Raw genomic sequence first — 120,275 nt, 5'->3', positions numbered from 1 at the left:
TCTGGCTGATATGATTTCTGAAATCATTCAGATTGCCACTACCAGAATCCTGAGAGTTTCTCTGCCTCAAATTCAATGCCAGACACTCAGGGGAGAAAGTCCAGAGGAGATAAGGGAAAAAATAAAGCCATAACTCTGTTTCAGCCAGCATCGCCAGTGCTCTCAATGTCGTGAAGCAGACATGTGAGAGCGCTCAGAAGCTTACAAAGATGATTGAGAGGGAGGTCGCGGATAAGATGTCCCTGGTTGTCTCTCTGATCACAGAAAGCCCCGATTTGCCTTCAGACCCTGCGATCTACATAACTGGAAAAATGAGAAACATAAAAAACCTGCGTCGCATGCTCTCTCACGCTGTCTCATGCCTAAGAAGGTATGCAGGTCAGCTTAAGCAGTGCTGCGTGAGAAGGGGAGATGATTCTAGTCCCGGTCAGTCCAGTGATGAAAGCAACACATCCATCATTGAAGCAGAATCAGCCACCCGTAAGGTTTGTTCGATTCTCACTAGATGGCATGGAGACGCAGATGTCACAGAGGAGCACGCTAAAGATGATGAGGAAGATGAAGAACATGAAGAAACCCAGGACTTCACAGAAAGTGAGGCAAAAGCTGAAAACATCCCAGCTCCAGTCCCAGCAGAAAAAGCTGCAGAAGACATTGTCAAAATAATGTTAGACAACCAGGATCCTGATTCTGCTGAGTTCAGTATGGTACCCAGCTCACCCATAACTGGCTTTAACTGGAGGTTAATCATCAATAAATTGAGAGCTTTTTACACCTCATATTCACCATCAACAGACAGCAAACATCTGTTTTACATGTTTGCCAAGAAAGAGTTTGCAAAGTTGAGAAAAGAGCTGAAGGGAGCAATTCAAAAAAACAAGAAATATTTTGTTTTTCTGGTAAGTACGCCTAAATCCCTTCAGGATGAGAGAGAGGCCTCCTTTGAGAGTTTTGATTTCAGCCTCCCAAGATCAATGCCTGGAAGTCCTTATCCTGAGGCTTCTACATCCTCCCGTGCTTCTTCTCGAGAGGCACCAACCCTGGAGAACGCAGTTAAATCTTCTTCTCCAGTCAGCTTTGACACCATCAAGTCAGATGTTAATAAGCTGTATAACAAACTGACAAAGGATGGTTCCAATATCCTGGAAAACATTAATAATAGTGCTGAGATCAAGGATTTTACAAGAGAGCTGACAATCAAAGTGTTTGATATTGTAATGGTCAATAACCATTATAACCAGTGCCTGTGATGGGGAGGTCTCTATCAGATTCAGTCATCTCCAGGACGCCACATGCAGTAAGCGACTTAGTGCGTCCGTTTTCTTCTGAGGTCCTCTATGTTCTCATAGAGGACTTGGTAGAAAAATGTGTGCAGAAGGTTGTCCTGTGGCTGGAGAATGAAGCTTTAGAGCAAACCATTGAAAATGACAAGGTTTCTGGGGCCATAGCAGACATCCAGAACTTTATTGCAGCAGCCCAGACCCCAACACAGCAGAAAGAGAAAGAGTCAGATGCTTCGGAACAAAGTGGCAGAGGCTCTGCAGCATCCTCTCCTTCAAGGCCAGCATCTACTTTGAGTACAGCAGTGCACAGCCTCTTTCTGGTAAAAAGCTCTCCTACATCCAGTCGCTCTGTGCCAACATTAAGGCCCGAGTGCACATCGCTGGGGAAAAGGTCCGAGTCCGAGCCTTCAAAGGGTCACATCAGGCAGCCGTCACCCTCTAAAAACTCCGAGCAGGGACTCTCTCAAGTGTCTGTGTCATCGTATGATACTGAGAGACTATCCAAAAACCTCAGTTCCTTTCTATTAATTCGGATCATCACAAAATCCAAGAAGCAACAGCTTCTGTCTACCGCAGAAACAAACATGATCTTGGACCGTCTAAAAGATTTGGTGAACCAAGAAATCAGCAACATAGAGTCTGCCGGAAAGCTTGAGGACTCCATGTACCAAGTCACCAAATCCTTACCTAAAAGACTCATCGAAGAGTTTGGATCCCCAGGCAAGGTGTTGAAGGCTGCTCTGGCCTGCGATTCTTCTTTTGACGAAGCTCTCCTGAGGAACCTGAAACTGGAGCTCGGTGTCTCCCCCAGTCCTCCCCCAAAGAAGTCCAAAGTTTCCAGATTCTTTTCAGCAGTGGGAAGAGCTTTTCTTAAGCCGTTTAGGTGCTGCTTTTGTGACCTAGGTGGTTCTGATGGTTCTTCTGGGTGTGTCAAATAACTCACAAGGAATTGTCCAAGCTGTGGCATCAGTTGTCTTTAATCGGCATCTGCATTTTCACACATTGGGCACAGAGGTAAGGTCAGTCTCTGGTGACAAAAACAAGCGCTCCTTCTCTTCAGCGATCCTCTTAGCTTTTAGGATTACCCACAATTAAAATAAAACTACTGGAATTTACAGTGATCGTATAGTGGATATCAATTCAAAGAAACTAACAGTGAATATACCTCTCGAGGAAAATAAAGCAATTAATTAAACGTTCTGAAAATAAAATAAAATGCTGATATTTTGTTTACTAGATGCCATTTCTTTGTTTTAGATTTTATAAACTTACATTTCTGAACAATACAAAAATAAGTTAACTCTGTCTTTATATAAAACTCAATGAAGCTGAGTGCTAACCATCTGCTACAACAAAGTGTTCTTTGGTTAAACATACCTGCATTTTCACACATTGGGCACAGAGGTAAGGTCAGTCTCTGGTGACAAAAACAAGCGCTCCTTCTGCAAGGAGGAGCCGTAGGATTACTGCATGGGAATTTTCCTGCTAGGTTTTCACACAACTAAGCATTTCTGAAACACAACAATAACAACAGAACAGCAGAACTATCGTGATCTACAAAAAACATAGTTCGACAATATGCATAAGTGAAAACATAAACATATTCTATAAGTAATCACATTTCTTCTTCAGACATCGTGGAGAACGTTACCTCTTCAGCGATCTTCTTAGCTTTGAGGATTACCCACAATGCCTTGGCTTATCAGGGTGAATGCAGCATAACTTTGACCAGCAGATGGTGCATTTTAGCAGGATTTAGCATGAACTATTTTACCTATGTTACAGCGATGATTAAATTAGCCTTTAGACTTTTCCCCACTGCCCTGCTTCTTTTAAAATCCTGAATCATTTATTAAAAATTATAATGAATTTTAGCTCCAAATCAAATGTAAAAAATGTAAAAAATGTACTTCAGCATTTTAAAAATTCCAAAAACTCTAGTGCACTTCCGCATGTCTCCTTTTTGAGTCCCACCATCCCCAACCGGTCGCGGCAGATGGCCGCCCCTCCCTGAGCCTGGTTCTGCCGGAGGTTTCTTCCTGTTCAAAGGGAGTTGTTCCTCCCCACCGTCGCCGAGTGCTGCTCACAGAGGATCATTTGATTGTTGGGATTTTTCTCTAGAGAGAAATCAAACAAAGGAGATGGATTCTTTTTGTTTGGTGCTTTCTAATCTTAATTTGAAATGAATGAATCTTAAAACATCTAATTTGGCATCATATCAATTCAACTGAAGTAGAGTCCCAGTCAAAACCTTTGACTGGGACTCTACTCACTCCAATGTTACAATTGAGCATCGATAAAAAAAAAAAACCAAAAAATTATTTTTCTTATTTTTTCCTGTGTTGTCAAATATGAAGAAAGTGTTGCATATGTGCCGTAGTCAGTGTTTGTTTTTGTTTTTTTTGGTATTTTTCATAGTTTTTTTTTTGTTGTTGGTATTTTAAGGTATTAGAACATTAAAATAAACTGATGGGATTTCGAATACAATAGAATAGAATATTTATCAGCATGCAACAAAAAAATCCAAAGAACACATTCTGAGTTTGGTGGTTTTCTGTGTTGTCAAATATAAAGTGTTGCATGTTATGATTATGGTCAAACTTTTCTAAGTGAGCCATTTTTAATTCATGAAAATTATAAAAATGTGTAAATCTGACCTACAATGCTTAGCAAATTTATTAGACCACCTGCCATAAAAACAATAAAGCAGAAATATTTTAGAAATCTTCCTGAAATCTATTTAAAACTAAAAATCACCTCAGTGCTTTTTAGACAAACTAAATTCATGTTTTACAGAAATAATCATTACAGAAATAAAAACAAATCTTTGTTTTGGTAATTACTGTTAATTTGTTAAGCACTGCATGAGTTATGAGTACATGAGCAAAATCTGTGTTCAGATGCAAAGGTGAAAATTTGGTTTCAGAAGCATCTGCAGTTGAAAAAGTATATAAAATCCAAATTAAAGCAAACCACGTCGGTCTGTACAAAGTCCTAAGTATATTATTTAGAACGGTTTGAAATTTAAATAAATGACAGACTCGTGGTGTGAGCAGTTCATTTTCACCCGCCCACACTCATACGTAAAGGATCAGGGGACAAAGCGCGGTGGAAACACAGGCCCGTTCTTAAGAACGAGCACCGGAACCTCGGTGTTTGTATTACTGCTGATTTTTTTTTTTTTTTTTTTTTTTTGGGGGGGTGGGGGGGTTCTTTCTTGCAAAATAAATAAAATAAAAGCCTGTTTCCTTTAGTGCCTTGTGTATTTTAATTGAAGCAGGTGTCAGTACAGGACAGTCACTGTTGCCAGTTTGGGATCTAAGATGCCTACAATTTAAGTGAATTCTTTAAGGACCCCTTACTGTTGGGATAATAATGAGAAATATTACTTTATTGTAACAAGGATAAGTGTCGGCTCAAAACAGCTGAACATCTGATTTTATTTTATGTCAAAGTTTTTATTTTAGGTAATGACCTCAGTTCGTCTGAATCCTCTTAAAATACAAGAAGCACACAGAAAAGTCTCTGATGGCATCAGAAAAACCTATAAAACTGGAGCGGTCTAGTGTGTTCCTGGGGGGAAAAGAGCTTGACGTTGTGCAGGATTTCAGGTACTTTGGGGTCACACTGGATCCCACACTGTCTTTTAAAAAAACATATAAAACTTACAGCAAGAATAATTAAATTTTTATTCTTCTTATTTATATGTGTGTGTATATATGGTTGCAGGTACAAAATACATTTCACTGTGCATTGTACTGTGTATAACTGTGCATGTGACGAATAAACACTATCTTAATCTTAATCTTATTTAATTTAAATAACTTCAAACAAATTAGACCATCAATGACAATTAATTCAGCTAAGATTTTTCTACATTCAATGATATTTTCACATATAGATTATTGCATTACATCTTGGTCACTCACTGGAGATACGTTCTTAAAACCAATAGAAACATTATTTAAAAAGGCTATAAAAATCCTTGATCAAAAGCCCTTGTCATATCATCAGTGTAATATTTTGGAAAAATACAACATGCTCAATTTTGAAAATTTTATTAAATTTAAAAATAGCTGCTTAATCTATAAAGTTCTTCATGGACTAGCTCCACTTCCACTTTCTACATACATTAAATTAAGATCTGACCGAGGTTTTGGCACCAGAGCATCCTCCAGAGGAGACCTTGAGATCCCCCGTAGAAAAACAACCTTTGGACAAACGGTTCTGTCAGTCAGAGGGGGTCATTTCTGGAATACTGTACCGACTAACATCAGAGAATGCTCCACTTACAGTACTTTTAAAAAGCACCTTAAGCAGTTTATTAAAAGTTCCCAGACATGTTCGCACTTTCACTAATTTTCATTTTCACTTGTATATTGTTTGAATGTTTGTCAACGTGTTGTCTTTTTACTGTTATTGTATACTCATGACGTCTTCTGTTGTTTGTCCTTCTGCCTAGGGACTACAGATGCAAATTAGCAAATATGCTATAATCTGGCTCATTTACAATCTGTACAAAGTATTGATTTTTATTAATGTGCATTGTCCCAAATACATAAAATTAGAAATTAGAAATTAGAAGAACTAAACAGTCATCAGCCGTCTGACAGATCTGGTACACCCTGAAATCACCCTGAAAAAGCCTCAGTTTGGCTCCCTGTGATATTCTTTCTCTCCCAGCACTGGTTTTCACCGGAAATTTTTAAAAGACGGGCCGGAAGTGGTCCGACAGTGTTATGGTCCCTCATTTAAAGTGTGCAGTTTTCCAGCAGCTGTTGTTCTTCCCGGTGTAACGCAAAGTTTGACAGTATTTATTATTTTAAAGCAATGTTGAGGATTTGTGTCAGACACGTAAATATGAAAGTTTAGCGTCTGAAATGTGTTTTGAAAGGACCTCGGCAGCTGCTCTAGTTTATCTAACGTGGATGTAAACGCTGGATTTATTTTAAAGGGGGGGTTGACTTGACTCCCGCCTACTGCTGGTGGAGCTGAATAACGCTGCTTTCAGTTATTATGGATTCAGACAGGAGGAGCTGGGACTGGGGCAGCTCGCAGTGCCGGGCCCAGCTGGACGAGGTGTTTTTCCGTGAGCGGGACTACGTCCAGGCTGGCAGCCCCGAACACAAGGAGTTCTGGGCTTTTTTTGAGCGCTTCCAGAGGTTTAAAGTTAAGAGGGACGTGTCAGGCTCTGGAGTCAGAAAAGAGGACAGAGAAAAGGGCAAGGACAGGGGAAAGGTGGATCTCGGCCTTCCTAAAGAGTACGATGCTCGCTATCGGATTAACGTGTCTGTGTGCACCAGGGACATTGAGGAGCGCATGGGAAAGTCAGAGCACAGAAGCAGGCAGAGGTCCTCGGGGCCGGGGCCTCGGGAGGTCTCCGACTGCCGCCTGGCTCTCCTGCATTTCCTGGATTTCTGCCAGAAACAGAGTTTTGGCAAACTGGCCAAACTCCGCCGGGAGCAAAAGAACCTGCCTATCTTCCAGTACCGGGATCGGATAGTGGAACTCGTGCGACTTCATCCAGTGGTTGTGGTGGCAGGGGACACGGGCTGTGGAAAATCCACCCAAGTCCCTCAGTACCTTCTCTCTGCTGGCTTCGACAACATCGCCTGCACCCAGCCTCGGCGAATCGCCTGTATATCCCTCGCAAAGAGGGTCAGCTTTGAGAGCCTCAATCAGTATGGATCAAAGGTTCGTCGGTATAGGTTCTTCCATTGGTTGAAGTCAGCCCTGACCCTTCGTCCTTCACCTGCACACACAGAGTCACATTAAACCAGACTTTAGGAAAGGTCGGGTACTTTAGCTCCTACACTTACTGTATAATTTGGGTCGATCTATTACATAAATAAAAATAATCTGTTAGAAATTTGCTCATTGATCATTTTTCAGTTGATTAGGAAATAAAAACAATATAATCTTTTTTTATTCATAGCAAGGGGGTACAGCCAGTAGAATAAAAAGTCTTCATTTGCGTTATTCGAGTGAAATATAAGTTACAGTGGTATGAAAAAGTTTGGGCACCCCTGATAATTTTCATGATTTTGGTTGTTTGGATCAGCAGTTTCAGTTCAATCTATCATATAGCAGGCAAACACACTGATATTTGAGAAGTGAAATGAAGTTTATAGGATTTAGAGAAAGTGTGCAATAATTATTTAAACAGAATTAGGCAGGTGCATAAGTTTGGGCACCCCAACACAAAAATGACATCAATATTTAGTAGATCCTCCTTCTGCAGAAATAACAGCCTCTAAATGCTTCCTATAGCTTCCAATGAGAGTCTGGATTCTGCTTGACTGGATGACTGTTCTCACCATCCTTCGCCTCTGCCTATCAGATTTTTCTTGGCCTGCCACTTCGGGCCTTAACTAGAACTGTGCCTGTGGTCTTCCATTTCCTCACTATGTTCCTCACAGTGGAAACTGACAACTGAAATCTCTCAGAGAGCTTTTTGGATCCTTCCCGTAAACCAGGGGTCAGCAACCTGTAATCTGGAAAGAGCCATTTGAACCCGGTTTCCACAGAAAACAAAACAGTGAGAGCCGCAAATACTCGCGGAAGCCGGTAGCGGCTACCGCGAGTGAGAAACGACAATAAATAAATAGATAAATTAAAATTTTTTTATTTTAATATTTCAAGATCACAGTAATGTTCTAATTTAAAATTACAACAAAAACCGAACTGACAAAAATAAAATGCACTTCAATTGGATACTTATAATTTACTTCTGTGAGCCACACAGAGCCGCAGATTAAGCCTGAATGAGCCGTGGGTTGCCGACCCCTGCCCTAAACCATGATGTTGAATAATCTTTGTTTTCAGCTCATCTGAGAGTTGCTTTGAGGCTCCCATGTTGCCACTCTTCAGAGAAGATGCAAAGAGGAGAAACACTGGCAACTGGCCATCTTAACCCTTTCTCATAATTCAGAACTCACCGGTTTTCTTGTTCTTTCTCAGGTGGGGTTCCAGATCCGCTTTGAGACGAGTCGAACCGCAGCCACCAAGCTGCTGTTCCTTACAGAGGGGCTGCTGCTTCGACAGATCCAGCAGGACAAGACGCTGGCTCAGTACCAGGTGGTGATTGTGGATGAGGTCCACGAGAGACACCTTCATTGTGACTTTCTTCTTGGGGTCCTGCGCTCTCTGCTGGCTGACCGCCCAGACCTGCGTCTCATCCTCATGTCGGCCACCATCAACATCAAACTGTTTTCCGATTATTTCAGTGGTGCTCCTGTGCTGCAGGTCCCGGGCAGGTTGTTTCCTATTCAGGTGAGCACTGAAAGGATCGTGGGCCAGAGCATCTGATTTTTCAGTTTGGACCAACAACAAAGAACAAGTCAAATTATTTAAGTTTAAAAAAGCTGCTTTATTTTTTAAGTATTGTGCTGTTGTACTGTTAATTATTCTACCTGCTCTGTTTTTATGAAAAAAGTGCACAATAAAATGTTTTAGTGTATTTTTGATAATCTAGGTGTCGGTGTTAGAAATTTTAACCATTAAACTTTGAAATTATGTGGCAAAGTAGCAGACTTTTCTGAGGGTTAAATTTGTTTAATGCTCTGCCCTTCTCTCTGGCTCTGGTGCTAAGGTGATTTACCAGCCTATTCCTCCTGAGGAGCAGTCCTCAAAGTCAGAGAAACTGGATCCTAGACCATACCTGCGCATCCTGCAGGGCATCGATCAGCGTTACCCCCCAGAGGAGCGCGGTGACCTGCTGCTCTTTCTTAGCGGTGTAGCAGAGATCTCCACCATCCAGGAGGCCTGTCAGATTTATGCCACACACACACGTCGCTGGATAATCTTAACACTGCACAGCACCCTCTCGATTGCCCAGCAGGATAAGGTACAGTCAGCTTTGAGGCTGTTACTTTCAGTTTGCTAATTCTAATTTCTCTGCTGTTCTGTTACTGTTTAGGTGTTTGACATTGCTCCTCCTGGGGTGAGGAAGTGCATCATCTCTACCAATATTGCAGAGACATCAGTTACAATAGATGGGGTGCGCTTTGTTGTTGATTCAGGTATGGAACTGGGAGTACAGGTGTTTTTGTGTAGCTTTGTTTTAAAATGGCAAAACTCCTTTAAATGAGGACGTGAAAGGCTCCAGAGAAGCTGCAGCTAACATTTAGCTTTTAAATATAGGGAATGTTATAGTTTTAACAACAGCAAAATAATATACTGCCTAAAAGCAGAAGAGCAACAGTAAGCACTGGTTTATTTATTTTTTTAATCCAACTTTGCAGGAAAGGTAAAAGAAATGAGTTTTGACCCTAAAGCCAAGATGCAACGTCTGCAGGAGTTCTGGATCAGCCGAGCCAGCTCCGAGCAGAGAAAAGGTCGAGCTGGTCGTACGGGTCCAGGTGTTTGCTACCGTCTCTACTCTGAGTCTGACTACAATGCTTTCGCACCGTATCCGGTGCCTGAAATCCACAGAGTGGCTCTGGACTCCCTCGTTCTTCAGGTAGTAACATTGTGTGAACAGCAGGATAGGAATTTATCTTTGAGCTCTTGTGGTTACATTTTAGCTTTATCTGTTCTTGTCTGTTCTTGCAGATGAAGAGCATGTCTCTTGGAGATCCACTCTCTTTTGTTTTCATTGATCCACCCCCGACTGCTAGTATCCAGAACGCAGTTCATTATCTGAAGCAACAGGGGGCGCTAGACAGACATGGTGAACTGACCTCTATTGGTAGTTTGCTGGCACAACTGCCTGTTGATGTGGTCATAGGTAAGATTTCTTACAGCAGGACCATATTGAATATTATCGAATGCAATAAATAATAAGTTTTCAGCATGTTAAAATACATCATTTCAGGCTTTGACTCTTTCACAAAAAGGAATTATGCAAAGTTTCACATGATGTGGCAGCATCACAGTGGAGCTCTCCATCAGCTGGGTCCAGGTTAAGTGTGTTTGTGTCCATTTAGGGAAGATGCTGGTTCTGGGCTGTTTGTTTAACTTGGTGGAGCCAGTGCTGACGGTGGCAGCAGCCCTCAGTGTTCAGTCGCCTTTCCTGCGTAGTTCACAGCACAACCCAGACTGTGGCACCGCCCGACAGCCCCTGCACAGCAACCAGGGAGACCCCTTTACGCTGCTCAACACTTTCAATGCCTGGGTGGAGGTCAGTCAGAAAAGCATCATGTGACAGTGGCTAAAGGGAATCGACACTGCAGCAGTTAGAATATAAGATGGTCTTCGTCGGACACAAAACTTTGTTTGTTTGTTTGAGCCCAACAGGTGAAAGGAGAGAGGGGGGGTGCATCAAGAAAATGGTGCAGAAGGAGAGGCTTAGAGGAGCAGCGGCTGTATGAGATGGTGAACCTGCGCAGACAGTTCAAGGCAGGCTCCTCAGACAGCAGTTCCTAGATTCATAAAACATATATATATTTTAATGATTGAGCAGTCACACTGAAGTCCGTCTGGTTTTTAGGACTTGCTGAGGAGCCATGACCTGGTGGAATCAGAGGGCAGCACTCCCTCTGGTGGCGACCGGGAGCAACGCAGGGAGAAGCTAACTGAGAGAAAGAAGCTGCATCAGCTGAAGCGAGATCATGAGCAGCAAGAGGGGAGCAAACGTAAAGTCCTGAGGCTGGACGAGGGCCAGGAAGGAGACTTGTCCTCAGGATCAGACACAGAGGAAACGCGAAGAGCGAAGAAGAACAAGGAGGGATCAGGAAAGAATATGGACATACAGGTACCTTAGAAAAAGTGTAATGTAGAAAATGATCGCTACAAACTCACTACAGAATATAGCATGCATGCTTTATTTTGCATGCACCGCACACAACAGTAAGTGCCACTTTCAAATTATGGCAGCAGGTGCTGCCTTGTAGGTAGTCAGTTTTTCCCCAGAGGCTGCATCTTGAAGGAATGCATGGAGGGAAGTTCTGAGAGTTCAGGCTTTTGTCAACATGAAATTGGTTGTTATGCTTGTATGAAGTCATTCTCTGCAGAGGTGGAGGTTTGCGTCTGTATTTAAGTTTGTGAGAGTTGTGCTCTGAGTGATTATTTGTATTTTTCTCTGTGGTGCTGTTCGGTTTACAACAGGAGGTGAAGTTTAAGTTGCGGCACAACGTGTCAGAGCTGCAGGAGGCTGTCAGTCAGGACTTGTCCTCACACCAGCAGGCTTTGCTCAAGCTTCTGCTTTGCCGAGGCCTCTACCCTCAGCTGGCGCTTCCCGATGAGCATAACTCCGCCCGCAAAGACTCTGACCAGGTCGGGCTTCCTCCTGCGCCGAGCCTCCTTTCATAACGTACGATTTTAGAGGACAGCTTCAGGCCGGTAAAGTGATTCTTTGTATGCTGATTAAACAAATTTTGTGATCTTGTGTTGTGTAGGTGTTTCACACACAGAATAAGCAGGGCGTGGTGATCCACCCAACCAGTGTGTTTGCCAGTGACCCAGAGGTGTTACTGCTGCCTGAGGATGACACCAGAGAAATGGGTAAAGTGACCTGCATTAAGAATGAGTCCATGTTATAGTGATCAGAATCAGAATCAGAATCAGAAGAATCAGAAGGTTTTTATTGCCATATGGGTGAACAGGTTCACAGCATTAGGAAATTGCTGCGGTACTTCGTGCTTACAGAAAAAAAACAAATAAGTATAAAAACTATAAGACAATATACAAGTATACAAATTGCAAATATACAGAGATATTAGAGCTATAACTATAGCACAATATTACAAAATTACAAAATATACAGTGCAGAGACTAATTAAAAGATAGAAGAATGTAAACTATATTCCACTAATATGTACATCAGTGCAATCAGACAGGTGCATAGACATAGGGTCATCAGCGTTTGTGGAGGGTGGTGGTAACAGTCTTACGGTAATTGTTCATGAGTCCAACAGCAGAGGGGAAGAAACTGTTCTTATGGCGGGAGGTTCTGGTCCGTATGGACCGTAGCCTCCTGCCTGAGGGGAGAGGGTCAAAAAGTCTGTGCCCAGGGTGAGAGTGGTCGGCTGTGATCCGACCTGCACGCCCCAGTGTCCTGGAGGTGTACAGATCCTGGAGAGATGGGAGGTTACAGCCAATCACCTTCTCAGCAGAGTGCACAACGCGCTGTAGTCTCTGTTTGACCCTAGTGGTGGCTCCAGCGTACCACACAGTGATGGAGGAGGTGAGGATGGACTCAATGATGGCAGTATAGAACTGCACCATGGTCCTTGCTGGCAAGTTGAATTTCTTCAACTGCCGCAGGAAGTACATCCTCTGCTGGGCCTTTTTGACGACAGAGGTGATGGTGGGCTCCCACTTGAGGTCCTGGGTGATGGTAGTTCCCAGGAAGCGAAAAGAGTCCACTGTGGTGATGGGGGTGTCAGTCAGGATGATGGAGGGTAGAGGGGCTGTGTGCTTCCTAAAGTCCACTATAATCTCCACTGTCTTCTGGGCGTTCAGTACCAGGTTATTGTGGCTGCACCAGGACGCCAGACGTTTGACCTCCATCCTGTAGGCCGACTCGTCCCCGTCTGAGATGAGTCCGATGAGAGTCATGTCGTCTGCAAACTTAATAAGCTTGACAGACTGGTGGTCAGAGGTGCAGCAGTTGGTATACAGGGAGAAGAGCAGAGGAGAGAGGACACAGCCCTGAGGAGTGCCAGTGCTGATGGTCCGGGAGTCCGAGACATTCTTCCCCAGCCTCACGTGCTGCTTCCTGTTCATCAGGAAGTCAATGATCCACCTGCAGATGGGATCTGGCACGTTCATCTGGGACAGCTTGTCTTGGAGGAGATCAGGGATGATGGTGTTGAAGGCAGAGCTGAAGTCCACAAACAGGATCCTGGCGTAGGTTCCCTGGGAGTCCAGATGCTGTAGGATGAAGTGCAGAGTCAGGTTGATGGCGTCGTCCACAGACCTGTTGGCTCTGTAGGCGAACTGCAGGGGGTCCAGAAGGGGGGCTGTGAGGGACTTGAGGTGGGACAGCACCAGACGCTCAAATGACTTCATGACCACAGAAGTCAGTGCCACAGGTCTGTAGTCATTAAGGTGCCGTTTACACGAAGCCGTTTTCACTGGAAACGGTGTCGTTTTGATGCGTTTCAGCCTTTCGTTTACACGATGGCGTTTCAGAAACGATCCGCGTTTACACGAGGACATGTGAAACGATGAAAACGATGTAGTTCCCATGCCAGGCCACAAGTTGGCGTTGGTTTTCTCTTTGCAGTTTGTTTACGCAAGACGCGCATGTGTGGAGTGACACAGTAGGTAGTGCGGCAAATTGTTCATTACTTACAAAACGGCCAATGTGAGAGGTTTTGTGTGGACCGATGATGAGGTTGGATCGCTGCTGCACACAACGCTGAATTACAAAACGGTAAAAACACAGGAAAAGCATAAGAAGCACTCGTGAATCCGCGAGTACTGTTTATCAGTTTGCGCGTGCGCGAAAAACTGGCCGTCGCAACCATAGTGCGCATGTGCGAGTCGAGCGTTTTCAAATCACCCCGGTTTCAAGTGTTTACACGAAAACGCAAGCCGGTGCGTTTCTGAAACGCTCCACTCTGGACCCCGTTTCTGAAACACATCGTTTTCACTCTGTTGTCGTGTAAACAGAAGGGCGAAACGCATCAAAACGACACCGTTGTCGTGTAAACGCAAGGCCGAAACGCATCAAAACGACACCGTTTCAAAATGAAAACGGTCTCGTGTAAACGGCACCTAAGTCCTGTGATCCTTGGCTTCTTGGGGACAGGAACAATGGTAGCGGTTTTAAAGCAGACAGGCACGTGGCAAGCCTCCAGTGAGGAGTTGAAGATGTTCGTGAACAATGGGGCAAGCTCGTTAGCACAGTGTCTCAGTGTGGCAGGTGAGACACCATCTGGACCTGGAGCTTTGCGAGCTTTGACACTCCTGAACTGCTTTAGCACCTGGTCCTCCTGAATACAAAAGACTGTGGGGGTGGGGGAGGAGGGGGACTCTGGGGTGGGAGTCCTTGATGATGTGGGCTTCTCTGAGGTGTGGGGAGAGGGGGAGGTTGGGGGGTGAATATTTGTGTTGGCTGTATTGTAGTTGGGACTGGTGGAGGTGTGAAGGCTGCTGAACTGACCATCAAAACGACAATAGAACTCGTTCAGTCTATTTGCAGTTTGTAGGTCGTCTGTGGAGTGGGGGGTTTTAGGCTTGTAGTTGGTAATCTGCCTAAAACTTTTGTTTCAAATTAATCAGTGATATAGAGCATCACTGTTATCAGTCTGTGGAAGAGAAAATGAGTTAATGCCATAATAAGCCGGTGTTGGGTGTGAAGCGCAATTTCTTTCAGAAACTGTTTGAATTTTTGCGACAGGACAAACAGTCGTGTAATTACGGTAATTCAGAGCGAGCTTGATCAGACGCGTCAGAGGCGACGCGCTCGCTGTTAAAGGCAGGTCACAGGTGTGTCAGCGGCGATGGTCCGCCCAGGGTCCAGGGCTGAGGTCACTCTGTGTTTCTAAAGTCCTTCCATTGTTTTCCAACTTGGTCGGTTTTGTTGGGAGTAAAGTTGGAATCATCTGGAATCCGTCGGTTTAGGTTCTCCCTGACCTCGTTAACCAAGCGGGACTCTGTCCATGAGTTAGTGTCATTAATGTTCAGCCAAGGCTGTCGCCTGCTATAGCTTTTAGCAGAAGATCACTTGATATCTGGCTTTCTCTCTCTCTCCGTTGTGCCGTGCAGGATGGGTCATGCACATTAATTAATCTGTGATGCTTTAAAATAGACGTGGATATTTGGCAGGGAAAGGAATCAAACTGGCTCTTGAAACTTTTCTGCTGATCTTGTCTGAAACAAATAAAGTCATAACGTGTTCATGTCGGTGCGTGACGGAGCGTTGAGCTGAAAATGGCAGCAGGTTCCACCTGATTTAGTCTGTGAAATCAGAGGTTTCTAATTCTGTTTATTTGATATTTGTGCAAATTCAGATAACGAGTGCTTCTTAAAATGACACTGGGAGATTAAATTAAATTTAGGAATATTTAAACGCAGATTAAAGCACAGCCTAAATTCTCAATCTTAAAGTTTCTTTATGGATGTCTCTTTCAAACTAGAGAAAACACTAAGTGAAACTCTATTTCCTGAATTTAAGTCCAGGTTTCTGTGGCATAGAGAAAATGTAACCTGCATATCTTAAAGCATTTCAGGAACAGCAGCGACCATTCTCCTCAGCAGTTAAAGAAAATGTCTCTTTTTCTGCACTCTGAGCCACTTTCTTCTAACCACCTGTTTCCTCCTCCCAGTTTTCTCTTGGATGCCTGATGTGTAATCTGGATTTGGATTGGATGTAATCTGTGTGTCCGTCCTCGTCTGTGTTTCCTGCCTGCAGGGCCTGATAGGAGGGACAGCACCAAACACCAGCTGTTGGCCTTCGTCACTCTGCTGGAGACCAACAAACCCTATTTATCGAACTGTGTGCGGGTTCCAGCGCTGCAAGTCAGTACCGATGTGGGATTTCCTTATTCCCACCACAAACCACTACAGTCCTGTGAGGTGACCTGATATAATCCAGTTTGATTCCAAGTAGGACGGCGAGTTCACACAGCGATCTGCTGTTCGCTCCAGTGTGGCACATTTCATACATTTTAACTTGAGCTAACGGATCGCACGGTTTGCTCTTTGTACACGGATGTGCTGTGGGGGTTAATTATAATTTTCACTTAGTAAATGTCAGGTTACAGCTTTAATAAAGAGGAAGTTTGGGAGGGTGAATAACAGCGTGGTGTCAGGTCACAGTTTACACACAGATACAGCAGAGAAGGGAGGATGCACTGATGACATCGGAGGTTTTGGGATTATATTCCAGATCCTTCTCAGCATACCACCGTTACTCTGCACATTAGTTCATTTACAGTCGTGGAGTTTTGGTTTTACAAAGTCTGTTGCTTCACTTTTTATGATGTCAGTTTGCATTTACCCCACAATGTTGCACAGAGTGATCAGTTAATTGCAAAGACTGGGGTGAAGTCCTTTTCTCTGATGAAGCAGTAAAGCATCCTGAGACTCTTCATGTACTCATAATGTTGCCTAAGAACAGCTGTGAATAAAGAATGGCACTAAAACGTCCTCTGAGAGCAGCTCCTCCAACAGATCGGTGAAGAGCGGTGCCGTTTCCAGCTGGGGGGAGCACCAGTAAGGCTGAAGCTGACTGACAGCGTGCAGAGGTCTTTAAAAGGAAGGACCCACACTGCAAATATTGATTCTTTGCATAAACTTGATGTCATTGTCAATAAAAGCCTTTGAAACTTATGAGATGCTTGTAATTATACTTCAGTGTACCATAGAAACATCTGCCAAAAACACTGAAGCAGCAAACTTTGTGGAAACCAAAACTGTGCTTCATCTCAGGGTCTCTTCAGTACTCTCAGTTCAGATTACAATGATGCATTAATCAGTTCCAGTTTGCTCAGCAGGCGCTGCTGCTGGTTGCGAACTCTGTGGACACGAACGCCGACTGTACGCGACTGGTGGTGGACGGCTGGCTGGAGCTGGAGCTGAGGGAGCCAGAGGAGGCTCTGAAGGTGCTGTCCACAGCTCTGACCCGCAGGGCTGAGTGGGAGCGCCTGCTGCAGGCCCGGCTGGGACAGAGCTCGACGGGGGGAGCGGCAGTCGGGCAGGGGGTGTCCCGCAGAGAGGTGCAGAAGCTGAGTGAAGGCCTGGTCCGCTTCCTGCTCTACACTGAGGTACTGACGCGTCAGCCTGGTTGCGAACACGTCACTAAGTGGTGAATAAAATGATTCTGTCATAAAGCAGGAAAACCAAAATGCAAATAATCATTTTTTGTGTATTTCTTACTTTCCCTGACAGGTCAGTTACAGCCTCCGGCGACTCTCAGCTTTCCAGACCCAGAACCTGTACGTCGGTCCTCAGTCTGAGTCTGTGCTGTCTAACACGAAAGCTCCAGATGTAGAGCCGCTGTTTCCAGGAGCCGAGGCGAAGCCGGACCCCATTAAAGGAGGCCTGCGTGTCACCAACTTCTTCACCTACAACTGTTTGGCTGTGAGTCTGCTTGAAAGTGCAGCAATCCACAAAAACATCAACATGTCATTGTTTCTGTTCTGTTTCACGGTACACCTTTTTTTACATGATACATAAAACCATCTGGTCCTAAAACCTCAGATGAATAACACTACATGTCATTATTTATTTAACAAAAGCTATGCCACAATGTAGAAGCAAGTATTTAAAATAATAATTATTACACCCTGACTCCTTCCAGAGAAACTAAGATGGGAAGTAGCAGCCAGGTGCTGCTAATCAAATGTGTTTGATTAATTGATCATCAGCAAGTGTGAGCACAGAAGTTTTCTAGGGTCACGTGTGAGGTCATCAGTCCCACAGCTAAAGCTCATCAAACTGGGTCATCAACAGGACGATGACCCCAAACACAGCAAGAATGAAGGTGCTGTGAAAGGCCCTTCAGAGAGCTGAAGACGTGAAGACGAGGGGGTCAGGCCTCAGACTCATGAAGTCATACAGAAAATGATCGCTTCAACTTATTGCTGCTAGAAGTTCTACGAGCTGCTGAATCCTGAGGTGGACGCTCACTGCTGAAAACCCATCAGCTGGATATCTGCACTGATATGGACTCAGTGATGGGAGAGCAATGAAAGGACGCCACATTGTTTGATGGAAATGAAAATCATCAGCCTGCAGAGGCTGAATTTAAAGAAACATGATGCAGCAGGCTGAAACATTCAGCTCAAAGTTCACTGCAGGTCCTTGGTAGTTTTTGTGGCCCCCACATGTTTGTATGTATGCCTGACAGTGTCGGGGCTCCTAATGAGACCATTTTTATCCTGATACCTGATGGCAGTCAGGGTGCCGTTGCCTCGCCTGCAGAGGTCTGTGTGTCCCTGCGTGGATGTGCCTCCCCAGACCATCACTGACCCACCACCAAACATGCTGAACGGTGTTACAGGCAGCATCACGTTCTCCACGGCTTCTCCAGACCCTTTCAGGTCTGTCACATGTGCTCAGGGTGAACCTGCTCTCATAGTGCACCTGTAACACCACAGCAGCTGAAACTGATAAACAACCACTGAAGCTTAACTGACCACATCAGTGTCACAGACGTTTACCTGCTGAATTCTGATTAAAGTGTTCCTTTCATTTTGTTAGATATGGTGCAGGTAGATGAGTGAAACAATCAGAAGCTCAGCTAGCATCACTAGTGACAAAACGCAGTTTTTATAATAGTTTTACATGGAATCAAGAACTTTCTGAAGACTGTACTGCCCCTTTCACAGCTAAAAACATGCAGTTTATATATGAGTATAATTAAAAATGAAAATGAGCAGTTTAATGTCTATGAAAATAGATCACTTTGGAATGAAAGCGTGCAGGTCTTCTGATTAAAGACATTATTTCAGTATTTCTAAAACATGATTTGCAGGATTCAAAGGACCTGTACAGCGAGTGTTTACGCTCGTTCTGGAGCTGTCCTAACTGTGACCTCTACATGCCGCTGACTCCACTGGAACGAATGCATCATGAAGCTTCCTGCAGGCCGGCTGGAGAACAGCAGCAGCCCGAGGAAGGTCGGGAATTTCTTTTCTACTGTGCTGATTACTGTAGCACATTAAGCCTGAGACTGCATGCTTTATTTTAGAAGACATAAAAACTTTGAGGCTAATTGTGTCCAATTTTCATTTTCATTTCAGAGCCAGAAGGTGGAAAAGCAGGCTCTTCCTCAGTGTCGAGCCTTACCAGAGTTTATCACTGTGATGTCTGCAATCAAGACCTGACCCTCACGTCCACTGAGATCCTCAAGCATAAACGGCAGCACATGTACTCTGTGAAGTAACTGAGCCCAGCAGCCAATCACAGCTTTGGTCTGTTTTATCATAGAAAGGCTGCATTTTATTTTTTTAGTGGACCTTTGGTTTGTGTCGTCTTCTTCTTCCCTTTTTTAAGGTCTGTATTTAAAGCTGTTACTGCCCTCTAATGGTCACCGGAGAGACTCACATTTATAAAACTATATAATAAATATTTGAGTATTAGTCAAAAGTAAGAAATTACAGGGAAAAAAACCTTTACAGACTTATTTTTAAGATTGCTCCCATAGCTCTGTGGAATAATTATAAAATAGGAGTTTGAAGGCATGTTTGGGACACGCACACGTGAGAAAGAAGAAAACACGGGTTTAAAATATAGAGTGAGGGTTTAATAATGATACAAACCCACGATATGTAACACCTCAAAGCAGCACATTGGCACAAAGTCAGAAGTAAGACAGCACAGAAGATTAAAAACCTGTCTCAAAAAAATAAAGAATCAGAATAAATATCTCAATAAATAAATAAACAGGTAATATCTCAGTAATTACTTTGAAACTAATAAATACGTAGATTTGGAAATATGCACATTGGCAGAAATTAATAACCAAAAAAGGAAATAGTACTTAATACAGAGTTACTTAGAAATCATAAGTTATTGATTACTCAAATCAAAAGGCACATTTATTAAGATGTAAGAATGGGGCCTGCATGACTGTCAGTACTGAACTCATCACCGTGTCTGAACCAGAAGCAGCAAACTGTGTGCAATGGCTTTACTAGTTCTGTGTGTCTGCACCATCAAGTGAACGTGTGTGTGTGTGCAGGTCTATGCTTTGGAGATTTGTGGGGATTGTGTGTGTGTGTGTGTGTGTGTGTGTGTGTGGTTTCACGTGGGGTCAGAGACGGCAGTCCTGTGACTGAGTTTGTGTTTCCTGCCACTGTGACAGGGTTTCTTTACAAAAATAATAACCATCGTTTTAAGAAGACCAACGTTGTCGGCAGGCTGGCCTAGTAGTAAAGACGATGTCCCGTAACCGAGAGGTCAAGGGTTGTGTTCATCAGTAGTTGTGTGTCCTGACTCTGAGCCCTGCTGCCTGTTCACTCACTTTAAGTCACTTTGGATAAAAGTTCTTGGCTAAACCTAAAATGTAAATAATATGATGAAGCTTCTGAAAGGTTTATTCTGCCATAATTTCAGGTCCGCCCAGGTGATGCTGGCTTCCTTCGATAAAGTGAAGGTGCATCTATCACCTCCACTTGTATCACCTTTCTGGCGATGATGCATTTCATGTGTTATTCTGTTATATTTTACATTAGTTACCATTTATTTCCCAGCACTCACACTTTCTTAAAGCTGCAAAATCAGCATCTTTTTTTAAAGGAAAGTCTTAAAGCTTGTTGCATTCAATCTTCATTCAATAACTGTTATTGCCTTATTTAAGTTTCTTCAGTTAACAAAAATAAACCCAATTTTTCTCGTATTTGATTTTGGTAGCGGCGCGCCTTTCTGTGGAGGAGCTGATGCGTGTTTTATGTAACAGATGTCAGTTTACAAGCTGAAACCATCAGACTGCAAACTAATTATGAGGAATTACATTTAGATTTTTTTTATGTCCCAGTAATCAATTTGTTGGCTTAAAAGAGCTTTTAATCTTTCCTTAACTGGTTATTAACTGGAAATAGAAATAAATCCCACTAATTAGCAAAATAAAACATGGAAATGCAATATATATCACCAGCAGCATTTTAAAAAATGTCTTGGGGCAAATTCATCTTTAATCTCAGGTTTAAACCCACAAAAAAAAGCATGTCTGCTCACTGTTAGCGTCCTCTGCACCCTGGTGCAATAGAAACTTGGAGCTTCCGATTTCCAAGCGGCAGAGGGAAAGTTTGAGTAGAGTTAGGGCGCGACTTTAAAGTAGCAGCTTTTTGTAGTTAAAGCAACATTCAGCGAACCATCTGCCAACAAAAACCTGCCTTCATTCAGCTTTTTCAAGCTAATGCGGCGTTTCTTATCACAGGGCCAACAGTGGACAGCACCTGCGTGCTGCTGCTCAAAGACCACCTTTGTCTCTGAGGCTTTTTATCCTCTGTGATTTCGGACAGCAACACTACAGTACCCAGTTTCAACACTTTTGCGTTACCGTTCAGTGTGTCCTAACACGAGTCACTGGTACAAAAATACATTTTGAAACATTGCTCATTGCACTTCAGTTTTTGGTGGCATCTCACACAGAGGCCGAGACAGCAGATTGGTTACCACGGGGTCCTGTTTTGGTTTTCTTTGGGGAAAGTGCAGTCGTCGTGTACGTTAGGTAGAATAGACGCGCTCAGAGGCCTCAGCTGTAAGCACCTTGACTGATTCGACAAGTACGGTGGTGGGATGTGAGGATTTCTATGACTAATATTAAAAATACTTGGGAAGATGGGAAAAAGACATGTATGTGCAAAAGTGAGGTTGTTGAATGTCAGACACACATTCTCTCCTTTTTTTTTTTTTTTTTTTTTTTTTTAGGAAGCAAAAGTAACCTTGTGGTTGGTTACAAAGGACGCCATGAATCATGTTATGACTTTTAAGTCTTTGTGGTTGTCATTGCAACTTCCCTTAACAATAATTGTCTCTTTGCATGTGATAACCTTTCCTTCATTGTGGTCTAATACTTTAATCAACAACACTAGTGGTCTCAGATGCTCGTACTTTCTTGAAGACTGCATGCACCATGTGCTCACTGACGCCAAACGTCTCTGCCTTCTTTTTTCCTCCCTTAAGCGAGTTTTTTAGTAACATCTGAGGTAAAATTAGAGGTAAAGGGTGACATCTGTTCATCTGACTGATGAACAGGCCAACAAATAACTTCCCCAAGATCTCATTTGTGAATACGTGAATGCGTGTGCCATTTGGGGAATCTGTCAATGTTTTACATTTAATAAAATATACCAATTAAAATTATAACAATCATATATATAAACATCTTTTGTTTTTTTGTTTTTTTCTTTCTAAAAAAAACCAAAAACAAAAAAAGGACATTTGAAACAGTGTACACTTCACTGTTGCCTCTGCCACCTTCTTCCTGTGATAAAGTCACTGACGGCTCATTCTAGATCAGCCGTCCCTCAGTAAATCCACTATGACTCCCACACAGCCTGGTCTGAGTGCAATGCACCTACAGCAGGCATGGACCAGTGAGGAAGGCCCCAGGTTGAAAAGAGAAAGAGCCAAATACAGCGGGAGGCTGTGGGGCTTTGGCGGGCCAGAGGTCTGGGTCTACTGAGAGCACTGTTCCTACTTAGGGCCAACCGCCCACTCTCCAACAGGTGCTCTCTCCTCTCTACCCAAACCCCCTTGGTCCAGGAAACCCCTCCCTCCCAAAATCCCGGCCTCATCGGACTGCCTTGTGCTTTCCCCCACAGCAGCCACACCTCTCCCCACATCGCAGGCAGGCGCGCAAAGGCAGGTAGCAGCACATGCAGGGCACGAAGAGTGACAGGGCCAAGAGGGCCAACCAGCGGGCACAGCAGAGGGGGTGCGGGTGGCCCCCCATCGAGTCATCACATGAACAAGGCTCCCAGAACTCTCCCTCAGAGTCCGACATACAATGGTAGAGCAGACTCTCTGCGCACCACACACAGGTCCACTGGCGCAGGCAGTGCAGGGCCGGGTCCGGGGCATCTCTGCATCGGCCCCGCCCATTCTCTGAAGCGCTGAAAACAGAGCGGCAGTACACACAGCGAGATGAGCATGACGATGAAGCCTGAGGGCACGGGCTGTCATCATCGGGAGAGATCACCCCCGGGTCACCGCTGCTGCTGGCTGCTCCTCCTCCTCTCTTACGAGTCCTCGATCGGGGAGTGGCCAGCGAGGTGTGGATGCAGCAGGGGGAAGGCGAGCCTTTACCCGTCTCTTGGGGTGAGCCGGCACCTGAGGACACACCGGATACAGCATTGGGCATGGACATACAGATGGGTGACGATGAGGACAAACGCTGGGAGGCTTTACTGTCCAGGCTCACAGTCACATCACAGCCTGCCGAACCCACTCCCGCCAGCTCCTTCTCAAAGCGAACCACACACAGCTCTGACTTGTCCTGCAGGCTCCCTCCACCACCAACAACCACACCACCTGTCAGCCCTCCAACCATAGTCCTTGTGGCCCCTGCCCGTCTGTAGTCCTCATAACCTCGAGAGCCCCACAGGTCTTTGCAAGGGTCCACACTGTGCAGGTCTCCCTCCTCCAGCAGCGAAATAGTGGGTGAGAGAGGGGACAGGGGAGATGAGGCTGGGGGACCTACAGGAGGAGTAGGAGGAGCAGGAGGTGGGGGTGGGGGCGCCGGGGGATTCAACACAGCCGTCATTTGTGAGAGCTGATGCTGGCCAGACCTGGTGTGGATCTGTGGAGAGGGTGTAGGATTACAGAGTGAGTCAGGAACATTGTGTACTACGGCAGTGATTATAGAAGCTTTTCATTTCTCGGATATCCCACATCAGAAATAAAGAACGCCAGGTTTGTTACAGTGTCACTTTATGTATTCACTTTATGTATAAACTTGTAGGTGATGCTAAAAGTATGGACTTAAGGGGGGAGGGGGGGGGGGTGCAAACAGTCAATCTTCTGTTTTTTTTCATTGACCAAATGTAAATATATGGATTTAAATATAACTAATTCTTCTCCCAGTAGACCTAAAACAACTGACAGACCCCTTCAGTATTAATCTGCAGCGACCAGCATTCAGCTTTTAAAGCTTATTGACGAGAACATGTGCAAGAAACTGGAAAATCAGTTTCAAATGATATGAAGCTGCGCCTGTTATTCTCAGCAGAGAACAGCTGGAGCAGGAGGTGGCGTGCTACCTGGGCAGGTGTCTGAGTGGTTACAGCATGGCTGGATCCAAAACTAAACTCTTCCGACCGCACGAAGCAAGTAGACGATGACTCGCTTGTCACTATGGTGATGGGTTTGGGAAGCATCTCCTTTCTGCTGTTGGATGACGACTCACTTCCTGTATGAGACTGGCAGAGGTTGCATGTCACCCCACAAATCAAAAAACAATGACTGCAACTGGGTCAGGTGACAGCATACACAAACCCCTGTCAGAGAATATGTGCTCAAACAATGAACTGTTCAGTTGCTCACAGCTTGTCCATCGTCCTCGGTGTCGGCCTCTTCTGGTGTGGAGGACGAGGGTGAGTCAGAGCCTTGATAATGTGAAAAGAGAGGATTTAGGTTCTCTTACATATTTGCTATAAATCAGCTTTGATATGTGGCTCAGGTCTACCTCTGTCCAGCTTGTCTATGACTGTCTGAAGCCCTTTCTCAAAGGAGATGGCGTCCGCAGGGCTCTGGAATGTAAGGCCAAACTTTCGATCTTCTACTCGCCAGTGATGGAAGATGGGGTTCACCTTGTTGTACACTAACCCTTTTTGCACCGCACACTCCAGCACCGGCTAGACAGAAACAGCATTCCAGACAATTTAAGAAGTTAGTTAATGAGTTAAGATACGATCCCTCCTTAAGTCATGTCAGTCAGTCACATAACACAGATCTACAGTCTTTGGGTGGTGTTGATGAGCAACGTGTCACCAAAGACAGACATAACACACGCACACACTCACTGCTCGATCTCGCAGTCGTTCTCCACGTATGATGTATTCCCTCCGTCCCCTGCCATCATGACTCCGCCCCTTACATATGACCACATGACTGAGGCCACCACCTCCAAGGGGCACCCAACCGCCACTGGAGTCATCACGTGTCATCACCACCGCACGAACACGCACACTGTCAGGGAAACCAAGAGAGTGAGCAGACGCCCAGGCTGATTAAACAACGTACCCTAATAATAAACACACATACACAAGCACAAACACTTGCAGCAACTGATATGCACAGTCATTCAAGCAAAACCCGATAAGGCCAGATCAACTTTCACAATACCACAATTCAGTACAGAATTCAGGGTGAGGACTGATGCCAGCGCACACTTCCATGAGGAAATTCACACACAAAACACAAAGCCGACCGCTTGGCCTGGTGGACTGTGAGTCCTGGTTTTGCAACATGACCACTCAAAGGTATATCATACAATAACTAAGAGCCAAGGCAATTACTCATGTGTTGGGTAAATCTAATTTTAAGCAGCAGTGGCTCAGTCTGGCCTGGTGTTATTTAAGCATTTCTGCTGCTAACAGTATATTAAAGTTTGAATTTTAAGCTACAGTGTAAGCTACATGGGTTCAAAATTAAGGGGCTATGGCGCAAATTGATAGAAAGAACGCCAAGGTTGAGGAGGAGATAAATGGCCAACTGGGAGGAGGGAGGAAGAATGAGTGTTTCCCAGATAGACGTATCAATGAACGCACCCATCGCCATCAGAGGCCCGGCATCCTCACAAAAACGAAGCCGCTCTATAATTCAACACTGCAGGTCGACAGGTGGACGTAACGCATGCACAGCCGCATCTTTTTGCCATTTTCAGTTTACACTGAATTATAATTGTTGCAATTATTTTCTTAAGACGCTCCTTTTCTGCATTCCGCCCCTGCTGCACGCACTCATTAACACACCCCGATATTATGTTATATTTTTTATGAATGGGACTGAGCGAGACTGGATTCGACATCGCACTGCGCGTTATACATTTCGCCGCAAAAAAAAAAAACTTTTAGGCCTAAATACAATACAATCGCGTGTGAAAAAGGGGAAGAAGGAGGAAAAAGACGAACGAGTGGGTGAGAGGATGGAGAGGAAACGAGAGATGGGGGGAGGGGGCCGATTAGAAAAGGGAAGAAGGAGAGGAGGGGTGAGAATGAGGGAGAGTGAGGGAGAGAGGAAAATCACATTTCATTCATAAAGTTTGGCTTTAAAAATCATAATGAAACCCCGAGACACGTTGATAAAAATCACAACGCCTCCATCCCTCCCTCGTTTTACTGTAGCCATGTCTTGAATGACGCGATGCTGGCCCCAAACTCGCCATATTTCGCCTCCCCCCGCACCCCCCATACATTTTACACACTGACTGATTTCGTGCTTGTTTTTACCAATCACCAACCACGCATTTCGTTTTTTGAATTGCTGCATAGTCCCTGATGTTTGCCCAATACATTAATTGTTATTTCGTTAATTTTGTGCGTGCACGCTGCGTGCCAGTCATCCAAACGCACAGGTCCACATGTAGGTGGCTTAACATTTATCACGTTTTGGCGTGGATATCGGAAATGGGGTGTATGCTGTTGATTCAAAACTACGTAATGGTGTTTTTATTCTCGGCAGCCTGCTAAACTGTAGAGCACCGATGTGATAACAGTGCATGATACTGGTGTAACACTGAGGGTGGTGGCGTTCTTTCTATCCGTTTTTCTTTTGTCTTCTTTTTTTTTTGGCGGACGGCTGAATACATATGTGCAATGTTAAAAATGAAAATGTAAGGACTTACTCGCCCTCCATGGCTCGGTGTTGCCCGCCGCTTGCAGCAGCCCACCCCAGGGTCTCCTCTCTCTCCCTCTCTCTCTCTCTCTCTCTCTCTTTTTATCCTCCTTTCAGGAAACACTCAGACTCACTCACATTCTCTCTCCATCTGCTCTCATTTTCCTAATCTTTCTCTCTCTTGCTCTCGCTCTCTCTCTCCACCTTGATGTCGTTTCGGTGTATCAGGATAGGCTTGAGGTTGCAGCAGCCATTTTCCGCTGGCAGCATCCTCCCTCTCTCTCTCTCCCTCCCTCCCTCATTCTCTCTCTCTCTCCGTCTCTCGCTCCAAATCACTCCCTCTCCTATTCTTTTCTCACTCTACCTGCCCTGTGCCAGCACATCCACACTAATCATTGACAGCATCGCGGCTTTAGCTAGCCTATAGGGTTTTTCTCCCTGTGATTTCCAGTGGTTGATAATGATACCGAGTTGCTGATACAGGCAGTGACGTGGTGGTGAATGAAAAGCTCTGTAAACCATCAATGACCTCTGCTTGGTCCATGATAATTGTGGGTAAACTATATCCTATAAAAGTCCAGGTGAAATAAAATGTGACTGTATATTTACTTCTCAATATAAGCCCGGCACATTAATGTGTGCCTATAATTAATTACGTTTTAACAGTTTATGTTGCGCAGCTAACAACCAAAGAGCAGGAGAAAAATGCACTGGGTCCACTATAGGGTCCTTAGTTTTGGTGAAACCACAAAGGTTTCAGCACCATGGACAGCAATTATCTCAGCGTCATGAAACGGTGGCGCCCCACTGTGAAGGCGATTCATTTGGGGTTAAACACAGTGTATTTTTTATAATATGATAATTATTGTATTCATTTTTAAACAACAAATATACCACCCCCCTGTCTGCAATTGTAAAAAATTATGCCCAATTCCTATAGGCTGCATATTTACAACTTTTTTTGTTGTTGTTGACAGAATTAAATGAAGGTAAAATCAAATTAGACTGCATGTTTAAAGTACAAGCCCACATTAAAGCACATTAAGAACATTTTCACAGTTTATATTATGTTTCTGACAATCAATAGCAGGAAAAAATGCAGGGTCCAAGTTTTTGGTATTGGTATTAGCAAAGGTTTAAGCAACATGGACAGCAACACACATCCATATGATCAAATGTATATAGAATAGAATAGAATAGAATAGAATAGAATAGAATAGAATAGAATAGAATAGAATAGAATAGAATGCCTTTATTGTCATTATACAGAATGTACAATGAAATTTAAAAGGGTTTAATTTGGCACTTACTAGCCTACCATTTGCACTTGTAAAAAAAAATATACTGCAGTGTAGCTTTAACTATGGACTTCACATTTTGCGCATGTTTTTTTTTAAGGTACAAGCCTGGTACATTAATGTATCCTATATTCATTTACAGTTTAACAGCTTATGTTATGTAGCTGACAATCAAAAGCAAGAAAGATATGTTATAATCTGCTACAGAGTTCAAGCTTTTGGTAACTGTATTGCCAAATGTTTCAGAACCATGGACAGCAATACACTGCTATTTGCAGAGATGATTATCTTGAACTTTTCACAGTGTTTTACATTGTGAGTAAATGGCCACAAATCATTTTATGGTAGTTTTTAACTTGTTCTTAGGCCATAAATACACCAAATCACTATTTGCACTTGTAAAAATGATGCTGCATTGTGTCTCATAAAGGCTACTGCCTCACATTTGAAAAAAGTAGCCCAACAATGTTTTTGTCTCCTTAGGTTAAAATTCCAGCAATTCCACACAGTGTCCTTGGACTGCTTTTAATTAAAGCAGAAATACTACAATGGGAACTGTCTTGTAAAGTGACAAAGATAGGCATTGCTGGCATGTGTTTTCTAATGTCTCCTTGATGAAAACAATAGTGTGAATCCATTCTGTGCCCAGCAAAATTAATTTATTATAAATGAACTGTCCCCGAGATACTTAAACTCCTCCACTTGAGGCAAGAACTCGTTCCTGAGCCGGAGATGGCACTCCACCCTTTTCCGGCTGAGGACCATGGCCTCAGACTTAGAGGTGCTGATTCTCATGCCAGCCGCTTCACACTCGGCTGCGAACCGTTCCACTGCAAGCTGGAGGCCCCCCCGTGATGAAGCCAACAGAACCGCATCATCTGCAAAAAGCAGAGATGAGACTCTGAGGCCACCAAGGAAGAAGCCTTCCGCCACCTGGCTACGCCTAGAAATTCTGTCCATAAAAATTATGAACAGAATCGGTGACAAAGGGCAGCCCTGACGGAGTCCAACACCCACAGGAAACAAATCCGACTTATTACCGGCTATACGGACCAAGCTCTCACTGTGGTTGTACAAGGACTGAATGGCCCGCAACAATGGGCCAGACACCCCATACTCCCGCAGAACCTCCCAAAGAACACCGCGAGGAACACGGTCGAATGCCTTCTCCAAGTCCACAAAGCACATGTAGACTGGTTGGGCAAACTCCCACGCACACTCGAATATCCTTGAGAGGATAAAGAGCTGGTCCAGCGTTCCACGACCAGGACGAAAACCGCATTGTTCCTCCTGAATCCGAGGTTCGACTAACGGACGCACCCTCCTTTCCAGCACCCTGGCATAGACCTTACCGGGGAGGCTGAGGAGTGTGATCCCCCGAAAGTTGGAGCACACCCTCCGGTCTCCCTTCTTAAAGATGGGGACCACCACCCCGGTCTGCCAATCCAATGGCACTGCCCCAGATCTCCACGCGATGTTGCAGAGGCGTGTCAACCAAGACAGCCCTACAACATCCAGAGCCTTCAGGAACTCAGGGCGAATCTCGTCCACCCCAGGGGCTCTGCCACCAAGGAGTTGTTTAACTACCTCAGTGACCTCACCCCCAGTGATGGTCAAGTCATCCCCCTCATCCCCAGACTCTGCTTCCACTACAGAAGGCGTGTCAGTGGGATTCAGAAGGTCCTCGAAGTATTCCTTCCACCGTCCGACTATAGCCTCAGTTGAAGTCAGCAGCACCCCCCCCGCATTATAAACAGTGTGAGTGAAGCACTGCTTTCCCCTCCTGAGTCGCCTGACGGTTTGCCAGAATCGCTTCGATGCCGTCCGAAAGTCTTTTTCCATAGCCTCACCGAACTCCTCCCACACCCGAGTTTTTGCTTTGGCCACTACCCGAGCTGCATTCCGCTTGGCCTGTCGATACCTGTCAGCTGCCTCCGGAGTCCCACAGGCTAACCAAGCCCGATAGGACTCTTTCTTCAGCTTGATGGCTCCCTTCACCTCCGGTGACCACCATCTGGTTGGGGGGTTACCACCACGACAGGCACCAACCACCTTGTAGCCACAGCTCTGAGCAGCCGCCTCAACAATGGAGGTGCGGAACATGGTCCATTCGGACTCAATGTCCTCAGCCTCCCTCGGAATGTTGTTCACGAGTGATGGGAGAAGGGAACGGGAGATCGACAGGCGGATCGGGGCTGCTTCTGCAGTGATGCGGACGCTGCACCGGTCCGTCGTGGTGAAGAGGGAGCTTAGCGTAAAAGCGAGGCTCCTGATTTACCGGTCGATCTACGTTCCTACCCTCACCTATGGTCACGAGCTTTGGGTAGTGACCGAAAGAATAAGATCGCGAATACAAGCGGCAGAAATGAGTTTCCTTCGAAGGGTGGCTGGCCTCTCCCTTAGAGATAAGGTGAGGAGTGCGGCCATCCGGGAGGGGCTCGGAGTAGAGCCGCTGCTCCTCCACATCGAAAGGAGCCAGTTGAGGTGGCTCGGGCATCTGATTAGGATGCCTCCTGGCCGCCTCCTGGGTGAGGTGTTCCGGGCATGTCCCACCGGGAGGAGGCCCCGTGGTAGACCCAGGACACGCTGGAGAGATTGTGTATCTCGGCTGGCCTGGGAACGCCTTGGGGTCCCTCCGGATGGGCTGGAGGAGGTGGCTGGGGAGAGGGAAGCTTGGGCTTCTCTGCTTAGGCTTCTGCCCCCGCGACCCGGCCCCGGATAAGCGGAAGAAAATGGATGGATGGATGGATAAATGAACTGTCTTTAGCCCTTTTGCACCAAAAAAAATGAGAGTGACTTAAAAACAACATACCAGAAAAGCTTCAGATCCAAGTCCTGCTGCTGCTCAGTGGCTTCCGGCACTGTGTAGATTTGTGGAAACCTAGACAAAAGAAAATTGTTCTTACATAGGTAAGTCTCACAGCTTCAACGTGTACAATTTAGCTCAATTCTTTTTTAATCCCAAATCACAATATATGCAATCTCAGGGAATGTTACAAGATAAAGGGCTTGCACTATTATACTGTATAATAGTTATATATATAGTTGTATAATAGTTACCTTGCTAGGTAACAGTGGTCTGTCCTGCCTGTAGAAGGTGCTCAGTTTAGGTATCCAAGGTTAGTTTTCAGCACCAGGGACAGCACCTTAATCACAGGATGGGACACAAATACAAAATAATCAGCTTTTTATGTCTCTTCAAGTTTATGATAAAAATACTGCACGATGATACACAGGCTAACCGGAAACATGTTTCAGGTTGAACCTTGACTGAATTTACTCATTTCACTAACAATAACTCACTACTAACAACAAAAAATTAAGTTTTTCTTATTTTTTGACTGGCAAAATGATAGACAATGTTAACAGTGTACAGACAGCTTCTGGGTTATTATATACTGGGTTTTGCCAAATGACATCCACCACCACCTCCAGATCTCTGTCCCGTGTGTATAGAGGGAGTCACTGCAATTTCACTTCATTTCAAATCAGTTCAGTTCATAACTGTCATCTCAAAGCACTTTATGCACTCACTGCCCACTTTATTAGTTACACAGTGCTAGTACTGGGTTGGAGACCTTCAGAGCTGCTTTAATTCTTCATGACATCATAGATTCAACAAGGTTCTGAAACATTCCTCAGAGATTTTGGTCCATATTGACATGATAGCATCGCACAGGTGCTGCAGATTCGTCGGTTGCACATCCCGGATGTGAATCTCCCCTTTTCACCACAATCCAAAGGTGCTCTACTGGACTGGGATCCGGTGACTGTGGAGGTCACCTGAGTACAGTGAACTCACTGCCCTGTTCACGAAAACATTCTGAGATGACTTGAGCTTTGCAACATGTCACATTGTCCTGCTGCAAGCAGCCATCAGATGATGGGTACGCTGTGGTCAAAAAGGGATGGAAATGGTCGGCAACAGCAACACAGCCACAGCTGTGGGGTTCGAAAGATGTTCAGTTGGTACTAAAAAAGACTTAACTATTGAAACAAGGCAGTATGGATGAGTTCATGTTCTTCACTCCAAATTCTGACCCTAAATTCCAAATGTGGCAGCAAACATCAAGACTCATCAGATCAGAAACATTTCAATGTTCTATTGTCCAATTTTGGTAAGCCGGTGTAAACCAGAAAATCCCATGTGGCTGTTTAGCCCTTCAGGTAATGGTAAATGGACTATTCTTATACAGTTTTCTACTCTGCCTAAGCACTCAGAGCGCTTATACAACATGTTTACATTTACCCCATTCACACCCATTCACACCAGCACTTCCATCATTAACTAAGCTAAGTTATTATCTTACATTCACACTCCAGCATTTACGTCCAAACTTTGAAGCCCAAGGATACATTAGCATGCAGCCTGGAGTAGCCAGGAATTGAACCGGTGACCTTCCGATCAGTAGGTGACCTGCTCTACCTCCTGAGCAACAGCCAACCCATCCAGGTGTACCTAATAAAGAGACAGTGAGTGTATAGTAAGGCAATGAGGAAACATGGGAGCTTCATTACAGTCCAGGTACTAAACCTATGCGGTGGTTCTACGGTGAAACCGCCTTTTTGCTTTTATCGCTAATTTCAAGGCAATTTGAATACACAAAATGTTACTAATTTTTCAAAACTTACACATTTTATCACAATGACCCTGCAAACCTCTAACCGACCGCATAACTGCTTCATTTGCTTACATGGCTCAACTTATCTAATGCCAACTAGCTGAAGCAGCTAATTAAGAACAAAGAAATGAAGCTTGAACTGTCACACCAGCTAAACGGCTAACAGGCAGCCGCAAGTTAGCTGACTCATCATTTACTCAACAAAATTACTCACATGGTGCAATTTTTATGAGTTTCATATAACTCGGGTAAATTAATTTGCATTACGAAATGTTTGTTTCTGTAGCTACAGCGTATGGCAAAGACGGTTTCTCTGTTTTTTAAGTGAGCAACCAGTACAAGCTTTAAACCTGTGCAATATGTTAGCCTGCTGGGGTTAGCTGGGCTTTAGCTATATAAGCTATACTTTATCACAAAGGGCGGGATGTTTCTTTGTAATAGCAGTAAAAATAAAAACAAAGTGTAACATAATACCTCAATACGATTAAATATGGTAATTTAAAAATAAATACAATAAAGAAAAATAAGCATACATAAAAATAAAATTATGAATTACAAAAAGTAAAATATGTCAAAGTCAGCAAAGCACAAGTGACACATATCAAAATCAAATATTGATCATTTACTGTTCACTACTACCGTTTTATTCTAAGGGAAAAAACAAAATCACAGCGTCTCTATGAAGCATATACAACCCAACATCCATCCATCCTCTTCTGCTTAAGTGTTCACAATCAGCACAGTAAGTGTAATGTTCTGTGTATCAAGTACTGTAAGTTCTTCATAGCTCTGATATTAGGTTTTATTAAACAACGAAACGTGTACATATTTCTGTTGTTGAAGACTTGCTGCCTGAGGTAGAGACCAATCATCATCAATCATCCTCCAAACTCTAATCTATCATATAATTGATAACATATTTGTTTACAATAAGAAAAATATGGCCACAGCTAACCTTTATGTCAGATGGTAAGTCCATATTTATGCTGTGAGAGAAAGCTGAACAGAAAACAATGAAACAGCACAAAAGAGAAAAAAAAGGGAAATTATTTACGTGGAAACCTCAGCACCTGCCCAGGACGACTTCCTGTTCTAACAGGTAGGATGCACCGAGCTCCTGCAGTCGGTGCCTCTCAAAACAAACACTCGCTGTGACCGTTTCCACAATATGCTGACCCAGTAACACACATCCCACACTGTGCAACTCAGAGTCTCCTCAGAAGCATACTACGGATTAAAAGGACCCATACTATGAAAGAGGACTGCATGATTATGACAAGAAGTATGACTATTTTGATCAATTTTGAAGTCAGTTGATAAGTTGCCTTTTCAAACATCATGCATTTGTTGAACTTAAATATTTGTTGATCATCATATTTAAACCTGTTTCCAAAGCCGGCCTGTAACAGTCCTCCTTCTTAGTTTGAGGTGAAGTAAACCTGCCACAGCACGTCAATCCCTGCCCCCCCCGGATGCTCTGAGGGTCGATGTCAGCCAAAGTTGGCAGCAGTCAGGAATTTCAGCGCCCAAAGAAATTACAACCAAAATCTGGTGAACTACATTTTAGTAATTGATACACAAACTTAGGATAAAACTTCAAATGTACTCACTTTTTTTTTTTTTTTTTAACATCTTTAGTTAATCAATAATTCTATTTTTGCCCTTCACTTCCACATGCACTACCTACATCCATCACCACAGCATGACTTGCAGCTTATTCAACACTAAAGAGACACGTGAGGAATGGTGCTGCCCAATAAAAGACGTATCAAACATACTAAGCTGCTATCAGTGACGTGATTCTGAGGAAAGTTCACTGTGGAAGGAACAAAATACTAAAATTCCAAGTCATGCACAAAAGTCTGTTTTATGAAATCATTTATTGCAGATCAACATGTTTACAAACTGCCTAGTGAGGAAGAGGCATTACTGTTTAGAAAACACAAATGCAAGTATGGATCCAAGCGAAGGGCAACACATCGGAGTTCGGCTGAGGAGAAAACTTTGTGCACATGAAGAGCTGCAAGTTCAGAAAAAACAGCTGCGTGACACTGAATGCCAAAATAAGGGTGATGAATGTAAAATTTTCTTACAGCTGGAAAAGAAGAGCGAGCCAGTGTTTTCTAAAGTATCTGGAAATAAAAAGCTCAATTTTAATGTTGGGCAGATGGCATCTTGAACAAAAGAACCAGCTTTAAACACTCACATTTATTCAATACAGATATTTATGCAGCAACTGCTGATTAGACCAAAGGTGATATTTTCAGTCTTTTTTCATAAAAACCAGACATGCAGATGGATTTAGGAAAACAGGAATAATAGATGCCAGTCAATTTCTGAGGTATGGGAAACAAAAAAAAAATCAACCACTGTGGCAATAAAAGAAGCGACATCCCTTTAGTGAAACTGCATCTGAGCTGACTGGATGTATACTGGACCAGTGTCGTGTTTGTCCGAGTGCATCTGTACGTGGTTGAGTGTGTTCCTGGGGGCGGATTACACAATCATTTCCAGCTGTCGTGCGTATTCGATGACCTGTTGTGCCAGCTCAGTAGAAGGGATGGTCACCTCTTCTGTCCGCTGCTGCTGACTGGTGAACGAGTAACAGCCGTCTGCACCCAAAGTCCATCCCCTCTGAAATGAGAACATAAAATCAACAGTTAAGTCTTTGCTCGTGTGGTTATTTCACTTACTGCGTGCAACAATCTAGAAGACATTTGATTTTAATTTTAGACAATTTGTTAAAGACCATCTGAAAACAAAATAGTAATTTTTTCCCCATCTGTTGTTAATTTATTTATATACAATTTATTACACCAAGTAATATCAGCAGTCCTACTGTTAGAAAAACGTCACACTGGACTGAAACTTTTTCACAAATGCAATATTTCAGTTTCTGCCAGTGCAAAGAACAAATGATGAAAAAACCATCTCATCATAATGACACCTACAAAGTAACATGTTTAAGCCCTCATGATAGCCGGTGTTGTGTTGAAGCAGAAGCAACTGTGATGAGCAGATAATTCCTTTAAACAGCAGGACTCTCATGTCCATAATCTCTGGATGCTGCTGCAGGTTTGATTCCCAAATGAAAACAGACTTACCTTCTTGGCATACTCGGTCATCTTTTTAGGGGAACTGAAGAAAAGCACACGGGTGGCTTCACTGAACTGGATCTGCTCGTACGCTTTCTCTATGCAACCTGCAATCTCATCACTGCAATTCAAAAACGTCAGTTTTAGTTCAAGTTATCTCCAAAGGACAGAGTCATATTCTTACATTTTCAGCTAAGGCACAATAAATAAATAACAAAATTAGTATTGATAAGTGAAATAATCTTATTTCAGAGTCCACACAAACATTAGACAAAGAAAAGAGGGATGTGTGTAAACCGTCTAGTTTACATTTGCTCATCCCTGTTATTGTTTCCTGAATCTCAATACATGTTCTCACTTTCATTAAAAGTGCTGTTTAAACTGTTCACTGTGACCACTTCCTGTTTACGCAGTTATAGGTAAACACAGGACTGCAACACAGTATACACGAAACAAAATGCTATTTTTCAAAAATTATAAAACAGCATTGGCTGTAAAGCACAGAGGAAAGACTGCAGAATAAAAAAAAAAAAAAAACAGGTGTGGCATTTATAAAAGGCGTCGTGACCACTGCGGTCCTTACCGAATTGTGTCCAGGAGAATATCTATAAAAAAGGTGTAGCTCTCAGCAGGGATGTTGCCTTTGGCAAGAAATACCTTGTTGTAGCTTCCCTCCATCAAGTACTGAAATTGCCAGACAGGGTATAAAATATTTAGAATAGAATAGAATAGAATGCCTTTATTGTCATTATACAGAATGTACAATGTATTTAAGGTTGAATTTTCATAAAGGTTACTATAGCATGACTTAAAATACTGTGTATAAATAAACTCCATAAGGCCAAGTATGTGTCAAAATAAATATTTTCCTTCATTTATGGAAATTAATTTGTGATTGGTACCTTTAAATAAATATGCTATGAGTACAAAAGCAAACAATGAAATCTCAGTGAAGCACAGTGAGCATTTTGCAAATAGCAGTGAAAATAGCTTCAGTCATTTCAGGGCAACACTAATGCTGGCCTGCCACTAATTACATGGGTGCTTCTTCCAAACTAACTGGTAAACAATTTAGTGATCAGGTTAACTTACGTCATTAATTTGAGCAATTTAAAAGTACAAATTCCCAACTGGACACCCATTTTTTTCTTTAACAGCTGATACTGCAGAATAACAGTGCAGCATCCAATTGAAAATCCCACATTGTTCATGAGTAAGATATAGCACCTGCTCGAGAGACACTGGGTGTCTGATGTATACGTTGGTCTGAATATCTCGTGCGCTCAATCTCTCAAGTTCTGTGTGAAACTCAGACACACGGTTCTGTGAGAGCAGAAAGAGCAGATTCAGTCCAAGTAACTGATGCATGTAGGCAGCTTCAGGCAGCTCGTCCCTAAAAGAGACATGTAAAGAATTACTGAGGTTACCAAAAAAAAAAAACTCCTCAATCTTGGGCAACAAATTCTCAAAAACAAAAAGTGACATTTACTTATAATCAAAGTAGTAACATTTTAGCTGGGCCATGTATCTCTCAAAGGACGGGATGTCCTTCTTGAGGATGCTCCACAAGGCTCCAATTTCAAGGACATCTCCTGAAACACAAAGACAAATTGTACTCAGGTAAATTAATTTGCAAGTGATTTAAAAAGCTGTTGTGTTAACGCGCGGCAGCTTGATTTGCAGGTACTCACGAGCTAAAATGAGCTGCTGCTTGGTGAGAGAGGACCCACCGGTAGGTAAAAAATTCAGATCCAATAATGAAATCTATTAAAAAACAAAGATAAAAAGTTTGTGGTTAATTTCTTCAAAATTATGACTAGCACGTCGATGGTTAGACATTTCAAAATGATGACACTTCTTATTTGCAACAAACGCAAAACCGGAGTTTAAAGTTAAAAAAAAAAAAAGCTTATGCTTCAGTTTTCATTGAGTTATAACAGTTGCATTACCGCCTTTAACCTTAGACATTTTATATAATTAAAATATTTGAGGTTATTTTGATAGCATGTTAAAGTTTGTTTTTTTGGTTTCTCAATCAAACTTTATTCCAAAAAAACAAACATGTACAAACACACAGCATCTGAATGCCAGGATTATATCACAAGAAATACAGCATAGGAAAAAAAACATACATAAATAGGAAATACAAATAAAGTAAGACGCAAAAAATAACTGACAGTTATTTGTACACATGAAATTTATTAAAGTGATATTTTGTTCTGATTGTTTTTTTTATTTTCAAGGTCCTCAACTGTGGTGCTTTACTGTAAGAAAAGGAAAAAAAAAATCATAGCTTGGTTCGGAGTCTGTCCATCGTGATTTATGAATGAACGTTTTCCAAGAACAACATGAACACCTACCACAAAAGGCTGTTTGGGATGCTGGTGACATGATGAAGCAGATCAGTGCTAAATGCTAAAATCTCTGGGATGCACTCGGTTATTGCATTTTAATTTTTCTGACATTAACTAAGAAGCTGTAATAAGTTCTTTAGCTCCAAGCAGTTGTTCCATGTGTGGAATGGATGTTTGAATAGAGCAGTATAACTTTACCATTCATACTACATAGAAACACAACAGGTTAGACTCCATCTTACAAAACTTGTGTATTTTTGTATGTTAATGTTTGAGTCACTGACTGACTTACAACATCGTCTGAATATTTAAAAACAGCAAATCTGTCCATGTCAAAGCATATTATAATGTCCTTTTCTTGAACTTGGATTATTTCTTCAGTTTTCCTTCTAATATGATGATGATCCACATCAATCCAAAACACACTGATGATGATGTATCAAATTCTCTCAATTTTGCCAAATTTTGTTCCAGTTAATTTCTCCAGACAAAGAGGGTAAAGTTTCTTTTTGTAAGAAAGGCTGATCAGTTTATTGGAGCGGCTCTTTTTTAGTGATATCGACTTCAAACTTGCCAAATAAAAAACTGAGCTAACGAAAGGTACGCTGACGTTAGCTTTCATTGAATAAATTAATCATTTGTTTCCTGGATTTCCTACAACCCCCCCAAACGTTGCCATGTAGTTAGCAAGTAAAACTCGGGGTTAGTCTACCAACATTAATATAACTATCGATGTTTAAAAAGTAACGTTAACATACAGCGTTAGCTAAGCTAGGGTAAGTTAGCAATCTGTTTGCTAACAGTGCTAACGCTTCCAAACAGGAAGAGCCCTTCAAACCTGGACCAGCAGAAGTACAACTTTACCTTAAGCTTGCTCAGAAGGTCTCCGCATTTGTTCAGATTTGGATTTTTCTTGTTCCACTCCGTTTTCAGCGTCTCATACAGCCCCGCGGTCTCTTTCAGCGCCATGGTGATTCTGCAAAATACACGACACCGGCCGCCGTAACACGTTAGACGACTGTCGTGAAAAAAAAGCGTCACTGCCTCCTCCTGATATCACAGTTGATCAAGATGGCGGCACTCAGTTCGGAGCGGTGGCTGAATGAGTTACCGAACCACACGATCTTTAAAATAATCCGGGAGAAGCTGGATTTGGAGCGGAGTTCGAGTGAAAGAGGGGTCGCTAAGAACCTCGCGTTTTGTCTGGGAGCGGACTTTTTCGTGTGGGACGACGCAGACCGCGTGTTTTACACAACCAGCCTGCGACAGTTAAACTCGGAGGAGAGTTCCGGCAGCGGGAACTATCAGACCTTGCTTTGCATCAACCCGCCTCTCTTTGAAGTGTGCCAGGTGCTGGTGAGCCCGACGCAACACCACGTCGCGCTGGTCGGGCAACGAGGCGTCTCGGTCCTGGAGCTTCCTCTGCGGTGGGGCAAGAGGTCCGAGTTTGAGGGCGGACGCAGCAAAATCAACTGCAAGACGATCCCGGTGGCGGAGCGCTTCTTCACCAGCTCACCGTCAGTCAGTCTGCGGCAGGCGGCTTGGTACCCCAGCGAGATCGACGAGCCCCATCTGGTGCTGCTCACTTCAGACAACACCATCAGATTTTACGGCCTCAAGTCCCCACAGACACCGGCCAAAGTGCTGTCAGTGTCGCAGTCAGAAGATGACACCAGTGTCCACCCTCCGGCCCGCTCCTACGCAGCCTCTCTGGGAGAGATAGCAGTGGCGTTTGACTTTGGGCCGATTTCGGCCCCCCCTCGGCAGCTGCCAGCACAGGTCTCCAAAGAACAACTGGTCTACCCTCTCTATATTCTGTACGAAAATGGAGAGACATATGTGACCTACACGAGCAAGGTAAACGGTATAAATCTGAGTAAACCCGTTGGACCCCTCCCCATGTACCCTGCAGCAGAGGATAACTATGGCTATGATGCTTGTGCCATTCTGTGCCTGCCCTGCATTCCCAGTATTCTGGTCATTGCCACAGAAACGGGCACGCTGTATCACTGTGTGGTGCTGGAGTCTGAAGAAGAGGAGGACACGAGGGCGGTGGAAAAGTGGATCCGGGGCACCGAGGCAGTGCCAGCTCTCTATGTATTTGAGTGTGTTGAGCTAGAGCTGACGCTTAAAGTGGCTACAGGAGAGGATGAGGAGACTCAAGAGTTTGATTTCACCTGTCCAATCAGACTGCACAGGGACTCCCTCTGTCAGCACCGGTATCATTGCACCCATGAAGCAGGAGTGCACAGCGTGGGGCTAATCTGGGTCAACAAGCTGCAGAAGTTCCTTAAATCAGATGAGGAGGATAAGGACAGTCTCCAGGAGCTGGCTGCGGAGAAGCGCTGCATTGTAGAGCACATTCTTTGCACCAGACCGCTCCTAACCAGTCAGTCAGCACCAATTCGGGGCTTTTTGATTGTGTCTGACCTTGCCTTGGGTGCCACCATGATCTGCATCACCAGCACCTACGAGTGCATCCTGTTGCCCCTGCTGAGCTCTATTCGCCCTCCCTCCCCTCCCCTGCTCTGTTCCCACCCAGGTCTGGGCTCTGCCAGCTCCCCTCTGCGCGGGCTCGCTGACGACTCCTTCGAGCAGCACATTCGCAACATCCTGGCGCGGAGCTCCACCAATCCTCTTGTACTTAAAGCTGGGGACAAGGACACATCACCACCACCTCCAGAGTGTCTGCAGCTCCTCAGCAGAGCTACACAGGTCTTCCGTGAGGAGTACATTCTCAAGCAGGACATGGCCCGTGAAGAGATGCAGAGAAGAGTGAAACTGCTAACAGGTCAGAAGAACAAGCAGCTGGAGGAGTTGTCTCTGTGCAGGGAGGAGAGGAAGAGTTTGAGAGAAGCAGCAGAAAGGTTGGCTGATAAATACGAAGATGCAAAGTATCGCCAGGAAACCATCATGAACAGGGTTAAGAAAGTGTTGTGCAGCCTGCAAAGCCAACTGCCCATACTGTCAAACAGTGAGAAAGAAATGAAGAAGGAGCTTAAGACCATCAGTGATCAACTGAAACACCTGGACAACTGCATCAGACAGGTGAACATGAAGATGGAGTACCAGAAGACACAAGTGGACAAGGATCTGCCTGGAACCAGGACAACAGTCTCCCTCAACGCCCAGCAGAAGAAGGTTGTTCAGGACGTCCTCAGAGAACAAGGACAGCAAATTGGTGACATGATGAAGCAGATCAAAGACATCAAAAATCATTTTAGTTTCTAAGCACTGCAGAAAATGCTTAAATACAGTTGGGGAAATATTTCAGATTCTCCCTGGAATCCACTCGGTTATTACATTTGCATTTTTCTGACATTTAATAAGAAGCTGTAATAAGTTCATTAGCTCTGGTGGTGCCATCTGTAGAATGGCTGTTTGAATAGAGCAGCATCTGATAAACGCTAGTATAAAGTTACCTTTCATACTGCATGTTGTTCCCTAATAGAAATACAATAGGTTTGACTTTGTCATACATAAGTTTGTATATTTTTACATTAATATTTTTACATGTTCAGTTTGGAGTCACTGATTATTCAGAGCAGAATGTCCCATGTAAAAGCAGGAGAATGATCATTTGTGTTAAACTAACCTCTCAGAGCTGTTCTCAACATTGTTTGCTCACTTTTTGCATAAAAAATTATTAAACTTGTTTGTGATCAGATGTTTCAGTTTTTATAAGATCTTTGATGGTTAGAAAGAAGAAGGGCGACTTGAGGTTAAGGAATAAGTTAATGGTTTAATATTTATAGCTACTGGTTGCTGTATTAGTCCATACTGGAAGAGATGCAGTGAACTTAGAGAAGAACTGGAGAATTCGGTACATCTGTGTAAGTTAAGCTGCAACTGCTTCAAACACTCAGCAATCACAGCAGGATAGTTTATAGCAAAAGTCAAAACCACAATTATTTTGGGCAATATTCACATAAACATTTCTCAGTACTGGATTAAGAGTCTTAACTGTGGGTTTACTTAAAGTCATTCATTCATTTTGCTCTCCTACAGACAAGGATCACCAGTTAACCTAACATGCACACAAAAGCACCGGGGGGGGGGGCATGCAGACTCCACAGAGACAGTCCTCAGTGGGCTGTGAGATTCATACTGAGACCTTGTTCCTGTGCCACCTTTCAGTAATAATGATTTAACTGAAAAAAATTAATGTAAACTGAGCTAAATATTCCACGTCCTGTCGGGGTGCTCGGGCTTTTACAAGGAAGCTAAAGTTTGTACAAGTACAGGCTGTGTGCTAAGAGACGCAGCAAGAGCATAACTGCAACACTGTATCCAGCCAATATTGTAAACCAATATTAAGATTCAAATAGATCTCTGCACACTAGGGAGCCACTTCCTCCCCGTGTCTGAACACGTCCTTTAACATGTACAGCTGCGTGCCTCCAGTCTGCCGTCTACAGCTGGAAGCTCCAGTGAACGTGTTCAGCACCAGATTGCAGGAATCCTGCATCCAGCAGATGTCTCCCCAGCTCCGAGTTTTTCTTCCACCACAGGTTTCCTAGTGAGGAATTCCCCACATAAACAGCCAGTGACGTATACGGAGACCCCGGTTTTGTTGAGTAAGCTTCATTGTTGGGGATCTTTGACGTGGCCGGGGTCATCTGCTGTAATTTAGCCTGCTTGCACCTCTCACCCTGTTGCTTTGGTAACTTGATTTGAATAACAAATATTTGAGATGGTTTATGACCCAGAACACCCAGTTATGTAACAGGCAGCCATTGTTCAAATTGCTATGGGGATTTGTGTTTTATTCTGCTTTCTGTGATACCATTGGTCGCTGCGACTTAAAAATATACAAGAAGACAGCATTTTAGTCAAGAAGCTACATGTTTTTATGATCATTTAGCTGGATTTTTTCACCTTGCTGGACTTTTAAGCACATTACCTCCCACTTTTTCTCCCAGATACACTGGTGAGGGTGCGGAAAACTGCGGGGCTCATTCAGGAACACTGAAAATGGGGAATTTTAAGTTCTTTCATAAACGTACAGTGTTTAGATCCTGAGGAAACTTAGCAGACCCTAGAAAAGGAGATATTAATAACTCCCGGGCCAGCCCACCACATTCTTCATATGTGAGTCACTGTGAGCCAGAGAGCAGCGAGGAAAGGGCTGGATCGCCTCTGTTTCTCATTTGTGTTTCTTTCCATGGAGGAGTGGAACAAGGAGACAGGGAGGCCACTCCTTCTTTAGGAAAGCTTGAAACTCTTATGCACAACACATAACTCTACAGGGGACACATTCATGCTCATACCACATAGTTTACAGCTAAGTCAAACAACATGCAGTGAGAATGTGAATCTCGAACTAAACTGGGCTGGGGGGGTACAAATAGACGGTGTGTGTGTGTGTGTGTGAGTGAGAGAGAGAGAGAGAGGAAAAAAAAGGCTTCAGATGGTGGGAATGAGAGGGGAGAGAGCCTCGGAAAATGGTGGTATGGGGACTTGGCAGAGGAGACTGTGAGTCACTGTTTATGCGGTCTGTCACTGAGAGACCAAGTGAGCTTAAAAAAAACACAAAATCTTGCTGAAAAAGAGACAATTTAAAATCCACTTACATATCACTTATGTATTAGGTTCTTTATTTCAACTTGTAGGCATATCAGTAACTCAGTTTCCAAACTGTTTCCAGTTATATTTCAGTTTTCACTTGTATGAAAGAATCACTGAAGAGCCAAAACACAGTCAGGGAGTTTTATTCGGTTACAATGAGAGTTAACATAAGAACAGGTGGAGCTGTGTACAGTAGTCAGTAATATGGCATTCAGTCAGTCTAGTTGATCTTAGCATGTAATGTTCTTTTATGCAACTGAGGTCTTGATCCTGCACATACAAAACAACAGTGACAGTTATAAAAATAATGTATAAATTCAGCACAAAAATGTGACATGTAAAGCGTGAAACGCATTCAGGTTATTAATGATTGTACGGTTACTTGGAGCAGAAAATGCTGAAAACATAATCAGAAAATAAGCTTTAGAAAATACATCTCTAAATGATACCTTCACTGGACTGATCACTTATGACAGAAAGGCACATTTCTACAAATCATCTCTAAGATCAGTCGCTGAAGGAATGATACATGTAAAGTTTTTTTAAAGATTTGCTCTGGATTCTTTAGAAGTACATACTCAGAACGCTCAGCCTTTTATTTACTTCTGCTCAAACATATATTCAGCATCAGAAAAGCTAACTTTGAAGAAGCAAACAGACCCTTTGACCTCTTATACACAATCCTTTGCTCTAAGCTCTTGTTATGTCTCAAAGTTATGACTTTTACTTAAATACAGCATGTTCCATTGTGCAAGACTAGAATCAGTCTCAGGGGAAAAGTTGCATGCATAACATACAACATTTAGATTTGGGACTGCAGGAAAATGAGAGCAAATGCAACAGTAGCATAAGTGTGACAGCCAGCAGAGAAGAATGCCTCTCAGCTTCTGGGACTTAATGACATGTCTATGCATCAGAGCCTTTCTGCCTGCGTTTGGAGGGCGGGATCAGACGGCTGGGAAGCTCAGGGGGAAGACCGTGACCCTCCAGCTTGACCTCAATTAGGTGGCTGGCCAGGGCAAATTCTTCATCATCCAGCATGCCATCACGATCGACATCTGAGAGCTTCCAGATGCGACCCAGCACAGAGTTGGGCAGACGGGAGCTCACCATCCAATCCTTTGCCTTGGTGCCGCTCAGTTTGCCCTCATTGGGAGCAAGATTATAGAAGATTTCATCATATTTGGGCTTGTCTTTGGTCACCACCCAATCCTCCTCCTCCTCACAACGCTCCCCATTCTCCTCAGCAAAGGGGTCGCCTTCTGAGAAAGGTCCAGCTCGGGTCCCCAAGAAGGCACCACCCTGCACACCTGGTTGATCACCTGCTTCTAGCTCCTCCTGCCGCAGCAGGGGCATCAGTTTGGCAATGTCACTGGAAAGTAACTCATCCAAGGCTGCCATCAGGTTCGGCTTCAAGGATTTGAACTTGGTAAAATCATGAACCATCAGTTGTTCCTGTAAAAAGGAGAATAATGTGTTAGCCAGCAGATTTAAAGGTAGAATTAGAATAAGCTGTTTTGTTTAACTGTAGTGAAAGCCAGTGTTTCAGACAAACCTGCATCTTAGTGCAGTCTGGAAAGTCTCCAGCAGAAATGTTGTGCTGAAGCTGGATCTTGGAGAAAATAACTGGAAGCTGATAGATCAGATTCTTCTTTTTATTATCCTTCCTGAAGACAGAACGCATCTCCTGCTTCAGATAGCTGATGATGTGGGCATGGACCTGGGATCAAGAGAAGCAAAACACACAAAGTGCAGCAATATGATCCTCTGAATAATCCTATACTGAAAACAAGCCGAGATGCCAAAAAAGACACAAATCCCTCACCCTAACCAGGCGCGCTCTCTTGACCAGGTCATTGAGCTTGCGTAAGGCTGCGTTACGAGGAAGGTTTTGAATGTCAGCGAAGAGATCCTCCTCTTCCAGCTCAAACAGCTTGCGGTTGTCTGTAACCATCAACGGCTCCGCCCAGAAGGAGCCAATATAGACACGTAGAACCTCTGGAGTGCCAAACACCTTCCCCAGGGACCACATCAGCGCACCGTACACTCGCATCAGCTGCTGGGTGCCCACCATGTCTGCTTTGTTTAGCACCACACGCAGCTTGTCTTCGTTGCCTTTCAGGGCACCGATGGCCTCGGAGAACTCATCTGATATCTCCAGTTTATGAGCATCAAACAGCAGGATGATGCGGTCCACGCGTTCTGCAAACCAGCGCAGCACAGCTGGGAAGTCATACCCTATTTAAACAGAAAAAGATGCAATGACTGATTCATCTATAGACTGAAATGTGAAGCATGCATTAAAGAAACGAGGATCAGGAGAGGGAGAAGGTCAGCACAGACACAAACCCTTTAAGCCCCTGAGCTGTCAGAGGCCTCATTTCCAGCCACAGAGGCTTCACTTTATGCAGGAGCAAAAAGGAGTTCTTGGGCTTCATATTTGAACTATAACGCTGTAAAAGTCTAACAGAAACATCCATTTTTTAAAATATTTTTGACAGATAGCTCGACCTGCATCAACGTGATCCCACTAAAAGTGTCAGTTTATCAAAATCCCACCAAAAACATATTCCACATAGTTTCTGTCTGATGGCCACGTAAATAGTTTTGGTTTTATCTTCTTTGGTTTTAAGATAGTTTTTCATGCCTGAACTGTGGTTCACACAGGAAATGTACAGCTAAAAATATATCAGCAGTGCTGTTAACGAAAGTCTCACTTTCTCTGAATAATCCAATCAGGTTCTTTAAGTGAGAAACTGAGACTCTAATTAACATCTCATTTACATGATCGTGATCATGGCTCGTTCACTGTAGGAACGTATGTGGGAATACAACATGTGCAATATGTGTTCTATTGTTTTAAATGTTTCTGACCGTTTTATTTATTTATTTTTAAAAAATTATTATTTTTTTTTTTGGCTTTTATTGTTATACTGTATTATTGTGGTAGCAGCTTGCTTTGTGTACGATGTCCAAGACAAATTTCCCCGTGGGGACAATAAAGTATATTTGATTGATATATATATTTGATTGATTGACTATAAGCTAAAGCAGCTTCTTGGGAGTTCCCCCCTTTTTACCAAATCTTACAGGGCTGGTGTTGAGCACCTGTACCTGTCTAAAAGGGTTCTGTTGGTTCTGTAGGATTTTGTAAATAAATAAATAAATTGATACATCCTTTTTCTTAGGACATAGAAGCAAATCTTGCAGATGGATATTTCAAGACTTCAGCTGACCAAAACCAAAGCTGTTTACATGGTTAGATCCCAGCAGCAGGAAGTGAGGAAACATGTTTTCATATTTTGGATGTACTGACCCTTAAATGTGTTAGTTGCTCATGCAGACTGATTGGAGTAATGGGTTACTTGGAGCATGAGTGAATATGAATTTGTAAAAACTGGTGTGAGGTGATGATGATAGTTCATGCACATCAGTACATTCCTCAAGATGTGCCTGCAGAGTCTTCTGTACTATCTCTGTTCCTTATTATGATTTTATGGCTGCTGTGCACCACAGAGATGCTTTTTTTCTCTGGCTCTGCTGCCAAAAGTCATTGTGACAGAGCAGACCGGTCCCACGGGTTAGCCAGGCGTGCCAAGGAGATGAGTTTGTGAGCTGATGTTCAAGGATGTGCGTCTCTGCAGCCCCCCTATGCCCTCTCCTCACCTTTGCCACTTCCCTCACCTCGGCTCACTCTCTGTTTGGCACCAGACAGGATCCCTGGTGTGTCAATAATGCTGATACTCTCCAGGACTTGGTTAGGCATTTGGGCACATTGGAATCTAGCATATTCATCAGCAGACAAAGAATGACATAACATTGTTTAGATACAAGTTCATAAAGGTCACTTTAGTTTAATAAAGCTGTCAGTGTCAATGGAAAGAGTCTAAATTATGTGGAATTTGTCTTATCAAAAAAGCCAGTGTGATCTTAGGAGCAGATTGGAAGCCACTCTGTCCGCACACCCATCCCTCCCACTGCAGCCCATTGTGTGAGAGCAGGCCTCTTTTGCTCTGGGCTTCCTGAAGGAAAATGGCCATTACTGCCAGAATCAAACAATAAGGCCTGCTAACGACGTGTGGCTTAAAACAACAGCACTACTTCCTGTAGCTTATGAGCTTAACGAGACCACCGGTTCCCAGGACAGGAAGTCAAAGCTGAAGGAGAGACGCAAATACATTCCCAAGCATAGCCTGTTGAGGGAGGGAGGGACGGATGCTGGAAAACCTGCAGCAGAGTGTCATGATGGAGCCCATTAACAGAAGCACTCTAAGTTCCTGTCACTTCTGGCCTGCATGCCTCTAGTAACTTCACTGTAAGATGCGTAACTTCTTCCCTGGCTGACGGGAGTGGAAAAACATGGCAGGAATGAACGTCACGTTCGTCCTACAGTTTCCACAGTCTGTGACTTCATTTGTTTCTCTTTGCTCTGAGGGGCCGGAGACCCCTCTACCCTCACTTTTGATCTTTCATACACTGCAGTTCCTGCCTGAATACACCATCTTTCCTCACCCTCTGGGTGATATCGCTCTGTTTCTCAATTCTTCTGCAAATAAGGCAAGTGCCTCCTCCTTTGAAATTTGGCACAAGCACTTGAAATTCCAAAGACTTAAAGCCCTCTCTGTAAACTTCGTATCTCCTTCCTTGTTTTCTGTCCATTTTGAGCTGAACTGTAACTGGCTCTCTCAGTGGAAACATTTCACAATGCACTGTGATTAAAAGCTCTGCTCTCACCTGTTGAGAAAGGTGTTTCCAAACGGATTGAGTTTGCGGAAAGGCTTGTTGGGGTCTACAATAAGGGCATTCCCTGGGATGACTGACTCCACGTCCCCATGCATGATGGCAGTGAAGCAGTCAGTGGTGGGTTCGGGACCTATCCTGCTTCCAGGAATATCCTGTTCCAGCAGATACCTGCAAATCACACAAAGATTGCAGTTGTTTACCTGCTGCCACTTAAATAAATTACAGATTCGCAGGAAACACTGAGCACATGAATACTACAGAGCTGGAGTGTCTTACTTGATGAATGTTGTTTTTCCAGTGGAGTACTGTCCAACAACTAGCACCATAGGCTTATTGTCAAAATCTGCATCCTCCAGACTGGGAGAGTGGAAGTCGTGGAATCCGTAGTACTGCTCCAGAGGCAGCAGCTTCTCGCGGTACAGAGACTTCAGCCCCTCGGTCACAGTGCGGATCACCTCAGGCGCCTTCTTCACATTTTTTCTTCCCCAGCGGGACATTTTGATTGATCAACAAAGAGGACGGAGAGCTTATTGAAAAAAAAAAAAAAAAAAAAAAAATCAGTGTCAGTTGCTTGAAGTTCCTGCAGCCAAGCCTCGGAAAACCTTCAGGTGTTTCCTGTATTTATATGAATGCTGCTCACTTGTCCTTGAGCCCTCCTCTGCACACACCAACAGAAACGATAGGACTGATGTTCAGCTGTAAGGTGGGAGTTTCTCCTTTGAAAACCTTTAGATCCTGAAACGGAGACAGAGACAGAGGCAGGTAGAGGTTAACACAAATCAAAAAACAGATAAATCCACATGCCAAAAGAAATCTCTGTGCTCCTGATCGAAGTCTGCCACATTCTAGAGTAACAATGTGGAATCTGAAGCAAGCTTCAGCCCACCCTCAGTCTGCCAAGCGCTTTCAGTGCATGCCTGGAAAAAGTTGGTGTTCACGCTGGAAACCTTGCAAACCCAGCCCTGCCTCAGGATTTGCTCAGGCACAGCATATTTCTTTACAGTGAAGTGAGTAACACATTCTTTTATCCTCTGCAGCTGCCCTCAGTGCAGCATGTAATTCATGCATGGATTGCTCATACAAGGAGACATCTTGGGAGATAGTGTTCTCATGGAAAAACAAATTTAACCCTTGAGTAATGATCTGTTTTTATGGTAGTCTACATAAACAGAAACGCTGGATTAGGAGTCAAAGGCACAGCTCGTTACAGAAAGAGCCTGCCATAAAGGAAGATAGGCAGGACACATGTCAGCAGACGTTAATTCATCTGTGAAGAACTTCTCTTACAAATCCAATTTGAACTGGGATATTAAAAAAAACTGCCCAGAGGAGAGCAGTCATCTCAGTCCTGACATGTCACAAGACCAGTGTGGAAAGACCTCTTGTCAAAATGGCGAACCCTGGAGATCTAATGGAGAGGCATTAAATGTTGCCATTATCTACAAAAGTACAACGTCGGCCAAGCCGTGCGAGTAAAAATGGATTTACGCTCTCACTGTGAAAATCAGAAGGCTGCTTTAGGCTTTGGGCTCAAATTATAATGTTTAGGGAAAATGGAAAATGCCTGTTGGCAACACGATTTTGGACTTGGAGCATGGAAAGTAACTGTGATGCGTGCAGGAGGAACAAGTATCAGAGTCAAAAATATTAGGAGCCTTTACACAAAGTTTCCAAGTGCATTAGTTAAGCTGTAAATCACTGCACTCATAAACATTTTCTGTCTACATTACAATCACAAGCTAATCATTACAGTCACATTTGAAGTTTGAAAAGGAGTATTTACCAAATTATTGAAGCTTCTTCAAGTTCTCGCTCTCCCTCCAATCTTGCCCTCTGGAGCTGGAAAATATTTTGGCTTAAGGAGATGAAAACAGTCTCTTGGGGAGCTGCTGCTACATGTACGGGTGTACCTCTGACAGCAAATAGGAACCCTCAGTGAAGCGTCAACGCAGCTGAACCACAGAGGATCGTTCTTCTCGACTTTAATGCCTTTCAGATGAGCTTGATCATCTGGAAAGGGTCCCCAATCTGCTTGCTGAGAAAACACAAGGCAAACACTCAGGCACACCACAGAGCCTATTTTTTCTCTCCCCCTGCTTACTTCTCCCAGTTTAATACACCTCCTCTTCCAGGGATGCCTGGCAATACTGTGGGCAGCACGAACACTGTGCTCAGGGCAGGGATGAGCTGAATCGTGGCCAGAGGGCGTGGACCTGGAGGAGGGGGGTGCAAATAAATAATTTGGGTGGAGTTGCTTTTTTTTTTTTTTTTTTAGCAGGACCAAACCTCACAGTCCTACGCACATTTTAAATACACACAACCCCGTGCTACACTCCTCCAACTATGGCTCCTTCTGACTCCTCCACGCTGTACAATTATTTTAGTATGGAAGCATGACTTGGATTTAAAGCGGCGACAGTTCCCTCCTCCACGTTTAACTTTCCATTTCCAAACTCTGTGGACCCTCCAGGCGATGAAGCGTACAAACCACCTGATCCCACTTCTATGGCGTCTCATAGAGAACACACCCCACCACTGACACCATTACCACCATCTCCTCCTGCCTGCCATCCAGTGCTCCTCGTATCTGTGAAAGGAATGCAGCCCTCAGAGGAAGCTGCTGAATAAAAGACTGTAGGACAGGACGCTGCAAGGTTTCATAAAAGAAGCAAGGTTTAATTTACAGTTTTACTAAATGTACATTTTCTTTTTAAAAAGTGTCATTATACACAATAAATACAATACAAAATTAATCTGTAATACTATACTTCAAATTCTCTTACGGTCTTTTTGTACATTATTATTGTTCCTTTTTTTCAATTTCAATGCTTGTGCTGTGTTTGTGTTTGAATTGTCCACCAGGCTTATAAAAATAAAACAAAAGGGAGGCAGAGATACAGACATACAGCGGCAGGAAGATCCAAAAACTGAAAACACAGAGAATCAGTTAAACCTTGCCTGACCCCTGCTGACTGAAATGCATAAAGTCCTAACCTGCCATCACAGGCAACAGGAGGTCGCAGTGAGAGTGTGGAGGCGCAGTCCCAAAAACATCTGACAGAAAAGAACTGCACTTCCTTACAAGCTCATTTACATCCTGACAGGATAACAGCATCCCAGAGCAGTCCAAACGGTTTCAAGGCGTGATATCTGTTTAGAGTAGAGACACAGAGGCTGACGGTACTTTGTTTCCACCCTGAGACCAATGAGCTGATCTTTAGGGTTAATAGACTTTATCAAGAACACATTTCTTTATGAAGAGTTGGACTGCATCATTTTAGCAGGTGTTGTTTGTGGAGCAGCACAACCTTTGCAATAAGACAATCAAATATGGTATTTGCAGAAGTATACTGCATGTATTCTGACCGTTTACAGTACAACACTGCAGTAACCTCTTTGGCCTTTCTGCTGCAGCTATCTAAGTGAAAGGCTGTTGACTTTAAACTGTTTGAACAGGCCGTCTGATGCTCATTAGGACACTGATTAAACCCAAAGATGAACCACTGTGGATAGAGATGCTCAGGCCCCATGAAAGGAATGTATGAACAGATCAGAAGTGAAGAAAGAAAGAGAACTGCCACTGACAATTTAATCCTGTTCCTCAAGTCTGGCTGAGGGAGCACACATGCCAAGCTCGTTCAAGTCTGCAATTCACCGTTTTATCTTCGAGCACGCTCACACTTCCATCGTGGGGCTACTTCAGACTGTAAATGACAGAGAAATGTTTGGACAATTCAAATAGACAAACAAAGCCAACACAGCCTGGCAGAGTACTACAGTGATACTGTTTTCACAGTGCCCTTTCCCCTGCCTCGTTAAACTGTTTCTCAGTTCCCCCTCATCAGTCCGGTCTGAGGCTGAGGGGCTGTTATCTACTTTGAGTCTGGGGCACCAGGCTGCCATTGTGGCCCCGGCCACCAACCTGAGGGTGCTGGGCCAAGGAAGAGGACGAGGAAGCAGAGGAAGGGGGTGGAACTGAAGGTCTGTGGGATGAGGCTGTTGAGCCCCCTGGGCGCTGACTTTGGTGTTGGTGGGGTCTGCTGTTGCCCCCTTTAATATGGTGTCCGCGGGTGGAGGGTTCCTGCTGCAGGTTTAGGATGCTGTCGATGGCGCACTGCAAGTGCTCGTTCAGTGAGTCGTCTGGCGGGCTGCCGCTGGAGAAGCTGGCGTTATCCATGTCAGGAGAGTCCGACTTGCAGCGTTTGGCAGGAAGCAAAGAGTCTCTTGTGAAGGAAGACTCTGGTGAGGGAGGCCCAGGGGCGTGTTGGTCCATTCTGAATGTTCCTCCTGCCTTATGCCGATTTTTTCCACTCAGCCTCTTGTATTTACTTACATCTGTCTCTTGGTCTGTGTGCTCGTCCTCTCTCTCCTTTGCCCCTTCCCTGTCCAGGAGCTGTGGGAGATGATGGTGTTGTGTGGTTTTGATCCCACGATTAAACACATCATCCATTTCGTCCAGCCTCTGCACCGCACTCCCTAAACGGCCACTGTCGTGTCTCGACTCCGTGTGAGTGAGTAAGGCCTCCCTGTCTCTTTTCTCTACTTTCACGCTGGCTATCACTGTCCGCTCTGAGGGAGGAGTTGAGGCCTCGAGTCTGGGGGGTGACGGTGTGGTTCTGGGGTAGGATGAATTTTCGTCTCCTCCACCTGGGACGCCAGGTCTGACCCGGGGACTAATGTTTTCACGGTAGGTTTTTCGAAGGGGGAGGCGGCAGGTTGTCTGAGAGGAAGTGGCAGTGGAGGCAGGGTTGGCAGGGTTGTGTTTGACCCCACTTGTGTCGTGGTGATCCAATGTCCCATTCATCTGAATGGAAGATGAGGAAGTGGACAAAGACCAAGTATGGGATGAAAGGGTGGAGGAAGATGGAGCTGCGACGGGGGGAACGCTGCCTCTCAGCGATGGGTTGCACTGAGAGGTTGATATCGTGACCGACAAGCCAGAAGTAGTGCATACAGGGGACTGAGTTCTGATAACTGTAGTAGAAGGGGTTGATGAAGGGTGGGTCTTCTCATGTGATACAGCAGCTTCAGACTGTGGCTGAGTCTGGGATATAGACTGGCTGCTCAGCTGAGGCTGAGGTGTGTGCACTGGGTCTAAGGCAGTGTTGTGGACCACCTTACTGAACCCCGTTTGATCCTGCTTGATCTTCAGCTTCAAACCAATTCTTCTGCGAGCCTCGTAGGTCTTGATAGGCGGTTTGCTCGTTCGCTGTGGGAGAGCATCATCATCATCGGCCGCTTGAGAGTTTGATGACGAGGATGAAAACGAGGACGATGCTGCTGGAGTACGAACTACAGAGGAGATCTGGCTAGCAGGTTCGGCCACTGGCTTGACAGCTGGAGCCGGAGCTGGAGGTGGGGGACAGCTGCTGGACCAGGACACAGATGCACTGCCTCCACCCTGCTTTATCACCAGCTTGGTAGGAGGGAACGGGGAAAGAGACGGGGCAGCAGAAGGAACTGAGGCAGGAGGAGGAGGAACAGGAGCAGAAACTGGTGTGGGTGCAGGTGCAGGGTTTGGGGCAATGATTGGAACCGGGCCCGGGGGGGTGGCGGCGGCAGCAGCAGCAGCAGCAGGCGCTGGAGCGGGGACAGCAGCAGATACACCTCCGCTCACTGGGGTTGGTTCAGCAGATGATGATTTCTGCTGGGATGAAACACTCTCCAACATTCGCACATTTGCCACAAACTCCTCTGCAAGTACATAAACAGAATCATTTAGTTAACATATACCTCATTTATTTTGAAATACCTACAAAATCTTGTGTAAGCACAGGCGATGGTAAGATACCTGGCCTCTCCTTGGCCAAAATCCTGTCCTGATTCAAAGCAACCTTCTCCTCCTGAATGAACATCCGGTCGATCATCACCATCTCTGCCGAGGGGCCCAGTCTCTGCTCATGTTCACATGCCAAAAAGCATCCGTTTTAAAATCAATCCAGGACAAAGACAGCACCAAAAACACTCACAGTGAACGCACTGATTTATAAACTTACTTTTGACTCTGCAAAGAGCAGGTAACGATATTTATCCAACATGGCCTGAGTCCTTTTCAGCAGCTGGCTGGAGACCTTCTCAAATTCATCATCCACTGTGTGGATGAGAACCAAATTCATCAAGACTGTCAACTATAAATCAAGTGATACATTTGATCTTGTCTAATGCTACCAATGCGTTACCTCTTTGATAATCTTGAGAAGAGTTGGCAGTTCCCTGGTAGAGATGGTAAGGCAGCAGTCTGTGCAGTGTGTCCTCAAATGAGTGGAAAGGAGCACTGTAGTTTGGGTGAAGCACTGAACCCTGATGTTTCCTTAGCTGTTCTAGCATCCTGGAGACAAAGTGTGTGAAATAAATACTATTCACAAATATGGATTTAACAGGCGATTAAATCAAGCACTCAGCATGACCGCGGAGCATACCTGGCTTCTTTACTGGGCTCTGCACTGAAAGGCATTTTCATTATTGTTGTTGTCTGTGATGGGAACAAACAAATAAAAAGCGGGGGGTTAAAACACTCCGAGCTGAACCTTAAATAGCAGAGGCAGGATGAACATGCAGCGACGCTCCTTTACCTGAGCTTGTACTGGAGCTGGGGGCTGTGGAGCAGGCATTTGAGTCAGACTAGCTCCCAACACCTGTATCTGTATGCCACCTTTCCCCAGAGTCACCCCTCCTACAGAGCTTATCACTCCTGGCTTTGGCTGAACCTGTGGGGGAAATGCAAAGTGACAAAATATACAAAAGGAGCACATTGAAAATTTTATATACACACCTTTTGAAATTTTGTGCTGACTGAGAAAAATGTAAGAGGTAGCACAAAAATAATTCCCAGCAACTACCACGTATGTGTCCTTAGGTTGGTAATAGTACATACCTGTGCAGGCTGGGTAAGGCTGGCAGGAGTGACAGTCTGATTCACCATTGCTCCACCTGGCCCTTGGGCTCCTGAGAATACCTGTAAGTCACTTGATGCTAACAATAAAGAGGAAAAATCATTACAAAAAGATACGTGTCACGGGTCCTACTGTTTTCCATCAGTAGCAGTAACTGATGTCTAACCTGTAGCAGGAGTTTTGACAAGCACTGATGTCGGCTGCAGCATTGAGGGAAGCTGAGCAGGTGCACCAGTGCTGGCTGATGATGCAATCACCACTTTATCAAGAGGCACATCTTGCTGGGAACTAAACTGAGTGGTGGCTTGAGGCTGAGGCTGAGCAGGCTGCTTGGCTTGTAGCATGATGTTCTGCTGGACCTGAAAGGACAAGATAACGTTTCTACCTCAACTCAACATGAACCCGTTTCTTGGAGCCCACTCGGACTCCTGATCTAGTTAGGCTGCATTTAACCCAGACATCCTTCGACAACAGAAAATACTGCAAAGGCTAATCAATACCACGATCTTTTGGAAGTTGTAACCCACACACATGCAAATCACATGTCTGACTTTCTACAACAACAGCTGCATTAGTGAAAACACTGAACCACAGGAAGGAGAAAAAGTAACATCTAAAGTCAAAATACACACAGTGACTTTACAGTCAAGAGCTCTAACTGCATGCTAATCCCACTGCAAGTTTTCAGTAGGAATGAAATACCTGGTGCAGCTTTTCCAGCAGCTGTTTCTGCTGAAGTGAGGGTTGAGAGATGGTTGAAAGAGTCTGAATTTGTGCTCCTACTAACTGCAGATGATGTTGCTGCTCTGATGTCAGGCCCTGGATGGGAACCTGGGTTTTCACCACAGCGGCGGCACACGCGCTGACAGGAGGTGCAGTAAACTGATGATGCGCAGGTGGAGGCTTCGGTGACTGTGACATAGGAGGCATGTCTTGTTGGTAAGGGGTAGGCTGAGAGGCTGGCTGAGGCTGAAGCTGAACTTGAATGTGTGTCTGCTGGGGTGGCGTTTGCTGTGGCTGGCCTTGCGGAGCTGGTTTGGGGGACTCTGCGATTTGGTTGTGGACAATAAAGAGTGGAGGGTGAGACGAGGGTGTGCATGAGCGGGAGGGAGTTTGTGACTGCGGCTGAGGCTGAGAGGGAGGACGTGACTGCTGTTGGTGGTGCGGTGACTGGATCTGCTGGCTCAGAGTGAGAGGAGACTGGGAAGGCTGCGGACTTTCTGCCACTGGGGGCGCTGTGACATGAGTGGTCAAGGCCGGTGAAGGGGACATTCTCTGGATCTTCAGAGGCTGCTGATGTCCACCGGAGGGTACCTGAAAAGGTGGGATCCAAATACAATATGCTTATCTGATTCAAGAATGTGAACATTTTAAAACAGGATGAAATCAGGATATTAAGCATGAGAAAGAAAAGCGCGCGCGCACACACACACACACGCACGCGCACACACACACACGTCTATAGTGAATAAGATTCTAGACACAATCTGACATTTGACACGAGATTTGGGCGTTACAGCGTTTCACCTTTTTGACATCAATAATTATTATTAAGGTAAGCACGATAATACTCGCACCTAGGTTAAAACTCCTAATGACCAATGAGTATAATGATAATATGGCAACATTATTATAATACAATCACACTAACTTTACAATAAAAAAAGCAAAGAAACTGATAAGAATACAGAAATATCACCCAATCCCACTGTACACAAACACAACAACCAAACGACACAAAAGCAAAGTGTTAGACTTCAAAAATCTAGTAGATGCTTAAGTAAAAGTAGTAGAAGGCCACTGATATTTTTTCTAGCATTTGAAGAGATTTACACATAAGAGGACAATGATCATCTGCGAGCCAAAAAGAAAAACTGTAGCCAAAAGCAAGAAGTCAAGATCTGTGGGTCTGTGGTGGCAAATTAGAATATGATCTGTAGACTTGAGGGACGAGTGACAGGTGAACATGTCCTTTTGGTTTGGAGGGGGGGGGGGGTTCATTACATTGGTCACACTAGGGGTAACAAGGGGAGGTGAGGCTCTAAATGAGAAGTGGAAGATAGTGAGGAGTGACTCAAATCATCGGTCAGTAATCAGTAATGCAACAGATGAAGATGAGTTGATTTACTGTGACTAAGCAGTGTTAGTGAAGAGGTTCTTCTAGTCTTGCTGCTGTAGGCAGAAACCCAGAAAAACAGGCAGCTCTCCTCGTGCGGCTAAGCCACTCCCATCACATGAGCACAGGCATACGCACATGCTTGCAAAAAAATAAATAAATACAAAATTTCTGACCAGCATTTCTAAAGCCTGAAAACAGAACGGCAGGTGGTGGATTAGTCAGTTTCTCTCTCAGTTCACCTGTATTTCAGGATGCTAAAATATAAATTATTTTGTTCAATTATGCCATAGCCTTTGTCTACCTCAGCTTTAAGATAAGGAACTGATGAAAAATATCAAATTAATTAAAATTAACTCTGCTTTGGGTCTTGATTGCCAGTCCTAACCTCAGAGGAGTTAGCACAGGTATGGACAGTTGGAATGATCATGCCTTTACATGTAATTAAGCAACGTAAGAAACACACAGAAGCAGCAAGCCGACAATCTTTTTTGCTCTTAGGAAATGCACAGCAGGGCTGAGAGCCATAGAAGCAATGACTGACACAGAAGAGAGGTACAGAGCAGTGAGGAGGAAAGATAAGATAACCTAACATTGTTGTGGAGGCAGCAGCAGCAACAAGGGGGTGGGGCTCAACATAAAGGGGCATTTCTACCTGCTTTACCATGTGGGAGGGGCCAGGGGAAGGGCTGTGGCTCTGACCCACCCAAGAGTCAGTTAATTGGCTGTCATGGACAGCAGGGGCCGGAGCAGTGATGCTGTTGCTGCTGACGATTACAGATGCAGGTACGCCCACAGAGGGGGTTGACTCATTCTCTGTTTGGTGGTGCTGCTCCTGATTGGAGTACATTTACCATTTCAGGATGAGGGAAGGAAGGAGGAAGGGAATTGGAGGGAAGGGGGAGTAAAATAGTAAACCAAAGAGGTCAAACCAAGATATCACTCCGTGCATGTTATTTATTTTTTAAGACAATGTTAAACTGAACACAAGCTAAGCAAAAGTTCAAAGTGGAGCACTGACCTGCTGAAGAAACATTTGCAGAGACTCCTGGCTCAGGATCATGCTGGAGCCCTGGTTGGTGAACAGTAACCTCCCTGGACTTTGCTGAGCCTGAGGGGGGACCAGCCCCACTGCTGTGACAGAGGAAGAGGTGGAAACAGACATGGACGGAGAGGAGGAAGATGCGGTGGTAGCCGTGGACACAGAAGAAGCCGGTTGCATGGCGAGGATAGATGACTGTGGTACAAGCTGCTGAGTGGGATGAGTAGCCTGGTCTGTGGAGCTTCCCAGCACAGTTACGCACTCTCCTGGTTGGCCTTGAGCCATAGTTGCCGCTACTGTGCTGCTGGGGACTCCACCTGGCTGGGGCTGCAGGGCTGGCTGAAGGCTGACAGCGGGGCTCAGTCCTTCCACCTGACTCAGCATGGTCAGGGAGTTCTGAATTGGCATGCCCTGTATGACTGTCTGGGCATGGCCTGAGACAGTCTGGGTCTGTGTCGGATTTTGACTCTGAGCCAATGTGACAGGCATCTGAAAAAGGGTAGGTGTGCCCATCTGGCCAGGCTGGAGCTGAATGGGTCCAGAGAGGATGTGAGCTGCCCCAGGATGGCCCTGTGACGTCAACACCTGACCCAAATTGATATTCTGGTTTGCAGTTAAAATCTGGTTTGCAATGAGCTGCCCGCCCGGACCCTGACTTGTTATGATGTGGCCCCCAGGGTGCTGCGTCAGGATCTGCCCACCTGCTTGTAGCTGTGGTAAGAGAAACTGGTGGTTCTGACCTTGTAGAACTGTCTGTGAGGGAATAACGATGCTGCTTGGTTGGTTTAACAAGTGTACACTGAGGGGCTTGCCAGATGGTTGTGCTGCTTGTTGCTTGAAGAGAGTTTGCTGAAACTGAGGGCCTTGGGTTGTGGCTTGAGTACTCAGGACAACATTGGGGCCTGGCTTTCCTGTCAGGAAGGCTACATTCTGAGGAGCAGAAACTGGAAGTTGCTGCAGCCCTAGGGCCTTATGGGTATCATTTTGCAAGACTTGGGGTGCTGGCTGTGGCGGCTGCGGTTGCTGTTTGAAGATTTTCGGTTGGATGGCTCCCCCCTGAGGGGGTTTAGGCTGAATAGGTGTTGGTGTGCGCTGGATGATCACGTTCTGCATGATTTGGCCTTGAGGTTGTGTCTGGGGTCCTATTCCTGAACTTAGAGGGGTGCTGCCAAAGCCCACGAGCCCGGCAGGAGCAGTCATTGTACCACCACTACTGCTGTTCGTGCTGCTGACACAAACAGCCGGTCCATTTAAAGCTGGAGATCCCAAAGTGGCTTTATTACTTTGGATCAGAAGTCCACCTCCTGAGCCTCCGAGCCCTGTTTGAGAACCAGCACCTGATACCTCTGGCCCAGACTGGTGCAGCTGGTAACCACTCATGGCTTTAGCCAGGATTGGCTGGCCAGACTGATTGATAGTCATGACGGTAGGCTGACCCACAACCTGAATCTGTCCAATACCCAAATGTCCAGACTGACTCCCATTAGAAAGAGCTTGAAGACTTGAAATGGGTTGAAGTGTCACATTTCCCAGGCCCACTGGCTGCATAAATGGCTGAACACTAATGGCCTTGTTCATGACCTGGGGTTGGAGCTGAAGCCCTTGCTGAGCGAGGACTGACCCTAGCATGTCAGTTGTGGCGTTGGGGGGAGTAGCAGTGGTGCTCGTGGCTGACCCAGGAAAAATTGTTGCTGCTCCCCCAACACCAATGCCTACACCAACAGCAGTGCTTCCAGCCCCAGAGAGGCTGGCATCAGGCAGTGTCTGAACCACCTGTGTAAGGCCTGGAATTCCAAAGGAGCCCAGGTCCAGCTCAGCTTCTGCCTCCTGTAAGCTTTGCTCTGTGATGTTGGCTTCAGCCAAACTTTGCTGCAGGATGTCACATGGCTCATGATTTGTCCCAATGCCATTACTCCCACCCTCTCCACCTGGGGATTCTCCCAGGATGTCATCCTCCAAGAAGTCCAAGTCAACACTGACTCTGGGAAGGCCTGTTGACTCACTGGCCGACAGCTGGGCTGTAGGCTGGACCTCTGGAACATGGCCCTTCAAGGAAAGGAGGAAAACAAAGAGGAAATAAGTGAAATCAGGTGATGTGTAAATTCAGATGAATAGTTATCATGGTTAAGGAGTGGAAATGAACGCAGTAATGCAAACACGAGAACCCCACAAAAATATTTTATCAAATCGCAGCGAAACAAAGCTCATCAAGTGTAGGTATGTTAGTGGATGGGGAGGGCGTAATAGGTGAAGCATGCAACATAGATGAATAGAAAACAGAAGGAAGAGCATTGGGGGATTTTACTCACCCCAGTGGTAGAGAAGAACGAGCTGGAGGGGTCACTTGAACCATCCAAAAGGTCGTCAGTGTCCAACTACAGACACACCCACAAAGGACAGAAAGATGGAAACCAAAGGCACCCAAACCAGCAGGCAAAAGTCACCAGGACAGAGAAATATACAGACCGTCAACCAAGGGGCAACAAGGAAAGACAGAACCGTCCAGAGAACCAGTAGAAAGATAAGTGACGGAAGGGCAAAATGATAGGAATAATACAGAGTGAGGAAGCGTTAGTATTATCATTTCCCAGGGAGACTGGAACTATAAATGGTGCAATCTAAAAGCAAAGAGAACCGTTAAGCTGATAAAGCAATAAGAAGAGTTTGTGAAAGTAGTGAGGGAAGCATGTTTTAGGGCGCATTAACGTGTAATCTAAAGTGACTTAAGCACAGTCGCGCATCTCTAACTGACACAAGCACTCACAAAAATATGCATAATTATGACTCCGCATCACATCAATGACAAACTCACTTTTTGTAAATAAAAATCACAAGCTTAAAAAAATCAAGATGACCCCCCCCCCCCCCCCCCACTCGTACTCACATGGGTCTCAGATCCATGAAGAAAGTCATTCAGAGCTTCTGGGTCACTGAAAGAGAAACCAAAGTGAATCTTAACAGTACAGAGGAAGAGATGGCTCAACAGTTTGTTATGAGACTTGAGTGAACTTTCACTGAGTCATCAAGAACTTACCAAATTACATCGAGAAGGCACCTGCCGTCTTCATCATCCATGACAACTGTAAAAAAGAAAACGTCTTTTTTAAAAGACCAGTTTTAATTTATTTCATTGTCAATGCATTCGTATTATTGTTTCAATTGTATTACATTGTTGTTGTTATTTTGTTTTTTAGTTTTGTTTTTTTTTTTGGGGGGGGGGGGGGGGGGTAGCCCTTATTTTTGATAGGGTAAGCAGGGAGTGAGTGAGGGGAATGACACACAGGAAACGTCAGGAGTGGACTTGAACCCATTTTCATCTCCATATTTTACACAGAGGCTGATTATGCTCCCTGAGCATGTCATGAACTAACATTGTGGTTATTCATCATTAACAATCCTTTCAAGTAAAAAAATTAAATTCCATTTATTGAATTATTTCTGCAAAGCACTGCAAAGTCATCACAGGAAATTCAAACATTATTCTGTTGCTGCAAAAATCTGAATCACTATTACTTTGGTATTACATCTTTTTTTTTAAATCATATATTTGTATTTGTACATATTTGTTCCTCCTTGTTGGACTCCTGGTGTTTCCAAACGACTTCATTTGTTTTGCTTGTTAACCAAATTTAAACTGTCACATGATCTGGGGAAGGGACTTTGAAGTTAACTGCCCACCCCTTATAAGAATTACAAAAAGAAACCATATATGTTGATATCATGTTTTCAGGTTGTTAGTCTAGAGAAGGAGGGGGTCAAAGTATATTCAGTTAATGGGCCACATGCAGCCAAATTTGACCACTAGTGAGCTACAGCAGTAAAGCAATTTAATAATAAACAATGTTTCTTTTAATGTAACAGAGTAGAACTAAACATCAATGTACAAAACTGATAAAAAACAGCCTAAATTATTTTTTTAAAAAGTGAAAAGTCAACAATAAGTCTTATTACATGTGCATTACAGATTACAGTATCTCTATAAAAGTACAAAACTTTCTGATTTAGAGTTTTTGAAACTGAACTTCTGTATTAATTTTACTGTTTATGATTCTAAATTTGTCAAGATACAGAAATATTTTTAACTCCCGTATAGTTTAGTGTCCGGCAGAGCTGTAATGTAATTATGGCATCAGCTCACCTGAAAGACCACAGGCATTAAAAACCTTCATATCATCTTTCATTCTTGCTAAGCCATCCATTGAGCTGGACTGGACACCCCTGGTCAAGACTTTGGTATCCAATAAGACTAAGTTATATTTAAGTGCCCCAATTAGTCGTAGTTAGTATGGGGTATTAGTTACCAAGTCCTTTCTAACTTAATTAACAAGCCCTTATAAATTCCATCACATACCAAATACAGAAAATAGCCAACCGATAACAACAGTCAGCGGTTTCAAAATCCATTTTTCCCCCTCTGTGTGTGTGTGTTTTTTTTACATTCAAATTATGACTAATGACTCAAAACATTACATCACCTATCGCTGTCAGATATTTCTGGGGTCTGGTTAGGATAAAGCAAGCGCTGCATGATAAATAACATACGAGGTCCTTAGACTTAGAATAATAATAAATAAAGTTTACAGCTAACGAAATGCAAGGCGTCGTGTTTAAATAGCTACATTGAATCACAGAAATCCCCATGCAGAACTCATGTTTGGTAAAGACGGAGAAAAACAGCGGATGGCAACAGACAACAAACTGAAAACGCGCGGTTTTCGCTCCGCCTGCAAAGATTTCGAGTACGGGCTCTCGCCTCCCGCTGAATTTACCACAACTCAAAACAACAACTGTGCTTATCGCTTCCAGTAACAGGAACGCAACATCTCACATCATCTTCCACGAACACAGTTTACCAACAGCTACGACGCGAGCGTTCACCCAGCTGCCGCTCCGAGCAGGCTGCAGATCGTAGCCATTGCTCGGTTAAAGCGCAGCTAGTACGCAGGATATGAATGGAGTCACTGCAAGCGGCTTGCTACATGCTAGCTAGTGTTTTCAAAGAGCTTTGCATGTATATTTAGCCTATTCCTTACAACACGCAGTATTTAGTAGTCACATCGTTGATTTAAGACTCTAATTTAACAAAACGTTTGATTTTAAACCCCTGTTTTGCCTCTATTTTCAGTCATTTTAATGTATCTGGGTTGACTTTCGTTAGCCTAGCTAGCTAACCTGCTAAGCCAACCAGCTATCAACAATATTGAGACGTACAGCTAGCTTGAGGCTTTGACATTCAAAACAAACCAGCGAGTGACATAATTTTAACACTCCTACTACACGGCGACGCCTCGATTTGGCAAAGACGAGGCAATGTTGCCCGCTTTGAAGCGTAAACGCAATTGCGCAGCTAGCTATCGCTGCTTGCAAGCAAAATATGAGTTAATGTTGGAATACTCTTGGATGAGGGGGGTATGCTTGGGAATTCGGTGGAAAATGAGCATGTTCGCCGGTTCGTGCGGCAGCGTGGCGCTTCGATTGCGGTAGCTGTGCAGTTCGCGGCTCGCGTGCAGTTCGCGAATATTGCAGCTTTGTTACAGTTATTCGGATTAATAGAGAAATCGCTACATTGTAACAAACTCACCCGAGACGATAGAGGTGCAGGCAGCGCGGGGTCTCCAGGACAGCCTCGCACGGGCTGCTGTACAGGACCCAACTACAAGGCAGGAAACAGGAGACTTCCGGTTTGCCTGATTGAAATCTATTCCTCCTTCGTGTACCGTGTGGACACATGGAGGAAGTTTTCGTGGGACGTAGCGTAGCAAAGTTTTTTTTTTGTTTGTTTGTTTTCTTACATTTAAACACCTTTTCTCAGTAAATTTGGTGGGCTGCTTTTGTTTGAAAAACTGAAGTCCGAGATGCGGGCGGGTGGATTGTAGATTTTCCAGATGATAATACTTAATTGTTAAAAACAAGAGAGCACATACCTGGAAACGCTGAGGCCTGGTTAGGCACATCCCCGATAAACAGAAAAGGTAGTTACTGTAACAGGGCACTGCTTAAAACAACTTACTGTGAAATTATTTCTTTGTGACCTGTAAAAACTCTCCTTGTTATGCCCTTATTTTAATGTATCTACGTTTAAGTGTTTATATAAAGTGTTATCAAAATTTTACATTGAGTACTTGAACTGGTTGATTGACTCAAAGGAGCCTAGTGCAGCTCACAAAGCAACTTGAAATAGTAGACCTATTTACAGCAAGTTCAAATCTGATATCAATTATTTGTCTGACAATGAGTATTCATATATACTTTCAGTATATTATAGTTATGCTGAATGGGAAAATTGTAGCATTTTAACTTTCTAGAAATGCTTTCCAAACCATGTGTGATGTCCTGCAGGCACCTGCTGAGAGTGTTACCAACAATCAGATCTGCTCACCTGGACAATCTGTGTGGCGACCCCAGGCATGCTGTTTTGCATTATGTTGCTTAAAAGTTTTCACATGGCCTATATCAATAAACACTATTAAACAGACAAAAATAATTGTAAAAACACAAACAAAGGGATTGTAAAATGGACACAAAAAGACACAAATCACAACAGAAAGAAAATAAAAATACTCAGATAAACTCTAGAGACACATCAAGACAAGTAGGAAGACCACACGCACACTTAAACACACACCAACAAAACAAAAGAACAAGACACTGACAATACTAAGCTGAAAAAATACACACTACAGTTTGTCAGAAACTGCTATCAAAAGTTTTTAACAGTTTCACACATCTAAGATTACATGCTACTGTAAAAGGAACTGATGAGCTATCCTTGAGGGTCTGATCACTTTTTTTAGAACCCCAGACTTGAAAAATTTGCTTTCGCAGCTGCCAGAGGGCAAGAAGCAGGAGACTCCCAGGACAGGTCGCCTGTCTGTCACAGGGCTAACACAGAGAAACAGACAACCATTCACACTCTAAATTCCATCACCAAATACAATTTAGAATCACCAGTTAACCTAACCCCACTAACTGCATGTCTGCGGAGTACCAGGAGAACCCACACAGGCACAGGGAGAACAGACTCGACACAGAAAGGCCCCGGCCAGATGTGGATTTGAACCAACCACTGATTACTCATTACCACTATTGCCATTATGTTTTTTTTTTTTTCTAATGAAGTCTTTATGGTCTTACTGACTGTGTAGTAGGACTGTCAGGTGGTGTGTGTGTGTATATAGGGGGGATTGTTCACTGCTTTGTGTGTATTGAACTGCTTAAACATTCTTTGTTAAAACTTAATAAAAAGTATTTTAAAAAATCAGCACTATCTGAAAACCACTACAAGGTAAGATGATGCTGTAGAACAGTGAACAAAAGTCTGCATTAACTCTCAGCATTAAACATTAATCACCATAATCACTTGGAAACTTTTAATTCTAATAAACTGACCATCCATCCATTCATCCATGTTTTTTTAAGCCTCATGGCCAACCAAGACCACTTGTGTTGGATGTGATAGCTTGGGGATGTACCTATTTGTGACTATATATGTAATTACTGGATACATGCTGCATGTTTGAGTCATATTCAAAAGACAAAGAGATTATTTAAAATTTTCTAGGATTGTATTTTATCACTAGTAACTCACTGTGATGACACCGCTTAACTTTACAGCAGTCTCTGTTCAGCTGTGATGTGTTCTCCTTAATGGTGATTTGAAGCATTAGAAGTGAAGCTGCTCAGCTGGACAGACTATGTGATGATCCAGTTTCTAGATTAATGTTTTTTTTTTTTTGTAAAAAAGTGTTTCATATATTCATATATATGTTTCATACCAGACTGCACTTTATTTTATTTTATTTTATTTTATTTTTTTGTTAAAAAAACAAACAAACCATTAATCTAGAAACTGGAAATCTCAGTACACTTTATCCTGGTACCAGTATCACTGACAGTGGTCAGTAATATTAGTCAGGCTGTAAAAAACAGAAGCAATAATGATTGCAAAAAGAAACAAAGCAACCATAAAGAGCTTATGAGCATGAGGTACGGCGCATGCTCCTGGCTTTGAACCCCAGGAAGGCTGCTGGACCAGACGGAGTACCTGGCAAGGTGATCAGAGCGTGTGCCCGCCAGCTCACCCTGATTCTCACCAGGATTTTCAACCTCTCCCTGGCCCAAGCAGTCATCCCCCCCTGCCTAAAAACAGCCACAATCATCCCCGTGCCCAAAAGGTCTTCCATCACCAGCCTAAATGGTTACCGCCCTGTGGCCTTCACACCGGTAATCATGAAGTGCTTTGAGAGGCTGGTTCTCTAGCACATCAAAGACCCCCCCCCCCACACACACACACACACACACACTTTCAACACCCATCAGTTTGCATATCGTGCAAACAGATCCACAGAGGACGCCATCGCTGTAGCTCTCCACTCTGTGTTGAGCCACTTGGAGCAGCAGCAGAGCTCTTTCTGGATAACAGCTCAGCGTTCAACACAATCATCCCGGACATTCTCACCACCAAACTGCACACCCTGGGTCTCCCCCCTCTCACATGGACTTCTTAACCAACCGGCCCCAGACTGTGAGACTTGGCCCCCATCTCTCCTCCACCCGCACACTGAGCACTGGCTCCCCACAGGGCTGTGTGCTGAGCCCCCTCCTGTACTGCCTCTACACCCATGACTGCAGTCCGGCCCACAATAACAACCTCATCGTCAAATTTGCTGACGACACCACAGTGGTCGGACTCATCTCAAAGGGAGATGAGGCAGCTTACAGAGAGGAGGTCCTGAAGTTGACAGCCTGGTGTTCAGAGAACAACCTGCACTGAACACCATGAAAACCAAAGAGATCATCATCGACTTCAGGAAGCACAGGACTGACCCAGCTCCCCTCTACATCAACGGCGAGCGTGTGGAGAGGGTCCACACCTTCAGGTTTCTCGGTGTCCTCATCTCTGCTGATCTCTCTTGGTCAGATAACATCACAGCTGTTATCAAGAAGGCTCAGCAGCGACTTCACTTCCTGAGGGTCCTCAGGAAGAACAACTTGGACTCAAACCTGCTGCTGACCTTCTACCGCTCATCCACTGAGAGCCTGCTGACGTACTGTATCACAGTATGGTACGGCAGCTGCACTGAGGCAGACAGGGGGAGGCTTCAGAGGGTAGTCAAGACAGCACAAAGAATCGTTGGCTGCCCTCTCCCCTCCCTGATGGACATCTACACCTCCCGCTGCATCAGCAGAGCAGGAACATCATCAAGGACAGCTCACACCCTGGCTTTGAACTCTGACCTGCTGCCCTCTGGCAGGTGCTACAGGTGCATCAAAGCCAGAACAAACAGACTCAAGAACAGTTTCTTCAGCAGAGCAATCACCACCCTGAACTCACACACTCACCCACTGTAACTGTGCAACACCCACATCTCTGTGCAATATTATATTATTCATACTGAACAATACCTCTCACTCCTATATTGTGTAATATCCAATATTCATTCACTAGTGCAATACTCACCATCTTCATTATTATATGTATACACTTATTTTTTTTTTTTTTGCAACATATATATTTTTATATAGCACATTTTTATATATTTTTACATTCTCTTATTTTCTGTATTTTTAATAAATTTTATTTTCTGTATATATTTTTATACATTTTATTTTCTGTATATTTTACACATTGTGTTTTATTTTCTGTACATTTTTAAATTATATTAGATTATTATATTTTTATTTTTATTTTAGAGAGTTTGACTTTCTATTGCATGGCACTGAACAGGAGTGGCCCTCCAATCTCATTGTACATCCTGTATAATGACAATAAAGGCATTCTATTCTATTCTATTCTATTCTATTCTATTCTTATAAATGGAAACAAAAGCTACAAATCCCCACAAAAACAAACTCAAGGGAACCACAGAAATGCAAAAGAAAACTAAAATTCCTTTTTTCTGCCACAGGTAAAATACATGCAAACTGGGAACAAAAAATGAATTCCATATAGAGTCAGTGGAGTAGATTTCAGAAAAGATGCTAAAGGATCCTTGCTAACATAAAAAAAAAAGATTTTTATTCTCCTAGTTGTATGACCATGTTGTACATAAACAGCCAACATCTCACCACACAGTCTCATTGATCCACTTGTTTTAATCACAAAATAATAGTTTTTATAAATTAGACACAGAGAGATGCAGTGGCAGACACAGCTTGATGCTGTAGTGCAGCACATTTTGTTGCTTTAGCGCCTTGGATTGAAATTCCCCTTATTAATGTTTTGTTTTGATTTTTTTCAAATCACAGACAAAAACCTGTATTTATCACATAAAAGCTGAAAGAATAAGAACGACTCTGTAGCAAAGTTAGAAAAAGGAAAGCTTAATTTACTGAAGCAAAGCTAATAAAAATGTACTTTATTTCTAAAATTTCTATAAATTATGTACTTATTGCTTGCTTGCATAAACAATTATACATACATATAAGATAAATAAAACAACGTGAACAATGGTCTATAACTGAAAAAATATTTTGTAATGTCCAAGTCCATTAATTATAAGATGTATTCATGTGTTGTAACAAATACTGCAGTTATCGTTGGTTAAATCATATAACTGAGGAGCTAGGATGCCAGAAATGTTAAAAAATAAATATTAGTCTTTAGTATTGTCATAAATAATACTAAAACCAAAATGCATTATGTTTTAGTCTTAGTACAGGCTTGGCTGGTATTCGTATTAAACACTGGTTCAAACACTTCTAACATCACCTGCAACATTTTTAATACCACGAAACCTGCCAACAATACAAAAACACGCGTCCATGTTTGTTATTCGAAGCGGTTGGTACACAGCAGGTTTAACAGCGTGGGACCATCCGAGGAGCACTTGAACGCAGCAGCAGTAGTGTGCCGGCGCTCCGGTGTCACGTGACAGAGGTGATGGTTACTTTGCGGCTGCTGATGTGACACGGCGAGCCTGCAGTCGCTGCCCCTGGTTAGCGAGTTTGTTGACTTTTACATTTACTCGTTCCTCCATAGAATCAGTGAGGTGACCCGAAAATGGACAACAGCGGGAAAGAAAAGGAAGCAAACGCTTTAATGGCCGAGGCCGAAAAGAAAGTAAAATCGTCTCAGTCGTTTTTTGGAGCGTTGTTTGGGTGAGTATGTCAGTTAGCTAACGTTAACTTCGTGTTTTTGGCTAAAGGAGCAAGCTATGCGGAAGGTTTGCGAGTTGACCAGCAGGTTTAAAGGCAGGGCAGAAACAATTTTAAATCACTCCTCATGACTTTTATGAGTTGTTGTCAGTGTTATCCGACTATGTTTAAGGCTACAGTTTAGCATATGTAGCATATATCGGCTCTTCGCGTATCTGGAAATAGTTTAGTGTAAAACATAGCTGGAAATACTTATTAGTTGCTCATTTTTGACCCTGTTTCAAGACGTCATTTTATACTAGCCATCGATTCCGTTGTAGCTAAAAATGAATTGTGCAACATTTCAAGATAATCTCATTTAATTTTAAAGGCAGTGTTTCTCCTATAGCGCCCTCTGTTGGGGACATTTTGTGAGGTCACGTGTCATTAGTTTACAGAAGCGGAATAAAACGGATTTGTGATATAGCAAAACAACATGCAATGCTATCTTCCACCAACCTGTACAACCGGGCCAGGTTATAACAAGCTGAAATCGGGTTCAATTCTTCCGGCTGCTTTTTATTGTAGCAGGAGCTCACATGCATGGTCAAAGGCTACATGTTACGTATGGGGCTATAAAATCCAAGAGGGGCTTGTGGTAAAACTTGAACATGTAATTGGCTAGGTAGTTGGGTCTGGTTAATTGGACCAAATCCCCATCATAATACTAATAACTGTGTTGTTAACTCACATGCAAAGTCACCAGTTTGATGTTTGCAGTCATATACTGTTTGACAAAACCCTCACTATAAAGCAATAACCTGAAGAAAGCTTAAAGGATTACTCAGTGAGGGCAGACTTAGTCTTATGGGGTCGTTACATGAAAAATCAGTGAGTGGCAGCTAGAAGAAAGTATGCTGTAACTTGTTTTGACCAGTGACTTCTCCTACATTATCCTACATGGTTAAATGAGCCTTCAAAGTTTCTGCAAAATGCATGTTTTGAAGTTTCCTCCTCTTATTTATTAGAATAACCAGTATGCCAATGCTTGTTTCTCTTCTTCTGCATCATTAAATTGGTGTAGTTTTGCTATTGAAACTATAATTATTTCCCATGATTGCTGTGAGCAAAAATGAGATTTTGGCTTTAGATTGTGACACTTGGGTGTGGAAGTGGGTGTAAAATTGATTTAGTTGCTGTTAAACTGAGCTTAAATGTGTTTTTCAGCCCTGAAAATTTCACAAGGCTGTCTCCTGTGTTTATGAAGTCATGAGGGCTCAAAAATGCTGGAAAAAAATAATAAAAGCATGAAACTTTGACCCACTTCTTATAAAATATGGTGCAAAAATTTTGCATGGCTTTATTAAAATGTAATAAAATTGTTGTACAAGATAATATCAGCTGATTCTGAGGGCATTGTTATATATTATACAAATTATACATCTTTCTAAAGAGATTTTACTGAGTGAAAAGGGTTTTGAGGATTACACGCTACTATGAAAGGAAATAAAATAAACCCTGTTTTGACACAGCGGATCCTCGAAGTTGGAAGACGCCTGTGACATGTTGGTGAGGGCGGCCAACATGTACAAAATGGCCAAAAATTGGTGTGGTAAGTTGATTGTTACAGATTGAATCAACAAATGTATTGATTGCCTTTTTTTCTTCTTTGCATCTGTTTTAGTCCTTTTTTAACGTGCAGCATTTTCTTATTAGCTGCAGGAAATGCGTTCTCCCAAGCTGCTCACCTTCACCTGCAGATGCAGAGCAAACACGATGCAGCAACTAACTTCATAGATGCTGGAAACGCCTTCAAAAAAGCAGATCCACAAGGTAACCTTTACCCATCGCCTTGATGTATGTCATGTAACTGAAGTGCATCTGTAATGCTTAATGTAATTAATTTCATACAAATCCTGTAAACAGAAAAATTACCAGATTACTTGGTGAGAGCACCCTTTGTCATTGTCTTAGATACACTTCAGCACAGTTTCATCAGCATAGCTTTCCTTCTTTCAGCTCCATATGTGCTCATAAACAAAGACATCTGATGTGTCATTTCACTCTTAAGAAATGACCCATTGAGTGTGTAATTATTTAATACCAATTTAGCCACTACAAGGCTGAAGTAGGGCTGCTGAGCAGAACTTTCACAGGCAAACTACGCCCCCCAATGGACATGCTCCAAATAACCACTCCACTCAGTGTTTTCCTCCTTACACACACACACACAAAAAAAGCCATTTATTGTACACACCGCATTATCTCCACAAACTGTGTTAGGCTCCTGCAGAGTGCAAGCTGCTTCACCTGAACAACCAGCAGAACCCCAATTAGAGTAATCCTGGCAGGAAATTAATTTAAGTATTTTATGAGTGCACACCTGCCTGCTGTTTGTTTGAAACATGACAGCTGCACATCACAGTTCTGAAATTTTAAAGTGAATACATGTAAACCTGATGTTCAGTATTCAGTGCATTTAGTTCGGACACTGTCCCATAATAAAGGTTCTGTGGAAACCACAGTGAAACGAGTTGAACTGATTGAATGTTCTCTGTAATAAATGGCACCAGACTGATCAGCTTTCTGATGTCTGTTCTTTTAGCTGCAGTACCAGTAGGATCAAACTGATTTGACAGCTAATCAGGATTAATCATGAAAACACATTTATACGTTTTCTGCATCCCATGAACATGTGAATATTGCAGGTACTCCGTTTACAGCTCTTGTTTGGTTGTATTGTTTCAACCGGGTTGGATATGCAAACACAACTGAGACTGTGCATTAGTATGAAGGTGATTAATCTGTAACTTATAATCTAATTTCAGTTACTATGATTTAGAGCAGTCGTTCCCAAAGTCGAGAGTGCTGCGGCCCACTTAAAGAACAGAAAATCCCCCCCGGTCGTCCGATAGCGCCGGCCTGTGAAATTCTCCTGGCTAGAAGCCCGTGTTCACTGTCATCAAAATACCAGAGAAAGTGATGTTTGTTTGAAAAAAACATAAACACAGGCTGTTGGCTATAAATTGTTAATACTACTCGGTCACATGTAAAGTGCTGATGCTAATCTGTGGCCCACTGGGACACAAACAGAGTAATGATTAATATCACAAACTAACCACCTCCTGTTACCAGTTTTAATTCACTTTTTATGTAAATAAATACATTTATATGAATTTGTAACTGTGTGTACTTTGTTATTACTGCGGCCCCCTGCAGTACCTTCGCAGCCCACCAGGGGGCACAGCCCGCACTTTAGGAACCACAGATTAAAGCGGAGCCGCTGTGACATCAAAAACTTAACATGCCTCGCTAACATGTTCATGTCACTTCACAGGTCGCCATTCATAGCTTATCTGTTTCGGCTTGTTATGCTGTAGAGTGATAATGAGCAGGCTCCAGTGACTTTGTGATAATACTTTATGATAAGGATCCAAACATAACAGCTTCAGAGTTTTCTGTGGTGCTTTACATCCTGCATGATGCTGATAAAGGCCACAGATTGAACTGTGCAGGTGTTGTAAGCTTCCGCAGTACAGTTATTGAATGGGAATTAGAGCAGATGCACTGGAAGACAAGTCTAAATAAATTACATTTTATAGTAGATTGTTTAAATTGACTCTCACCCTGAACATTTTTCTAGCTTGTTGGAATTTGCGTTTACTTTGTTTGTAGATTAACATGAGTTTACTGAGTGAAATGTTTAAAAATGTTTAAATATTCTTCTCAACAGAGGCAATAAACTGCCTAAACCGAGCTATTGAGATATACACGGATATGGTGAGTTCATGAGTTTCATTTTAAAAGAACATTTTTATGTTTTGCATCTGATTTTTTTTTAATAGTTGCTCTTTTTTCCCGCTTTTCTAATTAGGGGCGTTTCACCATTGCAGCCAAACATCATATCAGCATTGCTGAAATTTATGAAACAGAGCTGGTGGACGTCGACAAGGTTGGATTAATAACTGTTAGCAATGAATTCAGAAAGATTTGTGTTGAATTTTTACTAATTGACAAAACATCTGTTGCTGAGTGCAGATACAGTAAAGTAAGCTCTGTTTACCTTTCATGTCTAAGTTTGTATAATTTCTGTTCAGGCCATTGCTCATTATGAACAGGCAGCAGATTACTACAGAGGTGAAGAATCCACCAGGTAACTATTGAAACCTATTAAGAACATGCAAAGCTCTGCCAAGGCAGCTGCTCTGGGCAGTATTTATGTTTGAGGGAACAGTATTTAGTGTATATTCATTTTGTTTTCCTTGTTCTTTTTAAACATACTTTAAGAAGTTTGTAGTGCAGTAAAAATCGTGCTGCGTGAGCGTGAAGGAGTGGGTGATGGATAACAGGTACTGATTGGTAAATAACTGAACATAATTAGCTTATTATGTATTATTTCTAACTAACTAGGCCGCTCAGTCAGTTAATCAAGTCTTTATTTCACACATATAAGTGATGAGTATTAATACACATAAAAACATGAGATCAGTGGGAAAATAAGATAATTTCCTCTTTGAAAAGGACGAGGAGGAAGTAACAGCTTATTAACTCTTCCCCCGTCTAACTCATCTGTTTTAATTATACAATCTGAAATATGTATAGATGCTATAATCATGCATCCAGACATATTGCTTTTTATAGCATGTCATTGCATACAGTTACACATTTTAATGTACAGTACAGCTGTATAAATATTTAATACCCTACATCATTCATACAGCACTTTATAAGTGTTTTTAGTGTTGTTCCCTGAGCCGCCTACTTCAGCCAGACTGCTCTTGGATGGTTGGAGGAGCTGCTCTCAGAGGATGTTTTTGGTGCCATTCTTTATTCACGGCTGTGCTCTTAGGCAGCGTTATGAGCAGAAGTAACCCCACACGTGAACGGCAGGACTGATGGCAGTACTCACCTTTTCTTGTCCAGACAATCATTTTTCCAGATGCCCAAACGATCAGGAAGAATCTTCATGACTGTACTCGAGGCCTGAGCAGTCCAATCCCTCTATGCTATTCGAACTGTTATCAGCATGACAGAGTGATCTCTAACCTTGTTCCTGTCAACACTGTCAACGCTTAATTGATGCTTCAATCTTAAAAATGATCAATCTGTCTTTATTAGTTGGCTATGTACCACAGGCCTTCAAGGTGGCTGTAATTAAACCTCTACTTAAAAAGCCATCACTTGACCCAGCTGTCTTAGCTAATTATAGGCCAATCTCCAACCTTCCTTTTCTCTCAGAGATTCTTGAAAGAGTAGTTGTAAAACAGCTAACTGATCATCTGCAGAGGAACGGTTTATTAGAAGAGTTTCAGTCAGGTTTCAGAATTCATCACAGTACAGAAACAGCATTAGTGAAGGTTACCAATGATCTTCTTACAGCCTCTGACAGTGGACTCATCTCTGTTCTTGTCCTGTTGGACCTCAGTGCAGCTTTGATACTGTTGACCATAGTTAAGGCTGGATCAGGTGACCCTGAACCCTCCCTGTTATGCTGCTATAGGCCTAGTGTGTCTTTTGTCCTGACCTCTCAGCTGCCCGAGGAACGCTTTGGTGTTCCTTCGGATAAACTGGATGAGGGAGATCTGGGTTTCTCTGCCAGTGCGACCCAGCCCTGGATAAATAGATGGATGGATGGACAAAGTTGCATGTGTACAAGTAATCCTTATTCTTTTTACAGAGCCAATAGCTCTGGATCAGACTGCTATAAATGCTCTGTTTCAGTTTCTGGCTCTGTGTGATGTCAGTGAGAGCAGATATTTTTCCTGTGGTCATATCTGGCACACAGCTTAACCCACCTGCATTTCCTACCTTCTGTGTGGGAGAGGCAGCCCACCAAAACTAAGAGGACCTAAAAATGACTCGTTTTACACATACAGTTAAATGTGGGGCTGCATCAGTGCTCAGTATAAGAATCACTTTGAGCTGCGATCATGTAAAGCTGCTCTACTCTTCCATATAAATGTGGAACTGCAAATGAGCAGAGCAGGTCCGATCTAAAATATCTCATTCATTAACTTTACATCTTTGATTTGTAATTGCTGTGGTGTTACTTCTTGCTTTTAGACCCTTGATTTCAGTTCATGTGTGGACTGAGAAACTGCTTGATCTTCCTTTACAGTTCAGCAAACAAGTGCCTTTTGAAAGTAGCAACCTACGCAGCTCAGCTGGAGCAGTACCAAAAAGCTATTGAGATCTATGAACAGGTGAGTTGATGCCACCCAGCAGCCTTCATTTCAACGCATCATCCATCCAGGAGCTTCAGGTGCAAAGTAAACATGAGCTGTGCTGTGTGATTTTTAGGTTGGAACCCATGCAATGGACAGTACGCTCCTGAAATACAGTGCCAAGGATCACTTCTTCAAGGCTGCACTCTGTCACTTCTGTGTCGACCATCTGAATGCAAAAGTAAGCCATAACATAGAACTTATTAATGTGCAGCCTCTCTAATACGAGCCTTAGTTTTAATAATCGTGGTGCTGTTTCCCAGCTTGCTGTGCAGAAGTATGAAGAAATGTTTCCGGCCTTTTCAGACTCTCGAGAGTGCAAACTGTTGAAGGTAGGCTTTGACACCATTCTGGCTCTAAAACATACCTGTCAAGATTTGTATTTAAAAATAGGGGAAAGTTTCCGCTGCTGAAAATAGAAAATATGATGTCATCACCTAATTTGCATAATTGTTAATTTGGATGTACTGTAGTTGCAATCGAGGCTGCAGGAGCAGAAAAACATCTTTGGAGAGAAAAAGTGAAGAAAAAAAAACACCATAAATATGTTTACAACTACAAATAAACTTTATGAAATAACTTAATAACTTTAGCTTTGCCTAGACCCACATTACATAGATCAATTTTGTCCGTATTGTTTAATGTTAGAATATCAAATTTAACAAAAAACACTGTGGGGTGAGACTGCGAGCTACGTTCAACCCTCCTCCTTTATCTGAGCCGCTGTTGCCAACTTGTGTAAGAAAACTCGCTGTCGCCTGTCTCAAAGGTTGATAAAGGCCGGGTGGGCAGGCTCTGTGTTTAGGTGAGGTTCGGGGGTTCGAGGGTGGAGACAAAGTGAGGTCTGAGCGATGCCAAAGCGTACAAAGGGACGCTGTAAGAAGGTGTACACAGAACATGGTGACAGCGGAGGATTTCGGTGTCGCTTTATGGGGAAAAATCGCTAAGTTGGCAACACTGAGGTCCAGCTGTTTTTACGGGGTTGTTCCTGCTGACGGCACCAACCTAGTGATAGTGACAATTCAGTTTGGAGCGGCACAGGAATGCTTTAAAGAAAACTGAAAAATACTGGGAAATAAAAATATACGGGATGACAGAGGGGTAAAATACGGGAATTTCCCGGCCAAAATGGGAGACTTGAAAGGTATGCTCTAAAATCTCAGCAAGGAACATCAGTAATCCCGAAGTTTAAAGCGAGACTGTTTTCCACCATTGTGCATGTCTTTTTTTTTTTTCTTTTCTCTCCACTGAAACATGTTGATGGCATGTGATTGACCTGGCTTTAATATACATGCTATTATTAAAAATACAAGTGGGACTGGAACAGCTAAATGCCTCTCCAGCCCTGGATAGACTATCAGCCCTATTTGTTTTGGTGAAGTGCAGTCAAAGCCTGTTTTCTGGGTCGAGGCAGTGAAGTAAGCCGTGCCTGTGTGCTCTGTTTTCCTCTAACTAGAAACTTCTAGATGCCTGGGAAGAGCAGAATGTGGACGCCTACACTGATTCGGTGAGTGAACAGTTGCTTTTCAGCAAAGGAAGAAGGAAGGAGCAGGAAGTCGTTACGCGTGTCTAACCCGTAGCTTCAGTTTCCAGGTTGAAAGACGTGTTACCTTCACATGTGGGGCAACAGGCTTTGTGGTACATTTGCTTTCTTTTTGGCGGGTGTGTCAGTAGTGTTACCCCATCAACAACTTTTTAATCAGTGTCAGTTTGTACTTTGGACCTTTTTATCTTGACATGTTTTGTTTTTTAACACGATGGATGGATGGATGGATGGAACTTTGTCATTGCTCAGTATAAGGCAACAAAATGCAGTTAGCATCTAAGTGCAAATAGTAGGACTGCAAATATGAAAACTTAGTTACAATGAGAACAATTTAAAAAATCGTACATTTTCTTTTTAGTATAGTTTAATAACAGCTGGATTAAAATAAACATTTACTTCCTGTTTGTCAGGTGAAGGAATTTGACACCATTTCTCGGTTGGACCAGTGGCTCACCACCATGCTTCTCCGCATCAAGAAAACCATACAGGACGAGGAGAGCGACCTTCGCTGACTCTCCTTCCTGCTCGTCTTTAAGGCCTCAACAAATAATTTGATCCTTCTTGTTGCCTCAAGCCTCTCACTTCTGCTCCAGCAGCATTGTTCCCTGACCATTAGCCCTTATGTTCCTTCACTGTGTTTCTTTCCTGCCATCTGCAGTTTTTCCTCAGATTTTATCCACACAGTAAAATGCTCCAAAAACATGGTGGTCCTCTTAAGTTTGAACACTACCTTCCTGAGTGCAGGCTGTACACAGTATGTAGCTTATTGTTATTAATTAGGTATTGGCGCAATATTAATTATTCAGAATTGGGCTGCAATACCAAATACTCATACCAGCACACTTTATAATGATAAAGGTTTTTATTATTTTCTGGTAACAGCTGAGAGGACACCGACTCACTAACACTTCGCTCTAAACTGTGCTTTAGAATAACCAAAATGCCAACGTTGCGCTCAGATTTGCGTTGTTTATCTTGAATGCTCACCTGTAGCGTTTTGTCAAAGGAGGGCGCCTCTAATTAAAGAGCCCCGATCTCAGCCGCTGAGGTCCTTCTGAGGTTTCTCCATCGGAAACATCCCCCCTCTGCCTTATGATGCAAATTTCTCAGGATGTGGAGAGCTAGATTTAATGAAGATTTAAAAAAACAAAAAACAGGCTTTTATAAGCTGTAGTAATTAATTTGCTAATTGTTTTTGTCACTTCCAATAAAAGTGCTTTTATTCCATGAACGAAGGTGAAAGATCCCTCTGTGAACATTTGCGTGGTCTGGATGGTGAGGGATGTAGACCAGCTGTTTTCCACCTGTATCAGAGTGTGGTGGCTTTTTGTTTTCTTATTGTCTGATTTGTGTTTTGCTGTCTTAAGTAACCAGGCTGGATTAAAAAAAAAAAATCTATTTTTAAGGCCTACAAGAGATGCAATACAATGAAGAAAAAATGAGCTTTACTGATCTGAACACTGTGCTCATGTATCCTGACTTTTTTTTTTTTTTTTGGTTGACGATTGTTATTCGTGGTTTGTGACGTTTCTTGTCAAACTAAATAAACCTGTCACAGCACAGCATCGTGGGTGTGGTCTCTACCTGCGGGGAAGTGATTACCTGATGGTATACAGAGCTGCGTCTGCTGAACTCGCAGTGCTCGCTCGGTTCCTGATCGGGATGAAAGCTACATGAGGTTTGATACATCTGCGGCTTTGTTTGATACCTGAGGATTCCTCCTGATCTCGCTTCAGGTGTATGAGGAGCTTTGGCCCACCGTACGTGAATTGGATCGGTAAGTATTTCACGCTTAAAACGGAACTTCTTCCTGATTGGTTTGGCTTTTAAAAAGGTCTCAAAGTTCCAGGTATATCAATGTTTAACCAGATCAGGCGGAAATGAAAGTTTAAAACAATCCCACACGTTTAAAGTTCGTGTTACAAGGTCACTTTATTTTTTATTTTAAACGGTTCGGTTCGGGCTTAAATGAGACCGCAGTGTGAAAGTGAGGAAAAGAGAAGAAGTCCTCTGATATGATTTTATTAAATTTTTTTTCCCCGGTTCCGCTGTTTTAACCGCTGGAAAAAACGCCTTTCATGATTCGAGTTCAAAATTAATAGTTAATAAATCGAAATTTCGAGAAAATAATTCGACCTCTCAGATTAACTCGTATAAATTTAGATTTGGTATTTCAAGATTTCGCGTTAATAACCCGAAATTTGGAATTATAAATCGAATTTCTTGTTGGCTCCGCCAATCAGGAAGCTCCGTGATAAACGTTACTGAGAGTGCAGACGCATGCGCACAAAGGTAAAACGTTGACGCCGGGCGCTCATCTTTGAGCGGAGGGTGATCTCCATAGACGTACATAATCAATGATATATTCACGTTGGGCTGCTGGAGCTGGCCCCTTCCTCCTCCTGCTTCCGGGTAACATGGAAATCACGACCTTTCACAGCGCGTCCTGGTTGGCAGAAATAAGTTTGGACTTGTTTTTTCAAAATTTTGAGAATTATTTTCGAACTTTTGAGAAAATAACTGTAAATTTGGAGTTATGGATGATAATTTCTCTTTCAGTGGCAGAAACAAGCTCCCACAGAAAGCCCTCTGAGACGTTCCTCCTTTTTGTTCACTTCTAATTAAACACTGGAGAGCACAGGTGTGTTTGCAGGTGCATCTCAGCAGAGTACACCTGCACACCGCATCCAATTAGGATAACACCCGCCTGAAACTTGAGAAACATTTAACAGAACACATCTGCACTGATGTTATACTTAAAGTTTTGTTATCAGATGATGTGGAATAACCTCCACCGGTAAGTCGTAATTTATCCATTTGATAATTCGGATTAGTATTTGGGGAGTTGTCAGAAGTTTTATTGCTCCTCATAAAAATATTTTGGGAAAACTAGACGAGTTGCTGGTATAATGCTCTCTCAGCTGATTACAGACCAATTTCCAGCCTTCCTTTCATTTCAGAAATTGAAGGAGTTTGTGTAAATCAGCAGGATTTCAGCAGTGAAACAGAACCGTTGGCCTCAGCCTCTTATCTACCATTGCTGGGGTCATCTTGCTATAGATTGTTTAAACACATGAAGGTGACTGTCTATATAAACTCATCTGAATGTAATAATTAACAGGAAAATGTTTGACAGCGTAATACTACAACCTTTAACTCGTGTAATCAGGAAGCTGCTGACACACGTTATTACCTCACTGTCAGCCTGATGATCACATTTTCAGACGTTTGCTGTTAATGTTAGAGAGAGAATACAAACACGAGCCTTGCACTGTCTTAAAATGCAAATGTGTATGTTTTGTTTCCTTTTTTAAATTCAAATGAGCTGTCATTATACTGCCTGTGAGCGACAGCGGGAGCAGGAAACGTGGTTAACGACATGCGTTTCTGTTAAGGTTGGGCCCTATTCAGTCTGTCACTATTTGATTTGACGTTAAGGTGTCCTATTGCATGTTTTTTCTTTCTGTTGGCAGGTATTTCCAGTTTGTCGACTTCTGAGTCAGCATGAACTGAACACGACACATTGACCACCCCTAAAAAAACCCTCACAGCTCGGTTTACTTACTTCGAGCCAATGAAACGTATTCAGACCTGCGGTGCCATGACTCTTGGTGTTTCCATTGTTCTGATTGTCTTGTACGCCACCCTTAACTTAGAGAACAGCAACAGTCACAACCCTGTAGGAGTGGACACTTCAAAGCATCCCAGCATCCACGTCCGTGACAGGGATCTAAAAAACCAATCCAAACGGGAGAACGTCGCCGCACCGCTTTCTTTTGTACACAATGTGTCTGTTTCAGCTGACTTCAGAGAGTCCATCCCTCAAAACGGAGCTTACTGGAACCGTTTGCTGTATTCAGCCCTGAGTAATCTGGACCAGGGGGGAAACCCTTTCAGTCAACCCTCTGAATGCAAGGAGACAAACAAAGAGCTGCTGCAAACCAACATACATGACTTCAACTCCTACCCCCTCCTGTTTCAGTCTTTTTTGCAGTGGATGAACTGCAGGTCTCCCGCAGTCCTCATCAATCAGCCTGACAAATGTATGTTCAGTGAAGGGGGGTCAAAGAACCCCGCCTTCTTCCTTTTCGCCATCAAATCGACTCCTGGAAACTTTGAGCAGAGGCAGGCGGTGCGGGAGACATGGGGTCAAGAGAGGGTGTTGAATGGACTGGGAGTGCGTGTGCTGTTCCTCCTGGGGCGCTCCTCACCAGATGATCCTGACCTGAGCTCGCTGCTGTCCTATGAAGCGAAACACTTTGGAGACATCCTGCAGTGGGACTTCCTGGAATCGTTCTTAAACCTGACGCTCAAAATGAATGCGTTCCTCCACTGGGCCGTGAAACACTGTCCTCATGCCTCCTTTGTCTTTAGTGGGGATGATGATGTGTTTGTCAACACACCAGTGTTGGTCAAGTACTTACAGTCTCTGGAGGCTGATAAAATATCTAAATTGTATGTTGGACACGCTATAAGCCAATCATCTCCCCTCAGGGACCCTAAAAGCAAATACTACATCCCTCTGAGCTTCTACGACGGTGCATACCCTAGTTATGCTGGTGGAGGCGGCTTTCTCTTCTCTGGAGCTTTGCTGAAATCCCTCCGTTCTGTTTTTCACATCATCCCCTTCTTCCCCATCGACGATGCCTACACTGGGATGTGTTTCAAGGCTTTAGGGGTTTCCCTTGAGGGACACACAGGATTTCAGACCTTTGATATCAGAGCAGAAGATCGTGAGAATCTGTGTGCATATAAAGAACTTATTCTGGTTCACCAGCGTTCCCCGCAGGAGATAAAAAAGCTGTGGAACGGCAGTCACAACCCTCTTTTGACTTGTTGAACTGGTGGACAAAACGACAGATGGTGACTGCAGTCATACTGAAGCTGTAGCTTTACCCGCTTCCACCGATGTCCCATTTACTGTGATGCAGCAGGGGTTTGAATCGTGACTGCAGCTCCAACAGAACGTTGCAGGACAGCAGCTGGATTGTGTAACTGGACTTGGTTTCATGATGAAAAGGCATTTTGTCTGCTCAGGGCTTAAATCACTGAAAACCATATTTTCTTATCTGTTAAATAATTTAAATAAACAGCCAAGACGATGCATGTTCCACAGTTTATTTTCCACTAAACACCAATGATGAGCAAGGAAAGTGTACAGATGTGGTATTTAGAACAGTAACGTTGCAGCATAAAAAGCATCTAAAAAGGTCCTCAAACCAGTCACTCCACTAATAGAGGAGGAAACCTGTTAAGTCCCTGAACAGGAGAGACACACACACAGAGAGCCTGGGGTAAATTTAGCTTTGCCTGTTTTGTGTTTATATTGTGTAATGTCTTCAGACTGAAGCAGCTGATTCTTCTGTACTGAACCTGGAATAAAAGTGAACTACAGACAGTAAATCTGTTAATTTAACACCAAACCCAGTGGCACAAAGAGCTTGAAGTTGATATTTTATTTTGTAAGCACAAGCTTCCTCCTCACTGTCATGCAGAAGGAAATTAAACTAGTGTTCGATCTATCCCAGTCTCAACGCTCACCACATTTACCAAACTTAATGATATCCTCCTGTAGCAGGGAGCTTATTTTTCGTACAGGTCCAGCGGGTAGTGCTCTTTGTACTGCTGCACGTGTCTCCACATTGACTCCCTCTGCTTGCTCAGGCCAGGCGTCATCTCGTGGTACACGTCAGTAAACAGCAGTTCGGGGTTGGGCTTCAGGCGCCTCTCGGCCCTCTCGAACGCCTCCATCACCGTTTTGCGGGACTGCTTCCGCCAGCTCCTCTCGTCGTCTTCGCTCCACCAGCCGCGGGCCGTCATGTAATGTCGGAGCCTGGAGATGGGATGGTCCTGCTTGTCCCAGTAGTTCACTTCGTCCACTGAACGGTACGCCGAGCTGTCGTCGCTGGTGCTGTGGTGGCCGATTCTGAAGAACCAACAATTTTTCTTTACTTGAACTGTTTCAGACTCAGAGCGATGTCGGCATTAATCAAACACATTAAATTAACTGATACACGTTACTGACCAAACCAGCTGAGATTTTCAGTGAAACTTAAACCTTGTATTTGTGTAGGAGGTATTAAACATGTTTGTGCTCTCCCTGCAGATCCCTTTTATCTTCTGCCCAAAGAGAACCAAAGCTGATGATGGGCAGCAGCCTAAAACTACAGTAAATTAGAGACTAGATCTTATCGCGTTCACAAGATTTTCAGAAAACTTGACCTCTGACCTTTACCTTCAGGTCAAAGTCACAGATTTGAACTCAGCAGAGTTTTAGTCGATGCATGTATGAATTTGAACGTTCTGGGTCACACTGTTCTCGAGTTACGGCCAACATAAAGTGTGTGACGACAGCTCGAGCTTTTCTTTGGGACGAAAGGCTCAAAATGATCTCTAACGATCACCCGTCCTGCCCGGGTGATCGTCAGCTTCCTGGTTTCAACTTCTGACTCAGCTGTCAATCTAGGAGGATAAGGTGTGGTTACTGGATCTTGTTACAGATCTTCCCACCCAGATCCCGCGTCGTGTTTCCTGGTAGTCATATTTCTTCCTCACCCTATGCACAGCTGCGTTTTCACATTCTTGTTATGACAACAAATCATGCACACACATGCCTACACACCTTGGCCACTTTGTTAGGACACCTGTTCAACTGTTACCATAATTATATAATCAGACAATCACATGGCAGCAGAGCAACACACCCAGGTGTGCAAACATGGTCGAGACAGCCTGCTGGAGTTAAAAGTGAGAATGAGGAAGAAAAGTGATTTCAGTGACTGAACGTTGTGTCAGACTCAAACATTCACAGAGTGGGTGAAAATGTGTTGTTGCTGCCAGAAGCAGACTGATGTGAGCTGAAGGCAACAGTAACTCAAATAATCACTTGTTACAATCAAGCTATGCAGAAGAGCATCACTGAAACCCTAACACGTCAAACCTTGAAGCAGATGAGCAGCAGAAGACCACACCAGGTACCACTCCTGTCAGCTAAGAACAGGAAGTGGAGTCTATAATTCACCAAAACTGGACAACAGAAAATTGGAAAAACATCGACTGGACTGATGAATCTTGATTTTGGATGACAGGATCAGAATGAACAATGAAACTTGCATCTCTCCCATCTTCTATCAATGCTTCAGGGTGCTGCGGGTGCTCTGTGTGTGTGTGTGTGTGTGTGGGGGGGGGGTATTTTCTTGGCACACTGTGGGCCCATTAGTATCAACTGAGCATTGTTTGAATGCCACAACCTAACTGAGTGACCTTTGTGACCTCAGTGTACCACCTTCTGATGGCTGCTTGTAGCAGGACGACACTCCATGTCTCAAAGCTTCTTAAATGCAACAATGTAACTCAAACGGCCTCCACAGTCACCAGATCTCAGTCCAGCAGAGCAGCTCTGGGATGTGGTGAAATGGGAGATTCACATCCTGGATGTGCTGCCAGCACATCGGCAGCAGCTGTGAGATGCTGTCATCTCAGCATGGACCAAAACCTATGAGGACCTGCCATGAAGCAGCTCTGAAAGCAACAGGAGGTCCAACCTGGTACTAGCAGAGTTTACCTAACAAAGTGTCCAGTGAGTGTATTTGTTTATTAGATGCTGTCCATGTAAAGGTTCCACTTCAGTATTAATATTTATCATGAGTGGAACCTCGGGGGTAGAGCTGTTTGGATGATGAGCTGTCAGCCTAAAGGCTGCTTCATGCGTCCTTTCTGAAAAGCAGACTGTCATAAATCATATCCGGGCACCAGGGTGGCTCAGGGCGTGAGCAGGTGACCATGTATGCTGCGTGGCAGTGCGGCCGGCACAGGTTCGAGTCCTGGCCTGTCCTTTACAGCGTCTTCCCCGTTTCTCCTCCCACTTTCCTGTCTCTCTCCACTGCAAAGAACTGTCATAAAAATATCTTAAAAATAAATAAATAAATCACTCATAACAAACCTGTAGGTCATCGCCTCGATGAGGAATGGCTGGTTCTCAGCCACAGCCCTGCGCCTTGCTTCCTTTGTGGCGTTGTACACAGCAAACACATCATTCCCATCCACACGGATGGACAGCATGCCATAACCAGGACCACGAGCAGCTGTTTGAGTAAAAGAACCAATGGTATGTCGATTAGAGCAGCTGGATCTCCAATCAGACACGGCAGAAAATCCACATTCATCCTTACCGATGCCGTCGCCCCTGTACTGTTCGTTGGTAGGGGTAGAGATGGCGTAGCCATTGTTGCGGCAAAAAAAGATCAGCGGGCACTCGAGGGTGGCAGAGAAGTTGAAGCCGGCGTGTGCATCCCCTTCGCTGGCTGCTCCCTCTCCAAAATAGCAAATGACCGCACGGTTCATGTTCTCTCTCTTGATGGCATATGCAGCTCCAGCCGCTGAAACACAGACATGAATATACACATTTACAGCTCGGTGTGTGCGTGTCCTATACGAAGCAGCAGAGGCACGGCGCTCACCCTGAGGAAGCTGTGTGGCCAGAGGAGAGGAGATGGTGACAAAGTTCAGATCTCTGCAGCCGTAGTGGACGGGCATCTGCCGGCCCTTCCCGAGGTCGTCGGCATTGGCGTAACACTGAGCCATGAACAGATCCAGAGGAAAGCCTCGGTACATCAGAACTCCTGTAACAGGAATTATCACATGATTACTCACAAGACAAGAGAACCAGACCAACGGAAGGAGCTAGCAGTGGGTATGTGAGGGCAGGACTGGAGGCTAAGATGCTATATTTACAGTGAAGAGACACGTAGAGCAGAGGTCCCCAACACCCGGGCCCCAGACCGGTACTGGTCCGGGGCCCGGGGGTTGGGGACCTTTGATGTAGAGCATGTCACAAAGCTCAAACGTTCACTGCACTCAAACGGCCTCCACAGACACCACATCCCAGCAGAGCAGCTTTGGGATGTGGTGGAACGGGAGATTCACATCACGATGTGCAGCAGACATCTGCAGCAGCTGTGGGAGGTCCCCGGCTTCTCTCTACCCCAGAGCAGCATTTTAGTGGTTACAGTAACACAGTGCTATAAAGCTCTTCTTCATGCATAAATCTAATCAATATAATGAATGAGAAAGTGTCAGCTGTGCTCATCTGTCTGTGAGCTGAGTTGGAAAGAGGAAGTGCAGCAGGTCACTGCTCAGACGGTGCGTGACACAAAAGTACGAGATGCTTTGATTTGAATGGACTACTGATCACTGACCTGATTGACTTTGGCTTTAATTTGGTTTTGATTATACTGTTTTGTGACTGTCTTCATTTATACTGTTTTTGCTTTCTTTCATTTAAAAGTATTGTTTGATTAATTTATAAATACTCCTGATAAGTTTATCATTTAACTGCATTTATCAAAAGAAGTTATGTTTATTGTGTCTCACTCTGGGGCCGTTGCCTGGCAGGTCAGTGCGCAGCCTGTGGAAGGTCATAACTCAGAAGGATCTGACACTTTTGGGATCTTCCATGAGGTGCTTCTTTATTTCCAGATGAGGTAATGGAGCTGTCAAAGAAATGCTGAGTAAGCATCACGTGAGGGGGGAAAGATACCAAGAAGGGCTGAATAAAGACAACAGGTCAAGCAAACCTGTCAAAGGTCAGGCCACTCTAGCATCATATTACATTAAGTGTCATAAAAAGAGTAAGATTTTTAAATCAAACCAAGTAAACATATTTAAGATATGTAATTATTCTTAAATATGTTATTTGGGCCAAAACTGGGAAGCAGTGCTGAAAGATACAATAAATATCATGATAAAGAGACGACCCTTTGAGTGATGAATAGCAGCTCTCAGAAGCACAGAGCTTTTCAGCTCTGCCTCTTCCTGTGACCTGTGACCTGCTCAAGGCCGCATCTGCCGGGGGTCGCTTCGCTTTTTCTTCTTTATCTTGTTGCCGTGCTTTGCTGAACTCTTCGTTCAATAAACCAACTGTAACGACTCTGCTCTATTTTTGTGAATTTTTTCCTCAAATGCTGGTTCTAATTGGAAATAATGCTCATGAACAAAAGACTATAAAAGGGAGCTCTTTGGGGAGGTCTGGGGTTCTAGCCTGTCTCGTTGTGGGGGCACCGCATGTAGCCTCTCTGATACCCTACATGTCAATGTGTGTGTGTGTGTGTGTGTGAGTGTGGGAAGTTGGGACACGAAAGCCAAACCATGTGGACAGGTCTTTATATCCTCTGCCAGACCCTGAACAGGCATCCAGGACCATGCAGCATTAATATGGTGCTCAGCAGAGCTGCACAGTGGGTGCATGTGTGTGAGTGTGTGAGGCCCGTTTGGAGCATCCTTTGTCCAGTATGGAGTTTTGTATAAGTTGTAAGTTGGGACTTTTAGTCGTTTTGAAGATATTTAAACAGATTTCTGTGCAGAAGTTCTGATGTGAGTTGACGGAGAGAAACCGAATCATCAGTTTTTAACAATAACGTACACTTTTGATAAGAATTTAGGGGAACTGAGGTTTAGACATCCTGTAACTCATGTAGGTATTTCTAAGTTCAGATGATTGAGATTAAATCTTTCCTGTATGACGACTTCAGTTCTTGGAACGTAATAAAGTTTCCGCCTTGAATAACAGGCTGTCAGACAGGCTTTTAAAGCAGTTTGATTTTAGAGATAAAGAAAGGCAGATCTGAGGTCTACTTTTACCGAGCGCTGCTTCCTAACACGGACCGTCAGGTTTTTTAAAGCCGGTCTTGTTTTGGCAGGTTGTGCAATAAGAACTGAACGTTGTGCCAAACACCTACATTCTTCCAAGAATTATTTATTTCATTGTGTTATTTTCCACATACATGTGTATGTGTAGCAACGTCAGATTCGACAGGCGGGGAACTCTGCTGGAAACCATCTGGACCCGAGGCTTTACTGTTTGGGAGCTGCAGCCTGTTCATCCTTTAGTTTGGTAGATTGATATTAAGAAATTCCTCAAGTTCAGCATCAGATGGATTAATCTGTGACGAGCATAAAGCTTCATGAAAGGATTTCTTTGTTGTGGGTCATGAGTAACGTTACCAGTCGAGTCTTTAATAGAATAAATAGTTTTCTCTTTATTTAGTTTTAACTGGTTGGGCAGAAATTTTACTGATTTATTTCCATGTTCAAAGTTTTCCAAACGCAGCCTCTGCAGCAGAAATTACGTCTTCTTATCAGTTATTTATTTCCAGTTTCAGTTTCCTCAGGTTGTTAATTATATGTTCTTGTGGTGAAGCAGCAAAGGCCAATTCTAAAGATTTAATTTTCTGCTCTAATTCTAACACAAATGTTTTTTCTTTATTGTTCTCATGTGAGCAGTAAGATATTATTCCGCCTGCATTTCTGCTTCCCAAAGAACACATGGTGATATTCCTGGTAGATCATTTCCTAAATATGCTGACCACTCCTTTTTTGAAATAATTAATGAAATCGTGTTCTTTAAGTAATGATGTATTAAATCTCCAGTTCCTGATTGGTGGTGTGACTCTGTGCAGAGGTGGACAGTAACGAAGTACAAATACTTCGTTACTGTACTTAAGTAGATTTTTCAGGTATCTGTACTTTACTTGAGTATTTATTTTTCGGACTACTTTTTACTCCCTACATTTTTACACAAGTATCTGTACTTTCTACTTCTTACCTTTTCAAAACAAGCTCGTTACTTGAGGTTTAATGCGTCTGAGAAACGTTTGCATTTCCGGTCAGTGTGGGAGCGGCTCCTGATTGCGAGTGGGTTTTTCACGGAAGTCGGAAAAACAGGTTGAGAGGGAGATAACAGACACCCCACACGGAGACCAGAAAGAGCCAGAGGAAGTTGCGCTTTACATAGAGGCTGCACACCAGAACGGTGAGGAAAATGAATGACAGAAAACGTAGAGGACAAAAAAGTGTGAGCAGTTCGTCACACAGTGTGTCTGCAGCTAAAAGAACAGCTGCTGTATTTCAGGGAGAGCAAAGAATGAGAAAACTTCACTCTGATGGAGAAAGAGGTGGAAACGTCCTCCAAGGAGCTGCTTTTACTTTCTTACTTTGAGTACATTTCAGAGCCTGTACTTTTTTACTTGAGTACAGAAGTTGAACCAGTACTTCAACTTTTACCAGAGTAGTTTTTAACACAAGTACTTGTACTTCTACTTAGGTACAGAATGTCAGTACTTTGGCCACCACTGACTCTGTGTCAGAGACATAGTCACGGTGCACGATCACTGACAGTGATGGGATGAATCTGAGTGTCTGTGATGTCCACCGTCATGGAGCTGCTAACTGAAAAGCAGTCTGAGAGTGGTGTACTGGTGAGAAGGTGTAATCCCTCAGAGTGGGCATCAGAGAACGTTTGAGAACATCTGCAGACTGCAGCTCCTCTGACTCACTCAGCCTGTCAGTGTCTGCATTAAACACAGACTGAAGTCTCCTCCCATCATAAGTGTGGAGTCAGAGTGATCAGAGAGTCAAGAAGGTATGAAAAGAAGAGGCGTCATCAACATTTGGTCCGTTTATGCTAGCAATACAGAAATCCAGATAAGTAAATCTAAGCGAGGAGCACATCAGGAGCAGGATGTTGGAGTATAAATTTGCTGCTGATTCTACAAACTTGATCATCACAGGAAGACTGACGAACACCTGATTCACTCGCTGAACGAGTCTCTGTTTGCCTAGAAGATCTTGTGGTGTGATTATTGTGCACCATCAAAATGTTCACATGAACAGCAAGCATAAAGGAAATATATCAGCTGGGGCTAAAACCACATTTCATACTTACCGGCTTCTCTGTACTGTCCAAAAACCAGGTCAGTGGGCTCGAGAGCAGCAGCGCTGCCAAGGTGCGTCCCCTCCTCACCGTAGTTCGTCATGTAGAAGGAGATCCGACCCTGTCAGACAGAGCTGGGCCATTAATCACATGCACGAAACCAAAAATAATTACTTAAATTAATCACTTTTTTGCAGTAATTAGATCTGAAACGTTTGTATTTTGCTGTGTTATAAATCAAGCGAACCCTTTCCTCTCCAGCTGTTCGGTTTCTGCCCCTCCTAAAAACTAAAACTCGCAGCTCGTTTAGAGTGAAACTCTTCTGGTTGAACTGCTGCAACAATAATCTGCTCGTGTCGCTTCGGTCCTGAGACATGGACCGGTGTCCTTCAGAACCATCGCCTCTTTTTTCATGTAATTATTTGAAAGAAAATACCTTTCAGAGCTTTTTCAGTTCAATGACAGCTACTGTTTCATGGTAAACAATCACGCTGAGGCAGGAAGAAACATACCTGTCTCTGAGACTCATAAAGAATGCGGTCCATTGTGTTCAGCAGGGTCATCTTCTGATAAAAGTTTAAAACTGTCTCTTTGGAGAGCTGAGAAACACACAACGGACAAATTAACTGGGGCTCAGCAGAGTGCAGAGGTCACAGTGGCACCGGGCTGACTGTACCTGAGGGTCTTGAGAGGGGTTGATGATGTTTCCCTGCCTGTCCATCACGCGGTATATTGGGATCCCAGAGATGACGTTGGGCTGGATGAACTCGAGCTGATCAACAAACTCGGCCGAGGCTCCGGGAAACTGCGGCTTTTCCAGGGATGAGTCAAAGGGCTGCTGCAGCTGCACAGCCTGAAAAGGTTGAATGTGAGTATTTTTTATTAACAATGTCATTGTGGCCGTGGCAAACAAAGCCTTCACTACAAACGACGCCACAGAGGAGGACTCATCTCTCTGAACTGTGACATCCAAAGCAGGACAGTGATGTTGACATAAGGCAGACGAGCCTTAAGGAATAAAACAGCTCAGGGCGGCGAGGATTCATCAAATCACTCCAATATTTAAAAATCTCCATGTAAAGTTTTTAACGTTTCGTTTAATTCTGAATGTGCAGCTCAGGTGTCACCGAGCAGGCGCCACAGTTTCACCCACATCTAAACATAGATGTGGGAACCAAACGTATCCAGTTTACTCAACAAAAAGACTGACAACAAACATCAGCAAGATGATGTCATAACAGAAGAACGCAGCGCGAGTCAGTCTGCGCACACACTCAGCACAGGGGCCACTCCACACACACACACACACACACACACACACACACACACACACACACACACACACACACACCCTCATCCAGCAGACTCGATGCTGTCAGAACTCTTTCTGCTTCCTCTTCATGGCAGACAGACCGAGGAAACCACCTTATTTTTGACATCGTGACGTTACTGTTCTTGTGAATATTTATGTATTTTTGCATTTTAGAGTTTATTATTTTAATATTGCCTGTAGATACAACAGAAGGGTTTCATGTTTTCTGATGGATGTTACAGTTAAACTAAAAACTGCACTTTTTTTTTTTGGGTAATGAATACAAAACTTGATACAACAAACAATAAAAAACCTCAAACTGGCACTGGAAGAGTTTGGATTCATTGGCATCTGGAGAGAATTAAACCCAAATATAAAGGACCACACCCATTACTCAGCACCCAGTAAAAGTTACTCTAGACATGACGACTGTTTCATGAATAAATCTGACATATATGAAGGGAAAGAAACGTAAAACAGAAGCAGCAAGCGTATCGGATTACTCTACCCTACTATTAAAAGTTACCCCTTAGAAAATGTAACAGTATGGTGATTAAATGCAGGCCTGCTGAACTATAAAACAATCAAAGCAGAAATTACTCAGATAATGGACGCATACGATAAAGGGCAACGAAGAGAACTAGAAAACAACATAAACTAACCCCTGACCCCAACCTGTTTCAAAAAAAGCACTCAGAAACAACACTGATAAAATACTAACCTATGAAATAGAAAAGAAATCTAAATTTATTAGACAATCATATCATGAAGTGGGACCTAAAGCAGAAAACTAGGAAACGGTGCCAATCAGAACCTCCTACAAATAAGGATGGGATACAGACTAAACTCAATATATGTGACTGACACACACACACACACACACACACACACACACACACACACAGGAAGAACAATGCCAGGACAAATGGACAAACTTCACATGAGCTGTACAGGTCTGCGTATAAAGATCACCTTATGATATACATTATGCAATCGAGGACTCCCCTCACTGTTCGGTTTGTTTTCTTTCTGGTTACATTTGTGTGCATGTGCGTACATACATACACATGTTCAGACCTGTATCATCAGCACCTGAAGGACGGCTCCAACACAATTTCACTGTACTGTGCAATGACAATAAAGACATCCGAGTAGTGAGGAAGTTTCAGGACTGGACTTGTTGCGCAGGTATCCTATCACGGTACCACGCTGGGCTGAGCTCCTGAGAGCGACCCACCTGAACCCTGTGATGCAGATGGGTGAGGGAGTACTTTTGGTAATACAGTGTATGTTGTAACTCCAAGATAGGAAAAGTTATATTAATAAAGAGCCTTCATATTATTCTGTTTCCAAATCTCAGGAGTCATCCAACAGTTTTCTTGCCATCCTAAGAGCAGCTCATAAAGACCGACTTATAGCGGGGCCGTGTGGGTTGAGGCACCGAAGGAAAAAATATGTTTTAAATAAAGTTATTTAGAAAAACATGTTGCATTAAAGTACGGTGGGTTTCCTGCCTCACGCCCCTTCTCTCGACCAATGGAAAACAAGCTAGCTAACCCTTTAGCCGCCTGGCTAGCTAGGTCAGTGTGAGAGTCAAAAACAACAACAACAATAATAATAATAATAATAAATACAGCGAGCCCTTACTGCAGCTCAGACTGCTCAGTGAAAGTCAAATATTCGCTAAATATAAGGCAGCCAGTCTGACTTTTCACGGCCGCGCTGGAGAAAACTTTCTGTAAGGTTGTTAGCCAAGCTAGCTGCTCCGCATTTAACCTGATTCTTTGTGCCAACCCGGCCAAACCCAAACGTTTCAAACGCTTTATTTAACTGTAACGGAACCGCGTCTGTACTCGACTAACTCGGACATTTCTCCTTCGTGATCCTGGCCGTTTGCCAGGTCCATAATCACAGCGTCCGGTCCCTCAGCCTCAGCAGGAGCCTCGGCTGCAGGAACCTTTCACATCATTTATTCATCGCTCGGTCCAAACATCGATATTTGCACTCACGGTGACCCTGAGGGCTCTGCGCTGAAGCAGCCGGGACGCCGTCAGCCCCGCAGCCTGCCGGGCGGCGCGCAGACACAGTCCAGACATTTTGCTCAGGTTGCTCAGAGCCGCCATCGACGCGCTCGGTGCTCGGTCGATTTAACCGCCGCCGCACGCCGGTTTGGAGGCTGCGCTGTGGCGGGTACGTGAGATTTGGTCAACGGGGACTACCGCCAGAGAGACGGCGCAGGAATTAGTTTGGTCCGTTAACCGTTCGGAGCTTGAAGGGTATTATTAAGAGAAAGACGCGGTTTTACAAAAATATCATTTTTTATTTCTGCAGGATGCGGATGTTCCTTTCTGGAATAACCAGATTCCTTTCAGCCAGGGATGTAATCGATCCGGAGGTGTCGTCATTGTTTGAATTTATTCCCAGGAGAAATAATAACTCACAGAGAACTGGTTAACTGACAGGGACTAGAAAGAGAGAGCAGATTTCTCCCATACTGGCTTCTCTTTATTGGCTCCCTGTTAAATCTAGAATAGAATTAAAATCCTTCTCCTCACCTACAATCAGAACCTTATCTCATAGTCCCGTTATCACCCCAACAGAGCACTTCACTCTCAGACTGCTGGCTTACTTTTGGTTCCTAGCAGGGGCGCACCTATATACTTTCTGAGGTGTATCTGGACACATTTTTAGGTTCCCCCCCCACACCCCATACTTAAGAGTAGAACGGGAGGCAGATGACCCCCCCTCCCTGAGCCTGGTTCTGATGGAGGTTTCTTCCTGTTAAAGGGAGTTTTTCCTTCCCACTGTCACCAAGTGCTGCTCATAGGGGGTCGTTTGGTTTTCTCTGTATTATTGTAGGGTCTTTACCCACAATACAAAGCACCTTAAGGCGACTGTTTGTTGTGATTTGGTGCTATATAAATAAAACTGACTTGACTGAATTGAATGAATGAAATTCTGAGATACATCTTACAATCTAAAACCTCCTGAGCAGCCCTATCTGATCACTGCTTTGTTGATTTTGTATTAGAACCAGTTTAGAAGGTATCTAGAAACAGCAGAGAAGGAAATATTGGAAATATGATGCCAGCCTATCAAATAAGGGAGAATATTGTGACAGAGAGGAGTTTGTGAGTTGAGAGAGTGGCATGTTTGGACTAACCTGTTCTGTGGGTTTGGACCTCGCCATCTGGAAAGCTCACATTGTTTCATTAGAGATTATCTGTGTTGTAAATAAACCTGAGCCATGACAGGTAACATTTATCTCCTGTCCGGCAGGTTTTTCAATCCAAATCATGATGTGGATGAACTGCTGTGCCAAACAGATTTGCTTTAGAAGAAGAGCTCTATAAATTCTCTATAAAGCCTCCTCTAGTTAAAGTTTTTCCTCTTCTCTTAAAAAACTATACACATATACATAAACACTATATACATAAATATATATATATCAATGTCAATACACACATTTACATATACACACATATACACACACATCAAAACACTACATACAGATATCAAAACATTATATGCATTTGTAGCTGGTAAGGTACACAGCATACACAGTATGCATTATAAGATAAGATAAGATAAAACTTTAATGATCCCACGACGGGGAAATTTGCGCATTACAGCAGCTCAGTACAGAAAAACTAAAAATAGAATAGAATAAAATAAAATAGAAAAACACTATACACATATACATAAGCACTATATACAGAAAATATATAGTCAATACACACATGTACATATACACACATATACACACACATCAAAACCCTATATACAGATATCAAAATATTATATACATTTGTAGCCGGTAAGGTACACAGCATACACAGTATGCATTATATGGGTGAGTGCAGGGTTATAATAGTTTTGGATTTTACATTATAGTTTAGTTTTAGTTAGTTTTTACTTTTTTTTCTCTAATTCAGTTAGTTTTAATTAGTTTTCAGAGTGGTTTTTCTCGTTTTTATTAGTTTTTATTTTTGGTTTCATGCTTAGTTTTAGTTAGTTTCAGTTAGTTTCAGTATTAGTTTTAGTATTTTCATAACTAATCAGGCGCAAGATTCAAGGCGCAAAAGTGACTATTGTGTAATGACAAAAAGATACCATTTAAATAAATATATTCAACAACCAACTTTTCACAAGACATGCTAAATTTGTGTAATATTAAGGACACACATGAACATCAACAGGGAGAAACAAAGAAAAACATGAACTCCCAAACTCAATAAATTCTACAATAAACTCCACAATAAAGTTCAGCATCAGTGCAGCAGATTAATAACGCCTACATGTGGTGTTAAACAAAAACAAACTCTTTGAAGGAGTCAAAGCTCAAATCCAGCTGCATCCTGATGTTCTCACCACCTGAAGCTGCTTCTGTTTTGGAGCTAGCTTGTTAGATGCTCGCTAATTAAACCTGCAGGGTCTTTGCGGCCTCTGTACACAACCTACAGAAGTTGCCGACCTCATGTCCACATTTATGCTTGTGTAGCTGGATTGTGTGTGTTATTACCTTGTGGTCGTGTGCAGGTGTTTGTACTCAAAGAACCTCCATACGGGACTCTGCCGCTTTCTCTGCAGACCGCAGCCATTACTTTGCGGACCAGCACATGCGCACGCACATGCGCACTCACACAGTTGTCCTGTGGCGCTCCCAGCTTAAACTCGGAGAGCGGAAAAAATGATTTTATATCAATCCACAAGGCTTAAAAAAAAAAAAACAAGTAAATGAAAGTCAGTTTATCGATAATTTCAGTTAGTTTTAGTTAGTTTTGTAAACTCACAATTCAGTTTTAATTAGTTATCGTTTTTTCCTTTTAATTATAGTTTTTATTTATTTCAGTTATCGACAATGTTTTTTCAATTTCAGTTTTCGTTATTTCGTTCGTTTTCGTTAACTATAATAACCCTGGGTGAGTGTAATAAATAAAATGTATCTGACTGTATGGATAAAGTGATGGCAGTGTAGATAAAGTGTCCAAGTGACTCAAGACATTATGATGTGTTATACAGTCTAACTACTGTTGGGATGAATGACCTGTGAAAGCGCTCCTTCCTGCAGCGAGGATGTTTCAGTCTCTGACTGAAGGAGCTGCTCAGTTCACCCACGGTCTCATGAAGAGGGTGATGGGGGTTGTTCATGATGGATGTCAGCTTTGCTAACATCCTCCTCTCACCCACCACCATCACAGACTCCAGAGGACATCCCAACACAGAGCTAGACCTCCGCACCAGTTTGTCGATCCTGCTCCTGTCCCTTTCGGTGCATCCACCCCCCCAGCAGGCCACTGCATAGAAAAGGGCAGATGCTACCACTGTGTCATAAAAGGTCTTTAACAGAGTCCTGCAGACACCAAAGGACCTCAGTCTCCTCAGCAGGTGATGATGGCATCGTCCACCCCAATGCCGGGCTGGTAGGCGAACTGCAGGGGGTCCAGCGCTGAGCTCACCAGTGGGCGGAGGTGATGAAGGATGAGCCTCTCCATGGTCTTCATCAGGTGAGAAGTCAGGAGAAAAGAAGAATATATGGGTGAGTGTAATAAATAAAATGTATCTGACTGTATGGATAAAGTGATGGCAGAGGAGGTAAAGTGTCCAAGTGACTCGAGACATCATGAAGTGTTGTACAGTCTAACTGCTGTTGGGATGAAGGAGCTGTGAAGCTTCCTGCAGCGAGGATGTTTCAGTCAGAGACTGAAACATCCTCGCTGCAGGAAGGAGCTGTGAAAGGAGCTGTGAAACCCCCACCCCCACCCCCCAGCAGGCCACTGCATAGAAAAGGGCAGATGCTACCACTGTGTCATAAAAGGTCTTTAACAGAGTCCTGCAGACACCAAAGGACCTCAGTCTCCTCAGCAGGTGGAGTCGACTCTGGCACTTCTTATACAGGACGTCTGTGTTTGTACTCCAGTCCAGCTTGTTATTGAGATGAACACCCAGGTACTTGTAGGAGACCACTGTGTCAATGTCCTTTCCCTGGATGTTCACCGGTGCTGTAGGGGGTGACTTCCTCCTGAAGTCTATAACCATCTCCTTCGTCTTGTTGGCGTTGATTTGCAGTGCGTTGTTCTCACACCAGCCGACAAAGTCACTGATGACCCCCCTGTATTCCTGGTCGTTCCCATCTGATACGCATCCGATGATGGCCGTATCATCTGAGAACTTCTGTAGGTGGCAATGGTCTGAATTGTACCTGAAATCTGAGGTGTACAGACTGAACAGGAAGGGTGAGAGGACCGTGCCCTGCTGCAGACTACCACATCAGACACACAGTCATGGCACCTCACATACTGTGGTCTGTTGGTGAGGTAGTTGATGATCCATGCCGTTAGCTGACTGTCCACTCCGGCTCCCTCCATCTTCCCTCTCAACAGTGCAGGCTGGATGGTGTTGAAAGCACTGGAGAAGTCAAAGAACATGACCCTCACAGTGTTTCCTGCCTGCTCTAGGTGAGAGAGGGATCTGTGCAGCAGGTAGATGATGGCATCGTCCACCCCGATGCCGGGCTGGTAGGCGAACTGCAGGGGGTCCAGCGCTGAGCTCACCAGTGGGCGGAGGTGGTGCAGGATGAGCCTCTCCATGGTCTTCATCAGGTGAGAAGTCAGGGCCACAGGTCTGTAGTGGTTGGACTCCCTGGGCTGTGCGATCTTTGGCACTGGAACTATGCAGGAAGTCTTCCACAGTTCAGGAACCCTCTCCAGATTCAGGCTCAGGTTGAAGATGTGCAGGACCACCTGACAGAGCTGGTCTGCACAATCCCTGAGCAGTCTGGGGCTGATTCCATCTGGACCCGCTGCCTTCCTGATCTTTGTCTTCCTGAGCTGACTTCTCACCTGATCAGATGTGAGGTGGATGTGAGGCTGGGTTGGGGTGGGTGATGGGGCTGGCTCCACTGTGGGTGAGGGTGAGGAGAGTGCAGGCAATGATGGCATTGCACCAGGAGAGAGGGGGGTCAGCATACGGAAGGGGGCAGATGGGAGCTGAGGGGTGGGGGAGGTGGTCAACGACCCAGAGTCAAATCTATTGAAAAATAGGTTCAGGTCGTTAGCCCACCCCCGGTCAGCAGACACTGTGGCTCCTCCATTGTCCTCAAAGTGGCCAGAGATTTTTTTCATGTTTCTCCAGACTTCTCGGACTTTGTTATGTTGGAGCTGGTCCTCCATCTTCCTCCTGAAGCTCTCTTTGCCTCTCCGGGTCTTGTATTTTACATCCTTTTGCACTCTCCTCAGTTCCTCCTTGTCTCCAGATCTGAAGGCCCTCTTCTATTATTATTTACACCATTGCATGTGTAATGTGATGTTGAGGTTTCAGACAGGCAGGAAGAAAATAGGGAGAAAACAGGAGAAAAGATGGGAATGAGGGGACAGAGCACAGGTAGAGACGTGCAGTGACCCAGCAACTGCTGCACCTGTTAAAATAATTACAAAAAACACAAAACACCTGAAATAGAAGGAAAAATATACATGAAAAAAAAAGATACATGTATCTGTATACATGTATATTACAATGTAATCATAAGCCTGCTGATAAATGGGGCTGAATGATTCAGAGGAGTCCACGCTACAGGTCAATAATGTTCAGAGGCTCTGGGATTTCTGCCCTCTTCTGGGCACAATGGGGAACTACAATAGTAGTAAAAACAGCGTCAATACTGCCGTTAAAGCATATTTCTACTTCCGGTTTTCGTTTTCAAAATACAACGACCTTTAACTTCATAAACCATGTATTTTCCATGTATTTACCATGTATTTCAGCTACTCGTAAAACTCTAAAAATGTTTTCGCTTCAGTTCAGTGCTAGCTGGTGATGTAAACACAGACGTAGATAAACGAATTTTTGCAGCCATGAGTATTTATAGCCTTCCTACGAAGGAGTATCAGGGCCACACCGAGGAAAAAAAGTGCATTTTGAGAATAAAGTCAAAATGTGGAGATTAAGGTTGTCGTTTCAAGTCAAACAACTGCGACGCCACGTCTGCTCTACCTGCTACAAAATGTCTTGTGTTATGAACTAGTGAAACTATACTTTAGAATCGGTTTTAGGACCAAGGAAATTATTTCTCTTTTAGTACATAAACATGATGCAGTGATAAGTATGAGGACGTTAAAGAGACGGTGCAGGAAGCTGCGTCTGCTCAGAAGGAAAAAAAACGCAAACTGGCAACGAGGAGACGCAAGGACAGCGATGGTTGCTCCTTCGTGCAGTACAGAGGGGGTATGTAGAGTCACAAGGTGCACTAAGACAGCTGATCAAGGTGTTTAATCTTCCCGAGGCATTTTGGAGAGGGTACAGCAGCCGTGGTCGTTATTTGACTAGAATCGACGACTTCGACTTTTTTCTCGCAACGATTTTTAAAATTTTTTTCTTAACGTGGCCCTGATACTCCTTCGTACCTTGCAGTGGTAATAGCAGGAACTGCAACATAAGCAGTCTCAATGCAGAACTCAGTGCTTTCAAAATATAGTGCTTGGCGGTTATAACACATATCATGCCAGCAGAGTAGAAAGCAGTAAAAAGCAGGAAATAAACATATGTAGACAGAATTCTGGTGGTTAGCTGATACAGTACAGCTACTTATGAGAGAAGTTTAAAAAAGAAAATAAACCGACGGTGTACTTAAATGCGGCTGTTCTCAACTAACGTTGTTAAGCACGTCAAGTCCACGGTAATACAAGGATGCTACACTTCCGGTTCGTACTTTTAAAATACAATAACCATATTAACGCAATCTGAGGCAAAAACAAACAAAAAATGGACTATGATGAAAATATTATTTCTTCTCTGATGTCATAGATAGACATTACAGATCCGTATTGTTTTAAAACACACCCATTCTTCCTCCTTGTTCTGATGTCATCTGCAAGGAGCCTAAACTAGAGGCAAAACAGATGACGCCATCCGCCTGCGACAAACCGTTTTCTCCACCGTGCTGGCGGCGTGATGGAGGTCTGCGGCTCCCCGACGGTTTCTCTGAGAGCGTTTGGCTGCGAGCAGAGCTTGCTGTCTCGACCTGATGGCTCTGCTTCCTTCGTCCAAGGTAACAATGATTTTAGAAGCTGTTTGTGCGCAGCTGCAGCCTCAGAGGCCGCTGGAGATAAGATTCACTCTACAAGCATAACGACAGTAAGGCAGTAAGAGGCAGCACGCCCCCACAGGGCGCATAAAACTTAAATAGCATAAATATAGTGACATGAATATAAATACAATTTACTGACCTGTATTAAAAAGTTAAAAACTATATGCACATATATCTACACACACATACATATCTACATATTTGTGTGTCTACATGCCCTGTAAGATTGGACAGGCTATATATATATATATATATATATATATATATATATATATATATATATATATATATATATAAAATCAACCTGCATCAGGCTGTGATGCAGGTTGATTTTATATATATATATATATATATATATATATATATATATATATATATAAAATCAACCTGCATCAGGCTGTGATGCAGGTTGTGAGGATGCTCTCCACTGTGCACCTGTAGAAGCTGATGAGCAGTTTTGGGGGAGTTTAGGTCTCCTGAAACTCCTTGAGGAGCAAACGTGCTGTTGTGCCTTTCCCACGGCTGCGGAGGTGTTGTCATCCCAGGAAAGGTGCTCTGTAATGGTGACCCCTCCAGGAGCCTGAAGCTGGAGACTCTGCACCATCTCTCCTTTAATGTGTTATGGTGTGTGTGTGTGTGTGTGTGTGTGTGTGTGTGGGGGGGGGGGGGGTTCTTTGTGGTGCTGAAGTCTATGAAGGCCAGATTATTGTTCCCACTCCATGATGTCAAATTGTGAACCTCCTCTCTGTATGCACACACAGTTATGAGTCCGATGACTGTCGTACCATCCGCAAACTTAACAATGGTGTTTGAATTGTAAACGGGCTGACAGCTGTGTGTGTACAGAGCACACAGGAAGGGGCTCAGCACGCAGCCTTGGGGGACTCCAGTGCTTAGAGTGAGAGTGGAGGATGTGTGGTTGCCCGGCCGGACAGTCTGAGGGCGGTTGGTGAGAAAATCAGATATCAGTGACATATGGAGAGGGTCAGTTCAAGTGTGAGAAGTTTGTCCAGCAGCTTATTTGGGATGATGGTGTTAAAACCTGAGCTGTAGTCCACAAAGAGCATCCTGACGTATGTGTTGTGTTTGTCCAGGTGAGTGAGGGCCGCACAGATGGAGGCAAACGGGTGCTGATCCAGATCTTGATGTATCAGTCGTTCAAAACTTTTTGAAATGTTTGGTGTAAGAGAGACTGGCCGATGATCACTGAGACAATTTACTGTGGATTTTTGGAGGGCAGAGGCACAATGGTGGATTTGAGACATGCAGGTACTGTGCACAAGGACAGAGGTTAGAGATGTGTGTGAATACGTCTGCAGTCGGTCGGCTGGAACAGGGACACGTCTCTCAAAACGAAGCGGCAGCCTTAAAGCGATCTGAGTTTTATTACCTTTAAGGAGAATAACTGAGGATGAAGGTGTTTTTACTCCAACGATGAAGACTAGGCAGCACGCTGGGCTTCAGTACCAAAAGTTTGACTTCTGAAAATAAAGAGCAGAGAAGTAATAAAATAAATCCACAGAGGTTTTGTTAAGCAGGTATAATATTTATCATTTATATGCTTTCATGTGTTATTATTTGTAAAAATCATGTAAATATAATAAAAATGGCACACATGGAGAGATTATTATTATTCATAAACCATTTTGCAGCTTACCAACTGAAATCTGAGAACCAGTGAAAAAGCTTTTGCACACGTTGACTAAAGAAACGTCCTGCTGTTTAAACCCTGCAGTGACCGATAAGAGCGTTAGCATCACTTCTGTTCTTGTCTGAAGGAGACACGAGTGTGATGGCCGGAGTGTACGGACCCGCTGAGGTCAAAGTCAGCAAGGAGATCTATGACCGGGCGACCCTGGAGGTGTTGGTGCAGCCCAAAGTGGGCTTGCCAGGTAAGCTGTGATCTTATTAAAGCTCATCATGCTGCCTTGTTTGGTTAGTTTTTTGGGGAAGCTAGTGTGAGGCGGATAGTTTGCATCTTCTCATGTACAAGCGTGCTACCCAGGTTTCTGCTATGCCACAGCTCACCACAGGGTGGCGTAAGTGAGCTTTTATACCCACATTTGTTTTCTAGGTGTAAGAGAGCGATCGCAGGAGCAGTGTTTGCGGGAAACCTGTGAGGCTTCTCTGCTCCTGACGCTTCACCCTCGCTCCTCGCTCACTCTCGTCCTTCAGGTGCTGCACGATGATGGTTCAGTATCCTTCTGTAAACCTCTGCTGCTGCATGCAGTGAACATTAGGTCACGCCTGCAGGTAGGGCATTCACATCGCCGTGTTTTCTGTGCATATTCTTCCTTATCTGTTCCTCAGCTGCTGGCCTGCTGTTTGAATGCTGCATGTATGGCTCTTATGGACGCAGGACTGCCCATGGATTGCCTCTTCTGCGGCGTGACCTGTGCCATCAACACAGATGGGCAAATCATCACAGATCCCACTGCAGCTCAGGAAAAGGTAAATCTGAGGCTTGCATACTATGACCAAAAAAATCACCTCGAACCACTCTGATGGTCGTTTTTGTCAAATTTCCTGAACACAGAAAAGTAGATGAATCAGCGGTTTGTAAAAGCCCCACATTAGAAGGCTCTGGCAGCGCTCCTTCTGTTCCTCCTTGCACAGTGGAGGAGATACTGGTCCTGATGCTGGGTTGAGGCCCTTCTGCAGCCCCGTCCAGCTCTCCTTGTAGAACAGTCCAGGTCTCAGTATCTCCTCCTCAAGGAGGTCAGCAGACCTTATTGTGATGGCAGGTAAGGAGCTGGACTACCTGTGTAACATGAATGGGCTGCAGGTACCATCCCATGCTGTCAGCAGTGAGGACCCCAGCAGATGACTGCCCCCCCCCCCCCCCCCCCCCCCCCCCCCCCCCCCCCCCCCCCCCCCCCCCCCCTGAGCCTGGTCCTGCTGGAGCTTTCTTCCTGTTTAAAGGGAGGTTTTCCTTCCCACTGTCACCAAGTGCTTCATGATAGGAGGTCGTTTGACTGATGGGATTTTGGGGGTTGTCGTCTTGTTGCCTCTCCAGTGCACCTGTTTCCTTTTGTTTATGTCAGGGATCCTCAAACTCCAGGCCTCGAGGGCCGGTGTCCTGCAGCTTTTAGATGTGTCCCTGATCCAACACACCTGAGTCAAATGGCTGAATCACCTCCTCAGTATGCAGTCAGGTTCTCCAGAGTCCTGCTAATGACTTCTATCTTTAACTCAGGTGTGTTGAAGCAGGGACACATCTAAAACCTGCAGGACACCGGCCCTCGAGGCCTGGAGTTGAAGACCCCTGATATAAATGAAGGCGGTGAAGTGGATTCACAGTGATTGTTGCTTCCTGACTGTACAGATTGAAGTTTAAATGACTTTGTGATGCTGAGATGATCGAGCGTTCCCTTCTTGTTTGGTTTTTTGGGGCAGTCCTTTCATAAACACCGTCATCTGTTCTTGTTTTCTCTCAAAAGGAAAGTCGAGCTTTGATGACGTTTGCGATCGACAGTGCAAAACGCAGCGTTATGATGTCATCGACCAAAGGATCATTTTCAGTGCATGAGGTCAGTGGATTAATGACATCATTCAAAACTGAACGTGTGCAGACTGTGAACTCATCTGTCCTTTAAAGCACGAGGAAACATCTTATAGAGGCTGTTTGTAGACGATGCTGCAGCAGGACTGCGTCCTAAAAACCTTTTTGGAGTTTGATGACAGGATCACAGGGTTTGTTTTCCTCCTCTTACCTGAAAGGAATCTATTGAGCAGTCATGTTGGCTGCATGCAGGTAAACTCTCTGTACGGCAACTGAAAGATTTACCTAAATGATTAGCTAATGTCTTTTATCAGTGTGCATGAAGCCGGAGGACTGGACCTCTGGCTGTCGGATGACCGCTAATAGCTGCATGCTAATTGTGGTGATGGGCGATCATCCACTGGAGTGACTGTCGGGCTGTTTTCATGGAAACATGTTTTATTCCCTCCATCATGGAGTCGATGTGTTTGGTAGCGTTTGTGAGGTCTTCAAGGTCAACCTAAAGATTTGTTGTTCAAAAATGGACAGAAAGCCTGATAACTATGACTAACAGGTGTGCTGTGTCAGCATATAGAAAGTACCATATAAATATTTAGCTCATGCCACATTTGACCTCTGACCTCGCTTTTACATTTCACAGCCGCCTTTCTTTAGGGTTGACCCCAGCGTGTGTTTTATCTTTAAAGGATCAGTGTGTGTGATCATCACCTGCTCCTACGTGATGTTTGTGTGATCAGAGTAAACTTCTGTCACGCTGCCTGATCTGATTTTGTTATTACACAGCATTATTATACAGTAAGATGTAATGCTGCCTCAGAGGTTTGTGCGGTTTGTTCCTGCTGTTGTCGTCACGTGTGCGTCTGACTCAAACCCGGTGCTGTCCTTGTTGTGTCTCCTCTCTCAGCTGCAGCGCTGCATCGCAGTCAGTCGGAGAGCATCGGAGGACGTCTTCCAGTTCTACAGAGACTCTGTGAGGCGCCGTTACTCCAAAAGCCTTTGAGACACATGCAGCTTTCCTTTCCCTCGTCTTTCTTTATTTTAACAATGCATGCAAACACTGATGTTGTAATAAAATATTTAGAAACCGCTGTGGGCTGCCTTTTCTTCGGTGCAGTCAGCTGAGCTTCGTGGGGGAGGCTTGTGTTTGTGAGAGACCAGAAATGAAAGGAGGACAGATGGATGTCAAACAAGTGCATTTATTGGGATTTGCTGATTTTCTTTCACTTTTATATTTACATGTAAGACGAGGATGTGACCTGGGAAAAACCTGAATATTTCTTAATCAGTCCCATTTGCCCCGACCTTTGACCTTCATCGACTCGTCCACTGTGTCCTCTTATTATCTGTAGAAGTGACACAAAGTCAGAGCCGGTCTCAGGACAGCCTCACAGCAATAACGCCTCCATGTAAATCACTAATTGATGCAACAACAAGTGAAAGCAGAGCGGAGACGGACGTCGTTCAGGAGGAAGACGTCCTCTGAGTGAATGTCAGCAGAGAGACTGATCATCAGCTCCGCCTCCAGAAACACCTGCAAAGGATTTCATATGTACTCAAGCTGGAAAAATCTAAATGGAAAATGTCACCTTTCACCCTGCTCATTTCTTCACACCCCCCCTTACTATGTAGTTAACGGCATGTTTAAGCCGTTGGTCCAACTGAAGGAAACAAACCATGCAGGTTTTTTTAATAACCAATGCATGCATCATACTGGTTTTTGGGCCCATTTGCTGATTGGTTTCAGACTGAGAGGGAAGATGGCAGCCCCCCCCCACTCGTTTTCTACCTCTGAATTTAAAATGTAAAATCTGTTTCTTATGTCAGTAACGGCACTCTGTGCATCAGACATGAAGATAGTGACTCAGCCCAGCATGAACCAATCAGAGGCCGTCCTCTCTGCAGGTGAACAGTGACTGAAGCCGGGGGTAAAATGAGGATGAGCTCATCAATGTTCATGTGCAGCGTTTCCCTCCAGTTCACTTCCTTCAGCAAGGAAATCTGGGCTCTCTGAAGGAGTATCGCTTCTGGCTCATCATTGGCAGCTTTAACACCCCCCCCCCACCCCCAAAAGTGACAGTGCCGGCTCCGGCCCCCCCACAGTGAAGTCCACCAGGATTTATCTGCTGCCACGTCCTTGCTGCGACCTTAAATCTGCAGACTCCATCTATCCACTCGGCTCGTCCCCACTGCTTCTTATTATTCACCCACTGTTGGTAATGCTGATATCTACAGTGCTGTGGAAACATCTGCAGCTGTTTTTTTCATTCAGTAACGTTTAAGTATGATGACAACTACTGCACAGATTTAAAGAAGGTAACTAAAGTCTTTGGATCACTAAACAAATAACAGCCCTGCTTTCTCTGCGTGTGCTCAGAACATCCTTTGAGCTTCTTTATAATCCCCAGAGTGATTAAAGCCAATACAGCCGCTCTCAGCTTCCCCAGCTCCGTGAAGATGAAACATGACTTTAGACAAACACTGTGATTATTGACATTTAACGGTGAGATGTTGGCATAGGTGTGGATATTCATGAAATCTGTGAGGGGTCAGTCTTTGTGTCCCTGTGAGAGAGGTGCTTTTATGGCGGCTTTGCAGACAGGTAGGAAATCAGCGCGGCGATGGCGCAGATGTACGTTATGATTCCAAACACGATGGAGAGCACCGAGAGCCACAGAGCCTGGCGAGATGCTGCGTTGGCCCCCTGAAAATCCCCTGAGCCGATGCCTTGTTGGTCTGCGTGAAAGAGGAGACGCTGAGATAAAGATTAGAGTGAAAAAAAAGAAGGGAACAGCATTTATCATCATTTGTCAGTGTCCTCCCTGGCCTACACTTCCACTCATTCCAATCTCACGCTGAGCTTATATTATGTTCCATCTCCGAATCACACCCAGTGATTGCAGCTCATTCATCACTTTCTCCTCCCTCTAGTCCTTGCCTTTGACTCTGACCCCTGTTTTAGGCAGCACTCAGCCATATTGGAAATCTATCACCTTGAGGTTTCTTGTTATGATCTAATTAAACCTTAATGAAGGCCATTGATCTGATCAAAAGGCCTCTGCAGCTTGCTGCCAGTTAGCTTTGCAAACGTGTTAATGGGATTTTTTTCTCTGCACTGCTTCAAGGATGCCTTTATAAGACAGGAGCTTAGAGATGGAAGTGTTACTGCACAACGCTCTCATTGGTGACCGTGGCTGACGGCTGTTCTCTGATTTTTGCCTTTTAGGTGACCACTCAAATCAGTTTTATCCACCCACACATCCTTCCATCCGTCCACCCACCCATCCTTCCATCCGTCCACCCATCCATCTTTCTTCTACTTATTCAGTTCAGGGTCGTGATGGAGCTGGAGCCTATCACAGCTGTCACAGACCCATTGGATGAGAGCATGGATAGCACCAGTAGTAATGTAGCCTAGTACATGTACTTTTCCTGAAGCACAGTACTTTAAATATTTCTGTGTATTTTAACTTATTTTAACTGTATGACTTTAGATGAGCCACCAGCAATCAAATCCACCAACAGCTGGAACATTAAAGTTATATAAACATCAGTGAGTCAGAAACTGTGATCCAACATGTATATGGATTCTACATAATTACTTTAGATGCTTTAAACATATTTTGATTTAACAACTTGTTACAACGTATCCTACTTAATGAGCTTTTACTGTAACTTTATTAAAAAGTCTAAATACATTTTTCTGCTTTGTAAAACAATTATACACAAAATGACCTTTGAACTCTTGGGCTGCACTGCATTCACATAATAAAAATCGCACACAGGGCACATGGGCCAGAAAATCATGCCCAACATTTTCTACCCTGATTTCATTTCTGAGTAAACGTTCTGATTTCCTGTCCTGGCATGTTCACGGTTCCCCTTATGTCACCTGGATATGGCCTTTGAGAGGCAGGGCGCACCTGGACAGGCCGCTAGTCTGTCGCAGGATGAACACTCTTTATTTATTTAAAAAATCTTTATTTCTGTGTACATGTCTGTATCTGTTAGTTCATTGAGTGTGTGGTGTATAGATGCTGAACACTTACAGGGAACAGGGAGATCTTTATATTGACTTTAAGGTGATTTATTATATAATCTGTTAGATATCTTCCCTATACATCTTCCACAAGGGGTGGATATATGAATATTGAAAGGCAGGTGTTATGCATATGATAGCAAGAGTGACAGAGTTTACATCAGTGGGCTCAAGTGGGCAGTTTTTATGTGGTGCAGTGAGATGGAAACATTGACCCTCAGACAGGAGAATTATTCTTTCTTTGTTTCTTCTTCGATTTGGGAAGCTCGTAAACAGGAATCATGGGACTGACACCAGCATGCAGGTTAAATTAAACAACAGTCCAAAGACTGATCCTAGTTAAGTTCAAACTGGTGTGTTTTTTAATATTCCATCCTGTAAACACAGGTGTACTCTCACCTCCATCAACACTAAAGAACTGGACGTGTTGTTAGCCCGCACACACTGCAGACGGTTAAACTTCACCCTGAGCTGTGAATGAGACATCTCATGAGACATTGGGCTACATCTCAGCTGCTCAGGACGGCGTGTGTGTGTGTGTGTGTGTGTGTGTGTGTGTGTGTGTGGTGTGTGTGTGTGTGTGTGTGTGTGTGTGTGTGTTCAAATACCTTCTGTGAAAGATAGAAGGCAGCGATGCCCAGGGCCAGAAGCAGCAGAGCATGGAGAAAAAGGCCAGACCCAGATAGTCCTGCGGGATCATCAGAGGGAAGTTGTTCTCACTGTCTGTATCACTAAAGTCATCGATGGATGAGTCCTGGGATTCAAACAGAGGGCCTTCAGGTTGAGTTCAGGATGCAGAGCGATAACACAAAGAAGTACCTCTAAGGATGCGCGCTCCTGCAGCTTTGGTTTCGTTTGCACACACATTCACATATTTGTCTGTGAGGATTCTGCAGCCACAACAATGCAGTGGGAGTTAAATGAATTCATTTTCCAGCTGCTGAAAATTACACTAAAATATTCATATTTCAATATCAGGGATGCTGCATGGACAGAGTGTCAGCTGATTCATTTTTGTTCGTCTCAGAGAAATCTGTTGAAAAATGGTTTTTGTGTGTTAACCAGTGAAACTTTCTGCAGAGAAATATAATTCTGAATATACAGTGATCCATTTCATGACATTTTCAGGGCCTTGAGCCAAACACACCAAGTCTGGACGGTGGAAGCTCGTAGCTCTTTATGCTGCTGCAGCTTTCATAACTTACTTGTGTTTATTTCATCAAGGAACCAACACACATCTTAAGAGGTGCACAAGAAAAACCCAAATTTAAACTATCGTTTGTTAACCATTAGTTATTATTAATCCCTGGCTCCCCCCCCTCAGCAGATGACCCCCCCCTCCCTGAGCCTGGTTCTGCTGGAGGTTTCTTCCTGTTAAAGGGAGTTTTTCCTGCCCACTGTCACCAAGTGCTGCTCACAGGGGGACTGTTGGGTTGTCTCTGTAAGTATTGTAGGGTCTTTACCTTAAAATATAAAGCACCTTCTTGATGTGTAAAACATAAAATGATAATCTGTTTATCGGAGCATGAAAAATATTCTTTTTGATATATTCAAGTCCTCCAACAACAACTGGAAACTTTGCTGGTGCCTAAAGATAATGTGACTGAATGGGGTTAGTGCAGATATGCGCTGGCTCTGCTGACCGTGGGGTTGATTCGTGACTCATGCATCTTTCTGAAACAGCTGTATATTCAGTCTGACTCGCTCCCTCACGATGACCCTGTCATTACCACTCTGGTGGTTTTACTTTGTACAACAAACAGTTGCACACTTCCAAAATAAGATATTCCAGGAGATCTATTATTTTTAGTAGCTGCTCTGTACACGAGTGATTGTCACTAAAGAAGCTGTTCAGTGTTTACAGCTCATGAAGCAATGAATGAATTTTGTGGGACAGTTTAATTCTAATAAAGCAGAGTAGAAATGTCGTGTTGTGCCTCTTTGAGGTCACTGCAAGGTTTTTATTCCCACAGGCCCGAGACTCTGCATCACTGCACTACTGCCAGCATTCAGAATGAGCCTAAAAAACAGTTTTTACGAGCTCTCCTTTTGTCCTTGTGGAGCTCTTAGCTAAACTTTGTGGCAGCCAACTGCTGCTGATTTTAATGGTGTGCACTGCTGCTGTGTATTTGTCCTCTTACTCGTGTTCTTAAAGTAATAATCATGAAGCTTTTATTTGACTTTAATGTGCAAACACTGATATTACTGAATTGTGACACATGCGGTATGTATTCTTACACTGAATGCTGTTGGAGTCTTGCAGCTAATGATGGGCTTTGCTCAATGGTCTATGAAATAGAACTCGCATCCTCTATCAGCACTGTAGTGTCATCACCTGTTCTGCAGCAGGAGAGCAGCTTTATGTAATCTGGCTTTCTGACAGTCAGTTGCTGCTTTGCTCTATTTTAAGTTCCTCTTCGGTTCCCAGAACCTGCTCTTTATTTTCTCTGTCGCTCTTTTTGGGAAGAATGACAAAACTAATAAAAACATCTATGCAAACTTTAGACAAACCATGGATTCACTGAGGAACGGGTCCTTAATGTCACACCTATTTACATGTTCCTCAGTAATGGGGGGGTTTGACGTGCATTTATTTCTCGCACTGCTACATGAGCTCTGTTGTCATTACAAAAGCAAACTCTTTATGTCTTACATCAGAGTCAGGAAGCAGGTCATCCTCATCGTCCACGCTGTAGGATGCACTATGGAAGTCTTGCGTCTCAGCCAGCAGCTTCCTCTCCAGTGCTGAGCCCGGCCGAATGTCCACAAACGTGGTCTCCAAGTAGTCTTTACTGAGCAGGGCATCTGTGTGGCCCCAGATGGGGGCCGCTGGGTAGAAGGACTCCAGTGTGCGAGGTAAGGAGCAAGGATCCAGTAGCTGCTGTTGCTGAAGCTCAGGAGGATGTCCACAATAGCTCCTCCATGTCAATGGAGGGTAGGCCCTGTCCTCCTCACACTTAACCAAGATTCCCTTGTACAGCCCAGCTGGGGCCTGTCCAGTTCCAGGGCCCAGTCCTGGCCCTGATTCCCAGCTGTTATTGGCACTTTCTCCCAGAAGAGGGTGCTCCAGCTCATCTAGATTCTCCATCCTTCTTTTTTTACTACCAGCCACCAAATAGGCGACCACATCAACAACCAAATGTAATCTACAAATCGGTCTGCAGTGCTTCTCCTGATGAGAGTCCAGTAGGTTTATAGTACGCAAAGGCAGCTGCTTTGCTGGCTTAGTGTTTCAGTGATAATCCATCTTAATCCTATTGTTTAATTTTTCTCTTATTATAGGGCTTGGACCGTGGGGCCAACAACACATGCCAGATTTATCTCTGAGTGGAATAACCAGGGCTAACCTGGTCCTGTGAGATATGAAGTGGCCTCAGATAACTCAAAATCTTCCTCTCTTCACATGTTATAAACAACGTTTGAAGCAGTTGATGGTTCAGGCTTTGGCCCGTGTCTTCCATTTCACATGGCTGAGTCAGCTGGTGTTTAAATTTGCTAATGGCAGCTACTTTTGCTACACTATGAAAACTGTGATGATGACAGATGTTGATTAGTCTCAGACAGGCTGATAAAACAATGGGCAGCAGGATTTCAGTGTGATTGCAGTAAAATATGAAGTCCTAATCGAAGCACACTGAAAGGCTTCAGTCTTTCCCTTCAACCACACAATGAAAAGGGGCAATTAGTTAGAGGCTGACAAGTGACTGTAACAAGAACAACATAAAAGTCATTCCAGCTGTCGTTACATACAGCAAAGAGTTTGTTCCTCTGCAGGAGGCTGAAAAATGCAGTGACGCTGCTTTCAAACAGAGGCGGAGAGCAGCGCCGCTTCAGATGACAAGCCTGTCACACAGCAGGGCGTTCTGAAGCATGAAAATACACAACCTCCAGCAGCAGTCAAACTAGTGGAGCAACAAACGGATTGGGGCCATATTTGAGAGCAGTTAATCTGTAAAAGCAATGAGGCTCCAAAAATAGAATCCTACGGCGCACATCCGCAGGTCAACAGGCCCGCGAACGTGCCCGCTCCTTTGTTGTTGCTGCAGGAAGCTGTAATGAAGAAATGAGAGTCCTCCAGTGTTGATTTATTGCTGTGGCAGCGTTCCACTGGGACATGCAGTTTTAATGCACCTTAAGAGGGTTTCATTCAGGACAGGTGAGGCGTGGAGGTCTCTCTATCCAGCTCTGCAATGAGGACGGTGATGTCTGTTAAGAGAAGAACAAGGTCACACAAAATATTTAGACTCTGCACTTTTGTGGGTTCAAGCTGCTCGAGCTCCAGTTTGGACCTTTTTCCATGTACATATGCATAGATTGACTCCTTTTATTATTTTTCTGCACTCCAGTAAAGAATCTTACTGAGAGGCTGTGCCAACAGTTTATTAATAAGCTCCCAGTAGAGCAGCAGATTAGCATGATTTGAAAGGTTGCCTGTGGAGATGAACCTTACCTCTGTGCACTTGCTTTCTTTCTGGGGTTACAGAAGGACTGAGATTTGCTCAAACTGAGGCTGCTTTTTATGAAAAACAGCAGGATTGGCTCAGGAAAGCCGTGCTTGTGATCTGATTTTTACTCTACATGCCTTTACATGCCTGTGTAGGAGATCGCACAACAGTTGTCATTCTGTCATTTCTGTATTTTGACAGAACTACACAATAAAATTCACCCATGCTTCCATGTAGCAGTGTGGACGATGACAGAGCAAAGCCTACGAGCAGACAGACGACTCAAGCTGCGCTGCATCGTTCACACTCGCCTCACTCTGAATGTCCCAAAACGTCCGTTTATTTCAGCTGTGTCGTTTCAGCTGTCGCCCTGCATCAGCACGCTGTTCAAATCCTCCACCACCCCAGCATGCACTTCCAATTTCTGAGAAACACTGGAAGTGCATGTAACACGCTCAAAAGCTCAAATCTCTCAAACTGCTTTCCTGAGATATGATGATGGGTGCAAATTGTAGCCTCGGTTTCCTGTTCTGAGCTGCCAGGAGAGATACCTGTTGTGGTCTTCTGCATCATTCAAACGCGCTCTTCTGCATAACTTGGTTGTAATGAGTGGTTATTAGAGTCACTGTGGTTTTCCCATCAGCTCGAAGCTATCTGGCTATTCTCCAGTGACCTCAGACATCAATGAGCCATTTTTACCCTGAAAACTGCTGCTCACGGGATATTTACTCTTTTTTTTTTTTTTAAAAAGGAAAATCCCAGAAGATCTGCAGTTTCTGAAAAAGCTATGTTCAGGTGTAAAACAGGTAACCAAAGAGAGCTGGAGCAGACAAAACTAACCAGCTGAGACTCAGACTAACTGAGCTGCCCCATTCTTTGACTGAAGGCAGGATTATTTGCTTTCCAACAGAAACCAGATGAAGACTACAGCTGACCGATCAAGTTGCTGTGATGTCATATACATTAATTATGATGATGCAGGAAAGACACCAACAGATGTAAAAGTGTGGATACTCGTCATTCTTACACTTAAATAAGGCCTTCAAATGTATCCAGCTTTTTCTAAAGATAAGCTTCATTCTTGGTGTACTGTTAGCAGTTTGACCCACCTAGATTATCCTCTACCTTCCAAATAATTCAAATAGGTTCCAGCCCCCACCAACTCTGCATGTGGAGGCGGATTAGAAAACGTGTGGATGGCTGGACGTATGCCTCTGACGAACCAACAGGACTGTCACAGAACTGCAGAAGGACCCAAATGCAGACTTCATGAACAAAAACACAATTCCATCCAAAACCAACCACAATCCAAGCAGAGTAACAGACAATCTGACAAAAGACAAGGGGAAGACAGCACTATTTATACTCTCAGACACACAAAGGGCTAATCAGTGAAACAAAACACAGACGCACACAATGGCCACAATCACAGGGGAGGAAGCGAAACTGAAGATGAAGCGCAAAGACAAAGGAGTACCAAACAAAACAGGAACTAACTAATACAAAGGTTACACACACACACACACACAGACACCAGCATTACACTGAGGGAACACTGAACAGAAAACCTCAAAATAATCACAAAATCCTAAAACTAATAACAACCTGGGACCATGACATGTCAGGATGTTGCTGACTCAGAGACAGAACCAAACTTAAAGGTGATTGATTAACGAAGAGCCGTGAAACAACAAACAGGGATATACTGGGCTGGACGGGTGCCAGAACTAAAACACACACCAAAAAACCCAACGAGCACAGTGACACACAGCAGGGATACTACAACAACAACAACGCAACACAGACCAAGGACTTAAATACACACACTAGGTAATCAGGGAACAGGCAACATTCGAGGGGCACAGCTGAAACTAATTACACAGACGAGGCAAGCGGAAGCAAAACTAAACACAAAGCACCTGGGACTGTCAAAGTAAAACAGGAAACAACTAGACAAAGACAGAAACACAGACTTGACACATCGCACAGGAAATAAACAACACAACAAAACACATCAGAGCAGAGACGTGACAGAGGGACAGGACCGATACTAGAACACAGAGACGCAGGGGAGACAGGACAAAGGGAATCAGTGTATAAATAACAATAATAACAAGATCAATAATCAAAACCAAAACAAACTGGGAACATAACTCAGTGAAAACAGAACCTAAACAAAACGAAACACAAAATGCTGGGCACACGGCCCAGGACCACGACAGGGATGGACGGTATGTGATAAGTGACTTTTAGCTAATTGTCTTAAATGAAAAACTGTAAAACTGATGCTGAATAATCCAAACTAAGAATATCTAAAATCAGCCCATAACTGAGAGGTCAATAAATGCTGCTGTCAGCTGACAAACAGGAAGTGATGAAAAAAGTCTGTATTGTGTGTTAAGAGTCTTTTCATCCCCAGGAGAATAATAAAGTGTAATTTCAACAAACTGCATCATATCTCATCAGTGAGTATTCATTCTGCATGGCAGAGTGCTTCACGGGCCCGAGATCAATCCTGTGACTCACTGCGCGCTTCGCCGCACAGCACAGGAAAAAAATGGATTAATTGGATGTCTTTGGGCTGGTGCACGCTGAGGGCTCCATTTTCAGCTCGCCTCATGGCTGAGTGATTGTTCCACAGAGTGACGTCAGCAGAAGCTCCGTGCAAACCGCCTTCCTCTCCTAACACATGCACACACATCTGGACATATGGTACATTTTGCACATATGTGCTCATGTAACACTAATATTTGCAGCACTTCACCAGACACCCGCCCCCCCGCCCCGCCCCCTCCCAGTTGCTGCAGCTTCATTCCAGGAGAGATGCACTCAGCTTTATTACACCCGCTCCCTCCTTCCTCCACCTCTGCCCATCCACCATAAAAAGACTTCTGTCAGCTGTATTATGAGCCTGCCTTCTTTTCTGATTCTGCAACGCTCATAAAACATCCAGTCAGGTAGAAGGAAGGTTGCAAGGACGCTGCTGTAAATCACAAGCGACACTTTTACAAGAGATCCTCTTCTCGCTCTCCCTATCTGTGTCCTGTTTGTGCACATACACAACCACACATCTGCTCAGCTCCCTCCATACTTCTCCCCCTTTTCTTTGGCTTGATCTGACTCGGTTCCTTTTTTATAATCCAGCCAATACGTCTGACAAAGTCACTGCACGAAACTTAAAACTTGTCTCTTCCAGCAGCATTTCTGCTCACTACATGAAACGACAGCTTGTTCCTAAGAAACTGAAATATGCAACCAAAGTGAAATATAGCCTTAAACTCCAGTCCTGAAAGCAGAGAACTGTTGCTGCTGACTCTTACAAAGATTTTCAGCAACTCTGCAGTCTCTGTGACACACACCGACTCTCTGTCTCAGCATACATTCACATTCTCACTGGAAGTAATGGCTGTAATATTTCATCTGATACAGATCAAGACCCCGATACAGTGAACACACTCACGGGAAAGACATGGCACAGTGGCTGCAGGAAATTGGAAGTGTAAACGCTGGCAGACTGTAATAAAAAGACATCGTGAAGAACAGCGATGTCAGGCTGATAAGGCCAGAGCACACTCTGAGATACGCCGAACACAAAATCTGGAAGCCCAAGTGGTGGTTAAATGGCCCTATTGATTCCATTTCCAAACTCTTCCCTCTCTTTCACTCTTCCTTCATCTGCACAGAGTGACTGAGGAGAGGAAGCTGAACAGAAAAGATAAGCAAAAACAGGAGGAACGTCAGGAGCGTCGCACAGCTCACGAAGCTCAAATAACAGCATGTTCCTATGGAAACACATTCACCACGGAGTGGAGTGCTCGCTGCATGATAAATGAAGCAGCGGCTAATTTGCCATTTCACTTCTGTTCCTCTGCTCGGCTCGATAATAACTGGATGGGATAATTCCAGTAATACTGCGCCTTCCAGTAAAAACCTTACTGTCATTTTAGACGGCAAAGGATCATTTCCACAGAATTACTCTGTAATAACAAATGAGTGCAGCCATGCTAGGCACTGGGAATACTTGAACCCCCCCTGTGCAGAATGTGTGTAGGACAGCGTGAGCTCGTTAATCGGTCCATGGCATGTCCCGCTCTAACCCCCCACGCACACATGCACGCACGCACGCACGCACGCACAATTTGCAGTCCAGAGGAGCCTTGCATCACCGTGCCCTTACAGACACACACAAAAACAAACCCTTTGAAGCTTTCCATGGCCAGCCTCCCACATGTTCACGTACACAACTGCTGTTGTGCACATCATACACAAATTGCCTCTTTTCACACACACACACACACACACACACACACACACTGCTTACACAGCTGGTGCTCATGTGCAGTGAGGCCCAAGAAATGAGAAGTTACCCATCTGCACTGTGTTGCACCCTGCTCCAGCATCTCTGCAGACTGTGTAGTATGTTGTAGTCTGAGAGCATCACGGGACATGCTGCACAGGAACCGGCTATATTTCACAGTGTTCTGTTGTTTGTGGTGTGTGTATATATTTTCTGTTGTTTTTGGGGTTGTATGTTGCTATTACTGTGTAATAACATTTCACCATTTTAAATGACCTTAACCAGCAGTTGTATAGCAAACACTGTATGCCAGTAATTTGCAGTAATTTTGGAACTTGTCGTGTCAAATGAAATGTGAAAATCTGATGGCAGAGCATTACAGTAACGTTCTAGTGAAACGCAGCAGATGAAAATCTGCACTTTCAGCTGTAAACTGTTGATTTAAATATTAAAAATGTGTCTTAAATTGTACAAAAAGACCCAACACATTTTAGTGGCAGACAACAATCAATATTATTATTAATTAATATTATTTTTACCCTCCAAAACTGTATTTGTGATTTCCTAAAAGCCCTGAAATGGTGGCCATTAAGTTTCCTCTTGTGCAAATAACAGCGCTACACAGATGCCATCCACACTGTGTTTACATCAGCTTGTAGTGTATGTATTTTTATCTGTGTGTGTGTGTGGGGGGGGGGGGGGGGGGGGGCAGTATTAATCTCAATGTGGTGGCAAAAGTCTATCAGGATCCATCTTAAATCTGTAGAGAAAAAGCTAGAGCACACAAAGTAAAGCTTTGAGGTCTCTGCTTATTTAAATGTATTTAGTTTACTTGCTGGAATGCATCAGTTATGATTAAGGCCTAATAATCTGAGCCTTTGAGGCCTGAAAGGAACAAATATGAATGAGTGTGTGTTGGTGCACTAATGAGCTGATTAGGAAATTAGTTTCTTGCAGATCTTTAAATGAGCGGCAGTGTTTTTACATGCTTTCATTATCATCATCATCACAGAGCGAGGGCACGGTGTGTGCGCCACCCACACCCACTGCCTACCCCCGGCAGAGAAAAGACCTGCTCTTAATTAGGACTGCTGGCAAGCAAAGCATCCTGCATGTCCTTTGAAAGCACTTGACTGCGTTTTCTCATGCAGTGTCCCACAGGACGGTTTACATGGAACTCTTAAACTGATTTACCGGCTGATTCTAAATGAAATGAAAGGTTAAAGGAAGCGGCTTTTATCGGGCTGCCTTCATGACTGTGCTGTCCTCACACTGCACAGCAGGCGATAAACTAACGAAACGTTAACAATGTAGCAGAGCCCGTGTGTGTACATGTGGGCTGCTCTCCTGCTCGGCTCGAAGCAGCATATCCTCCCTATATATATATATATATATATATATATATATATATATATATATATATATATATATATATATATATATATATAAAATTTGAAAGTGAAGCTATCCTACTGTGGTTTAAGTACCACCAGCCTGCTGTTCCTGGTCCTAACAATGCAATAATATTAAATTCACAGACGAACATAAATACTGTTAACAGCAGAAATATAATCCTCCTTAATAAATTGCTCTTAACTGATTTGAGCCCTGAATGGGCCACTGAAAGTTTTTTAATTCAGTCTAGATGGATGAAAACCAAAATAGTCTAAACAGAACTCTTCAGGTTTTATTTCATCCTCTGACTTTAAAAAGGTTTTTTCTCAGATTTTTTTTTTAATTAATATTTCCTCACCTTTGCGTGGGAACCTCTGCTCCGTCCTGTCCGTGAGGTGAGTCCCGGCGGAATCCGTTTGAACGTCCCCGGGGCTGAGTGCTGTCACACGCCGATCCTGCGCTGCTTTGCTCGCCTTTCGAAGGGGAGGGCGCAGAAAGCGCGTATATCTCTCTGTGTGGATAAATACGAGGACTTGTTTGTGTGGGAGTGGGACGTGTGCACTGAGTTACAGTCAAACTTGCCCGTACCCCATCAGCAGCAGTTCCTACATGCATTCCCAGCAGCTGTAGCTCTTACTACACCTGTACAACCTGGCAGCAGCACCGTGCATGCTTAGTCAAAGGCTCCCGGTGCCCCAGCACAACGTTTCCGCTCAGTCTCCCCCTCACAGAAAGAACAAGGTCCTTGTTGTAGTTACACCCCGTCAACTTACTTCTGCCACAGTCAGCTGTTCTCTGACTTTCACTCAGAAGCATCTTCTCCTCTCTTCTGCTCCTCCACCCCCTCCTCCTCCCGCTCCTTATTGTCTTTTCTCAGTGCTTCTGCGACCGTATTATGGCGGAAAAACTGGGTCCTAAAGCCTGTTGGTCCTGTGTATTTGCTGTATTTCAATTACTCTCAAGCCCCGGTAAGAACATACACATGCAAAGTGAGGACATTTGCCTTTTCTTACTTCTTTAAGAGGATTAGCAGGGTCAAGACTTGATTTTGGGTTGGAATTAGGATTTGGGTTAAGACCAGGGATGCAGCAGGGAGGTTTAAGGTTAGCCTTAGCAAAACAAATGTATGCGTCCTTTGGGATGCAATTTGACTTGACCATTATGGACAAGCTGAAAAGACAATACCCGCAAGCGAGGTGCAAGTATGAGATGAAAAATCTCATTTATGCTGCTGCATGTAGCAAACACAAAAGTGGACAGAGGCAGCAATCAAAGCAGAGAGGGAACAAAAACTGAGGGAGGGGGAGCCAGAGGGTGGTTGGTTATTATGCAGTAGCTTCCTGTAGGCCTGTGTATGTATGTATGTGCTATTCCAGAGTGGAGGCAGCGAGATGCCCTCCAGCAAGGATGACTCCACTTTGTGTCAGTCCTTTAATGGCTGCTTCACCCTGTGACCCACTTTAGTCACCCAGGCCAGCTCACATTAAGATCTCCGTCAGAAATAGTCTCAAGATGCAAAAACAGACATTTGCTTTGGGCCTGTGTTTATTTTGGCTTTTTTCAGGGGAGGCCGTGCAGGATAAAGCTCAGGCATTTCTGGACTCCAGCAATCAATGAAATCCACAGGGCTTAAGCTGAGTATTTAATGAGGTGCGCTGCTCTTAGCTCGAACCCCCCTCCCCCTGAAACGGTTTAACCTTTTGGCTGTTTTTTGTTTTCGTTCTTGCTGTTTGGCTCTTTCCAGGCAGTCAGCACAGCCGCCTATCCGATGCTTCATTTATCTTTGGCTGTCAGTGTGACAAGCGCCCTCTCAGTCCATCATGAAACAGAGATCAATACGCTCTCCTTAGTCTGAGCACATCCTCCCACATTCACTCTGATTTTCCCGCTTTTCCTTTATCCTTCCTTGTCTCTTCATCCTATAGTTCTCTCTCATCATCTTCCTCCATCTTCTGCTCTATTTTAGCTCAAATATGCAGAGTTAAGAACTCCAAGGAGATACATACAGTATACACAGTGAGCTTCGTTCATGTTAGATGATAATAAGCTTACAGTCAGCAGTGCTGTCTACCTTTGGTTTGAAAATTATTCTGATTCTGAAAACAGTTATAATATCTGTGTCACGGTTTGGGGGTTTGTTCCTTCACCTCTCTGTCACATCTTCTTCTTCTTTCCATAGACCAGTTTTGCAGGTACTTTCCTTTTCTTTCCAGCCAGTTTGCGTTCTTCTGTTTTATTTTTAAGTATCGAGGAGAAACACACAGAAATCTTAGATGCCAACTGCATAAAAGCAGAAGTAAGAGCAGATGAAGAAGAAGGTCCGAGATTTTCTTTGTTCGTTTTGTTAGTTTCTCGTGATTCCTGTTGGCCTCTCTGTGCTTGGTCCTGTTGTTTCACTCTGCCCTTAACTCCTTTGTTTGCCTCGACTGGTTTCCCATGCATGACCCCAAGCGTGTGG

General features: G+C 43.8%; 11 protein-coding genes across 18 annotated transcripts; 5 read left to right on the top strand and 6 right to left on the bottom strand.

The window, feature by feature from the left end:
- Positions 1 to 6,033: 6,033 nt before the first annotated feature.
- On the top strand, positions 6,034 to 19,444 carry dhx34 (DEAH (Asp-Glu-Ala-His) box polypeptide 34). The gene is made up of 16 exons (XM_030744145.1): positions 6,034 to 6,977; positions 8,244 to 8,555; positions 8,875 to 9,129; positions 9,202 to 9,304; positions 9,527 to 9,744; positions 9,837 to 10,011; positions 10,211 to 10,404; positions 10,521 to 10,622; positions 10,714 to 10,977; positions 11,331 to 11,498; positions 11,621 to 11,726; positions 15,586 to 15,692; positions 16,670 to 16,939; positions 17,064 to 17,255; positions 18,652 to 18,796; positions 18,920 to 19,444. The coding sequence occupies exons 1-16, from the start codon at positions 6,300 to 6,302 to the stop codon at positions 19,060 to 19,062; spliced, it is 3,432 nt and encodes a 1,143-aa protein (XP_030600005.1). The 5' UTR covers positions 6,034 to 6,299; the 3' UTR covers positions 19,063 to 19,444.
- Positions 19,445 to 21,953: 2,509 nt separating this feature from the next.
- Positions 21,954 to 26,530, bottom strand: spred3 (sprouty related EVH1 domain containing 3). Its single transcript, XM_030744146.1, has 6 exons — positions 26,470 to 26,530; positions 24,647 to 24,812; positions 24,310 to 24,478; positions 24,168 to 24,229; positions 23,885 to 24,043; positions 21,954 to 23,424 (listed from the first exon to the last, which is right to left on the bottom strand). Exons 1-6 carry the CDS (start codon positions 26,478 to 26,480, stop codon positions 22,417 to 22,419), a joined length of 1,575 nt encoding a protein of 524 aa, XP_030600006.1. The 5' UTR covers positions 26,481 to 26,530; the 3' UTR covers positions 21,954 to 22,416.
- Positions 26,531 to 34,240: 7,710 nt separating this feature from the next.
- psmd8 (proteasome 26S subunit, non-ATPase 8) lies at positions 34,241 to 38,940 on the bottom strand. Its single transcript, XM_030744152.1, has 7 exons — positions 38,693 to 38,940; positions 37,166 to 37,238; positions 36,964 to 37,066; positions 36,702 to 36,867; positions 36,058 to 36,158; positions 35,484 to 35,595; positions 34,241 to 35,013 (listed from the first exon to the last, which is right to left on the bottom strand). Exons 1-7 carry the CDS (start codon positions 38,795 to 38,797, stop codon positions 34,876 to 34,878), a joined length of 798 nt encoding a protein of 265 aa, XP_030600012.1. The 5' UTR covers positions 38,798 to 38,940; the 3' UTR covers positions 34,241 to 34,875.
- On the top strand, positions 38,685 to 41,495 carry nup88 (nucleoporin 88). Its single transcript, XM_030744151.1, has one exon. It carries the CDS (start codon positions 38,900 to 38,902, stop codon positions 41,057 to 41,059), a length of 2,160 nt encoding a protein of 719 aa, XP_030600011.1. The 5' UTR covers positions 38,685 to 38,899; the 3' UTR covers positions 41,060 to 41,495.
- Positions 41,496 to 43,523: 2,028 nt separating this feature from the next.
- ehd2b (EH-domain containing 2b) lies at positions 43,524 to 50,312 on the bottom strand. 2 transcript variants are annotated; one of them, XM_030745432.1, is made up of 8 exons: positions 49,923 to 50,312; positions 48,780 to 48,874; positions 48,416 to 48,665; positions 48,131 to 48,307; positions 47,063 to 47,178; positions 45,222 to 45,634; positions 44,952 to 45,116; positions 43,524 to 44,851 (listed from the first exon to the last, which is right to left on the bottom strand). In XM_030745432.1, exons 3-8 carry the CDS (start codon positions 48,634 to 48,636, stop codon positions 44,303 to 44,305), a joined length of 1,641 nt encoding a protein of 546 aa, XP_030601292.1. In that variant the 5' UTR covers positions 48,637 to 48,665; positions 48,780 to 48,874; positions 49,923 to 50,312; the 3' UTR covers positions 43,524 to 44,302. The 2 variants fall into 2 exon arrangements, with proteins under 2 accessions (XP_030601292.1, XP_030601294.1); XM_030745434.1 differs by having other exon boundaries at positions 47,081 to 47,178.
- Positions 50,313 to 50,825: 513 nt separating this feature from the next.
- On the bottom strand, positions 50,826 to 63,828 carry bicra (BRD4 interacting chromatin remodeling complex associated protein). The gene is made up of 15 exons (XM_030745431.1): positions 63,772 to 63,828; positions 61,225 to 61,270; positions 61,075 to 61,120; positions 60,500 to 60,565; positions 58,170 to 60,236; positions 57,804 to 57,983; positions 55,735 to 56,346; positions 55,199 to 55,391; positions 55,014 to 55,111; positions 54,712 to 54,846; positions 54,559 to 54,611; positions 54,319 to 54,467; positions 54,136 to 54,230; positions 53,931 to 54,033; positions 50,826 to 53,833 (listed from the first exon to the last, which is right to left on the bottom strand). The coding sequence occupies exons 2-15, from the start codon at positions 61,263 to 61,265 to the stop codon at positions 52,008 to 52,010; spliced, it is 5,664 nt and encodes a 1,887-aa protein (XP_030601291.1). The 5' UTR covers positions 61,266 to 61,270; positions 63,772 to 63,828; the 3' UTR covers positions 50,826 to 52,007.
- Positions 63,829 to 69,039: 5,211 nt separating this feature from the next.
- On the top strand, positions 69,040 to 78,547 carry napab (N-ethylmaleimide-sensitive factor attachment protein, alpha b). Its single transcript, XM_030744924.1, has 11 exons — positions 69,040 to 69,290; positions 70,799 to 70,878; positions 70,983 to 71,099; positions 73,000 to 73,046; positions 73,141 to 73,218; positions 73,364 to 73,419; positions 75,385 to 75,469; positions 75,567 to 75,671; positions 75,754 to 75,822; positions 76,947 to 76,997; positions 77,447 to 78,547. Exons 1-11 carry the CDS (start codon positions 69,193 to 69,195, stop codon positions 77,546 to 77,548), a joined length of 888 nt encoding a protein of 295 aa, XP_030600784.1. The 5' UTR covers positions 69,040 to 69,192; the 3' UTR covers positions 77,549 to 78,547.
- Positions 78,548 to 78,660: 113 nt separating this feature from the next.
- On the top strand, positions 78,661 to 82,147 carry b3gnt2l (UDP-GlcNAc:betaGal beta-1,3-N-acetylglucosaminyltransferase 2, like). Of its 7 annotated transcripts, none has more exons than XM_030744011.1 (4): positions 78,663 to 78,813; positions 79,997 to 80,115; positions 80,362 to 80,431; positions 80,510 to 82,147. In XM_030744011.1, the coding sequence occupies exon 4, from the start codon at positions 80,611 to 80,613 to the stop codon at positions 81,874 to 81,876; it is 1,266 nt and encodes a 421-aa protein (XP_030599871.1). In that variant the 5' UTR covers positions 78,663 to 78,813; positions 79,997 to 80,115; positions 80,362 to 80,431; positions 80,510 to 80,610; the 3' UTR covers positions 81,877 to 82,147. The 7 variants fall into 7 exon arrangements, with proteins under 7 accessions (XP_030599868.1, XP_030599871.1, XP_030599870.1 ...); XM_030744010.1 differs by lacking the exon at positions 78,663 to 78,813 and adding an exon at positions 79,596 to 79,677; XM_030744009.1 differs by lacking the exons at positions 78,663 to 78,813; positions 79,997 to 80,115 and adding an exon at positions 79,621 to 79,677.
- On the bottom strand, positions 82,141 to 93,279 carry bckdha (branched chain keto acid dehydrogenase E1 subunit alpha). Its single transcript, XM_030744007.1, has 8 exons — positions 93,067 to 93,279; positions 90,422 to 90,598; positions 90,258 to 90,344; positions 89,758 to 89,866; positions 85,496 to 85,657; positions 85,208 to 85,414; positions 84,979 to 85,120; positions 82,141 to 82,962 (listed from the first exon to the last, which is right to left on the bottom strand). Exons 1-8 carry the CDS (start codon positions 93,178 to 93,180, stop codon positions 82,620 to 82,622), a joined length of 1,341 nt encoding a protein of 446 aa, XP_030599867.1. The 5' UTR covers positions 93,181 to 93,279; the 3' UTR covers positions 82,141 to 82,619.
- Positions 93,280 to 99,939: 6,660 nt separating this feature from the next.
- On the top strand, positions 99,940 to 104,732 carry exosc5 (exosome component 5). The gene is given in 7 exon segments (XM_030745016.1): positions 99,940 to 99,993; positions 99,995 to 100,103; positions 101,921 to 102,034; positions 102,217 to 102,338; positions 102,453 to 102,593; positions 103,583 to 103,672; positions 104,549 to 104,732. Coding segments are annotated over 7 exon segments (711 nt in total). The 5' UTR covers positions 99,940 to 99,954; the 3' UTR covers positions 104,645 to 104,732.
- An 88-nt stretch (positions 104,733 to 104,820) lies between these two features.
- LOC115791154 (synapse differentiation-inducing gene protein 1) lies at positions 104,821 to 118,632 on the bottom strand. The gene is given in 7 exon segments (XM_075074419.1): positions 104,821 to 106,359; positions 106,362 to 106,377; positions 108,289 to 108,320; positions 108,323 to 108,434; positions 110,334 to 111,886; positions 118,176 to 118,328; positions 118,460 to 118,632. Coding segments are annotated over 5 exon segments (732 nt in total). The 5' UTR covers positions 110,769 to 111,886; positions 118,176 to 118,328; positions 118,460 to 118,632; the 3' UTR covers positions 104,821 to 106,222.
- Positions 118,633 to 120,275: the final 1,643 nt, after the last annotated feature.

The sequence above is a fragment of the Archocentrus centrarchus genome, chromosome 13 (assembly GCF_007364275.1).
Source record: "Archocentrus centrarchus isolate MPI-CPG fArcCen1 chromosome 13, fArcCen1, whole genome shotgun sequence".
Lineage (NCBI taxonomy): Eukaryota > Metazoa > Chordata > Actinopteri > Cichliformes > Cichlidae > Archocentrus > Archocentrus centrarchus.
The sequence above is the reverse complement of the archived record's forward strand: the minus strand, read 5'-3'. Positions and strand labels throughout refer to the sequence as shown.

Bases quoted from the DNA above. Each gene is read 5' to 3' on its own strand.
- dhx34 (XM_030744145.1), top strand. From the start codon at position 6,300: ATGGATTCAGACAGGAGGAGCTGGGACTGGGGCAGCTCGCAGTGCCGG. The intron at 9,745-9,836 runs GTAGTAACATTG...CTGTTCTTGCAG, and splicing joins TGGACTCCCTCGTTCTTCAG to ATGAAGAGCATGTCTCTTGG. The intron at 18,797-18,919 runs GTCGGGAATTTC...TTTTCATTTCAG, and splicing joins ACAGCAGCAGCCCGAGGAAG to AGCCAGAAGGTGGAAAAGCA.
- spred3 (XM_030744146.1), bottom strand. The intron at 24,479-24,646 runs GTGAGTGTGTGC...GTTTCTGTCTAG, and splicing joins AACGACTGCGAGATCGAGCA to CCGGTGCTGGAGTGTGCGGT. The intron at 24,044-24,167 runs GTGAGCAACTGA...AACCTCTGCCAG, and splicing joins CCGAGGACGATGGACAAGCT to TCTCATACAGGAAGTGAGTC.
- psmd8 (XM_030744152.1), bottom strand. From the start codon at position 38,797: ATGGCGCTGAAAGAGACCGCGGGGCTGTATGAGACGCTGAAAACGGAG. The intron at 37,239-38,692 runs GTAAAGTTGTAC...GTTTTTTAATAG, and splicing joins ACCTTCTGAGCAAGCTTAAG to ATTTCATTATTGGATCTGAA. The intron at 35,014-35,483 runs GTAAGTCTGTTT...TTCTCATTTCAG, and splicing joins TGACCGAGTATGCCAAGAAG to AGGGGATGGACTTTGGGTGC.
- nup88 (XM_030744151.1), top strand. From the start codon at position 38,900: ATGGCGGCACTCAGTTCGGAGCGGTGGCTGAATGAGTTACCGAACCAC.
- ehd2b (XM_030745432.1), bottom strand. From the start codon at position 48,636: ATGTCCCGCTGGGGAAGAAAAAATGTGAAGAAGGCGCCTGAGGTGATC. The intron at 47,179-48,130 runs GTGAGAGCAGAG...TGAATATGCTAG, and splicing joins GGAAACACCTTTCTCAACAG to ATTCCAATGTGCCCAAATGC. The intron at 45,635-47,062 runs GTGAGGAGAGGG...CTGTTTAAATAG, and splicing joins AGGTGAGGGAAGTGGCAAAG to GGTATGACTTCCCAGCTGTG.
- bicra (XM_030745431.1), bottom strand. From the start codon at position 61,265: ATGGATGATGAAGACGGCAGGTGCCTTCTCGATGTAATTTG. The intron at 56,347-57,803 runs GTAGAAATGCCC...CCACCTTTTCAG, and splicing joins CCTCCCACATGGTAAAGCAG to GTACCCTCCGGTGGACATCA. The intron at 54,468-54,558 runs GTATGCTCCGCG...CTTTGTCTCCAG, and splicing joins GAGCCCAGTAAAGAAGCCAG to GATGCTAGAACAGCTAAGGA.
- napab (XM_030744924.1), top strand. From the start codon at position 69,193: ATGGACAACAGCGGGAAAGAAAAGGAAGCAAACGCTTTAATGGCCGAG. The intron at 73,219-73,363 runs GTTGGATTAATA...ATTTCTGTTCAG, and splicing joins AGCTGGTGGACGTCGACAAG to GCCATTGCTCATTATGAACA. The intron at 75,470-75,566 runs GTGAGTTGATGC...TGTGATTTTTAG, and splicing joins CTATTGAGATCTATGAACAG to GTTGGAACCCATGCAATGGA.
- b3gnt2l (XM_030744008.1), top strand. From the start codon at position 80,611: ATGAAACGTATTCAGACCTGCGGTGCCATGACTCTTGGTGTTTCCATT.
- bckdha (XM_030744007.1), bottom strand. From the start codon at position 93,180: ATGGCGGCTCTGAGCAACCTGAGCAAAATGTCTGGACTGTGTCTGCGC. The intron at 85,415-85,495 runs GTGAGCGCCGTG...TCTGTGTTTCAG, and splicing joins GGCCACACAGCTTCCTCAGG to CGGCTGGAGCTGCATATGCC. The intron at 85,121-85,207 runs GTAAGGATGAAT...TTACTCAAACAG, and splicing joins GTACAGGGGCGACGGCATCG to CTGCTCGTGGTCCTGGTTAT.